The sequence below is a fragment of the Arvicola amphibius genome, chromosome 8, assembly GCF_903992535.2.
Source record: "Arvicola amphibius chromosome 8, mArvAmp1.2, whole genome shotgun sequence".
In the NCBI taxonomy this organism is placed as follows: domain Eukaryota; kingdom Metazoa; phylum Chordata; class Mammalia; order Rodentia; family Cricetidae; genus Arvicola; species Arvicola amphibius.
In genome coordinates, this window is record NC_052054.1 from 48,578,228 (window position 1) to 48,722,406 (window position 144,179).

Genomic DNA, 144,179 nt, shown 5'->3' on the forward strand with positions numbered 1-144,179 from the left:
TGAGTGCGACCCTGTGAGATTTTTTTTCCCTTCCAAGTTAGTCAAATTCACAAGATATATGTATATCTGTATATCTGTTTGTATTAGTGTGGGGGGTATGTGTATGTGTGTGTCCAATAAGTGGCACTCAAAGGTTGGTGGTACTGAGTAGCTGTCAAATTGGACTAAGACCCACTCAACAGGAGGGAAATGCCTCCTGTTACTAAAAGCCTAGTCAGTTTCCAAGGACTCATAGGTCTTAGAAGAAAATTTACTTTTTAGACTAGCATAATTCCTAACTACATTCTAAATCTTATCCTTCTATGTACAGATAAGTATAGCTGGCATCCTCGTCAAAGACTTTTCTCCTTATATCAAACAGAGACCAAAACAGAAAACTATAACTGGTCACAATCAGAGATCAATGGACCATGAAGAATTAGATTATAACTCCTGCATCTGTGACTCAGGGAACATCATGGAGGAGGGGTTGGAAAGAATGTAAGAACTAGAATACCAGGAAGTTGGCTATAAAAGTTCTCTTCTAAGTTGACTGCAAAAACAAGACCAAACAATGGCAATATCAATACTACTACTTCTTTAAGAAAGTTCAATAGTCAAATAATATTTGAAGAGGCAGTATTATTAGAGTGACCCAAAGTGGAGCATCTCAGCAGTAAAGGAGCTCTTAAAAGAACCAGAGTGAAAACTCCCATAAACTCTTCTAACTGAAACTTGTCTGGAGATTGGTGGTCACTCATAGATTAGTGCTCATTCATAAATTAGTGCCCACTCATAGATTAGTGTCATTCATACCTAATGCAGCCATCCTTGGAACCACGCCCTCCTTCCCAAAAATGTAGAGCACTTAGGAGAGTCCTTCATCTGTTCCACCTGCTGATGTTCATGTATGTTTTCTGTTAAAACCTCTGAGAACATGACAAAAAGCAAACCCCTGCATGCTTTACACAGCAAGCTGTTCAGAGACTCCCTAAAAGAATTAATGATTATTCCACCTGCATCCACTCCTCCCATTCTAGAATCCTGCAAAGCCTAGTGACGATGATGCTCTATGGCAAACCCATCCCATAATGCTCTGCAGGTCTTTCTGTAGTCAACATAACCCTGTAGCTGATCTTATGGTCCTGGAAGGCATGGTGATTTAAATCACAGTGACTTTACAGATTCAGCGCTCCATTAACAAATAAATGATGATTCACTACTGACAAATTACATTCTCACTATATGACTTCATCTTTTATAAAACAAAAAGTACTTTTGCTCACCTATTTTCAAGAATTTTTGAAGCAAAGTTTCTCATGTATGCTACATATTAAATTCACCTAGAGATCTCTCATTTTCATTCTCAGTTCATAGCACTCAGATTCTTATTTAATTGATTTTGGGTGTAACAATCAGGTAGTTGCAATTTTAAAACTTCCTAAATAGCTCTGTGTTGTAGGCCACTTGAGATTATGAATCATAACCTTAATATTCAAAGTGTGACATCACGATGAGTAGGAGCATTCAGTCTGGGAGACAGGGTCTGGCTGTTCGTCTTAGTGCAAGTTATTACTAAGTGTTCCAAATCAGCCAGATTAGAGCAGTGCCATCCAATAGAAACATAATGCAAATAAAGCGGGATTTAGACTCATCCCATGGTCATGTAGCAAAGATTTATAAAAGATGAAAATAACTTAGTTATGTAATTTATTTAGCTCATTATAACCAGGATATTTTTCAAAACATAATATAAAATGATTAATGAGATTTTTGCAGTATTGTTTTAAATTCGTGTGTTATTTACACTTCCAGACATCTCAGACTCCTTAGTCAGGTTCTAGCATTTCACAGCCACCTGTGGTCGTGTCTCCCAAGATACGGCCCGTGAAGACATCAGTCTTACTAACCACTCTGTGCTAATACCAACCATGGCTTTCACATAAACGCTATGCTACAATCAAAAGGAATCTATGCACTTTTAACACCTAAAAGGGAGAATTCTCAACTGGTTGTTACTAAAAAAATATGATAGGGAGCAGGGGGATGTCTCTGTCTGTAAAGGTGCTTTCTACTGAGTCTACAGACCTCAGTTCCATCCATGGAATACACATAGTGGACAGAGATAATCAACTTGGCCACATTGTCCTCTGACCTCCACACATGTGCCCATGATATACACTCACTCCCATTCCTCCACATGAATAATGCATAAAAGCAAAAGCAATTTAAACAATAAAACAAAATTACTTGTCATATGGAACCTAGTTTTAATGTTACATAAACACATCAATAAAAACATTACCCATAAATATGTATAATTTGATATTTGTATTCTTTTGAAAATAAATTTAATTCTAAAACAAGAGTTTACCATCAACAATTAGTCTGAAGTTCAGTTTCTTGGGCTGTCAATGTGATTGGTGGCTAAGGCTATATATTGTTCTTGCAAAGGACCAGCACTCACATCAGGCAGCTCATAACCACTTCTAACTCTAGATCCAGAGGATGCCTCTTACCTCAGACATATGCACATACACACATTAAGAAAAAGTAATAGGGTTCACTTCCCACTAGCCTCACTTTGCCCCACAGCCTAGGAAGCTCTCCCTCAACATCTTCCTGTTTTAGCTTTTATTTTAGTTACTTTTCAGTTGCTATGATAAAACAGCAGGACCACGAAGACTTAGAGAAGAAAGGATTTATTTGATCTTATGACTTCAGAGGAAGAAGAGTCCTTCATCATCTTGGCGAGAAGGCACAGTGGCTGGAGCAGAAGATTAGGACTTGAATTTTCAACCCAAGTATGAAGCACAGAGAATAAACTAGAAATGGCACCAACATTTCAAACTTCAAAGTCCTCTTCCAGACACTTCTTCCAACAAGTTCACACCTCCTATGCTTCCCCAAAGAGCACCACCAACTGATGACCAAGAATTTAAATACCAGAGACTATGGGGGGAGATACTAATTTAAATCACCTCAGGTTTTTGGTGTTTTGTTTTTGATTTTCTGTGAATCCAGACTGATTTTTCTAGCTGTCCAGAAACATTTTTTTCAGTCTTCACTCCAGATTACAGAGACTGTCCTGTGGTCTAGATTTTATGGGATATACTCTCATTTATTGAAGAAGAGAGTAAGATGTTGTTAGACAGTGCCTAGACACGGACATAAGCAGAAAGAAAAGACCTGTGCCCATCTTGACAGCCTCTTTGGAGGTTCCAGCCAGGAAGCACAGCTCCTCATATGTCCTTGAGCAGGGGGTGGACCTTTTCTATAGAGAAAATGTCTCATCTGCTAAGGGTGCAACTTCCAGAAGTGATGGAGGAAGAGGATACTACCTAAGTAGCCATATTAACTAAAACCACCCTGGCGGTCTGCAAGGTTAACAGATCTATTTCTCTTCACATATAATGTGCACCCTTATTAATAAAAATAAAATGGAAGGTCTGGATTAAAAGGCATATTCCCTGGTAAGGAGTTGCTGCCTTCCTAGGAATGCTGAATCAATCTGCCTGACTACTCAGGAGCTCTTCATGATTATATGTGCCCAACCACCCACACACCATTGTGATGGGACTAAGTGACAGATGTTTCATCTTAAACATTACTTAAAGGGAGCCAACCATACTCTGTTGATTGCTCCAAAACATAACGGATACCTAAAAGGAGACTTTAAAGGACTTTAATATTAGCCTGAAATTAGTACAACCCATAATATCAGAGACAATGAATTCAAGATAAATGCCTTTTATAAATTAGCCTGCTTTCCATATGAGGAACAAAACTCCATTCACATGGAATAGGGTGGGGATTGTGAAATTCTTGCCAAAATCATTCCTTGTTTGTTCCTCTTCTCTCTCCACATGATGACAGAGCCAGCCAAAAACCTGACATCTCTCAGACACGGTGATGCTTTGTCTAGATTTACACTGTCTGGTACTGTAGCCACTAGCCACATGAGGCTGTTTGAAATGTCTGCTCCAAATTGAAATGTGTTGTACATATAAAATACATACCAGATTTCAAGTCTTGGTACATGTGTAAGTTTTCTATGGCTCCTATAAAAAATCTATTATATGATTAGTAATGAAAAATTCTCCTATGTTATTTCACAGTTGGACAAGCCAGCAAAATTAGCACTTCCTCTTCTTAGAGTCTCATAGGCCAGCATAAAACATGCCACAGCTTCATCGTTTTCCAAAGGCTCTGGACATAGATCCACCACCAAGCTCATTCAGCTTGCTGGACTGAATTGCTTAGGAGCTGGATCAGGAGTCCTTTATTTCTTTCCTGGTTGTTAGCTAGAAGTTTCTCAGCTCCTATGGCACCCTCTTTTCATCACATTGCCACCTCTGTCCTCAAAGCAGCAAGCACATATTGTAGCCTGAGCTTGACATGAGCTGTCTGACTTCTCCTTCTGTCACGTCTTCTGTTTCTAGTCAAAGAACATCCTCTAATGTCAAGAATCCTTGTAACAGCCAGGGTAGTTTAGAGGAGGGTTATTGTGACTTTCTATAATCCCAGTATGTGAAAGGCAGAAGCAGTAAGGTCATTTTAAGTTTAAGGCTTACCAAGACTATAAGAGTCCCTGCCTCCAAATCAAACACACAAACAAAAAATTCACAAAGCCTCAGAACTGCAGCTCAGTGGTAAAGCTCATGGCCTGCATGGTAAGGCCCTGGGTTCAATCCCCATAGTCAGGAAACAACTGTAACATGCATAACACACCTTGACAAGCTCCTTTCAGCTATCCTAGTAACATTCTTAAAACTCCAGCGTGAGGGAGGATGAGCAGAAGGATTGCCATGAGTTAAAGATCAGTCTGGACTACACAGTAGTTCCAAGATATTCTGGGCAACTTAGTTAGACCCTGTCTCTAAATAATTTCCTTAATGACTAGAGATAGAGGCCAGTATTTTCTTAGTGTGTATAAGCTTTACGTTCAATCATCAGCATGGAAAATAATAAAGACATACTAGGTATATGGATTGACCTCTATGAAGATCTTTCATCATTAAACTATGAAAATAAAACAGTAATCTAGAGTGAAAAAACCCTGTGGAGAGCTGTTTCTCTACAGAGTGATTTGTATCAACTAAAATTCATTGTGCCTTTGGACTTGTTCCAATGTCATGTTATTTGAAGATTTGAAGATAGCAGAACATAGAATTTACTGCTAGTACCAGTGACAGAAGTAATCATATGTACATATCATATATATATATATATATATATATACATGAGAATTATATAAGGCTAGATATAGATAGACAATTTATCTATACAACATGAATATGGATTAGTTTTAAGTTCATATATATATTACATAAAAACATACCACACAGATTCATGCTATATTACTATATTATATTGTGCATATGTATACACACACACACACACACACACACACACACACACACTATTTCTTTTTCCTTAAGCCATGATAAGTTTCTGAACAGGAGAGTGTAGCAACAGCATAACGTTATTTAAAGAGATATTTATGTCGAGGATGAGATACAGAATGATGTTCAATGAAATGTTACAGGCTTACTTTAAACCATTTGGTTCATGCTCCAAATTCATTAAAGTGTAATTTTGGAATATATAAACTTATGGCAAATTAATGGCATGTTCAGCAGTCACGAAGTGTTCACATGCTTATGTCTGAAAATTAGGTTTTAAGCAATTCTTAAAATGTATGGATGCCACTATACTAGAATGATTTTGAATTATTTCCATCGTGTATAGAGAATCTATTTTTCCTTTCATATAAAAGCAATGGTTTTCCACAAGCTAAGATATGTAACACTTTATTTTAGCTACCTGAACTATACAAAACACTATTTTCCTATTTAAGAAAGGAACTCGTGTCATTAAACTGCAGTCTTTAACCTTAACTATGTCTAAAAAATCTTTTTCAGATGCAATTATAGGCTCTTGGAATCAACACATGGATGTCTTTAGGAGCTATTCTGATATCATACTGTTAAAATACAAAAGGTTTTCTTGATCACTCATTGAGATTATATTATAAGAATACAATGGTTTTTACAGAGATAGCTGACGTAAGCTAATGGGAGCTCACAGACTCTGGACTGACAGTTGAGGATCCTGCATTAGACTGAACTAAGCCTTCTTAATGTGGGTGACAGTTATGTGGCTTATCCTTAGTACATAAACTGTCTTTTGGGAGTCCATTCCCTAAGAGGAACACCTTGCCCAGCTTTGATACAGGGGGAAGGGCTTGGCCCTGCCTCAAATTGGTATACCAGATGTTGTTGGCTCCCAAAGAGAAGCCTTACCCCCTCTGAAAAGTGGATAGAAGTCATGAATTGACCATAATTCTAAATTTTCTTTAGGTCCCTGTAATATAATCAGTGTCTCCAATCAGCAGGAAGTAGCCTGGAAAACTACTCCCACATTCCAAAAAAATAGATTATGGGTATTTTACTTTGTTTAGAATGTTGGTTGCAAGTTATTATGAATAATAGTCAGGAGAAAAGCTAAACAAAGGATATTAGATTCAAAGTTCTTTTTTAAAAAAAAAAAAAAGAAGTGCCTTGGGACAATGGTTTTTCATCTTGTCACTTGTATTATTTTTAATAAAATGCTGATTTGCCAGTAGCCAGGCAGGATGTATAGGTGGGGCAACCAGGCAGGAACTAGAGGCAGGGAAATGAGAATTCTGGGAGGAGGGAAGTTTCAGTCCGCAGTCGTGACCCAGATGCAGAGGACACAAGATGTGACTGCTTAGCTGAAAAAGGTACCAAACCACGTGGTTAACACAGACAAGAATTATGGGCTAATATAAGTTTTAAGAGTTAATATAAAGCCTGAGATACTAGGTCAATCAGTTTATACTTAATGTAGACCCCTGTGTGATTTCTTTGGAATTTAATGACTGAGGGAACCAGGTAGGACAGAAAACTCAGTCAACAGATGGATGATGTGGGATGTACTTCTATATATTTGTTGCTTTTATTGATTGATGATAGATAAAGCTGTTTCAGCCAATGGCTTAGCAGAGTAAAGCAGGGCCAGAAATCTGAACAGGTTACACCATGAAAGACCTAAATAACAGCGCTCCCATTCAGGAGGAAGCAGTTTGGAGAGAAAGAACTGCGCCCATTTCCCCAAATATTGTTTATAAATGTTCTTTTACATTTAAAGGGGGAGATGATATAGATATGAATAATTTGCATTGGTATGGATTTTAAGGTCAATTTGTTATATGTATATGTATTTCTGATCTTGATTAAGGTATTGTAATTGTGTAGTTCATTTAAAAATGTAATGTATAATTAGGAAATATAGGTTGTTAATGGATAATCATTGATAATAGTTAAGCTTGTCATGTTAGATTTTCTAGATATGTAGAGATATATTTCAGTTAGATAGACATTCTTCATATCTTTCAAAGACTGCAAAATATGGCATTTAATGTTTTATAACTTAGGGTTTTTCATGACAATGAGACACGTCTGCTCCTGGCAGCACCAATCTACTTCGAGAGGAAGATGGGCATCGAAGAGGCTACTTATAGAGTTTGTTAGCCATTTGGGCAAGAAACTGCTCTTGCCTGGACTGTTGGATAAACTGAACACAAGGAACCCACAGAAAGAGGACTGCTGAACTTGCCTAAAGGTGAGATGGCCTTTTGGGGTTCCTGATTCATTAAAGAGTCTGCGAGACGTTCTGCAGGACACAGCAGAAAGTGACTGAACTGTCTTTGGAATTTCCTGCTTCATGGAAATGTCTGCTGGATACTTATGGGCCTGTAGGCTGAAGATGGATGCCCCAACGGTACAGAGGAACTTTGGGTGACTGTCCAGGCAGCGAGTTGTCTCTGTCATTTCTAGAGTTTGAAAGTTGCATATGACTTGTTTACTTAGGTAATATTATATCCTTCTGGAGTCTTTGATGGAGTTGAAGAATAAATAGATAGTTATAGCTTTCCTTAGTTATGATAAAAGATAAAATAGATTTAAATATTGTAACTGTAATACTTGCTTGATAACTGTTTTGTTATATGTAATTTTGCTATGTTAAAGTTGAAGCCTTTCTTTTTTGTTTAAACAGAAAAAGGGGAAATGATGGAGGAGAGTTATCTGTCTATATTACTTTCATTGGTTAATTAATAAAGAAAACTGCGTTGGCCCTTTAAGAGAACAGAAAATTAGGTAGGTGGAGTAGACAGAACAGAATTCTGGGAAAGAGGGGGAGACGCTTCAGGCAGTCACCATAGTGAGTCTCCATGCTTCTCCTCTCCAAGATGGACACAGGTTAAGATCTCTCCTGGTAAGCCACACCTCGTGGTGCTACACAGATTACTAAATATGGGTTAAAGGAAGATGTGAGAATTAGCCAATAAGAGGCTGAAACTATGGGCCAGGCAGTGTTTTAAAAGAATACAGTTTCCGTGTAATTGGGCAAAGCTAGCCGGGTGGCGGGACACAGCCCGCCACTCCTTCTACATATACCCCCCCCCATTTCCTAATAATGGTAAAACATTTACAAACCATGAAGTGGGCGGGTTTCATTTGGAGTTGTAAAGTGAATTCGTAGTGGTTGTATTTGTATGAGTCAAAAGAGTATCATGGTCCCAGTTTACCAGACAAACATTCTAATTAACCAATGAATGTTTTAATTAACTGAGTGTCTTCATTTCTGTGCTTTATCTGGCTTTTGTGGTCAAGCCAGAAAACATCAAATTTGTGACCATTTTTAAAATGAAATTTTAAAAGTATTTTTAGTGGAGTTTAGTTTTGTGTGAATTGATAGTCTCATGTCCCTTAATCTCATCTTCCAACACTCAATGAACTAAAGGGCCTGGCTGGAGGTAGACTTCAATTTCTTTGATGTACCAGGCTCCCAGATGGGCTGATCCTCTAACAGTGTGACAAAATCTGTGTCACTTTCCAAGCCCATCAACTACCTAGGGTAAGGAAGCTCTGGGGAAAAGTTAGAGGTACTGAGAAAGCACAGCCTTCTGAATGGTTCTCTACTGCCAGTCATCACCCTGAAAGAATGATAAAATAAATTCATTTACCCATCCTCTCTCTCTAATCTTCCTGATTCCAAAGAATGCATATCAATAAAAAGATTATACAAATAAACATTTAAAAGACAGTTTGCTAATGGAAGGATTAATGACAAGATGAAACATTCTTCAAAAATCTATTGTTATGACTTTCTGGACTTTGTTGCTTATCAGCACTTTTTCCCCCTCAAGACAAACAAAATAGCAACATTTGTTCAGCGGAAAAAAACTGTGTTTCTTCCTTTCTTATTGCTTTTATTGTTTGGTGTTTCTTTTCAACTGTAATGTGGCATTGTGATTTTGAGATGGAAGTGAAATCCCTTGTCTTTCAAACATAAGAATGTGATTGTGTGCTATTGTTGCCAATGATGAGCTAAAGAGGTTAATGGATCACAGAGCTGGCAAACAGCCACCTCTCCTACTGCTCCTTCTATTACACAAGATACATGTGGCTGTGGATGCTGAGCTTATGATTTTGTCTGAGTAGATGGTAAATAAGTTTATGGAGATTTAACTTTTTTTTTTCTTCTAGAACTCAACAGCTCTTTCCTTGGGGCTATTCTAACTGCCTGGCAGCTTAAAAATGTATTTTGAGATCTGAGCCCATTACCTTTTGAGGTGATGGTAAAAAAAAATGGGTCCAGGGAAAGAGGCGAGGCTGACTTCTGAACGTGAATTCAGAAATGTTGTGTTTAATGGATTGCAGCCAACCTTTCATTTCCAGACAGAAAAAAATTAACACAGTGCGATGGCCATAATAGAAAGGGCAGATATGGGAGAAAGCACAACAAGTCTTTTCAATTTTGCTGCCAGTGATCCCCCTCATAGCACTAATTAGGTGAATCAGCCCTCCCTGCAGTCCCCAGATTGTTTCAGCTTTGAATGCCACGACTGTCATTTGAAAACAGGCAAGCTCTCCTGAGCAATAACATTGTGATGTTTTCCTAAAGTCCTTGTACATTTGTGCAGTGAAAAGTATGCAAGAGACAGATTATCTCTACAGAAAGAATCGGGGCGCGGGGGAGGGGGGTGTGGAAATGAGAAAACAAGTTTGACATGTGTCCAGACAACCCGGTGAGGAGCGTGATAACTTTAATAACTTTATATGCAAGAAGGACCATTTTCTTGTAACTGTGATTAGGCGGGGATACGTTTTGAGAACCAGAATTAAGATAAAAGCAGCACAAACCAGTTTTCAGGTGGGATCCCTTGCAGTCCGCAAAGGCACTGGATACAGCCAGTAGATTCATTCCCTGGCTTTTTGTTCTGCTGAAAGCAAGGAATGGGACAGGGGGACTAAATGGGATAGGTGAACATGCCTTTGGAACTCCAGACCTGCAAGAAGGCTGAGCCCTGGGCTCCTTCCTCTTCCTAACTAGGCGATGATCGCCCCCTGTGACTCTGAAGGCACACAGCAGCCCAAAGCTCAGCGGTAGCTGACACCACCAGCCCCTCCTAGCAGCCAGCACTCTCACCTGGCATGCTGAAGTCAACTAGCCTCTTGAGACACCTGCGTGCCCCTGTTCACTCTCTGGGTCTAGCTCTCCACCACCACAGCAGAGAAAAATGTATGTCTCAGCTTCTCAAGCACTGGGTCCCGTCGATCTCTACGTTTCAGTTCGGTGCCCTGCCATCCCAGTCACCTCTGCAGGTTCTCACAGCTGTGACCTTAGATTGTTCAGGAGCCTTGGCCACCCATCTTGCAGCCACACTGTGATAGTCAAAGCTTGCTGTTCCGGGGTGGGACATTCAGTAAAGCCAGCCTTATGTCCTCCACCTCCCGGTATATCCTCCTCCAGCTTCAACCCCTAAGGCCCGGCCCTCCCCGTGACTCTGGGGGCTCCAGTGAGTGCGCCCACCTCCTAGTTAAAGATACCTGTTCTCCTTTCCCCCACCCTTTTCCTCCTTCCTTTTCTCTAGGTCTCTTCGCCGCCCTAGCGAGCACAGGAGCGGCCACTGGAGGAGGAGCAGAGGGAGGAGGGGAGCTCAAGGAGGCGAAGGGGCGGGGTGGGTGGGAAGAGAACCCGGAGGGTGTGGACTGGCAGCCACTCTGCAGCTGGTCGCCCGGGACCTGGTCCCTCCCGCGAGCCGAAGTGATGAAGGGGAAGATATCCTCTTAGACACACACACACACACACACACGCGCGCGCATCCAGCTGGGCACGTCTCTGGGAGGTAGCAGCCGGCTGGAGCGCCGGAGACCGGGCGGCGGCCGTGACAGCGCGAGCGGCAGGGAGTCCGCGGTCCGCACAGCTTGGCACTGGCGGCAGGAGGACACACAGAGAGAAAATTGCAGCAGCCCTGACTGTTGCTCTTTTGAACGCATCCCGAGGGACGGGGTTTACAGACATTGTCACCGCGGACGCCAGAGGCTTTGCCCCTCGCGTGCGGGATCCGGTTCTGCATCCGTGTCTGTGCCGGGAGAGGAGGATGCGAACCTCCTCCCGCACAGCTCCTGCGGTCCCCTTAGCTACGCGGACTCGGACTCCGGCGGCCGCCCCTGACGTGTCTGCGCCGCGGGAGCGCGCCCTGCCGCACCTGGCTCCAGTCTCCCAGGGAAGTGCGCGAAACGCGCCGTAAACTCCACTACTTCTCGCCCCCTCCGCTCCTCGCTCCCCGCCCCGGACCTCGCGGCCACCGCTGTCGCCGCCCCAGAGTGGGAGCCCGCCCTCTCCGCTCTCACGCGCGGATACAGCGCTGCTTGTCTGCTCTCCTTGCCGCTCACTCACAGCGGACACCTAGTCAGAGCATCCCAAACTACAGGACAACTACCGCTGGGACCGCGGAAATGGCTGGGTGAGCCAGCGCTACTGGTCTGGGCCACTGCTTCCCAAGCTGCGGCCCGCTCCGAGGCTGTCGCCACTGGGGATGACGGTGAGTGAGCGAGTGAGCAGGGCATGCAGCCCGCCTTGCCTGGGAGAGAGGGGAGAAGAATCTGCTCGGATCTTCTAGGTTTGGGGAGGAAGTGCGAAGGGGAGTAGCCTAGAGAAGGCATCCCTCTGGCCAAAACTCCTTGCAGGGCTCTGTTTTACTAGGTGCCTCCTGAGGAAGACTTTGAGCCAAACCCCCTTTCCTGAGGTTGGGATTAAACTAATAGGACAAGAGAAACAGAAGGAGCAATTGCTTGAGTGAATTTAGATAGTCACTCGGCCTCCAAGCTTGTCCTCCTGCCGGCCCACCTGCCTGTCTGTCTTCCAGAGAACTACATGCAGCGCTCTCCCAGAGTCAGAGGGAGAACTCGCTTTCACTGATGATTGTTCATCTCAGCAGTTTGGGGGGTTCGCGCTTGGCCACTTCTGGGCTGATTGCATACTGCCATTTGAAGTATCTTGTGGGATGCACTGAGGCACAAGGAAAAGGTAGACAGAGTAGGCAGAAGTTGCACTGGTGGAAGGTCTCTTTGGAGTCCCCCTCCACTCCTAGCATCATTTCCCATTCCCTCAAGCCTCACTCAGTGCAGCCCTTCCCTCTCTCTCACATCCAGCATCTCTCTCTCTCTCTCTCTCTCTCTCTCTCTCTCTCTCTCTCTCTCTCTCTCTCTCTCACACACACACACACACACACACGATGGGAGCAATGGAGAGGGTGATCCGTTATTATTAAGAAGTCTGCAGCCTCTGTGACCCACTGCAGCGCTGTCACCCGCCTCTGGGACTTAGAACACTACCCAGCTTGGAAGGAAACCCCACCTGCTGTGGATGACTTTACTCCAGTTTCAGGACCACAGCAACCAAACCTCTAGTGCTCCTCCTGAGTCATTTCATCTTTGTGGGCGCCTCTCTGTGCTCTCAGGCTTCCCTCCATGAACCCAAGAAAGCTACTGCTGGGATACTTGTGGCCCCCTTTCTTCTCTCTCTTGTTCTTTCCTCTCTCCTCTGTCTCCGTCTCTCTGCGTGTATCTCTTTGTATCTCTCTGTCTCTCTGTTTGTCTCCGTTATTTCACGGAAAAGACTAGTTTCTTAAGGGGACCTTTAATGTTTTTAAAGTGTTTTATATCTTATATCGTATCACTTCGTGGATATATTTCATTGCCCCGTGACTCTCTTTTGATTTATGTCCGCTGAATCTGATAAACAGTATGCAGGTCTAGAATGAGCACAATATGGGCGGACATCCTCCGGGTGACACTGCTCCTTTCTCAACTGATTTGCTGTCAGTCATATAAAGTGAGCGCCTCTAAAGGGTTTTGTGCAATGTTCTCTACACATTTCATAGCTTTGGACAGGTGTTTTCATGGCACAATTCAATTCAAACATATCGGTCTCCTTTTCAAAGAAACTGCTGAAGATGATCAGCGATTGCCAAATTTAGATATCAAATATTACGGTTTAAAATCTTTTATTGCTATTAATTACAATACGTTTTAAAGTTACCTTTGCCCTTCCTCTTTATGAGTGGTTTTTCCCCTCTTTCTTCTTAAATTAGTTAAGTTCTTAGCAGGAGAAATAAAATCATCTTTCCTTGCCTTTTTCGTCATGCTTGTTTACAACTGATACTATTTGAAGTGACTGGGTCCATTGAGACAGGCTTCTCAGGGAAAATAAAGATATTTGCCAGTGAATTGTGCTAAAATTCAATGAGACAAGAAACAATAATGGAGAGGAAACTATTGTTTACCTATAGCTGTCTTGGCTGCAGTGTGTTAACTGTGGTAAGAATAATAGCTCTGGCCTCTCCTAAGTTACCCTAGGCTACTTAAACATGATCTTTCCTCAATTAATAAAATAGAAACAGGCATTGTTGCTCATGTAAAATATTTTCCAATAGATATTGCTAAGCATCTAATGAGGGGAATTATGGGCAGAGTATTCAGTGACTAGTCATAGCAGATACTGGGTCCTGGTTTCTACAGGAAATGGGATCTCAGGCTTAATGTTGGAAGTGGCTGCCTCTGATATCTTTGTGAGGAGGCTTTGCTCGGTGTTTGGAAGAGATGCTGCCTTCACTATTCTCACCATTTTGCAGACGTACACAGATGTTTTTGAATGAATAACTTTCCTCCTCGCTGAATTTGCACTCATTCAAGAAGTCTTTCTAGAGACATGAGCGCACACAATAAGCATAGCTGAGCTGGGGCGTTATTTCAAACAAGGAAGGATTATTACTAGCAGTGGGGTGTTTGTTCCTACTCTGGGTGAGGGGAACTGCAGATCAGTGGCTTTCCTAGGAAAGCAGATTTGTCCCCAAAGTAGATAATCAGCCAACAAAGAGCCCTTGACTCAAGAGTCACATGAAACATTAAAGTATCTAACTTTGTTTTCTGCCTAAATTTTGCCATTATTTTTAACCCACGTGTCATTTGGATGACTCAACTCCACAGAACTGACGCTGTCTCTAATCTTCTGATTGCCTATCAGAGTTCTTAGAGCAAGTCATGAATCTGCAGTGGCTCTCATTTCTAGTCCTGTCTTCCTGTGCACTTCTCTGGAGCAGTGCCAGACCTCAATACATCATTAGCATTCACTTATGAATAAATGCTAATCTTCCTGTTGCCTCAAAAAAAGCAAACTTGAATTCATAGAACAGTGTTTTGCTTCCTCATTTCCTCATCCCTATGTTTTTCTAATCTCGGCAACAGTAACATCTCTTAATAATGCAATTATATGCAAATGAAGAAGTTAACAAAAATGATTGTTTAGGTTCTCTTTTAGAGGGAAAAAATGAAACTTCTTATGGAAATTTTAGTTGGGGGAGAATTTTCTTTGAATCTCCTGGAATATCTGGGCAGGTTGCTTTTTTTAAAATGGCAGTGGCCTTTATTCATGAATTAAACAACTCTTTCTAGTGAAATCCACTATTTATTTGTGGTTAGAGTACTTGCTCAAAATGACTAGCATGTTTAGGAATATAATGTGAGCTGTAATACACTAGAGTGTGTAACTGAAATTGTATAAGTACTTGCATATTTTTATATGTTGTAAATGCAACATAAAACATTTCTCTGCACTATTTTATTTTAATAGTTCAATATTGTAATTGAGTAGTTATTGTGTGGTAGTGGAACTGCATTTTAAGAAAAAGTGAGTGGTGTGGGGACAGAAAAAATAAGAAAGAAAATTAATTGTTTAAATCACAGGGGTTTACCTTCATTCAAGCCATGTCCCCTCTCTTATTTAGGGTGGCAAAATAGAGGAAAGTCAAAGACAGAATGACTGGCTAACTTTCCATTATGGACTGGAATTATGCTATTCAAAATAATAGGATACTTAGATTTTTTTCTTTCAACTTAATATGATTTCTTTAAAGCAAGCAAAGCTGTATTGTTTTTTTTTTCCTGGAGTCCAATTATTTGTTGACGAGTTTTTCTTTCTCTGTAATCCAAATTTGTTTCTGAGAACCATGATGCAATCCTAACTTCTCTACCTGAAGCACAATTAAAGCAAGATATTAATGACTACATTTTAAGTCACCAATCATATGTACTTCAAAATAGCTAACTTATCAATTTCTAGAAAAATTATATTTGGAAATCCTTCTAGCTTATATACAGATAAGGATACACCACCTTTCTAAATCTCATATGCAAGGTTCATTATCTGCCTTATTATTTATTAATGTTTTGTACAATGGAATAATATTTTCCATTATTTTGAAATTTTTCATGAAAGAAAGCTCTGTTTGTATTTATAAGTGTTTGAAAAGTTGTTTTTATCAAGTATAATAGATAAATATATGCAAATATGTATACATACACATGTGCATGTATATATAAAATATATTGGTCTTTGTTTCTGTGTACAGCTCTATGTTACAATAACTGACTACAGGAAGATCATCCCTTTATGACATGAGCCTCATCTTCAGAGTGATACTTACAAATGTCTCAAGTTTGGTATGAGAATTTTGGAGTGATAAACTTTTATGAACAATTCGATTAAGAAATATTTATAATGGCCATGAGTGTGTGGCTAGTTAGTACTTTTCAAATACTCCACTAAATATAACTCATTTATTTCTGCAGCCTCTCTGTCATGTCCCATCTTGCATAGGGGAAATACATATTGTTACTATACCCATTTTAGAGATGATAAAATTGAGGCTTTGTCTCCTTAAATGACAGTCAAATTGCTAAAGTTACCATATGGTGAAGCTGACATTTAATTCAGGCAGCCTCCTATACTATTCCACTGCTTTTGAATAATTTTTAAAGTTAATTAAAGCGATTATATGCTTGTTAGTTTTTGTTAACTTTACATGAACTAGAGTCACTTAAGAAGAAGAAACCTAAGTTGAAAAATTGTTTCCATTTATTTGGCCTGTGTACATGTCTGTGGGTTATTGTCTTGAATAATGATGGTTATGGCAGGAGCCAGTTCACATGGGTGGTGCTAAGCCTGGTGGGGTGGTCCTAAGCAAGCCAGTAAGTGGCTTTACTCCATGATCTCTGCTTCATTTACGAAGGTTTTAACTTAGAGTAAATTCTTCAGAAACTCACTGGGAAAGGGGTTGTAATGAATCAGTGCCATAGCCTGAACCCGAGCAGGGCTGGAGTGTGGTACTGCACCTTAATGTAGTTTTTAATGGACTCAATCATTTCCTAAGGTTCGGCTACTTTAAAATTAGGTAACTTTAAGAACTGATGCTATACTTAAGCAGTCTTAATAGCATAAATGATCAGATACTGAATGGTTTATGTTTCCCATAATATCCTTATAATGTCAACTTCTTGCACTAAGGTCAATGATATGTGTTACTATAGGGTTCATGCCAAAGAAATCTGAGTTTTATAAAAGGTATGAGATGGAACTTAACCTTGTCAACATCAGCTCTATACAGTAGGCATCCTGTTACTGTTTGCTACATGAACTGAAGCAGGATATTCCTGAAATTGCTTGTCCAAAGACAAAACAAAAATAAAAACCTTTCAAACATTTTTATACTTACATTGAACATTTTTAAATCATAATACCATTCGATGTTTAAGAAACACTTTCTGTTTCATGTTGATCTCAGTCATCATCTATGAATCTGAAGCCATGTGGAATAATAATCTTTGTGAAATGGAGTGGTTGAACAAAATAAAGGAGTGTAAGGAGTGTGGAAAAATAAATTGATTCAACCACTTGCATTTAAATATAGGGGAGAGTGCCTACAATTATGCCTTTTATTTTAATAAGACATAAAAGACAAGATTAACATTAAAGAGCAGGATCTCTAAAGTGATAATGAGGAAGCACACCATCCTATCATAAATAGTACTGATCACGCTATTTGAGGATAGTTTGGGGAACTGTTTGCAAACCTATCAAAATGTCACTGTGATACTTTCCAGCATAGCTAGCTCACTCAAGCCACTGAAGAAACTTACACTGGCATTTATCATAGTCTAAGTACTGTATCAGGCAGGACTGGTTGAGCTGGTCTCTACTTCACTACTGCTTATCCGTGACCCCTTGGAGCACACTGATTAGACTTTCTAATTCTTACTAATTTTAGATGTTATGTGGTAATAGAAATGCCATTTGCAGTCTTTTTTTTATAATAATCTATACAAGATACCTAGCATTAGTGCATCAAATATGAGTCAGTGGTTGATTCTGCTGATAGCATCATGATCTTTAACATCACTGTGACAGCATCAGGAGAGTTAAATGAAATAGCCGTGTGCTACATGATAAATCATGGCTTCTAGCCTATGAAACACAGATTCTGGGTATTCTCTTAGTGCTGACGGAAGAACACAAAGAAAGACGTTTCAAAACTTGAGTTTGATTACTAGACTAAAAGGTGCATATCTACCATAGAATGTAAGAGACTTGGAGTAGAACTCAATGACAGAGCATTTATCCAGCATGCTCAAGGCTTTAGGTTCTACCCTAAGAACCAGCAAAAATGGAGGCAGGGATACTGAACTTGAGAGAAGGCTCAAAAGCACATGGGACAGCTAATTCACATTTTTTTGTTTGTTTGTTTGTTTTTCAAGACAGGGTATCTCTGTGTAGCTTTGAAGCCTGCCCTGGAACTAGTTCTGTAGTTCTGGCCTTGAACTCACAGAGAGCTGTCTGCCTCTGCCTCCCAAGTGCTGGGATTAGAGACATGCACCACCACTGCCCGGCATTCACATCTTTTTTGAAGTCTGCCTATAGCTCTTTTGTTCTGTTTTGTTTTGTTTATTTTTGTGGGTCACTATGGAGGTCTAGTATCTCTGGCCTGTAACACATTATACAGACCCAGCTGGCCTCCAATGTCAAACCATACCTCTGTATTTGCCTCCCAAGTGATGTTCAGGCATGCACCAAAATGCCCAGCCTGAAGTCCTGCTGTGCCTGTTCTAACAGTACATGTCCTCTGACATAGGTACAGTGAAGGGGGGGGGGGGACAAGGTGTTATTAAAGTCACCAAAATATTTGTTACTCTCTTTATATTCAATATCAACTAAAAGTTGTGGGAGACACAGACATTCTTCTCACTCTTTCAATTTAGTGTGTATAGAGAGAAATCCTTGTATAAAAAGGAAAAACTGTGTCTGGGTTGTTGTCATTAAGCAGGTTACATTTTTAAAGGTTTAATTTAGTTCTTAGATTTCTCTTTTTTGGTAACAATTTAATATAGAGGCTCCACCTACCATCCACATTTTAAGCTCATACAGCTACTCATGCTTTTCTAGGTAAATTTTATTTAATGAAGCAATAAATGATGCTACCTCACATTTAATAAATATTTACAAAATCTAGCCCAGCCCTTTTTATTTCCCTATGCCTTCCTTGCTGCATCCCTTCACCTTAAAAAGTTTCATTTAGATGAAAGTTCATGCCTTGGTTTGTCATAGCTCACTCTTCTCACATGTGTATATAACAGCTACTTAAGCTGTTATTGGCGATGCCGGAGGAGCAGCTAGTTGCAGTTGAAGTTCCCGGTGTCAGCCGAGCAGAAGGGAATCCTCTGATGGTACAATTTCATTTAGGCAGGGTCACAGGACTGCAGACTCTGCAGTGCCTTCTGCTTCTGCTGTGCTGCCTTTGCCTTTGCATGTTTTCTGTAGTTTTTTCTGGTATCTAGCATGGTGTGCACGGACATGTGGGGAGCTTGACTGCCTGTAATATAGTGAGTTTGTCTCTTGGAAATATCCCATTCTACTGGGCATTTTTACCTGTGGATTGTCAAGAAGATGACTTCTCCCTAAGCTGTACTGTCTAATTTGATAATAATGATAGCCTATACATAGTTTTGATGAATAAAAAAAATACAAGGATATGTTTCACAGCCACGGCCTGTGGGTCTCTCCTGAGGAACTGCATGGCTTGTAGTTAATGACTAACAATTGAGTCCCAATAGCCCAGCTATGTAAAATTCTTTTAACCTTAATGTTGGGAGATGTGAGTGATGTGTCTCTAAGTGGCCAGGTGTTGTGAATGACAAGCATCTCTGTGAGTGACAAGGCTCTGTGAGTGACCAGGCTCTGTGAGTGACATGTCTCTGTGAGTGGCAAGTCTCTGTGATTGACAAGTCTGTGTCTGGAGTTCTTTTCCCAGGAGAACGCCCAGCAAGCCTCTGGGTATCTCTTCTCTGATCATGGATTGTGCTTCTTTAGAGCAGAGCTTTGCTGGATTGTGACCTCATCCATATGCCCGTGTCATTTAGCATGCCATATAAAGAGATAGGGCTTCTTTCTGTGAGTGTCTCAGAATCCATGAGGCAGAGAACTGAGTCACCTGGTGATGGAGAAGCAGATGGAGCAGACGGAGGCAGCAAGCAGGAGATTCAGGGTGTGAGAGACTTGTGGGCCATCAACATGGGGATGCATGGTTAAAAGGCTTGTATTCATTTTGTTCTTGGTAAACAATGGGTTCTATCCCGCTGTTTCTAAATCTATACAAGATGTATGGTGTCCACATAACATCTATATATAACTCTTTAAAGAGAAATGAGGTGTCTCCTGTTATATTGATAGCATTACCAGGAGGACCAAAAAATATTAGAATTAGCTGTATTGTTATTTCCTGATTTTAGTTGGATAGAATTTTATACTCAGAGATTTATCTCAGTTTCTTACCCTATCCACTTTGAAATGGATTAGTAGAGACACTCAGGGGTTACTTACTTTGGCAGTGTCTAGTTTCAGAACTTTGAAATTCTTCAAAATAATGGACTCCCAATTCTACATACCAACAAAGGGCTTGAGAAACTTTATGATGTATTACTTTCTTAGTGTTATGTGTTCTTAAGTACTCCATTATTTTGTTCTTGTCTGGTTGGCAAAGTCATCTACCTAGACAACCAAGGGCAGGGAGAAACAGAATAGTGACAAAGATTGTGAGAGGAAATAGACACCCACCTGTATTTCTCCTCCTGCTGCTCAACACTGCTGTGTCCTCGAGACACAGGCACCCTGCCTCCTGAGCTCACCTTATCTTCCTAACACTAGCTACCACTTTAGTTCAGGACACTGAGTGGTCTCACCTGAATCTTGACAACTGTTCCATCAGTCTTGAGTCTCCCTCCTCTTCAGGGCTTCATAAATGCTTCTAAAGAGAAACCTGCCCTCAGAATCCCCCTATTCATCCATGCAACATCTCCTGACTTAAGGGTCAAATTCAGACTTATTCCATATTCTTATTAGCTCATCTTTAGTTTTTCAATGACTCAGTCTGGGATTCATCTGTCACTCTTCCAATGGATGTCACAACAATGGTGAGTTTGTTTCCAAGAAGCAATGGGCCATGTACCTTCAACACCCATTCTTTTTCTACACACAAGTGTCAATGTTCATTGCTCTTCTAACATTTTATCTTCCTCACCATTTCTATTCATTTTATTATATGTATCTTTATTTGATGCTCATTCTGAAATATAAATTTATTAGATTTTTGATTATCTGCTACAGTATTGATCACACTCTGTGGAGTTGGGGTTGTTTCAGATTTCTCAACCACACGCTCATATACAAACACTTTCCCCTCAAATGTATCCAATGTATCCATATCTGGAATAAAGCGCTAGTCATATTGTTATTAAAAAAATAACCATAATATTCCTTCATCTGCCTAACATTGATATTCCTTTTTCTTACTTGGTAAATTCTTTGATTCATTCTAGAGTTCATTTGTTGAATGACTGCTCGATACTATGGAGTGTGCTTGACACTGGCCACCCAGGGCCTTAATTCTTTGCTTAGGAAACATACAGGACAGATGGTAAAATCAATCGGCAAGGAAACAATTACCTGTTTACATACTAAATGATGAGAAGAAGGAACGCAGAAGAGGGTGTGAGAGAACTGGGAGAGCAGTCTCCCCTCTGACCTCTCTGGTCAGCCCTCTCTTCAGCCTCTTCCAAATAATCCTTTTCTCTCGTAAGTTCATGTGTGTACTGTGCGCATCCATCAATCAAGATGATTTATTAATTTTAAATGTAAATTTGGAGCTTTATTTCTCTAGAAATGATCTACAAAGGATTATATTATTTTATTTTTATTTCATACCTTCAAGATTAAGTTTCAGATGGTTCCATGAACTCAATTTTGTGATTTTTCTCTTAAAAGTCTTTTAACTATATATTATAACCATATTGCATATTTAAGATCTTTTTTCTTATAGAACAGATGACATATTTAACAAAGTACTAAGTACTTAATAATTCTGACAAATATATGAATATTTGAAGTAAATCTGAAAATAAATTACTTTACTGTAAACAAAATAGAAAACTCAATAAGACCAAAAGATAGACCAATGACATATGATAATTCCCTTACAGATGCTTATCTACTACACAAGAAATGGCAGCCTGTTGGTAAACATTCTTCGCAGTAAACACACAGAAACAAGGCTTTTAGATGTGTGTGTCCATTCCCTAGTAAATAGCCACAAATATAATAAGCAAACAAACAAATTAAATAAAACAATTAAAAATTAAAATACTGTTTGATGCTCACAATAAGAATTCCAAAGTAAAATTTAAAGTGAAAGCTGGCAGGATTAACTTAGTTTTCTCACATTCATTTTTTCTCGGTCTTAAAATATAAAATGAGATTCTCATATCTGAATAAGTAATAATATTTGTTAATGATTTTAATAGATTTACAAGGGAAATAAGGAAATATTTAGCACTGCATTTAATTGTGTGTTTTTGCTTCTGATTTCAGAAAGGAAATATCATATAAGTCAATTAAATATTCAGGTGGTGGATGACATATCTGCAATCTTTAAATTTCAGATATTTTCCAATTTTGGATTATTATTTGTTTGTATACATTGAGGATGGGAGCAAGAATAAGCAGAAAATTCACTCATGTTTCACGTGCACTCCATTTCTCCTTTCAGTTTTATTTATTTATTTATCATTCCCAGATTATTTTTATTTTTGGTTTATAAAATACAAGTATATATCAAAACACAGTACTTTATATGTTAACTAGTAATGCAGATTATCAGATTTTTAATGTTCTTATTAGCTTGTTAATTCCTGACAATATTGGGATTGCTTAAATGTAGGTAGGATAATTTAGAATTACATGATATTTTCTTTTCTTTTTTAAATTTACTTATTTTTTATTATTAGTATTATTTGTTTTCTATACTACTTTAGCACACTTGTGTTTTAACTGATGTGTAAGATATGACCAGATGGGAAATTTCACTTGCAGCATCTTGTCATCTCTGAAGAGCTTGTACACTTTGAAGCACTATAGATTCAGAGCTGAAATTTCTCAGGTGTTAGCTTACATATTATTTTAAATGTGTCAGTATGTTTAGAGTATAGTATACTTGAGATATTTTTAATGTAAGATTGTTTTATATGTCTTTGAAAGGATTTTTATTTCATTTATATTTGTGGTTACTTAGTAGGGAATGGCGACACACATCTAAAAGCCTTGTTTCTGCGTGTTTACTGTGAAGAATGTTTACCAACAGGCTGCCATTTCTTGTGTAGTAGATAAGCATCTGTAAGGGGATTATCATATATCATTGGCCTATCTTTCAGTCTTTTTGAGTTTTCTATTTTGATCACCGTAAAATAATTTATTTTCAGATTTATCTCAAATATTCATAGATTTTTCAGAATTATTAAATACTTAGTACTTTGTTAAATAGGTCTCCTGCTCTATAAGAAAAAAGAACTTAAATATGTGATATGGTTATAATATATAGTTAAAAGACTTTTAAAAGAAAGATCTGAAAAAATAAGTTTATGAAACCTTAAACTTTCTTAATCTTGAAGGTATAAAATAAAAATAAAATAACACAGTCCTTTGTAGATCACTTCTAGAGAAACAAAGTTCCAAATTTATACTTAAAAATTAATAAATCATCTTGATAGCTCACCATACACACTTGAACTTACCAGAGAAAAGGATTATGGGAGAGACCGAAGAGAGGGCTCACCAGGGAGGTCAGAGGGAAGACTGTTCTCCCAGTCCTTGCACACCCAACTCTTCATTTCTTCTTCTCATCATTTAGTATGTAAACAGGTACTTGTTTCACCCTGTGCAAGGGTGAGCACAGTGCATGCATATGGAGGTCAGAGGACAGTCTGTAGGACATTAGGTCTCTCATTTCAGCTTGTGTATGCTAAGGATTGGATGCAGCTTATCATCCTTGGCAGTAAGTGCCTTTACCTGCTGAGCCATCGTGTTGGACAAACAACCATATTCTATTTTAAAAGGTTGCTTAACCAGGAGTTGTATATACTTGAGTGTGTATGTGTGAGGAGAGAGAAGGAGCAAAGTACTAGTAGTTATATACAATATGCACATATGATTGTTTGATAGTAAAACCTATTACATATGATTGCTGTGAGCTTCATCAAAATATTGAAACCTTGGAAAGTTGTACAAAAGGCTTTTTGTATGTTTTAAGGAGATGACCATGTATGTATGTTTTTATGAAGATGCTTGAAACTGAGAAAAAAATACGCTGAGAAAAAAAATGCCATAAAGTTTCTAAAGTGACTAAGATCATGTTGCCTCCTGACATCTAGCAGTGATCTGTTCAGTGAGACCAGTCCTGGAATCCTGGCCAGGGTAGTCTTGGGCAAATATCCTGAGTTTGCTCCTGATACAGCCTCAGTGCCAGGCCTCACAAGATCCTAAAGCAAGCTCAAAGAGAATCAGTTTTCAATGCATTGAGAGAAACTGAAAGGGGATTTCATGGCTCCCCACACTGGACAAGGGATCTGGTGTGAAAAAATGCAGCAAAGGTACATGATGGTCTCTGTGATTGTGGGACCTGGGGGACCTGTTGACACTCATGCGTAAAACAGAATCTATCTTCATTAATACAAAGGTTATGAAGTGTGTCTTTGGCTACACTGCCTAAAATCTTGCTAAAGTGTTTACCACACATTAACCAATATTAACAACTCAAAACTTATCAACTGGCCACTGATCACCTACAATATGCCAGAATCACAATCAACTGATTAAAAATATGGACTTCAGTAGATATCAGCCTCTCTGGGGACTCAGTGGGCTAGGAGAGAGAGTCCATTAAAATAAAAGTTAAAAGAAGGAACCTATTAAAGGCCCCACCTACTATCTACCTTTATCTTTTAGAATTTTCTCTTTGAACAAACCATTTTTGAAGGCCCTCAGTGACTCTTCATTTTCTTCTATTACTGTTATTATTACTATTTTCAGAAATAAGAGCATTTAGGAAAAACTCAAGTTTTCTCAGTGGGCAAAATGGAAAAATTATCTATTTATGCCATTCTCATTGGATTATGAATACTATATAAGTTAGTGACTTTTATCTATATATCTTTACATGCACTTGCATAGCTTTATTTTACTTTTAATTGTTCCTCTGGGAAGAATTTCTTTCCCTGATATGACAGATTTATAAATATATAGAGAGATATATAATATACATAATATATATATTTAAGTAACATGGTATATTCAGAAGAGTAGCTGCCAAATTTGAGGGCAACTGTACAAGATAATTAATAACTAGTGTCATGGGATCCTATTGGAGTGTTGCGTAGACAACAGATGGTGGGGGAAGAGTGACGCAGCTGGGATGCTCTGAGGGTGTCAGAAGTCTTTTATCCCCGGCGGAGTGAAGCTACTTATATGGCAAGCTTCCCTCATACTGTACTTCTTGCTGAGCTTATTTTTCTTCTTGATCCTTCTACCAGTCCATCACACAACCCCTTTGTACTCCCACTTCCACTTTCCATTCCCACCCCATTAATTTGCCAAAAGGATGTGCATCCCTTTGACCCTGGACAGGATGCCAGCATCTGTGGCAGCCTCAGTACCTAGCTCATGCAGTAAGTCAGGCTCCATTAACTTTGTCCTGACCTTGTTTGAGTATCACAGATGCAGATCTATTGATATCACATACAAAGATGATGAAAGTATTTTTTTCTTTCAAATTTAGAAGCTTAAAATGATGACTCTTTTCCCCAGGGAACCTGACTGAATGTAAGAGGAAATGTATGGAGAGAAAAGTTACTACTGTTCCCTCCAAAAAGAATTTCCTCTACTTATAACCAAGTTTGCCAGGAACTAGAAGCTGTATGTACATTGGTGGACATTCCAGTGGTTTCACTTGCAGCTTTTCTTACAGATTTACCACCATCTACACCCTGCTGTCCCTTCAGGATGTGCCATGAGAATGTCAGGGTAGTGTTAAGAAACTGCTAAGACCTTGGGTATTACACAGAAGGATAAGAGTATAGAGAGTTGAAATTTTAAAGTAAAGACAGTTTTATCCAACCACTGCCTGTGTTAAGAACACATGGAGCAGTCCAGTTAACATGCCATCAGAATAAAAAAGTGCTCATCAGTCGTTTCTTAAAAAGTGAGTTGCTAATCTGAGGAAGGAAGCAGTCACCTTGCCTATCCCACCCTCTCAATATCAGGCCCTCTTTTATCATTTAAAGTAGAGCAACCGAAAATAGATTATACTGACAAGGAATAATTACTGACAGCTGCATTTAATTAGCAAAGCAGATTCCTGCTCATGACAATAAAGTATTATTACATGTTTAGCTCTAGCAGTGAGAGGTGACTTTGCTAACAGAAATGGAAGACCTGTTTTTCCGATTTAAAATCGTGCACGCACACAGTTTGGCTGGGATTGAGCCTGTGCTGCGTGGGAGTGTCTATGGCTTTACAAAGAGAGAGAAAAACAGTAGCTGAGAAGTGTTGTTCCTTTCCTTTTCCTTTCTTTAGGGAAACAGATTGTACGAGGATAAAAAAGTAGTTCAAAGCCAGCTATTGGCTCTCACTCTGGAGTTGTATGTCACTGTTTTTATGTTTATGTGTGTGGGAGTGGAAGCATGAAGGTATTTGGATATCAGAGATAGAAACAACACTTGGCCATTTGTAAGCTTTTAATTCTTCTCCCCCGCCCCGTGCCTTCTTGCCTCTCTTCTACTCTCCTTCTCCTCGGTCTCTTTCTCCTTTTCTTTTAATCTTACAGATATTTCTTGCTTACAGAGTATTTTGAAAGCACATATGATAGAAATTAGAATTTGTATACACTCTAAAATCTAAAATTGAATGTGCTATTTATTTATTTGACTTGCTGTCTCCTTTGCTTGTAAGTCCATTAGTCAGCACTACCTTTGTTACTAAGGGTGAACCTACATCACTGGGACCTGAAACATTGCAATTTGTACTTGATATTTGGCAGTACTGCCTCTTACAGTATGGCATTATTAGCTCTCAGTGAATGAATGGGTGTGGCTGCTTTAAAAATGGCTATCAAGATGACAGAAAGAATCCTACCATTCATCTATATGATTTTCATTATATTTACCATTTAAAAATGTTCTTCACAGATGTCTGAAGTGGCTTTTGTGAACCTGATGTAGTATGTTTTCATGGTGCTGTCTTAAGTTATATGGATAGTATTTATTTTTCAAACTATAAAAATAGCCTCAGTCTAAAATACTTCTATCTTGTAATTTGCCATTATAAATGCTATAGTCATGAAGTCAACTCCTGTATCTATGGCAAAAGCAGGCAAGATGAATGTGACTAACTAAGCAGGACTCATAGGGACTGGAAGAGACTAGAGTGGCAGTTATGGAGCCTGTATGGATCTGTGCTAGGTCCTCTGTGTATATGCTGTGATTGTTTAGCTTGGGAATTTTGTGGGATTCCTAACAGTGGGAGTGAGGGTTATCTGACTCTTTCCCCTGCCCTTGGGACCCTTTTCCTCCTAGTGGGTTGCCTTGTCTAGCCTTGATCAAATGCTCTGTGCCTAGTCTTATTGCATCTTGCTATGCCATATTTGGTTAATATCCCAGGGAGGCCTGTGTTTTTTCTGATGGGAAATGGGGAAGGAATAGATATGGGGGAGAAAGGAGGCAGGGGAGAAGACTAGGAAGAGAGCAGGAGGTAAGGCTGTGGTTGGAATGTATTATATGAGAGAATAAATAAATAAATAAATAAATAAATAAATAAAACCCTAAAATGGTCCTCAAAAGAACTAAGCATCAAATTCTTCAGCCCTTTGTCTTTCTTCTTTGTTTTCACCCCTGCTCACCCTCTATTGTACATAAACTACAGGGCAAGGAAGATGCTAGTAAGGGCTGTGGGGAGAAAAGCAAAATCATCCCCTGGCGGTTGTATCCAGTGCAATACCCACTCATTACAACTGCAGTCTGAGACAAAATGAATGTGTTCAAGTTAAAGAATATGCTATATCTGTTGTAAAGCATAAACCCTTCCCTTGAAGGGCAACATTTTGTGATCCTTCCTATAAATTAGGAGATCTTACTAAAAGTTACTTCTATGACATAGCAGTTGTGTGGACATTAAGTAGTACCACCTTAATAAGTATTTAGTCAGGACAGTTTGAATGCTTTGAATATTAATTCATGAAGTTTCGCTAATGCTCCAAATAAGAGGCCCTTCATAATATTCTATTTTATATTTTCAAGCAACGTTTTGGTCCTATTTTGTGATTGAGGAACCAAATGAGGATGGCAGTTCTTCACTATAGGTTTTATTATTTCTTATTTTTTTTATTGATTTTATTGAGCTCTACATTTTTCTCTGATCCCCTCCCTGTCTCTCTCCTCCTCTTCAACTCTTTCTCAAGATCCCCATGTTCTCAATTTACTCAGGAGATCTTGTCTTTATCTATTACCCATGTAGATTAGATCTATGTATGTCTCTTTTAGGGTCCTCATTGTTGTCTAGGTTCTCTGGGATTTTGATTTGTTTACCAGTTTTCTTTGCTTTATGTTTAAAAACTACTTACGAGTGAGTACGTGTGATAATTGTCATTCTGGGTCTGGGTTTCCTCACTCAAATTTTAATTTTATTTTACATTCTATCCAGAGTTCACCCCCCCCCCCCAAACTCTTCCTTTTGCCCCCACCCCAACTTCCGCCCAGCCCAAACCCCATCCACTCCTCCCAAAGGGTAAGGGCTCCCATGGGAAGTCAACAAAGTCTGGCACATTAAGTTGGGGCAGGGCCAATCTCCTCCCCGCTGCATTAAGACTGAGAATGGCATCCCACCATAGGGAATGGGCTCCAACAAGCTAGCTCATGCACCAGGGATGGATCCTGGTCCTACTAGCAGGTGTTTCACAGATAGTTTAAGCTTCCCCACTGTCTCCCACATATGAAGGGCCTATTGTGGTCCCATGGAGGATCCACAGCTGTTATTATAGGGTTCATTAATTTCCATGAGCTTGGTTCAACTGTCTGTAGATTTCTCCATCATGATCTTGACCTCCCTTGTTCATATATTCCTTCCTCTCGCTTTTTTATTGGATTCCCAGAGCTTGGCCTGGTGCTTGGTTGTGGATCTCTGCAACTGGTTACGTGAGCTGCTGAATGAAGGCTCTATGATTATAGTTGGGACAATCACAAATCTGATTACAGAGGAAGGCTAGTTCAGGCTCCCTCTCTACTATTTCTAGGAATCTTAGCTGGGGTCATCCTTGTGAATTCCTAGGAATTCTCAAAAAATTGGAATCAATCTTCCTTAAGACACAGTGATACCACGCCTGGTCATATATCCAAAGGATAGTCAATCATACCACAATGGCACTTGTTCAGCAATGTTTATAGCAACATTATTCATAAGAGCCAGAACCTGGAAGCAACCTAGATGTCCTCAACTGAAGGATAGATAAAGAAGATGCGATACATTTACACAATGGAGTATTACTTGGCTGTGAAAAAACAATGACATCATGAAATTTTCAGGCAAACAGATGTAACTGACTGAGGCAACTCAGACCTAGAAAGACAAACACAGTATATACTCACTCATAAGTAGATATTAGATGTCAAGCAAAAGCATAACCAGACCACAATCTACAGTTCTAGAGAAGCTAGGTAACAAGAAGGACCCTAAGAGGGACACATGGATCACCCTGGGAAGGGGAAATAGATGAGATCTCCTAGGACAAGGGGGGCAGTAAAGGAGATTAGATGAGAACTTGAGGTAAAAGATGGTTGAGGGGGAAGAGAGAAGTAGAAGAGCAATGAAAGAGACATCTTGATAGAGGGAACCACTAGGGTATTAGTGAGAAACCTGGTGCTAGAGAAATTTCCCAAAATCCATTATAGGTTTATAAGAGCCAAAGGCTCTTATTTTTTTTAATATTTTTAAAGTATTTTGATCCCTGAAATTGGGCATGTTTGACAACTCAGTGTTTCAATTACAAAACTTTCCAAAATTAGAGCTAAAATTGGAGACTACTACTCAACTGCTCTAATTACTGTGTTTTTCTGTGCTTGCTCATAAATTAGTACTGAGGGAAGAGGGCTCAGATGTTCATTTCTAGGAATGCCTTCGACTTTCATGCTGTTGCCATTTAGAGTGCTAGATTCAGGCATCAAGCAAATAATGACTGAGAGCCTACTGTGTGTAGCAGAGATGAGCAAAGCAGTCTTGTGTTTTCAGTAAGTCGAGCAAAATAATAAATAAATAAATCCTTACCTAAAATTAAATAAGGATTAATTTGGTATGCCTTTCAGTTTCATCATTTAAGGTGTGAATTCAACTAAAGATAAGAAATTTTGTTCACCAATGTCTCCTTAGCATGTTAGACTATTTCTTGGCATACAGTAGGTCTTCAATAAGTACTTGTTGAATGAAATCATGTGTGAGTTTTTATGGGAAAAGATCAAAGGAACAGAAAGATGGTACGAGAGAAAAGTAATGGAAAGGACTCTTGATGAGGGAAATTGACACAGTCACCATTAAATAGGAATAATTAGTTAAATTAATTAAATGTAGAGCACAATCACACCTTCATGAGTGCACAGATGCTGGGTAGATAGAACTGGGTTTTTTTTTCCCTCTTTCCTGTCCTTTCTCTGTTTCTTTTATGGTTGGTTTTATGGTTCGACCCTGAATTTTCCCACACACCCATGATTTAAATGCTATCCCTCAGTGTGGGCCAATGTCTTGGAAAGTTGTGGAAGTTTTGGAAGGTGTAGCCTGTCTAGTAAGAGAAGTTCAAGGAAAGGGGCTTTGGAGGTCTTAGCCCTGCTCTGAGCTTCCTGGTCCCTGTGGTTTTAGGAATCTCCTACACACACGTCTGATGCAGTAAACTCTGCCCTGCTTTTTCAGTCATGATGGACTGAACCACAGCTGTTCCTTACGTTTCCCTCGGGTACCTTGGTCACAGGACAAGGAAAGTGTAACTAAGATTTTGATGGCTGTGTTGTGTGTCTTGGAATCCATTTTATTGGTGATAGGAAGAAACAGCATCTTGACAGCAAAATAGAATCAATAACCAATTTGAACATTCCTTTGTAGCAAGTTGTTGGGACATTCTTCTACCTCTAGTGACATTTCACTTGAGAAGATTGCATATTCAGATCCATATTTTCTTTCATTTCCTAATGGAACTATCTCCCTAGACCAACATGCCTTTGAAAAGAAATTCTACATTAATCACATTTCTAGCCTAACCTTTTTGGACAAATGACCCAATTTGAATCAACATTAGGCTAAACCATCTTTAGTCTATATTTAGAACTCCATCAGGTTTTGACATAAATCTAGCCTTCTTTTGTGGTCTAAATAGGTTCTTTTTCTAACCATTTGCTAATTTTGCCTGAGTATTTGCATCATCAGCATGAGATTACTGTGCCTGTATCACCCTTTAGAGTCTCAGCCTTAAGACAGATATGATACTGGGAAGGATGTGGGGATGTTCTGCAGATGGCAGTGTAGCAGTTCATTCACTGAGTCTGGGGGATTAATCAGACACATTCTGTTTTTAATTCCTACCCTGAGCCAGGTATACAGGTTTCTTAAGATTCTTCAGCTCCCCTTTCTCATAGCTATTATCCTAGAACCAACAAAAGACATCATCTGATATTAGCACTTGATTGACCAGTTCTACAGCCTTAAAAGTTGTTCCATTGTTTATTGTCCCTAAAGTTTCTGGGACCACATAAGCACCTGGAGTCACTAGATAGCCTGGGTTTTAGTCATACTGAATAGTTTATGTGAGAAAAGGCAGCTGTGGAGACCATTTAACAGCTCATCTCTTGTCCAAACCACTGTCTTTGGCTAAACCTGTTGAGGGTCTGTCAGAAAATCTTTACATGGAGAGCGTATTCATAGGTTTTGCACCTTTCAACCAGTTGTTTAAAAAATACAAGTAGACTTTGACTGGAAAAGGCAAGAACATTATGACAAGTCAATATCTGGTAAGTGGTACCTCAAGTGCACAAGAGAATTTACTTTAATGGAAGGTTATCTGCAAGTATTTTTAGTAGTATGAACCCTAGCCCATAGATAATGAAATAATTTGGGGATGAAGGTCATTTTATATTTTTTTAAAACAGAGTCAGATCTATCAAGTTAACATTGCATCAAGGCATTTTGAGGTCCAAGAATTTTGTTGCATTGCACTATGATTGAATCTCAAAGGCCATGTGTAAATGATGAATAAAAGTGATGAGCTGAAAACAGAAGCTTGCCCAAATCAGAAACTCCTCACCCCTCCAGGGCCAGCTTAGAGATGAGAGTTTTTAGAAAAGATATTAAAGGAAACACAGGTATAACTTTCTCACAGGGTACAGCTTAGCAGTTTCCTGGTATTCTCATCCAGGCATTAAATTGGATGCCAATGAGACTTGACAGCCTGTTTTCTAAAGAGCAACCAGAGTGGATAAGCATTTCTATGCAGTTAAATTTCATATGTGATGATACCGTAGTAGTACATAGCAACACTGCTTTGGGCTTCTTATTTGTTACATATTAACCCCTTCGCTCTTTGAGTCTCACACTCTTGGGTACTAAGAAAGAACAGGAAGAAGTCAGTCTCCTGTCCTATACTAAGAAGTCTTTGCTGACAGATTGAAACCGAACTGGATTTGACCCTGGCTCAGTGTCCCTCCAGAATCGCCCTCCCAATCTCTTCAGCTGTGAAGTTGAATTGCTTGTTTGTTGAAATGAACATGCAACCAGCTTGGTTTACATACGAAGACCCTGTCCAAACAACAACAGAAATCAACCCAGAATCTTTGATAACTTTACATTTTTTAGTTTTCTGTTTATTGAGAGAGAAAGTAAGGTGCACTGAGAAACCACTGTAATGATATATCACATAGCCTTCTCTAGAATCCTGCGAGATGAGTTCTATATCCTACTTTTACACATGAAGAAATGACAGATGAATAAATGGCTCAAAATTGAACAGCGGAGATTTGAACTCCTAGCTTTTTTATTCCATAAATTCATAGACCCTGCCGCCGATTCCCTGCTTTACCATTGCCCACAATTAGGAATGTTTTGAATTCCAGTGACAATAAGTATTCCTGCACATGGTCCTCACAGGCAGCTAAAAACCTTACCTACATTGCCCCAACCTACATTCTTGCTGATCTCCCAAAAAAGAATTCTTAATGCCTTAATTTGTCATTAAGCATGTTTCAGGCAGATTTATTCAATGCTCCTTTCCCAACTCCTCAAACAATTATGTTTTGCAATTTCCCCTCGACACTTCTAGATAAAAAGCCTCCCTTCATTGTTGTTCATGGTTCTTTATCTTGGTTGTTAGAAGCGAATGGGCTAGATTACATTGTGACAAATGACCAGTCTCAATGCTCTCACCTCTCAAAAACATGTTTCCCCCTCTCAGTCTATGAACATTACAACCAGAAGGCTCTGCCCCAACTTGTCTACATTCTGAGGCCAATGGTTGGTGCAACTTTTAGCAGAAATACTGCCCATCCAGAGGCACAAAGAATAAAGATGCCTGTCCCTATCAGATGCCCCTTAGAAGCAGCACAAATCACATTTTAGGAACAAACTTCATTTCAAGGTCCAACTCTGACACTCATGGTCAAGTAATTAAATGAAATAGAATATTCAGGAAGGTTCACCCTGTCTATACCACTATATATGAGTTCTTGCTACGTTGCAGTAGCATACAAAGTCATTTTATTAGGCAAGCCAAGAAAGCCTTATGGGGAGGCAAGGAATGGTAGATGACAAGAGAGAAAATGTGCTGCAGAGATTTCTCTCCAATGTCACTTTCATGACCCCCCAGTAATGGCCTGCAGGGTTCCTGTCCGGTCACAGAATGTTTCTTCACAGTTACTGCTTTGGTTGAAGAAAGATACTGCTCTTCATCAACAGGGATTTCAGAGGCAGTTGACAGAGGTTTCTATCCCACCAGGTCCTGTAGTCGTTCAGTCCCAAAGAAACACATAGAGGTCTACAGTAATCGTAAACTGGTTGCCCTAATAACTCAGGCTTCTTATTAACTCTTTCTTACATCTTATATTAGCCCAATATTATTATTTGCGTTAGCCATGTGGCTTGGTACCTTTCATCAGTGAGGCATTCTCATCTGGCTTCCTCTCGGTCTGGGTGATGACTGCAGACTGAGTGTTCCTCTTTCCAGAATTGTCCTGTTCTCATCACCCCATGTCTCCTTCCTGCCTGGCTACTGGCCAATCAGCATTTTATTAAAAATAATACAGGTGATGGGATAAAAAACCATTGTCCCATGGCAATAGGCTACCCTCCTTCCTTTTTGAATTCATAACTTAGAATTTGGAATTGCTTTCTCTGATGTCAGTTCTGCAGCTGAATTTTTAAGGGGTTTTGTGTGAGCAAATGTAGATTATAACTATAAACACAGTGCAAGGAAAAGGCAGGCCCAGCTGTCTCCTCCAAACTTGATTAGGGAAGGTTATGCAGACAAAATTTTTAGTATGGTCTTTAAAATTAAGGAAGATTAAGTTGCTTCAAAGCCACTCAGCTCAGCTATGGCAGGTTTATTTATTTTGAAGTTTGGAGTGAACCAAATAGGAAATATATCTACTTCCCAAAAACATGATAGGTAGCTACTTTTAAAGCACATTTATTTTTCAGTCACCCAGGAAACACATTGCAGCAGAGAGAGATTTACTTGTCTGGTATTGGTGATAGAAATTCCAAAAGTGCGAACAGTTCCATTGCTTGTATTAATGCTACTAGAACAAGTGAGCATTCTGTCTGCAAAGTCCTTTATGTTGTCTGGGCTGCATAAATGGAAATGTACTGTGTGGTGCATTAATGTAACCCTCACAAAAGAGGCATGATGGGCAGTGATCATATTAAAAAGGGACTTTTCCCTGAGTGTAATTTTAATAATTAATATGAGAGGAGTGTTTTATCACATCACTGAGCTATTAAGTAACCAGAATTTAGCAGACTGCCTGAGTTTCCCTTGCCTCCCATTATCATGATACAGGCAGAAGCCATAGTCAGATAAATAGCCAAATGCCAAAGAGGTATACACATATATCTGCTGTGTAATTTCTTCAAAACACTTTACACAGTGCCAAACCAATGATTGTGCAGTAGAGTTCATATCAATATTATGTGAATATCTTATTGGTAACTCGTCACATATATCTGTAAAGATCTTGACAGACAGTGGACTTGCACTATCAGTAACACATAGCAACTACTGAATGCAATGGCACCAATGACTGGAAAGCAATCCCCAGGACCATCAGCTTGCAGTCTACCAAGATACATGAACCTAAGAGCTTTGGCTCAGGCTGGAATGTGTTGAGCCCAAATACAAAAATAGAAATTAGTTGAGAGGAGGAGCTGATATCTCTAGGAAGGTTACATGTGGAGGGTGTGGAATAAATCCATAATGTCATCAAACAAGTATACTGCTACTGGGTACAGATATGGGTGGGAGAGAGGGGCTCACCGCAGTTCAGTCAGTTGCCCAGTATTTTAGTCAGCAAATGGATGCATCCAAAATTAGTTTAATCTATTAATTTCTTCAAAACAATATTTATTTTTCCCTTTGTAGGCACTGTTCTAGGTACTGAGAACACTTCAGTGTACAAAAGGAAAATTAAGTCATTTCCATACAGTCAAATACAATTAAAACATACTAAAATGATAAATCTTTGAGAGATAAAATGACTTGTAATATACAAAATTAATTTGTGCATGCTTGAAGAAGGAAACTAAAAGGAAATCACAAACTAGCTCAGATCTGAGTATAATAAAGGGTTATTTATTTAGGGGCAAACTCACAGATCACAATCCTCTGCACAAATGGGAAACAGAAACCGAATCATGCAACTGGAAGTGAGGCCAGACCTGTGCTTTACATTGGCATACATAGTATAAGAAGCCATGCCAAAGTGGACAGGTAACTTAAAGGCTACTGGCTGTAAGAATTCCTACAGCACCACTTTATTTTTGTTTAAATAAGAGAGTTCTAAGCCTAATACAAAATTATATACAATAAGAACAAATATCAGGTATGAAAATAAGAATTACAACCAGCATAAACAATATCAAGCAAAAAACATGTGATAAATGTCTCAATAATTATCCTATTCTAAGGAGTTTAAGTCTTGTATTATAAATAACTTGACCAAGTCTCATGAGAGGATATTGCAAGAGTGAACCTGTTTATTCTTCCCAGAGGCCAGGCTAATTTAGCCCTGAAATAACCACACAGAAACTGTAGTAATTAAATCACTGCTTGGCCCATTAGCTCTAGTTTCTTATTGGCTACATCCTAATTTAACCCATTTCTATTAACCTGTGTATCACCACGTGGCAGTGGCTTACCAGGTAAAATTCTAACCAGCGTCTGTCTCAGGTGGAAGATCCATGGCTTCTCTCTGACTCTGCTTTCTGCCTCCCAGAATTCAGTTCTGTCTTCTCCACCTACCTAAGTTCTATCCTATCAGGCCAAAACAGTTTTCTTTATTCATTAACCAATACAAGCAACACACAGAGGGGACTCCCACATCAAGAGGAAAGTAACTACAACTATCTAGTCTTCAACCTCATCAAAGACTCAAGAAGGGAAATAATATTACTTGAGTAAGCAGGAAGTGCAATCAAGGAACTTCCCAAATGTGCAACAAATGACAGAGACAACTGGCTACCTGAGCAATTACCAAAAGTCTCATTTGCAGTGTTGGAGGAACCAACTTTGGCAAGGCCTGAGTAACTGACAGGCCATTTTCAGAGGCAGGAAATTTTTCAAAACCGTCTTACCCTGTCTTGACAGGATTTGATGGTCTTTTTTCTTGTATCCTGCTTGTCCTGCCTGGACATCACGCATTTTGTCAGTGATCAATACATGGACAGTTTCTTGCTTAAAGGCCAGTTTTGACAAGAAGAAAACAAACTCCAAGTGGAGTGTCTTCAGTGCTCAACATTCTTTTAGGTATAGATGAGTGCTACTGGGAGCAATCATTTCTCACATCAACAGAACCCTAAGTTATTTAAATGCCATATTTTACAGCTCTTTGAAGTGGTTGAATATTACCTATCTATGCAGAATACAGTATCTATGTATCTAAAGAACTTGATTAGCCAAACTATAAGTATGACAAACATGGATGACTATTGACCTATAATTCTTAATACCTATATAAGTTAAAGACTAAAATTCATATTAGAATATTAAACAATCTTTAAACAACTGTGTAACAAATGAGGAAAATGACTTCAAAATGTAAACAATGTATAAGTATCTTGTTCAGAGGTAGAAATGTATATTACAATCCTAAAATTATATCAACATACAAAATGTCTTAAGCATGCATGCTTACAATATGATAAAATAACTTTGTCTAGGCATACAAATATTGTAGATGAAAATAGGAACATATTCAATATAATTTAAATTGTATCAATTTACTAAAATATAAACCAATGTAAATTGCCTATAAATAATAGCTCACAAGTATTCACTTTATTTCTCACTATTATTATTACTGTGAGTAAGCTCCCACTAATCTGTTATCACATTCAATTTCCCTTTTTAAAGAGATCTCTGAGCTCACATAATTTCTCCAAACCCCTAACCCTATAACAATTATAATTAACCCCTAAATGATGTCTCTAAGCCTAGGACAAACTTTGTTGGGAGAGGGGACATCATCTTCTAGAATTACTTCCAGCTGTCATGGGGTCAATGTTCTTTCTATGGGACCTGTGAAAGTAAAATGGTGGTTAAGTTCCAAGATTACTGTCTGGTATAATTGCAAATAGTCTCTGAGGATTAGGTAGGGTTTTTCTGAGGTTCCTATTTGGAATTCTGGCCAGAACAATGTAAAAAAAAAAGTACACCATTTCAGCTAACCAAGTTGGAATCATCTTGAGCATCTGGTACACAAAACAGTTCTTATAGTAGCACTATCAGTATTGTGATGTCGTATCAACCAGGTGGAGTTGTTGTAGGCCCCATCTTCTTCCTGAAAACTTCAAAGATTACTGCAGGAAAATTCATTGTTCATAGTAGAAAACTTGAACATTATTTATACAGACATATATCCAATGAAAGGCATGCTAGAGACAAAAATATGTATGAAAAGTAATTTTTTCTAAATTCATTTTTTTTCTTTCTGTTTCATACCATAGCTCCTGACATAAGACAGTGTTTTTAAATGAGCGGCTTTTTTTTTTTTTGCTGCTATTGCTGAAACAGGAAATCTCTTTATGGCACATCCTCAGAAAAATTTCTCTGCAGTACACTCTAGCAAACAGCAAAAAGCTGTGTTAAACTCTCTCTCTCTCTCTCTCTCTCTCTCTCTGTGTGTGTGTGTGTCTCTCTCTCGCTCTCTCTCTCTCTCTCTCTCTCTCTCTCTCTCTCTCTCTCTCTCTCTCTCTGCCTTCTCAGGTTTTTAAGTGGATTTAGTCCATCACGTTGGAGTGCCAATATGTAGATATAGCGGCAGGGCTACGTCCCGCCACCCGGCTAGCTTTACACCTGAAATAATTACATGGAAACTGTATTCTTTTAAACACTGCCTGACCCATTAGTTTCAGCCTCTTATTGGTTAATTCTCACATCTTGCTTTAACCCATATTTAGTAATCTGTGTAGCACCATGAGGTGGTCACTTACCAGGAGAGATCTTAACCTGCATCTGTCTTGAAGAGAAGAAGCATGGTGACTGCCCGAAGCGTCTGCCTTCTCTCTCCCAGAATTCTGTTCTGTCTACTCCGCATACCTAATTTTCTGTCCTATTAAAGGGGCCAAGACAGTTTCTTTATTAAGCAATGAAAGTAACACAAAGACACTCCTCCATCAAAACTATGAAGTTTATTTTAACAACATGCTTGCATTTAGAGAAAGACAGAGTCATTGTCCAACCCCAAAGCCAGCTCTATCTTCTCCTGTTGAAACAAGTGCTAATAAATGTGTGATTACTGAATCAGCCTTTTCTGAGCTCAAAGCAGTTGCCCATTGAAAACCTGAATAAGTATCAGTGGTCTGGTATACATATTTTATTTTTCAAATTCTGCAAAGTAGAACACATCCATCTGCCAGATTTCATTCCTTTAAGTACCCTTTGGTTTACTCCGTGCAGGTAGCAGTGTTTGGTTATAGAAAGAGCAAGTAGGGCATCTCTTTATAATCTCCATATCTTGTTGCCATGTAATGAAAAACTCTTTCTTTAAACCTTTGCTTTTGACATGCTGTTTCTTATGAAATTCAACACATTTCCAATCAATAATTGATCAATTTCTGCATTACTTTGTGCTAGAGGACTGGGCAGACCTGTATGAAATCAGATGTGTGTTATATATATATGGGACAAAGCTGATTCCTGATTATATCTTGAACCTGTATGAATAATGAAGTCAATTCTATATTATCTGGCATAAATTCAGCAGTTTCAATATGCAATATAACTCTTCCTGCATATTGTGAATCAGTAACTATATTAAGAGGTTCTTTAATATCTCTTAGTACCATGATAATAGTATATAATTCTGCCTTTTGAACAGAATTATAAAGGCTTTGTTCCACCTTACTTAAATCTTCTGATTTGTAACCTGCCTTTCCTTATTTATTTGCAGCAGTATAGAATGCTCAGGCTCAAGTTATCGCTGTGCCCTTTGCAATGTGGGGAAGGATCCAATTAGTTATCTTTATAAGGTTAATTCTATCACTTTTGGGGTAATTGCTATTAATCTCCTCTAAAAAGTTAGCACAAGCTCTTTGCCAAGGTTCATTGTCTTCCATATTTTTTAATTTCATCAGTAGTAAAAGGCACTATAATCTCTTTTGGGTCTATATCTGCTAGTTGACAAAGTCTCAATTTTCCTTTTATAATTAATTCAGAAACTTTTTCCACATAAATTTTTAATTTTTTACTTAGCTTATGTGGTAAAAGTATCCATCCTAAGATAATATTGTCCCTTTGTATTAAAATTCTTGTAGAAAAAATTCTGGAAGGCAATATGACTAAAATGCAATTAAGATTTGGATTCACCCTATGCACATGTGCCTTTTGTAATTTTTCTTCAACAACAATAAATTCCTTTTCCACTTCAGCTGTTAATTCTCTGGAATTATTTAAATCTTTGTTATCATCTAAGGTTTTATTTAAATGAACTACTAGATCAGGTGTTATCCCAACAGCTGACCATAGACTGGAAATGTCTCCTAACAATCTTGGAAGGTCATTAAAAGTCTTCAATCAATCTCTCCTAATTTGTGCCTTTTGTGTTCTAAGTTTCTGTAAACTTATTTTATAACCTAGGTAATTGAAAGATTCTCCCTCTATATTTTTACATGGAGCAGAACTCATGGGCAGGAAACACAAACCAGAAGCTGCACAAGTTGCCACATCTCAAGGAATGCGGCAGTGGGGGGGGGGATGTGTGTGAGCTTGGGAAATTTTCAGTTACCTCTGCTGTGGCAGGGGTTGTACAAGAAACTGCTTAGGTAAAAGCAAGCCAAGTGGATGGAGCGCTGTGGACTGGTTAGGCCTTTAAGCCAGTCCACCCAGTAGGTGTGCAGTCCGGATCCACGTGAACACCAGATGAAGAAGGATGCTTAAAAGAAATACCCACACTAGCTAGAATTGAGTATAATAAAGGGTTATTTATTTAGGGATAGATTCACAGATCACAATACTCTGCACTAATGGGGAATAGAAACCAAATCAGGCCACTGGAAGAAAAACCAGACCTGTGCTTTACATCAATATAAATAGTATAAGAGGCCACGCCCAAGTTGGCGGGTAACTTAAAGGCTACTGGCTGTATGAATTCCTAAAGCACATGCTCTAGAAAAATAACATTAAATTATCCCACACACAATACCCATACACACAGAAATACAAGTAGTACTTCTTTGTTTGTGTGTATACATGTGTGTGCATGTGATCATGTGTGCACACCTGTGGAAGTAGTGCATGTAGAGGCCAGAGGCTCATGCTAAATGCCTTTCTCAGTCTCTCTCTATTTTATTATTTATTAGGGTCTCTCATTGAACATGGGGCTCACCACATTGGCTATACGGGCTGACCAGCAATCCCAAGGGATCCTCCTGATTCTATCTCTTTACCTCTGGGGTTACAGGCATGTGGTATCCTGCATGATATTTTGTGTGGTTGCTAGGGATCTGAACTCAGAGCCTAATGATGGCTTCTTTGAATGACTAAGTCATACTCTCAACTAATGTGTGATTTTCCTCTGTATGCTGTGATTACCATTTATGAATAAAGAAAACTGGATTGGCCTGTTGATAGGGCAGAACTTTGGTAGGCAGGGAAAACTAAACTGAATGCTGCAAGAAAGAAGTGCAGCATCAGAGAGATGCTCTGTAACCCCACTGGAGATAGACATGGAAACTTTAGCTGGTAAGCCACAACCACATGGCAGTACACAAATTAATAAAAATGGATTAAATTAATATGTAAGAGTTAGCCAGTAAGAAGCTAGAGTTAATGGACCAAGCAGTGATTTAATTGATACTGTTTTTACGTGATTATTTTCAGTGCTAAGCAGCTAGGAACCAACAAGCTGCTCCCTCCCTCCCATACTCAGACCCTACAACTAACATGTTTAAAGTAAGCTTTACCCAGCTTTCACATGGTTGGTCATACAGATATTACTGAAATTATTAGTGAGGACTGTTAACTATATTTGAACCTATTCTATAAATGAGTCTAATTTATAAAAATATTATTCTCTTTAGCTATTCTTATCTGTAGAATCACTACCAGGTTTTGTATTTTTGAGCCCTAAAGGGGAGAAATTTATGTAAATCATAAGAACTGCTTGAATGTTCATATAAAAAGTTGTATAATTCAAAAGAAATATATTTTAAAAATTAAACATATGTAATTGTTACCTTCTCTAATGTTGAAATGTATGATAGCTTCAGATAACAGTAAAATATTGTCACCTCCCATATAATCTAGTCATAAATAAATATTTAAGTTATATATCAATCTATGGTCACTGTTTCGGTTTTGTTTGTATGTTTGTTTTTACTTTGCAGTGCTTTTATTCTTTTTTAATTAAATATAACAGAAAAAGAAGTCACCAAGTTAAGATTGCTTGTGTCATATTTCTCTGTGGTCTAATAGGAGCTGATGAAAAAGTGGTTTAGTTATTTGATTATGGGCTCGTAAGAGCTAGTAAAATGCTCGGTCACAGTGTGGGACTGGATGGGTTTCCTTTGAGTTAATTCTCATAACAACTTGATGAAGTAAGTATTGTTCTTGCTCTACAAGAGGTCCCTTTACTGACCCCATGTTCCCATGGGATCCAAGAGGTCACAGACATTAGGGCTTAGGTCTCCTGACCCCAGAGCACAGGTGACTATGATGTTGGCTTCTCCAAGCTTAAATGTAACCTGCAGGAGGAAGATGGTTATAGAAAAGTTTGTTCAGAACCAGAAAAGTGATGACTCAAAAGTGTGGGGTCAAATATAGATGTAGGAGATGGTGCTGTGCAAGGCTTTGATAGGCAGAATCAATGATCTATATTTGCTGGCATAAATTTGCCCTTGAAAAGGTCTCTGTTATCGGACAGTTATTTTTGAGAGAGAATCTGCTGAGGGACGATAAGATGGCTTATCAGATAAAGGCACTTTCCACTCACATGACTGGGGTTCACTTCCTCTGAACCCCATGTAGAGGGAGGAGAAACTGACTCATAGAAGGTCTTCACTGAACTCCATGCACAAATCATGGCATGCTAGTGTATACTAAATAAATACATGTAAAAAATTGTAAGTCCACCTAAAGTGTCTGAGATTGGATTTCTAGGAATGGTTAATGAGAAAAAAAAGCTCCAAGTTGGGCAAACCATAAATGACTAGATTGGTTACTTAGTCAAGTAATTCATGTAGAATCTGAATTATGAATACTGAAATTGAGTTGGAGCATTGCTAACATTTTTTTAGCTGTGGGCAATGCTTTTGGTTAGTATAGACATTGAAACTTTTTTCGAAATACCTTATGTTATGGTCCATACATTATATGGACAGACTATGCGGTGCTTTCTCGAAAGGGAAGACATGAACAGTGAGGTGTTAAATGGTGGAGATTAATGAGCCTTGGCAGGTCAGGGTAGGGGATCTGGAGTAGCATCTGCTCACACTGCAGTGAACTCAACTCTCGCCAGTTATATGAACTTTCATAAGGGAGAAGATCTCATTTTCAACTAATAAAGTGTTCTGAGTTCACACTTAATCAATGGTGAGGATGTTAATAAGGGCATCTTGCCTCCTTCATGGTAAGTGCTTACGCTTAGATAATATGGAAGTAGATCTCTAGTTCTTCCTTCTAAATAAAGCTTCCCTTCCCCTCCGTCTCTTCCATCCAGCCCACCAACAGGCACCATCGTTACTCTGTAGTCCTTAGTATAATCTGTGAATATTTCAATGTACCTGATGCTAGTGTCACTTCCAAACTAAAATATGAGCTCTATTAAGTAAGGCACCAAATCACATTTTGTTTCTAACTTGGTTGACACCAAGGCTATCACTCGAGGAGTATCTATCTGTTAAATAACAGTATCATATCCATAGGTGTCTGATGAAGGATGCTGAGGGTTATTTATTATATTTGACAACTGCTAGAAGATTTCTTTGTATTTTCAGCAAGAGTCTTCACTATTTTTGATTTCAAAATTATAATGTGATTACAACACTTCTTGCTCCCTTTTCTCCTTCCAAAACATCCTATATAACCTCCTTGCTCTCTTTCAAATTCACAACTGTTTTCTTTTTTCACTAAATGTTGATACCCATTGGCATGTTTATTGGCATCTTCCTCATTCAGCCCATGTTTAAGCAGTCACATTGATGGTATTTTATGGATGGGTAGCTTCTGACATTACTAGGAGATACAAAAAACTTCTATTCCTTTGGCCCTTACAATCTTTCTGATCCCCCTTCTACTATGTTTCCAAATCCTTAGGAGCAGGGATTGTGTTGCAGATGTATCAGTTGTTGCTGGGCACTGCAACTATGTATTTTGGTTGACTTTGGTTTTCTGTAATGGTCTCTGTCTGCTTCAGAGAGAAGCTTCCTGAATGAGGGGTGAGGACCACACTTACATGTCAGTATAAGAACACATGTTTAGATTGTTGTTAAGGCTTATTCTACCTTAGCAAAGTAGTTGTTTTAGGTTCTTCTCTAATAATCATGACTTCACTGTTATTGAATATTTGTCTAGGCTTCCAGTACCAGGTATGATTTTCCTCTTGTTGAGTTAATCTTAAGTCCAACTAAAGAACTTTTGGTTACCACCAAGGAATTCATGCCACTATTGCACTTTTTAGGGTTATTGTTCCATGCTGGTCACTGTTGTGATTTTAAGCATCATAGATGAGTAGAGCTATTGGCTGCACCCTTCCTTGGGAAGCTTGGATGGCGCTAACTGGTCAAATGAAAGTTAGTTCTCAAGAAGGAGGCATGAGAGCCTTCATTTTTTTAATTTTTATTGAGCTCTACATTTTCCTCTGCTGTATCTCCCCTCCCCTTCAACCCTCTCCCAAGATTCCCATGGTCCCAGTTTACTCAGGAGATCTTGTCTTTTTCTACTACTCATGTAGATTAGATCTATGTATGTCTCTCTTAGGGTCCTTATTGTTGTCTAGAGAACCTTCATTCTTAAGGAAGACCTGTAGCTGGACTCCCACCCTGCTAGAAGTTGCTTGTTTCCTTATCACAGTGCAAAGTTTCACCCGGAGAGGACACCATGTCTACTGACCACATGCTGTCCTCAGGGAATTACCTCCAAGACTGACCTATGTGCTTAATAAAAATAAAATGATTTACCTTTAAAAGACACTTTAGCCTTCTGAAGACGTCAGAAATTTATCTGAAGTTTGGAGTTTTCACATTTTCAAGACACTGAGAATTAGACATTTAATTACTTGCATGGTCACCTTACAAATTATGGGAATTTCTAAGATCTTAAATCAGATGTCTGTATCAACCTTCAGTGAGTTTCCCTTTTAAACACAGTAGTATAACCTGCTTTTGAGAAGAAAAATAGCATTTCTCAAGCTAACTGTGTAACTACTTTATGACAGTTTCATTGCCCTAAAACTTAAAAATGGCAACAAAACATAAAAACACCTTTTTGACACATAGTTTATTCATTTTATGTAAGCTATCCTGATGATTTATTTTACTTACTCATGTAGGGGAGATTGATTTTTGTAGTAATGTTAATATAAGAGTGTATAGATAATATTTTAGTGTTTCCGTTGCCCACTGATTGAATATTTCCTTGTAAAATGCATGCCTTCTTCCTGTGTGTTTCATCTTCTCTTATTCATTTTTTCCACCTTTTGGATAAATTGTCACTGTGCACTCTCATTAGCTCTAGACTCCAATCCGTTTCTGCTTTCCATTTCTTCCCCCCTTAGAATGGAGAAAATCATCAATTTGATTTCAGTGTTCATTTGATATGTGACAGAATAAACAATGCTGGATGGATTCCAGGTCCACATCATGTTTAGTGCCATCCCTCCTCCAACAGATGGCCAACGTGGTGCTTGCTTTATGGGTGTCCTTAGACCAGGCCGCTTCCTGCATCACTGGTTTATTGCAACTGGTAGTGATAGGGTTGGAAGGGGTAGCATCCAAAAGCAGATGACATGGTATAATTTACGCAAATAATTATCAGCACACAGGCAAACTACTTAAATACAAAAATAACGGCTATGGAGGATCCTTGCTTGCTGATAGCCTAATTCACTTTATATCACAATAAACTCAATAATGGTTAATAGAAAAAGTCACATGCCTGCTTCCATTTCTCTTAATGGCCCTGCAGGGGTAGATTGCGGTATGAATGAAAGGATGATATGTTTTCAGAGCCTTGGCAGCCCGCAGTGACCTTCAGTGGAGATGAAATGCTCTGCTGGCTGGAGGAACAATTGAGCTGAAACCAGTGAGGCGCAGTAAGACTTCCCAAATTAAAAGCCACCGGCCACTGCCCAGACAAGAAGAGGGAAAAGAATTTTACTCTACAAGGTGATTTTATGTAAACTGTAGCAAATGGGGAGGGGAGCAAAATTAAAATTAAAAAATGGATTTTCTTTTATCATAGTGTAATGTGCATATGGTAACCTGTTGAAATATATATATGTCAGACCTTTCATATAAAATTGAGCATGAAGGAAAACGTAGTGTTCATAAGATCTGACACTCAGATTGTTTTCTGTCCATCCACTGACTCATTAAGCATCAGTGACCTGTTCATGCAAAGACTTTTCCCATACTTATTGTGAAACGTGTGTGGAATCCACTAATAGGAGAGCTGTGGGAGCATTTGTCATTTTTTTATTTTGGGAAAATAATTGAATACGGCTAGATTTCTAGATATTTGTTGGAAAACTAAAACGACTCACTAAATATGTCTCTAGGATAAACACCAACTGAAGCAGAAAAGCAAAAATACACACTTTGTATTTCTGGAATGAATAAGGAGAATTGTAGAAGAGAGTGTATAGAGAGATGTGCCACTTTATAATACCAGGTGTAGCAATTCTGCCGGTAGACTAATATGTAATCTTGATCACGTATAATGCTTGCATATCCTCCCCATAAAATTTTATTTGCACAAATAAAAATGAACCTATATCCATAAAGGCTGTATTGTTCATATGTTATCCAAGCTATACAGTAAAATTATTCATTTTACATGAATGCATACTTACATTGAGCCTGGAAATGGTAAAGGATGGGTGTGGTAAAATAATATAAAAGAAACTTGTTTGAAAAGAAAATGCCCTAACACAGTGGTGTACAGCCCCAACAAGGTCCTTGGCATTATTCTCTGGATGCTGTGGGACTGTCAATCATCTTTGCAGTTAGTGACCTACATAATATCTGTGCCAAGTCTCATGTCTAAAACTTCTGCGTCTTAGGCATGAATAAAAAATAAAGTTTTAAGCATCCATGTGTGCCTTTTGTTTATGGATGAAGAAAATGTGAAATTTTAAAACAAGAAAGATGGGCATAAGCTGCTTCAGTTCTTTTGAATCTATTCTCATCATGTTCATTTGTGTATTTGATGCAAAGTCTGTTTTATCTACAGAGTCAGAGAGTGCAAGCATCTGCATATAGTCATAAGAGTTTCCATAGAGTTCTGGAGCCCTAGAAAGCAAATGAAAAACTCATTTTTATTTTTTCCAGCAAATTACTCAGAACACTGGGTTTCATTCCATTAAGTAGAGAGTCATCATAGCTTTAATGGTTGCTGCCTATCCAACGACTGCAAGGGTCTCCTTCCGTAACTATTTCCCTGTGATTATAAAGCCAGTGTTCTCAAATGTGGTATTTGAGCAGAAGCAGCAGCAGCAGCGAGAACTTATAAATCCACACCCACTAAATCGGAAACCTAAGTCCATCTGTCTGTCAACACTAAGTAGCATTCCCACTGACGATTGTGAGGAATTCCTTTATGTAACTCATATTGAAGAATCTTTATCATTTCAAAATATGTAATTTATATTTAATAAAAAGGAATGCACCTTAAATGCCCATCTCTGTCAGCTTTGAAAACTTCTCCTATCACTTTAAATGAGTACTATAATCAAGACATTGAATGTTTCTACCTATCCCTTTGTATTTTTATAGGCATCAATCCCATCTGCTCCCAGTAAATGGTCTGATTTTTGTCACTATTGGTTAGAGTTCTTTGTTCTAGAGCTTTGTACAAATGAAATGAGTCTTTATGTCCTTAACACATTTTTTCTTGAAATTTACTCATCTAATTTCATCATTAACTTAAAAATCCATAGTTTGGTTACCCAGTCATGATGTATTGAATGGCTATGCTGCCACCTTTGTCCTTTCACCTGTTGTTAGACACTTGGATTGATTATGGTTTGGGGTTCTTGTGAGTAAAGCTACTAGGAGCTTTCTTCTGTAAGTCTGGTGCATGTATATCCATTTGTCACAGTTAGGTCTGGAGCTGCTGAATACTGTGGTTAGGGTGTTTTCTGTAGGAACTTCATTCCCATGGGAGCATGGTAATCCATGTTCATCCACATTGCCACCCAGAATAGATATCTTAAGGGTTTTGTTACTGAAGCTGATGTTTTTCCCATGGATGAATAATGTTTAGGTTTCTTTTGCTTTTGTGCTTTTTGTTAGCTGTGAGTTTATCTCTTCTAATGATGTCCCTGATAGTTTCTTATGGCCATCTTAATTGGGTTGATGTCTTATTTAGGGTTTCCATTACTGTGATAAACATCATAGCCAAAACAACTTGGGGAGGGCAGGGTTGGCACCACCATCAATGGTCTATGTCCTCCCTCATCAATCACTAATTAAGAAAATGCCTTACAAGCTTGCCTACAGGCAGATCTTATGAAGATATTTTCTCAATTAAGGTTCCCTCCTCTAAGATAACTTTAGCTTGTATCAAGTTAATATAAAACCATCCAGAACTGTTGACTTTCTTACTATTCAGCTTTATTTTTTTAATTATACTTTTTGTCCTTGTATTCAATTTTTTGTTATTGTTATTACGTGTATTATAAATATTTGCTCCCAGCCTCAGATTTGCCTTTTCTATTTTTTTGATAATTATGTCTTGAAGATGAAGAGCTATGATTCTAATGGATTCAACTTATAAGCATTTCTTTTTGTCTTGTTTTACTTATGGCACTAATGATTAGTTCAAGGGTTTCATAAGAAAGTGCTCTACCCTTTCATTATACCCCCAACCTGGTCTCCCCCAGGTGAGATTTAAACTTAACAATCTCTTTACCTCAGCTTTCCTAGCAGCAGATTAACAAATAATCTGGGATTTTTGTTCTTTGTTTGTTTGTTTGTTTGTTTGATGACTGCTTTATTTGGTTTAGAAATCTTTATCTGTTTCCAGGAACTTCTTCTGTGATATTTTGTGGATAAGATATATATTAAGCTCATACATTAATGAAAACAGTTTGCATTCTATTTAGACTTAACCATGATTTATAGATAATGGGGCAATCGGGGCCAGTATTTTTTGTTTGTGGTTTATTTCTATTTAGGCATCTAGGTGTTCCAGCACATATTTAAAAGTTTAGACATACATTTGATTTTTAGCTTTCAGAAATGTTTTATCTTTCCCTTAAAATTTTTAAAGCATTCTCCATCATTCTTACATTTTGAACAGATGTTTGGTTTGATGTTGGTTTTCAAACCTTAACAAGAGATTCAACTATTCTTGCAGAATTTATTATCTACCTAAATATAAGTTCTAGTTTGTTTCAGTTTTCCCTAGAAAGAAAAGACAAAAACTGTGCATGTTACTGACATTCAAATGAAAATATTAAACTTCAAATAAATGACTTAAATAATGAAATAATTAGGAAAACAAGCAATGATTTAGCAATGACTATAGAAAGAATATTGGCATGGATGACTTCATAAGTGGTAGTAATTTTTCAAATAGCTCTGTTTTAAAATTGAGATATAAACAAAGAATAGTTTAATTCAATCACAGTCTTTCTGCTCAGAAGTAAGCCCTCTTACTTGGAAGTACATATAATTTATAGGTATATGTACTTCCAAGTGTGAAATCACAGAGCCAAAGAGATAGCATCATTTCCCTTAGAACACTATATAGTTAATCGTATCTTAAATGAAGACCAGAACAGTATGCCATGCTATAATTTAACAATCACACATCTGGCCTAATCACTTCCTCGGAAATCAACACATAATATATTTCTTTCTTTTTTTTTTTTCTCATGGTTTATTTTTTTTATATTTAAAAATTTCCATCTTCTTCCCTCCTCCTCCCCCCTCCCTCCCCTCCTTCTCCCCCTTCCCTCCCCTCCTTCTCCCCCTTCCCTCCCCTCCCCTCCACCCATACCTCCCCTCCCTCCCTCTCAAGGCCAAGGAGCCATCAGGGTTCCCCACTCTATGCTAAGACCAAGGTCCTCCCAACTCCCCCCAGGTCCAGGAAGGTGATCGACCAAGCTGAGAAGGCTCCCACAGAGCCCGTCCATGAAGAACAATCAGAGCCCAGAGCCATTGTCCTTTGCTTCTCAGTCAGCCCCCACTGTTGGCCACACTCAGAGAGACGGGTTTGGTCGCATGATCCATCAGTCCCATTCCAACTGGAGTTGGTGATCTCCCATTAGTTCTGTCCCACCGTTTCCATGAGTGAACGCACCCCTCTTGTTCCTGACTTTCTCCCTCATGTTCTCGCTCCTTCTGCTCCTCATCGGGACCTTGGGAGCTCAGTCCAGTGCTCCAATGTGGGGCTCAGTCACCTTCCCCATCTGTCGCCAGCTGGAGGTTCCCTCACGGTCCTGACTTTCTTTCTCATGTTCTCTCTCTCTCCTTCTGCTCCTCATCAGGACCTTGGGAGCTCATTCCGGTGCTCCAAGGTGGGGCTCTGTCATTTTCTTCATCTATCGTCAGGTGGAGGTTCTATGGTGATATGCAAGAAATTCATCAGTATGGCTATAGGAACTGGCCTTTTCAGGCTCCCTCTCCTCAGCTGCCCAAGGAACTAACTGGGGGCGTCTCCCTGGAAACCTGGGAACCCCTCTAGGGTCAAGTCTCTTGACAACCCTCAGGTAGCTCCTTAAATTAAGATATATGCTTCCCTGCTCTCATATCCACCCTTCCTATATCCCAAGCACCCCATTCCTCCGAGCTCCCCCCGCTCTCCCCTTCACACTTTTCTCTCCCCATCTTCCCTTGGCCCAGTCTTGCCCAACCCTCAAGTTCCCAATTTTGCCTGGCGATCGTGTCTACTTCCAATATCCAGGAGGATTACTATATCTTTTTTGGGAGTTCACCTTCTTATTATCTTCTCAAGGATCCCAAACTTATAGGCTCGATGTCCTTTAATTATGGCTAGAAACCGAATATGAGTGAGTACATCCCATGTTCATCTTTATGGGTCTGGGTTACCTCACTCAGAATAGTGTTTTCTATTTCCATCCATTTGCCTGCAAAATTCAAGATGTCATTGTTTTTTACCGCTGAGTAGTATTCTAGCATGTATATATTCCACAGTTTCTTCATCCATTCTTCCACTGAAGGGCATCTAGGCTGTCTCCAGGATCTGGCTATTACAAATAATGCTGCTATGAACATAGATGAGCATATGCTTTTGTTGTATGATTGGGCATCTCTTGGGTAGATTCCCAATAGTGGAATTGCTGGGTCCTGGGGTAGGTTGATCCCGAATTTCCTGAGAAACCGCCACACTGCTTTCCAAAGTGGTTGCACAAGTTTGCATTCCCACCAGCAATATATTTCTTTATTATTGTTATTTCTTTGGTTTTTATTTTGATCATTTAATGAATACTATATATAACATTGTATTCTTGTCTGATTCTTTTAAATTGAAGTATTTGTTTCAATGAATAAAAGAGGCAGCTCCATTTCTTCATTTATATAATTTATTGTTCAGCCTGAATATCTAATTTTGGTGCCTTTGCCTGTATCAGCACTATTCAAGTTCAGAGGATATTTATACTCTGTAAGTTTAAACCATGCAGTTGCCATCCTCTGTTTTTCGAGAAGATATTTGTTTGCTTAAATGAGTTTATGTAAGTGGAAATATATTAAAAGTTCTGTTACATGCACTTTTCATTGGAAATTATAGAAGAATATAATTCTATCATTAATTAACCATACATACAGCACATAGTGATCATGTTCAAGGCTTTATCTACAATACAAATGACTTGAAAAGCAATAGATTTTTCGGAGTGTCAAAGAGGAAGAAATAAGCTATTTGGTTAGTAAACAAAGTTACGTCTTCTACCTCCAAAGGCATTTTTAATACATTCACAGTACACTTCAGTTTGAAGACTTGGAATGGCATTTCTGTGGACATTTCCTTCTCAGAATGCTTACACACCACCCAGATAAGCTAAATCTTTTGATTTCTTTCTTTTGAGGGGGAGTCTATAATCCCAAATATATTCTTGTGGAACCACTTCTCCTCAATCATTCATTGTTACCTGGTATAGACAGAACTTATGCTCATCAGGTGTTGTATGTAATAAAACCATTGAGCATGCTCAGGGTGCTGTTATATAAATAATGCATTGAGCTTGGGTGCTATTATGCAATAATTATGCTGATCATCCTCAAGCAGCCAACTACTAGGGACCTGAAAACTTGAAAGAGTTTTGTTAGCTATTGGAATTTGAGTTTGTAGTTAGATTTGTCTTCTTTGGAAACTAAGACATTATTTTTCCCCAACCATTCCATAGTGAAGTACTGTTTCCCTGCTGTTGTGGTTTGGGGAGAATAGGTTCACATGCAAGGCTTTCCATTAGCTCAAAAGTTTGATTCTCTACACATTACCCTTGAGACCTCGGTGAAAAGCTCGCTGAAAACTATAAATAAGTCTGGGAACCCTTTTCTTTAGATCGACTTTTATATTTATGAAATAGAAATTGGAAGAAAAATCCCTGGCAGGCAATATTTAATGTAAACTTAATTTTCTGCTTAAAATGTTCACCAACCTTGGCTCAAAGACAAATGTAGAGCTATATTTTCTAGTCTCTTGTACCTCATATTAAAAAATGATGATGCTTAACACAAAAGGATATATGATGTTTTCAACCCCAAACTACTATTTAATTCATTACACTGTATAATACTTTAGATATCTATGAATATATCTGGTTCTCAAGTCACTTCTATAGGAAGAGTTTTTACCTAAAAACTATGTAAAATCCATTCACTTTAGCATTTTTGAATCTTCATTATTTTGAGGAAAATACCTTCTAAAGAATTTTCTCTCTCTGGTGTATATGTGAATAATAGGAAAGGATTTCTTAGAGCATAATCAAAAAGACTCCCTTTCCAGCCTCTGGTGGCTTCTGGTGAAAAGTCAGCCTCCTTGGCCACGCCTCTTTTACATCTCCCTTGCTAAAGAGGGGTTTCATGTCTCTCATTCTTGCTTCCTACATTCCAGTCTCTGCAAAGTTGTTCTTGCAGACTGCTGCCCTCTTGTTTGGTACCTGCCTGACTAAGAAGCATGGGTCCTCCATGAAAGCTGGGCATCAGCTACCATAGTGCGAGGATGTCTCCAAGGGCATGTCATAGTTTTGCTGGCATGTGGAGAGCCACCAGGAGAACCACCTCACTCTCCTGTCTGTGGCTCTCTTCCTTAGGCTCTTCCTGCCTCTAGACACAGAGGCAAAAGTGCTTCAGTGGCTAAGTCAAAATATTGTGAAAGAGTGGTTTTATTCTTGTATTTGTACTTAAGTGTTCAGTGAACCACGGGGTAGGTATAAATTTGGACTGGTTTCCTCAGTCAAACAAGGATAAGAAAGTTGAGAGACTGAGGATCCAGAAAGAACTTGTAAAACCACAGTTTATTACTGATACATTCCTGTACTTATTATCATGTAAAATTTCAACTCAACGTTTTAATAGGCATGTAGTCTTATTTCATGAAATAAAGACTATTCTGCTAATATTTGTTTGCAAATAATATTAATATGCGCAGTGGCAGGATATATGTTATTCCAATTCACCTTCTCTAAGACAACTTCTAAATATCCATTATGACCCAATTCATTAAATCTTTAGCTGCACCAGTCTTAATACAGCAATTTGAGTAATTATCTTATAAATCTGAACATTATATGTATCAAAATGCTCCAAACACATACATCACTTACACAAAGCTGATAAATATGAATACCTTTCAGGATAAATGTGAACTCACCTTACAATGCTGTTAATTAAAATGGTAATATTTCCAGGCTGTGTTGCTATCAATATTGTGCTGTCCATTAAAAATCTGTTCATTAAAAAAATCTCATCTCATAGTAAACACCAATTCATCTGCTTTTGACATTTAAATGCAATTTTTTCCCACTCCTTACCTTTGCAGAGAGATAAGTTAAAGAAGAAATTGCATGTGCTATGTAGTATTTTACATGGACTTTAATATCAAAATTATTTCATGAGTTTCTTCTGAGTGCTTATTTTAGACCAGCATCAAACATCCAATTTTATTCTAGTTTCTGCATGAAGTTTTAATACAGCTGTAAAGCTCTTAGACATCCGTTGGGTTCAGAAAACAACAGCTGGGTTTCATTGTAGTTCTTAAAAAATCCGTGTGTAATTTTCAATAGATTGGTATGTGAGAAAGGAATTAAAGCCAGTTGTGATAGTCTTTTCAAAAATTATGACCATTTTCATAATTATTTTCATAATTGAGGGAGAAATAGTTTGATATGATTTAGCAACCGAGCACAGTATGTAGTCATAGGTGTCCTATAACAATCAGAATGATGTCCCTAGCAAATTTCCCCTAGGCAACGCTGTGGATATAATAAGATATGGGCTTAGGAACCGATAGGTAGAATTTTCCTCAGGATCCACAAAGTCTTACTTTGGACTTTGTATATCAGCAAGGATGGGAATCCAATCAACCTTTTTTGGTAGTTCTCCTTGCTTAAGAGGCATGCAATATGCTCATTCTGCTCTTACAACTGGTATTAATTGTACATAGTTTCCCCCCGCAAGTCCTTAACAGTTGCTCCTACTACCTGTACCTTGATGGTCAGAACTGGGTTTCAAGAGGAATGAGGAGTTTTGGAAATGGACCAAAGGAACAATCTTATCTGAATGTATGTTTCACAAGCACAAAGTGGGTGTTTCGAATTCAGGACTTCTCTTAGTAATCATGATTTCTAGCAAACAAAAATACATAAAAATTATGAGATCTCTGACTCTGTTTATTAAACCTATTGTATTTTCATGTTATAAATCATGTATTATATTTTAATTTAATTTGGATGTCTACATCGTTTATCACATAGAACATTTTTAGTATAGTTATCCCTTTCTCTTGTAGGGTCAAATGGAACAATTTCAGTTTGTGATCATTTTGATGGTTAACAATTTACAGTGAGCATATGGGGAAAACTTTCAAAGTGTGACCCACAGACTCCTGAATTCCTTTGGTCATTCTAGGAGTAGTCTTAGAAAACAAAGGTGATTAGTTTCTTTTTATTAGATTATTTATAAGGTTGGTACAGAAAATAAGTGGTGAGTGACACCAAACTGATTTGTAGTGCATTCACGGGGCAATTTCCCTTAGTAAAGTAATGAAACAGTGGAAATTGCTAACTATATTATCAGCCTTTAAGTGTGTTTTTTATTAATAAGCTATGTGATGAAATGGAGTATACACAGAATATTTCTGCTGCATACACGATTACCAATGTCTACTTGAGAGAGAGAATCATGTGAATTGTTTGAGTTGCCAGCTGAGCTAGCCACTTTTCCACTGAACTAGTCATTTACCTGAGAGAAGGATTGGCAATGTATCATTATTCATACTTAGTTATTTTACACACATTTTGTCAAGAAATGAACAAAATGAGCAATATTTGTTTATAATGACAGCACTCAAGACTTCAAGTAACAGTACTGGAAAATCTATGTTTATACCACCATAAGCGTGACAGTTTTTCGGGTGAAGTAATTGGTGATATTAATGAAGGGTCAATTTTGGGTAATGAAATGTGTCAACATTTAGAAAATCTTCAGAAATCACTCCAGTACTTTGTAAGAGTCTAATGCATTATTTTAGAATTTATGTTTGCTGAAAATCCATTCATTCAAAGTGAAAAATAGTTCAATATATTTTAATGTGCTGGAGTTGATTGATATGGTTTCATATTCCATATTACAACTACCCTTTAAGACACTACTGTGTGTCAAGTTTGGTTGTAGAATAAAGAATAATGCTCAAAATCACAAAAAGATATTAAATTACTCTTTCCTTTCTCAACTGCAGATCTGTATGAGGTCCTTTTATTTTTCTACCAACCCGAACAGCACATTACAATAGCCTGACTACTGAAGCATTTACAGCACTCCACAAATAGCTTGCATTAAGTTCTATATTAAGTAAATTTGGAAGTGTATAAAATAGTAGGTATATTTTTAACTTCCTAACTTTTTATTTGAATGTGAAATTCTCTTTTGAAACATTATTCTTGATATTAGCAGATTAAATTATCATTATTACTTTAAAATGAATCAATACTTTAAGTGAAAATATATAGGTTTAAATTCTAACATCATTAGGAGTAGTGCATAACATCTATATAATCAAAATTTACAAGAACAAAAAGTCTTGAGAATTAGTGCTTATAAACCATTAAGTGTGAATTATGGAGAAAGGTATTCACATCTAATATAAATCTTCACTAGCCACTAGAGGGCGCATTCATTTTACATAAATGTATAGCATTGAGGCAATAAAATCTACCTGTGAGAATGTCCCAGTTCATTAGTAGCCCAAAACTGTGCCTGAAAAATACATTCACTGAAGAAGAAACCACGGATTCTTGACATATGATGCCATAGGTATAAGAAGAAAACAGCACGGATTCTGAACATGTGGTGCCATATGGACAGAAGTCATCACGTGTTCCCAGATCATATCAGAATGATGTTTCTTGCTTTTGGCTGTTAGATAGCTGCCAACTAAAGGGAGATCAGTCAAAATCACTTCTTATGTCTTGTTTTTGCCAAGGGATGTTTGTATGTGTTACAAGGGAATAGCTGTGTCTATGGAAGGAACAGCCACCTTATTGAGCTATTTCCTCTCCTTTCCGAAGTCAAAAAGAATCACATTTCTATTGAAACCTGTCTTTCCTGTGATGTTGTGAATTGTCTCCCTCTCCCCCAAAAAATGTCTCCTTAAAGGTAATTTTCTTCTTCTTCTTCTTTTTCTTCTTCTTCTTCTTCTTCTTCTTCTTCTTCTTCTTCTTCTTCTTCTTCTTCTTCTTCTTCTTCTTCCTCTCTCTCACACACACATTTTCATATATATGTACCATTGTAGTTTTCTGTTGTAACCTCTATTACTCTCTCTCATTCCCCCTTTCCTCACCAATTGGCCTTCTTCCAAATTATGCACAATTTAAATATGGTCAAACCTAATTAAGCAAGAGTAGTGTCAATGTTGCTGATCAGCTGATAGATTCAATATGTGATCTTTTTATTCTTGCTTGAGATGGAGTAACATGCTCTCTTTGTGAATAAAGACAATATGATTTGGGCATGAGACAAAGAACTGGGGGCTGAAGATGCATCCTTATGCTCTTACAGGAATGAAGAGTTTGAGGAGACTTAAAACAATCTTTTGTTCATTAACTCACTGAGCTGAAGCTTACCCAGAAAAAAAGACTAATTATTATTTCCAGTCACATATTATGTCCCAAGAACATGCTCTCTGCTTTTTTTGTAAAAAAATTTCATTATTCCTTGTTGCTTTTCAGATGTCTTAATGTCTTTTAGCCTGGCATCTATATATCTGAATTATTATCCTAGGTTTTACCTAAGAAGGAATATGATTGATGGTTTAATTTTGCTTATAGCCACGGTGAAGAAATAAAACCAGGTAAACTCTATCATTAATAAACTTAAGCATGACCTTCCTTACTATTTCTCATATATTGCCATAGCCCATTGATCACTAAACAATCATTTTCTGGGGCTTCCTTCAGGCCTAGGTTACTGTTACCTTGAGCCTACATTTTGATGATCATGTTGACTAAATTGAGTGATCTTTCTTTCCTTCTTATGACCTAGTTTAACCTATAAGTTATAGTAAGGACATCCAGACTCATCACACATTAAGATGAGTGCATACCTCTACCGACCTGAAGTACAATCTTTAGGTTGACACTTTGGCAAGAATAACTCAGCAGCATTCTGGGTACATACAAATGCTTGCTAATCTTGGAGAAAAGAGCCTCAAATGGTGTGGTTTGCAGCTTGGATAGCAAAGTTAGTGAGTCATCAATGGTGTTGAGAGCTAACAAAGACCTAATGAATACATGCTGTCGTTTTAACATTGGGAATGCTGTTTAATTATCCATGAGGTTGCTTTTTCCTTTTAAAGGATTCTTCTAAAGTCCTTGATTGTCCTTCCATTCTCCTAAATTTGGCAGGCATACCTAAGTGGTGAGGAACAGATAGTGGCCCATGGCAGGGTTGTGTCATGGTCCTGTGAGACCTAGCCCTTTCTGAATAGAGCCCCAGAATGCAGTTGAGTACTCAGCCATATGTTCACATCCTCTGGGAGAGAGATGAGGAGGAGAGTGCCCATGTCCTGAAACTGAGTTCAGGTCAAGGATAAGAAAGAAACCTAGGATTTACTATATTTGGGACAGTGTGCAGTATAAAGAGCTCTGGTCCTCATAGAGTAGAGAACCGTTTATTTGGAATACAGATGCCTTAAACATATACCGCTACCATGAATACTGTGTTATGCAGCTTTGTTGCTGTTACTAGATGTCTGATATAGATGATTTTACAATATGAAGGGTTTGCTTTAGTTTCTGCCCATAGTCACAGGACTATTGCTCTGGGCCTGAGATGCGGAATTATATAATTGTGGAGTGGTTTTGCAGAATGAAACTGCTCACCTTATGGTGGCCAAGAAGAAGGTCTAGGAATGTATCCATCAAAGGCATGCCCTCAGTCACTTATTTCCTCAAATTTGCTCCTATCCCCAGGAACCTTTTAGCTAGCAGTCAGTGGATAAATATAGAACACTTTTAGCTTTTTGGAAAACCATCAACCTTCCCCAACCCCACAGAAGCTCTAGTTGGAAAGCCTCAACACAGGACCATTTGTTGAAGGACAGTTCACATCATACCCATAACAGGTGCCAAGACTAAATGTAGACCTTCTTTACCTCTGGGAATGGGACTCACTGAATCACATATGCCTTGCTCCTCATTAACTCCCATGGGCTGGCTGAAAGCATTTGACAATGTCATTGCAGCTGAGAAAAGGAAAGCACCCTGTCCTCGGGACAACACTTTACCTCTCACCAGTGATGTTAGTACATGTGTACAGCCTTCCGAAGGAAGCTAGCTTCCCAAAAAAATATTACCAAAAACAGCACTGTACCTCCTCAGTGTCTTTCCATCCAGTCCAGTGGACTATAAAGATTAAGCATCATAATTCTCACCTATAAAATTAGAATAGCAGTATCCCCAAACTTACCAAGTTGTGGCGACTAACTGAGAAAATACAGGAAATTTATTTTGACATTTCTGGCATGTATTATGCACCTGAGAGTGTTGGGAGACAGAAGCTCAGATGTTGTTAAGATATAAAATTAATGAAAAACTTACCAGTGTGGATTGTAATGAGTATTCTTCTATACTGTTAAATGATTACCAAATAATAAAATAAAATGCACCAGAATATGAGCCCTACTAGGCATGCACAGTGGAAATAAGAAAAAAAAATCAAGATCAATCATATATTTCTATTTTATTAAGATTTTTTTTCCTCTTAAAAAGGTCATTTATAGCCGGGCGGTGGTGGCACACGCCTTTAATCCCAGCACTAGGGAGGCAGAGGCAGGTGGATCTCTGTGAGTTCGAGGCCAGCCTGGTCTACAAGAGCTAGTTCCAGGACAGGCTCCAAAGCCACAGAGAAACCCTGTTTCAAAAAATCAAAAAAAAAAGGTCATTTATTTCTGACAGTAGGGAAATCACCTCAGCCAATCTTTGTTGTTTTAATTTATTTGAATTTCAGTCATTAAGATGGCACTAAAATGGGTCCCTCAGCAACTAAGGGCACTTATTTCTCTTGCAGAGTACCTGGGTTCATTTCCAAGTAACCATATTAAGTGGTTCAAACTCCAGTTCCAGGGGACCTTGGTGTCTTCCAGATTCGAGGCACCAGTGCACATGTGGTGCACATAAATTCATATTGATGCACACATAAAAAAAAAATAAATAGACCAACCTTTCCCCAAAAGAAGCACTAATTCATCAAAACAGGTCTCAGTTACTTTCAATTTCTACAGATGTACTAATATTTCATTTAAGAAAAGGAGTGTAGGCATGCTACCATCACATGGAGAGTGGTCCTTTGAAACATTCACACTAACTTTTGTAAAGGAGTAGTGGGATGTCGGGGTCCTGCCTTGATGAGTTTGTGCATTCCAGGGTAGGGCCATGTGGATTAGAAATGTTAGGCAGAATAGAGAGCGTTAACAAAAGAAATGCAGAGACATAGGAGGGACACAGGAGGGCAACTCAGTGAACACTGAATACTGAATCTGCCTGTGTTCATTTTTCATGTTTATATACCCTAATGCAAAGACGGTGGGGCAGGGAGAATAAAGACTTGAGTCATGGCACAAAGGACAACCAGAGAAATTACTTGCTTCAAAGCTCAAGACACCACACCACTATTTTCTGAGTTAAGCATTCTGATGTTTTAGGCATGATATGCAGTGAACATACCCTAGAACCAGTATCCAGTGAGCAGCTACTCTCTGGGCCAAACCACCTATTTTAAAATGAAGTGGAAAAAGAAAAAAATCCCTGAGTAAATGGGGAGCATGGGGACCTTGGGAGAGGGTTGAAGGGGAGGGGAGGGGAGAGGCAGGCAGGAGAGCAGAGAAAAATGTAGAGCTCAATTTTAAAAAAATGAAGGGGCAAGAATAGGCATGAATTCAATGATCTTTGATCAAGGTAGAAAGGATCCACCTCTATAGGCCCTCTTAATGTCCAAAACATCAAGTGATCACACCCTAGGTCAGGTGATCTTGTTTGTAGCCACACCTGCTTTCAACAACTTTGAAAGAGTAAAAATAAGCTCAAACTGTCTGACCTTTAACCAGGGTGGAACAGGACTCACACCTGTGGGTCCCCACAATAGGAAGTCATAAAAAACATTAATGTTGGGGTTCTTAAAAGCACTGTTCTGGCTTCCTATTCCAAAAATTTCTTATTGTTATTCACTCCTTGGAACACACTGGCAGATATAGATCTGCTCTTTTTAACTGAGACAAGTGTGCAGCAGTGACTTACAGTGGGCACATACCCCTTCCCTGCCTGCTGCCTGCTGTGGTACTGTCAGTCCTGGAAGGACACATCAACCACACTCATTCTGTGTCCCTCAGATCTGACACAGTGCCTTATTCCCAAAACCTCTTACTAGATTCCTACAGGACTGAACAATGTTGGAGATTCAAGAGAAAGGCCTTTATTACTAATAAATAAATTCAGGGAGCTTGAAATCAATTTCAGAAAAAGAATTTACTAAGTCTACATTTAAAAACATGACAAAAGTCCTCCAGGACACCGTTCCCTGTGAGTCGTATTTCCTTTGTGACTTTGGGTTTTCAAATTTGCTTATTTATCCCCTCATTTATGTTGCCCAAATCCAGATGCCTAAGGCGGCTCCTGGCTTTCGTGTTCCCATACCACCCTGCATTTCCTCATAGCACAGATTCCCTTACCTTTATAAGTGCATAAGCTGAAGTTCAATGAAAAACCTATGATGTATTCTTTTTATCCAGTTCATACTAACACAGTACAGAATCACAATTCAAACATTTGCTGATTTGTTGAAGTAATGTGCTTTGCTGGGGAATCCAGGGAGTGTCTCGGGGCTGCTATCTCTCTGGACAATGATGAGGATAGATTTCAACAGAGTCCACTTGTTGATTCTGATCTAGTGCCATACTTGTAGAAGTATTCCCTGTGCATTTGTTTCTAAGGAACAACACACTCGTCTTGTGTGAATAATCCAGTATGTCTGTGTCACATATTTCTATTAGACTTTGAAGTCCCTTCTATTGTGTATCTGTGCTCCAAACTGCTAATCATACAAAATATTGTAAAGGAAGAAAAAAATAGTGGGCTAAATGGCCTTGTATCTCTCTGTGTGATGGGTACAGTTCTGCCCATATGAAAAGTATGTTTCCAACATTTAGATTTCCTGCATTTTTAAGTCCTGTATATGACGTTATTATGCACGTCTCTGTTGGGGAAGTTCTGGCTACCAATACACATCTGCAACTGTGGCAGATAGGAATGTGCTATTTTTTTTTTTACTTTTAGTCTTATTGTTCTTGTACTAATGAAGCTTTTAATCTCTTAATGAAGAGGAACTTGAGCTTCTAGAGGAGTTTTCTGTGCTTAACATAGTGCTCACCAGAGATGTCTACTCATTTGAGGGCCACTTAGTACCATTTTCTGAAAAGTTTTATTCTTTGATGAACATGTATTTTCTGAATTGAAAAGGTTACAATGGAAAGAGATAATCATAACTTAAAATAGTGTTGCCATTCATTTTTTGTTAACCTGCATCCTTTATTTTATTAATGTATGAAAAAGAGAATGGGAGAATATGAAAAAGTGAGTAAGCACACCCTCGCTGAATAAAGTCTTAGGTGAGAACACAGCAGGAAAATGCATACCAGATATGGTTGTCATGAGCTTTGGATACCCCAACCTCCAGAACCATGAAAAGTAACTGTCTCTGCACACACACACACACACACACACACACACAGAGAGAGAGAGAGAGAGAGAGAGAGAGAGAGAGAGAGAGAGAGAGAACAAGAGAAAGAGAAATATATACAGTCTGTTATCACAGTGCAAAAGGGGACCAAGACTCTGCTATCTTCACATTTTATAATAGAATTAACTGAAAAGTGAGATTATAAAGAACTTGTGAAACATAAAAATGACTACACAGCCACTTTATGTTTTCTGGTGTTATTAAATTCCTTATTCTATTGTTAAGATCATTTTAATCTTGATTTCACTGTAGATCACAATGGCTAGGTTTTTGTCTGTGTCCTCTTAGGAGTTGTTCCTTAAAACATGCTTTGGGTGAGTAGTCCCATGCTCCCTCAGTTAACACACATTCCCTTTTATTCTCAGAGTAACTCTATCATGATAGTATAGCCACTCTTTTTTCACATATGAGAAAACAGAAACTTGCAGAATTTCAATCCTGACTTGCATCAAACAGAGCCTTCAACCGGGAGCAGAAGCACTTTCCACCAAGCTGATAAAGAGGCCCTTTGCAAAGTCTTCATTGCAGGCGCTGATAACAAACGCGGAATAAGAAACAGCTGAACTCTGAGCTCCTGGGCCTGGCAGTGTGGATCTCTTTCCTGGTGGCACCATCCACTTATCAGACATTCATATCAATCTTCTCACGAGACAATCCACCTTTTTTCATCCTGTCCGCTAGGGTATTATGGGAGCTTACTAATGCCTTGCAGGAATCAGATTCACCCTCTCCAGGGCACAGACTTTATCTTCTCTATCAGATGGGGAAGTGGACGACATGATCCGAGGTCCAGTGGCTGCCCTGCACTCAGCCTCATAAATATCTGTCAAATTAATGATTGACTTGACTTTGTATCCTGTTCTTTCTATTCCATTCACTGCTAACCTGCAGCTGCATAGATGCTGAGAGCAATTACTCTTCAAGGCCTTAAGGGTGGTAGCATACTGACAGGTGGAGACAGAACAGGAAACCTGCTCAGTGATTGGCTGGCTCCCTTATGTGAAATGCTCTTGACGGTGGCCCTGTTTAATTAGCCTGCCATTTGCTTCTAAGCAGAGGTCTCGGACGTCACACATCACACAATTAGCAGTGGTGCGGAGGTTCTGTGTCAGGGTAGGTGGACCGAACGTATCCATCCCAGGACTTCCATCATCTCTAGAGGACAGGCTTGTCAGTCTGCTTCCAGGAGGCCCTGAGGATGAATGCCCTCCTGACAGTTACACCAAGATAAAGCGCTGATGAGAGCCAGCTCCCTAGAGCCTGGCACAGTTAGGTCCCCAGCTCCACCTTTACACTTGCTCCTTAATAGCGCAATCAGCAGGACCAGCAGAGAGAAAGTTTACACACAGATCATTTACAACACATTTTTGACATTGTTGATGACAGTTAATGCCTTTCAACTAAAAAAAATAAAAAAAAAAAACAGGTCACACAGTCTGAAACATTAGCTGACTCCTTTTAATATTTTTATACATTCTTAGTAGCCATAACAATATCAACACAAATGTCACCTAGAAATTGTCCAGTTACGATTTTAAAAATAAAAATGCATTCCCAAACAAACATATATTTGAAAATGAAAAAAATTAGCATCTACTCTTAGAGACCATCTGGTATTTAAATCTATTCAAACAATGGAACAATGAAGTTGGGGCCATCCTCCTAGGACGAGGTTGGTGAGAAGCAGGAGACTGAAGGGAGCAACCATAAGAGAGTGAAATCCCTCTGGACTGCACTGCTCTGTGGGGTGCCCTCTGTCAGAGCCCAATTTCAATCTGATCTGCATCAGAAGGGGATAATTTACAGGAGAAATCCCAGGCTGCAACTGCAACTACTTAAGGCTCTTTCCATGAAACCAGCTCTGATTTCTCACTTTAAACCCCACTGACCGCCAATTATTCCGATGTTCCTTCCTCTGGCCTGCTGGAGGAAGAATAGCAGACACCACCTTTGGGAGAGGGTACAGTGCGAAAGCTGATTCATGCTGTTTAGTGGCTTTCAAAGAACTATTTTGGCATGCTAATTAGATTCTAAAAATGTAATTACAATAGAAACAAAAACTGGGTGGTGTTTTCTCTGTAATGAATCACTTTGGAATAATGGGCCAGTGTGGGATTTAAGGAAAGAGGCCATGTATAATGCTGCCGATTCTCTGTGATAACTGAGGAAACTGCATTCATCCAGTCATGGTGCAGTCCTTCCAGCTCTCCCCGACTTCTGTAATCAGTATTATAAGAGACGTTTTATCTAACCTTTTATCTCTAATGCAAGCTACAATACTCACTATTATGCTACCTACAAGGAGGGTAGTTTGGTATTTAAGAACTGGGCTCAAGAGAGGGACCAGAGCATAAAGCATTTAGCTTTGATGTAAAAGCCCATAGGAAAGAAGTTTTCAAAACGCAGACTTCATCTTGGTTAACCTTTCTGATTTCAATGATTACAAAGTATAAAATCTGAACATATTAAGCAGCTCTCTGTGAGGAGCTTAGTAAGTGAAAGTTCCGGAACATGCTGACCTTCACAACCTTCCAAGGAAAACCACACAAGAAACATTAATCTCGTCAGCTAAAAGCTACAGCTCAGCTTGTGACTTTAGCATTTGTAGAGCTCTAGAAAATGGGTAGGGGTCTTTGCAGCCTGCCTTAGGCAGGATCAGGGTGCTGAAAGTGGGGGGCATGATTGGTGATTAAATCCAAAGACTGGGACCCTTTAAGAATAGCTGGGACAAAGGTGGTGAGTACAATGTCTAGAGGTTTTGTCTTTCATTTTAATGTGAATATCCAAAGCAGGTTTCTTCTCTTGAATTGTTGGCTCGACTCTGCTGATTTGGAAGCAGTTACAGCTATGGCATCATTTTTCCTACCCAAGGAAAACTTATAAATAGCATTGATCAGTGCCCAATGTGGGTTCTGTTTTTAGCTGCTGACTGCATTGTCTTCGGAGTCAATCTTTTTTCATGTAAAATCTCAATGTGGTATTGTGAACCTGACGATTGAGCATATTTGAAAACGTGAAGATTCCAGATTGAAAATTATAAGAGAACATTGGTTATAAAAGTCAAGTCTGTGGTGAAATATTCACTCATTCATTCAAGTACTCCATCAAACACATTTACTGAAGGCCTATTGTGTGTAGGATACTGTTCTAGTCAGTATGTGTTGAATATAATTCTCTGTCTCAATAATTAAGCAAAGCATTTAGACACCAAAGTCCACAGTACAGTCAGTGTTCTTCAGGAACCGTGTATCTTTATAGTGGGGAGAAGACTGACAAGGATTTTACTGCTGTAGCTCCACCAAATTAGAGTATCAACTGTCTTCACCATTAAAATTAATCTCTTTTATTCAGTTCTTTGAGTAGAAACCTTATCTAGCATCCTGGTTCTCGAGACAAGGCACAATAGGGGACATATTTTGGAAAGAGTTGGTAAAAGGTAGCATAAATGCCTTCTCCATAAAACCGTTTTAGTGGTCTGGCCTGGTACAGATAATTACCACTCACATTGACCAAACCTGTGTTGTAGATGAGGAGCTGCGGGCCTGCTTTTTGTGCCACCCGGCTCCTGCATAGCTAGCTTAGCCCCGGAAATAACAACACACAAATTGTATTCATTTAAATACTGTCTGACCCATTAGTTTTAGCCTCTTATTGGCTAATTCTCACATCTTGCTTTAACCCATATTTAGTAATCTGTGTAGCACCACGGGATTACCAGGAGAGTTCTTAGCCTGTGTCCATCTCGGAGAGGAGAGCTATGGCGTCTGCCTGAAGCATCTGCTTGACTCTGCTTTCTTTCTCCCACAATTCTGTTCTGTCTATTCTGCCTACCTAATTTTCTGTCCTATTAAAGCTCCAAGGCAGTTTCTTTATTAACCAATAAAAGTAACAAATAGACAGATGACTCTCCTCCATCACTCTGTCATATGTCTGAATCTAGGTCTCTGCCTGCCCATCTTCTGTCTTGGTGTGATTGCTCAGGGCTCTAAGCGTAAGTGCTCAAGAAACAGGAAGTGAACAGCACAAGTCTCTGGAGGTCTTATGTCTTTTTTATTGAGAAAAGAAAAAAAATCTCAGAAAAGAATTTGCTTTTAGGAGCCTTGTGAAGCCTACAAAGTTATACACAAACATACCAGTGGTATTTTTAGAAACCTGTCAGTCCTAAATATAGTACCAGTGATTGGTGGAGTGCATGTATAAAGCAAAGGAAAATGTACCACTGCACAGATTTCCTGAGTTCAAACACATCCATTGAATTTTGTCATTTAGTAATTGCCCATTTTGGTCTATCCCCATTGCTACTTACCAATTGCTATTTTCCTATTGATTTCACTGTGGTTACACATTACCATAATTCTAATGAATTGATCATTTATGTAGATTCTTCATATAACATATTTATAATGATGGTTCTAAGTAATTCCCAACTTTCTTAAGATCCACAGGAATGAACTAATTTTTTACTGACAATGCAAATGTGACTGTGTGTGCATGTGTATTGGAGTAAGAGGTTTACAAGCTCTAGTCTCAACAGAAAAGATTTCAAGGATTACTCCCCTGGAAGCTTTTAGGTGGGAGTTGGTTAGACACTAATAAAGGGGAAAATTTTATGTTCCAAAGCAGTGCAGTTAGTTGCTTTGTTGCGGGGGCTGGGATATGTCTTTTGATAAACTAGCCACTACAGAGCACTTTTAGAATAGGATACTGGAGTGATCAGATCATTGATCAGTTCTGCTGTGGTGATTTCTGTCTATCTTGAGTAGGGGTGCTTGACTTGGATACGTGTTAGAAAGTCGGTTGTGTTCTTTCTGTTTAGGACTCCTGAAAAAGACTGTGATGGAAATAGACCAAGCTTTAAGGTTTCTTATTCAGCAAGATACTATTTTTCCTACTGTTGCAGCAGGACACTGCTTAATGATCCTGAGAGAGAGAGAGTCAATGAATCATATGGATTTGAGAAGCTGGTGGTTATACCAACTGCAACCCTACTTGTGCTAATTTTAAGAATTGTCATTGGCGTATATCCACTGTGTAGCAATAAGTTTCATAAGACATTTTCATGCTAGCGTTTCCTATATTTTGTCCATATCCATGTCACCTTGCCCTGTCCTGTCACCTCCTTACCTGCCCACTGCTCTTTTTCTTACATAATCCCCTTCAAACTCCTGTTAGATATTTCTTTGCATGAATAAAGTTTGTTAAACCTTTTAGTGGAAGTCTTCTAGGGAACGTTATAGCTACATCACCTGCATAGGTGCAAGGTGAGCTTGGAGCCTCTGTGAGCTAAGGCCTTGGGAAAGATAATCAACATTTCTGTGCTTTGGTTTCCTCATTTTTTTAAATAAAGATAAAAATGAGAATTTTGGGATAAAATTAAGCATACATAAATAATTCAGAGTCAAGACTGTTTTGGAGTGGGTGCCCAATATTGTTAAAGTTATATTATTCTTAATGTAGAATTTAAATGGCACTAAAAATGATCTTTCCCTTCTTTCTAATTGGGCAGTTGTCCTCATTTGTCTGAAATAGGTGTGTATAATGGTTGCACGAGGGACTTAAATGGGGGAAGGAATCCAAATGTTCTAGGTTGTAGGAGAAACTCTGCAGTTCCGTTTCCCTCTAGCCCCTTCTGAAGAGGCGTCCTCTGCAGCACTCTCGTGTCGGTTTCATTTGTCTGTCTTCTCAGTGCGTTGCTGCTGCAGCTCCGAATGGTAAGATCACAGCAGCTCCACAGGGGAAGGGGAGTGGGCTAAAGTAAAAGGCACATATTTCCTTCCTGAATACATCACATTTGTTTGATTGCTTGTTTGTTTTGTGCATACGGGAGGAGCATGTGCCTTGGCACACATGCAGAAGTCAGATGAAAACCTGTGAATGTTGGCTCTCTCCCTCTACAACATATGTTCCAGGGATCCTATCGGGTCCTCAGGCTCGGTAGCCTTTGCCCTCTAAGTCATTCCATCCAGCCACAGCAAAGCAGAGAGCGTTGTGGTGAATCCTGAGACAGCTGATCTGTTAAGACACTTGTTATTTTGGCTTCCTATATTAGTTTCGGAAGTTAATTACTTACTTTGTTTCAACCCAAAGAGAATCACAAGGAAATGTGAAACAGAACTGTATGCTTAAGGGAAAAAAATTATTAGCTCTCTTTTTGTTAATCCAAGGTTAGCTAATATAACAGAAGAATCAAAATCAGCCATTATGCATTTAATTGAAAATAAAAGCAAGATTATTTCTCAGAGCATTATGATATGTGCATTGTGTTAAGCAAATTAAGCAATGCAATGTGATGCATTTGGCTAATATCTATTCAATTCTTTTCAAGTATTATGTTGATAGAGGCTTTGAATGTGAGCCTTCCACTTTGTAGAGTGTAAAAGGCACAGCACATCGCTGTTGACTAGCTTATAGTGCTTTCAAGTAGGTCTCTAGAACCTGCTCATGTTGCTGCCAGTGCCTCTGCGACCATGGATGGAAACCCCCGCATCTCCCTCTTCCTTGAGAATGGTGACCATCCTACTTGATGATGCTAGGATCTGACTTTTTTTTTGGTTTTTAGAGACAGGGTTTCCCTGTAGTTTCTAGAGCCTGTCCTGGAACTAGCTCTTGTAGACCAGGATGGCCTCAAACTCAGAGATCCACCTGCCTCTGCCTCCCGAGTGCTGGGATTAAAGACGTGCGCCACCACCGCCCGGCTTAGGATCTGACTTTTTGATAAATTCTATCAATAGAGCAATACAATGTTTATTTTTCTGTAACTGATTTTTTTCACCTAATGTGACATGCTTAAGGTTCATTATGTTGACTCCTATTAAGGAATTTCTCTCTTTCCAAAAGTCAAATAATATTCAGACTCCTCTCTCTCTCTCTCTCTCTCTCTCTCTCTCTCTCTCTCTCTCTCTCTCTCTCTCTCTCTCTCTCTCTCTCTCTCTCTCTCTGTGTGTGTGTGTGTGTGTGTGTCTGTGTGAGAAAGAGAGAGAGAGAGAGAGAGAGAGAGAGAGAGAGAGAGAGAGACTTTTGTTTATTCTTCCATAGGGCTCCAACGAACAGAGAACCACTCTTTGAAATCCTAATACAATTTAGATAAATGCCTGAAAGTGGTTCCTAGTGTTGGCAGCTTTCCAGACCAATCTATACCGCTTTATGTGTCACTCATTTTGTCACGGTAGAGAACTTGCTAGGCTCCATAAAGCTGAACTGAGGGCCAATTTAGACTTCAGTTTTAATTTAAAGATTTCGCTTTAAATTTGGTGTGCTGCTACTCTGAGCTATCACACATGCAAACATACAGTTGCGAACACACCTACGTGTCGCGGCACGTATATCATTTAATGATAGGGATATGTTCGTGATTACATGGACTTGTCCTTGAGTTAAAATTATGGAGCACGCTTCCACATCCTTGGTGGTATATAAATATCAGTCTCTTAACACGGCCTTTCTACGAAATCAGGGAACATGGTGACCATGAGATGTTGAAGGTCACTTCCAATATAACAAGTTATGCTGTTCTACAGTAATTTTTGTTTAAGTAAGAAGATTATGCTCTAAAGATTAAAATTATAGTTTAAAATATAGAAATCAGTGATGCTTTCTTTACTCATAAGTATTGGGTACAACATATAGCTATACATGTGTGTATCTGCTATACTTACATATGATCAGCACTGAATAGGTTTGGTTATTTCAGTTTCACCATAAAAATATCAACGCCACGCTGTGATACTTTAATTCCAATGTCTTTGGCAATAGGAATCCTAAGCTCCATTATAATCTTATGGGATCACTGAGTGTGGTGGTGTATGCTTTAAAACCCAGCACTTGAGGAGCAGAGACAGGTAGATCTCACTGAGTTGAAGGCCAGTCTTACCTACATAGTGACAATCAAGACTACATTCTGAAACCCTACATCAAAAGAAAAAAAAAACCTCACGGGATCCCCATCATATGTGTAGCTGTCACAGTCGGAAACATGAGTATGAGACACATGGCTATAAGGTGTGCTGTGGACACAAGGTGAATTGGAGAGTTCTCTGTTATCACTGTATTTTGAGGGTCTTTACCTGTTTGCCCTGGAGTATCATTGGTGCCTAACTCCACCCTTATCTCTGAGTTCTGTTATCTTAAACACAGACTTACAGTCAGGAAGAGTCTATGTTCCTTGGAATATGGTTGAGGAGGTACAGAGTGGCAGGAAAGTTATAACTAAGACCTAATCCCTTAGCTAAGACCTGCTTTATAACATACAATCACTCACCAGCAAAACTTAAAAAAAACAGGTTGATTTAAAAAAAAATCTATGCAACTTTAGTTTGAATACATTCTTCCTGTTTACCTGTTCTTCTTGAATAATCTACCTCTCTGGAAGAAACAAACAAATAAACCAACAGAAAACCACCTGTGGTTCTCTTTGCAAACCTCCCCTCCTATAGTAACTGAAAACAGTCTCTAGCAGCATGTCTCAGCCAGTCATTTATACCAAGGCTTTCAACTATGAGCTAGCAGACTCTAGCATCCTAGTCATTTATTGGGTGAATATCTCCTCCCTGACCTTTTGTTTGTTTGGTTTTTTGTTCCTCACGAGGCAGATATAATCTGTAGGGAGGGAAGAGGATTCTGCATCATAGAGTCGTGATTTCTAAGGCAGTTTTATTCATCTGACCGAGTAAACTGGAACAGAAGATGTGACAATGATGTTCACTTCAAGACATGTACATGACAGTAAAATTCCTTAATTCATACTTGACAATTTTGAAAAAATAAAGCAGATGCGATCTATTTTATTTATGCAGTCTCTTGATAGTGTTCACATCATCACTACTATTTTGAATAGTTATTATGATTGTTTCTACTATTACAAGAAAATAAAGCCAGTGAGGTATTGCAAGTGTTGAATGACCAACCAAGCGGAGAGATCACAGTGACTCTTAATCCAGGAACAGTCCTGAGTGTCTCACTGCTGATTTTGTTTGTTGAGAAGTCAGAAGAAACAACTCAAAATCAAGACATACATGTATGTATATATATATATATATATATAGAGAGAGAGAGAGAGAGAGAGAGAGAGAGGAAGGGGTGGGAGAATCACTAGGACTCTTTTTTAAAAAGATTTATTTATTTATTATGCATACAATGTTCTGTTAACATATATACACCAGAGGCACCAGATCTCATTATAGATGGTTGTGAGCCACCATGTGGTTGCTGGGAATTGAACTCAGGACCTCTGGAAGAGCAGCTAGTGCTCTTAACCTCTGAGCCATCTCTCCAGCCCCCTCACTAGGACTCTTGTATTGATCAAATTATTTAAAAGATTAATCAAAAACTCATATTCAGAATTTGTTATTTATACAGCATTCAGTGAAATAAATTTTGAAACATAAAAATGAAGTTAAGGCCAGCATCTATGGCTCTTCATTACTGTGTTATGGCTTCAACAGAAAAGTTGAAGTGTTGTCTTACTGACTGCAATTTTTAGGGGAAGAAATATGTGTACCTTGGATTTGGAAGAAATGTACTTAACGGTTCTGAGAATTTCATCTCCTGTAAAAAGAACTTCAAATAGGAGAGAGTTGTACCTGGGAATTTTCCATTGGATTTTCTGTCCATGATTTCTGTGAGTCTCAGTGATAAGTGGCCCTTGGTTCCTGCCTTACAAGGAGAAGAGAATAAAATGAGAAAGGAAAGGAGGGCAGAGGAGGGAAGAGAAATCAGATCCACAGAATGCAAACAGTCCCACCTGCACCCCAGTAAGCAAGCTGCACATTCAGCAAGTGTATTAACATGAACTTGAATAATTCAAGCTTCCAAACCACAGGAAGAGGCTTTCCAGTGGGAGGAAAAGCCCCGTAATTAAAGTTTCTCCAGCACAGGGAGGCAGCTGCTTCCTCTACCAGACGGAGAAAATTGGACATGGCCTAATAGCCTAGAGAAGAGGGAACTGTGGAGGGCATTGTTGGAGAAGTGTTAGGTTTATTCTGGTGTTCTCCAATTATAAAGTCAATTCTCTGGATACCAGCTTCTTTTACATATTAATGGCCTAACCCCTGGCATATGGCAAGAATGCAGGATTCAACTCTGAGAGACTGCCTGCAAAATGGAATCCTGAGTTCAAAGACACAAGAATGCCAGTGTCTGCACATTACAGCTTTGAGAGGGCCTGGAAAACACATAGGTTCAGTTTGTTTTTTGTTTCCTCTATCAACACAGAATTCACTTTAGAATGAGTTGTTTCTTCACAAATGAAACTTACGATTTCAAACTTTGGGATAGAAAGATGGTAGACAGACAGACAGAAAGACAGACAGACAGACAGACAGACAGGTAGACAGAGACAAATGATGGATTGATAAACAGATATAGTCAAGATTCCCTGGTTTCATCATTCTGCCTGTAAGAGCTACCAGGGCTGCCATGTCCGGCTATTTCCGATGTCTATATACTTAAAGTTTGAGGGTGTTTCTTTACCAAAGAAGATCTCCAGAACTTCAACACATTCCTCTAAACTGTAAATTCCCATGTGATTTGAGTTCATCTCATCAGCACCTTGCCTTCTGGAACACTGCTGGCTTCCCCTTCCAGGGCGTTTCCTACTGACTCCTCCCAGTGTCTTCAGCAAGAATGCTAATCAACATTCTTTTTTTGCTGGGGTCGAACAGAGGAGCACAGGGCTTATCTGAAATAAACAATTCAGTGTTTTTTCAGGATGGAGGGGAGAGCCTTGCCCCACTTCAAGGAGATAAAACACTTTCTGGTGTTCCCTTGGGGACCTCACACCATGCCAGGGGTCAGAAAAAAGTGGAAGCAGAAGGGAGGGGCAGTGTTTCCCTTCTTGACAGCAGATTGAAAAGCTTACCTCCCTTCAAGTTTGATTTTCCACTCACTCACTGCCCCTAATGCCAGTGCAGTGGCAGTTGTTTCTCAAGTGGCCACAAGAGATTGCAACAGAGAAATGGAAGGCGAGGAACCTGATAGTTATAGCTCCAGAGAGAAAAGAAGTTTATTGTTGTCAAGCTATTCAAAAGCTAACCAAAAAACTCGCCTGACTTTTCAAAGGAACTTTCAATTCCTTTAGGACATAGTCCAAAATGTTCATGGTAAAACACTGTTGCATGGGACTAACATCGCAATAAATGTCTCTTATATCTTAGGACTACACAGGTGTATTTCACAAAGTATGGCTTATTATAATCCACCATTTTAATTAAGGAATGTCATTACAAGCTGCTGTGTAAGTTGCTCTGTTGACAGAAATGGTATGATGCAACGAATCATTGAGTTGTATTAAATGGTACCTTTGGGGGAAATGGCCTATCATAAATTCTAGAATATGTTCTCTGATTCTAAATCTGAAAATTAAATACCAAGCTCTTATTTTCTTCTTGGAAAAAAAACTCATTAGTAAGAAATTCTCCAATGTGTAAGATTAGAAGTTACTTAAAGAAACAGATATTTTGGAAGTACCACAAGCCCTTTGACCTAAAACCCACATTGGCAGGTGCATTGCAGTCTAGTGATGGTTTGAGGTCTCATGACTATTGCCCTTTAGTTACAATTCCTAGAGGCTCTGTCTACAGCCGGTGGTGCCCTACTTTGGTTTTAATACTGAATTGTGAATAAGCAGGTCAGATTATCTTCAAAGGTATACAAATTGAAAGTGAATCTCTGAAGGCTCAGGGGAGGGGGGAGCGAAGAAATGTAGTATTTACTGACTTCAAACTTTTTTCAAGATTCATACTTTTTTGAAGTTTTCTAAACTGTACTGAAATAAACTTTACATCTTCTAATCAAACTGTGGAAGGTAGGAGAATATTATCTGATAAAATTCAGTAGTTCCACCTCTAGAAGACTTACTAACAACCAAGTATGTAAGTAGGACAAGCCTGATTCTGCTCCCCACTGGTGCCAGGGAGTCCTGAATCTGTTGCCAAACATTCATCTTATCTGAGAAAGGCTCCGTGTCCTTGGCCCTGAGGTCTCACTCAGGCTCAGATGTCCACACCTTTCTGAAACTTTTCTGTGTGGCCATGAGGGCCAAATGAGGAGAGACGGAGGTATCACATTCACCCTGAGTTATTGCATAGCAACCTCTAAGGAACAGGTGAAGAATCTTGAGTGGCCACTGGCCCTCTGAAACTGCTTTTTACTGTGTCTGAACATCTTTCCTGGCCTCAGTCACCTGGACAATTTCCCCTTCTTTGAGCTTTCTTTCCCTCTGCCTAAAATACATTTGATGACATTATCCCTCTCACCCTGTCTCTGTCTGCACACCCTTCTCCACACACAGAGATACATGCACACATTCATGCATCAATGAACACACACACTTTTATCATGGACCACTCAGGTCTTGCTTAGCTAACACTTTCCCAGGTTGTCCTCCTTATCTAAAACCTTGCCTAGTTCTAATGCCATGTTCTTTGGTTCTGCTCCTCCTCACTCTAAATTTAAATTTCCTGATATTCTGGCAATTGTTTGCTTGCATCTTATGTTGTGTTTTGTTTTATATCAACTTAACACAAGCTAGTGTTGTTTGAAGGCCGCTTATTCATTTCCCAGCCTTCCTGCCTCCTGAATAATCACACAGAAACTATATTATTTAATTCACTGTTTTGCCCATTAGCTCTAGCTTCTTATTCACTAACTCATACATCTTAATTTAACCCATCTTTATTAATCTGTGCATCACCACGAGGTCATGGCCTACCAGTAAAGTTTTAGCACATCTGTCTTTGGCGGCTCCTTGGCTTGTCTCTGACTCTGCCTCCTCTCTTCCAGCATTCAGTTTAATTTTCCCCACCTAAGTTCTGCTCTATCAACAGGCCAAGGCAGTTTCTTTATTCACCAATGTAATTCACAGCCTACAGAGGGAAATCCCACATCAAGCTAGGGTTATCTGGAAAGAGAAAAACTTCATTGGGAAAAAAAAAACTGCCTCTATCGAATTGGCCTTCGACACTCCTGTGGTACATTCATGATTGATGTGGGAGAGTCCAGTCTACTATGAGCTGCACAACCTTGGGCAGGTGGACCTGGGCTATATAAAAAAGAAGGCTGAGCAAGCCAGGGAGAGAAAACTAGAAAGCAGCATTCTTCCATGGTCTCTGCTTTAGTTCCTGCTTTCAGGTTCCTTCTAAAGTTCTTGCCTTGGATTTCCTCAGTGATGGGTGTCACCGGGGAGATGTAATATGAAATAAACCCTTTCCTTCCCATGCTGTTTGGGTTGCAGTCTTTATCACAACAATGGAAATCTAAGACATCTGCCCTTTCCTGTTATTTTGAAGGACTTCAAAGGTACTGCATGAGGTATCTGAGGGTTTGGACTATGAATCATCATTGTGTTCTTGTCGCCTGCCATAGTTACCCCACATAGCAATTTCTCGGTAAATGCCTGTCAACCGAATGAACAAATTATCTGAAGCCAACCTGTCCAAAAATCTTCCAGTTTCAAAAGGTAGCCTCCTTCTCCTACCCTGTCAATGCCGCGGGCATGCTTTATGTCTATTCAGCCCTCTCCTTCAAGGTAAGCCCTACCATACTGAGCCATGTCCAAACATAATGAGGCAGTTTTGAGCATGCAATGGAATGAGGACAGTTTGGGGGAGCTAGCAGAAATGTGAAAACTGTCTTGAATAGAGAGCACCCCTGAAATTCCAACATTCACTTGGGCCAGCTTTGTTAGGTCCCATCAGTACACAGTCTCAGAAATACATATAACATGCAAAGCACAGACTGTACTATTTTCCCATAAGAAGAAAGAATGGATTCTAGTTACCACTGACATGGTGATTCCACTGCAGAACCCCATGCTGCCACCCAATACTCCTTTTTTCCCTTTTATTACATTAAGGAGAAGAATCAATTATGAGGCATTTTCTGAAACAGCACTTCCTCATTGCATGCACATTCTGGATTTCAGTTGTACAGACAGAAATGTATTATCTTTCAATTAGATGCAGGTGAACACACAAGCACATGCATCTCAGTACTGATTTAGATGCTGATTCTTCTTTTTTTTTTCTCATTTTTTTATTCAAGATTTCCATCTCTTCCCCCTTCCCTCCCCTCCCTTCCACCCATACCCGCACTCCACCCCTCTCCAAAGACAAAGAGCCATCAGGGTTCCCTTCACTATGTTAAGTCCAAGGTCCTCCCAGCTCCCCCTAAGTCCAGGAAGGTGAGCAACCAAACTGACAAGGCTCACAGTGAGCCCGTCCATGCTGTAGAGTTCATGTTCATTGCCATTGTCCTTGGTTTCTCAGTCCTCCTCCACCGTCAGCCACATTCAGAGAGTCCGGTTTGGTCCCCTGTTCCATCAGTCCCATTCCGACTGGACTTGGTGGTCTCCCGTTAGATCTGTTCCACCGTCTCAATGGGTAAAAGCACTCCTCGCGGTCCTGGCTTCCTTGCTCATGATCTCCCTCCTTTTGCTCCTCATCAGGACCTTGAGAGCTCAGTCTGGTGCTCCTATGTGGGGCTCTGTCATTCTTCTTGTAAAGAAATATGAACTTGGAATAACCCAGAAGTTTACCATTTTTCAATAGCTCCAGCACCTTTGTCTAACAGTCAGCGAAAGAGATTATAGCTTATTTCTTGCCATTAAAATTGCCACATTTTGGTTAGTAGTCTTTCTTGCATTACCCTACCTATTTACTATTTATGTAAGGCAGGGGTTCTCAACTTTCCTCCTGCTGTGAACCTTTAATACGGTTCCTTATGTTGTGGGAACCCCTGACCATAAGATTATTTTTGTTTCTACTGCATAACTGTAATTTTGCTTCCGTTATGAATCATAACGTAAATATCTGATATGTGGGATATCTGATATGCTACTCCTGTGACTGGGTCGTACAACTACCCAAGAGACCACAATCCACAGGATGTGGAGATCTGAATTCATCTGACTGATGCCTCAAATCATCCGAGGTTCTTCATAAGAATTTAGGGCCCCCAGTTTTACCAAATTTTTAAAGGACACTGTAATGTCAGTGTTTTCAAATGAATACATAAAGGCCTCCTATCTGCGCCTGTGCTTCTCGATTTACTTCATCTCTCATATTGGGATGTCTTACTACTTACTAAAGAGAAACTTTTCTGTTCCTTTCAACTCAAACCATGGAAGACTGTTAAATTTGCAAGCAAAATTATACAGGAAAGGTAATTCTCGAGACAGTGAAACTAGTAATAATGGCAAAAAAAAAAAAGGAATAACTCCTTAAATTGCCTACATTCAAATCCATGCAGGAGAAGAATTGAACAGCAAGGATTCCTATTGATTTTGACATATTTTTTATTGCAGCATGGTGTTCATTTATGGAGCTATATAAATCTCATAAGAATAATTGAAGAGCACATGTAAACCTGCTCCTTTGCCCTGTTTGGGTTGCCTCCCTCATGACTTAACCCAAATGTCGGGAAGCAGCTGTCAGTCAGTGGCTGTGTTTAATCATCTATTGTTCCCCCCATTAACCTGCCCACCTCAAATCCCACCTCAGACGGCTTCCCCAAAGGTAAGAAATGAAAGCTGGGATGCTCTCATCAACTATAATTATGATGACCTTTTCATGTTTGCAGAATTTTAAAATATATTTTCAAAGAGCAGAAGACAAGAGAAAACGGCCATCACTTCTGTTCATCTGTAATTCCAGATGCAACCTAAGGCCAAGCAGCAATTCAGGGTAGCATATTTTACTCAAGACGGGATATAAGAATAAACCTCTGGGACTAACCTTTTATACCCTCCTTGAATAATATCTGCATATGGCTTTTCCTGTAGTCGATGAAATTTCCACATGTGTACTCAAGCATGGCACGGTATAGAATGAATTCCTTTATCAGAAACTGCTCCCTGCTTCCCTTTACCTATGAAATGTTTTGTGCAGAAAACATCATGCTCAGAAATATGTCTGTTTATTCAGCAGACACAAATGATAAAATTCCAACAACTGAAAAGGAAAAGGAAAAAACCTTGAGATTTGCATTTTTATAAAGTTTTATTTTGATATAATTACTGTAACTATATAATTGCTTTTAAAAAGTCATGGTATATTTCCTATTGTAAGGAAGTAAGAGGAATAGAATGCATTTTTCTCCTTTCCTAATCCTCCATTTTACTTACTCACCACTAGCAGTCTAGTCTGTTGACATTATCAACCACCCTCTAACAGAGTTCACAAAGAAAGCAATTAAATCGAGAGTTAAAGATGATTAATCGCATGCATCCCTATTAGGAATAGACTGGAACCTCTAAATACTTGAGACTTGAAGCTGAAAAACAGAACCTTGTAAATTTGGCATTGTTGATGTTTGTTTTGTTTGAGGTAGAGTCTCCCTATGTCTCTCAGGCTGACCTCTTATTCCCCATCCACTTGCCTTAGCCAAGCCAACCCCCCTTGAAGGTGTTTATATATTTCTCTGCATATAACCTTTATGTTGCAAACAAAAGCAAGCTGAAAGCAGAAAGAAGCGAAAACCACACAGATACTCCTTCTTTGCCAAGCAAGCCATTGTCCTAAGGCTGCAGCTTCTGGAGCTACAGACTGCCCTAAGATAGCCAGAGCACCACGGCGCCTTTCTGCAATGTCTGAACTAATAACATTTCATGTCTTCCTTGTAGAAACAGAAGGACATGAGAAAGAACAAAGATTTGATCCAAGGTGGATATCGTGGTCCAATAGGAATTACTACATGTACTTGGAAATTGGCTTATTTGTGTCCATTAGTCCCCAAGTTTATCTTTAGAAATTGCCCTATAGTTTTTAAAATATGATCTATAAAGATAAAATTTGAAAATGTAATGCTGAGGTAATTTCGTTTTTAAACATTACCTAAACCTCTCCTCGGTCTTTTTATCTTGAACTGCCAAAGGAGCTCCTTCATTGGTCAATCCCAGCATGGAACACGCTGCACTTCCTTTCATCTTTAATTGATTTTGCATTGCCTTACTCGCCCTCAAACTACAATCGCACTTTTACTTCTTGCCTGTAATTTACAGGCATACCACACTTAACATGTTCCTTCCCATCCAGTTCTTGTTTATAAAATAGAACCTCTCTAAACATTCATCAAGACTCCATCCCTAGTTATGCTTCTTAGATCTTTTGGATCATTTGCCTGACCATTCTCCTGAAATAGCTTTTACCGGATCACCGGATGATCCATGTTGTACACAACCTGATCATTCCCCATTGCTCATTCACTATGATTTGGTCACATATGACACAGTCGGTTGTTCAATTTTTCTTGGAACATATCTGGTTTGCACTTGTCTGTCAGAAGACAGTTTGCTTATCTTAGTATCCTGAATATTTTTCTCTTCATACCCTAAAACCACTTAACTGGAGTGCCACACAGCTCAAATACTGCTTCTCCTCCTGCCCTTACTCTTTGAAGGTCAACCCAGTCTGCAGTATTAAATACAATCAGTCCAGTAGGTTGATAACTCTCTCATGGACCTTACCCTGGAAATGGAAAAGAATCACACTATTGAATTCTAATAATGATCTTAGGAATGAAGATCCAAAGCTCATTCCGATATTCTATCTAATTCTTCTGAAGTACTTTGTCTCATTCAGTAGAAACCAGGGATTTCTTACAGCTCATAAGGACAGAAAACTGTACTTCACACTCTATAACAGAGTAACCTACCTGCTGGCTCCATCTTCAAAATTCCTCTGATTGCTTCCCACCATGCCTGTCATATTATCCTTCTCCATGCCACAATAATGTCTCCACTGCTCCACTGCAGTTTTGGTTTCTGTCTATCTCCTCTCCCCTTACTTCCATAGAGTTAACACAGGAACCAAAATGATCCTTTTTCAACTTAATCATGTCACCCCTCAAAAACTGGCATGCATTTTTTTTTCTCAAAGCAAGAGCTCTGCTGTGGCCTTAAAACATGTTCTTGGTCCTACCCCTGCTCTCACACCTCTCTGAATGCATCTCTGGCTAATCTTATCACAACCCAATCTAGTCTCATATTGGCCACCTTGTAAGTCCTCAAGTTCGCTGGATGTTTTCATACTTTAAGGTTTTGTAACTTGTGCCTCCAGAATATTCTTTCCTGTGATGTCTACATGCCTCACTCTGTCTTCTCATTAATCAAATGTTATCTCAGTAAATACATTGTGCTGCATGTGCCACAGCAGAAGAGAGTTTGTAGAGCGAGTCCTACAGGTCTCTTGGAATGTTGTATGGATCTGGGGCTAGGAAATGGACTCAGATTATTTAAAAAAAAAACCCTGAGGCATAGAAATAAGTGGCCACAATGGGTTTGAGAATTGACAAGCATGGGAAGAAGTCTGGACTTTAGCTCAGTGCTTTCTCTGTACCTTGCTATGGCCCCAACATTTGGTGCTATACTAGAAAGGGGCTGCTTTCATTTTGGAAGCACACATTTTTCTGTGCCACATGTAAAAAGATATGACAGGAGTTTTAGGTAGGGAGATAGTGTTTCAGTTATGTCTTCTGCAGATAGAAGGATCGTAGACACCTCTGAGGTGTCATTCTTACTCTATACAATGTCAAGGCAGTCTTTCAGTAATTGTCTACTAGAATAACATAGATATTCCTCAAGGGTGATTATCATCCAGCAAAAACAGAAGTGGATCAATAATGACTCTACATGGAGAGGAACAGGAAAACGTGGATCATGATAATGAAGCAAAGAACCATGGAAACAATGTTAGATGATGCCAATGAACCCATCAAAGTTTAAAGAACTGGAGGCTGGAGAGTTGGATCTCAGTCAAGAGCACTTATTACTCTCCTACAGGACCAAGTTTGCTTCTCTGTACCTACACTGTAACTCCAGGTCCAGTGCATCCAACACCTTCTTCTGGCTTCTGCTGGCACCTGCATTCATGTGCACATACCTACAGACAGACTTGCACACCTACAAATATACATAAGCACAAAATATTTTTAAGTTTCTAACAAAATTTTTTTAAAACTCATGACATGTATGTTCAAAAAGTATAGAAAAATGTGTTTAAACAGATATAGGTGATTCTGTAATTGATCAGTCTCACTCATTATCCACCAAAATCACTGCCATTGCCCTGCCCTTTCTGGTATGTTGACACCATGTTATTAGTTTGCTGAGAAAGGGAAAAAGATTTGAAAGGTAATACTTAGTGGAGCAGGGCTGTCCTGTAGGCAGGCAGGCACCACATTATGAGAAGAAACTAATTTTCTTAAGAAGATGATTCCTTGCCTCTGGCCAGACAGATGGGAAAAATGAATAAAAGTTTATTTACATAAATTTTCATCTTCTAAGAGAGAGTCTAGTGGGAACTTCATATTAGATTTGTGCAACTGACCAGGTCACAAGCAAAGATGGGGCAAAATTTGGTAAAAGTAAAAAAAAAAATGTAGACCAACTCCAGCAGATGAAATAATGAATTGGCAATAAGTACTGAAATTAAGTTTGATGCTAACTGACTTTTTAAGTAAAAAAAAATACATATATGTTACAGGTTTCAGAAACTTTAAACATTATATATTGGAAACCAAACTGTAGGAACCAGCAAGGATTAGCAGATAGGCAGAAGGACCCAGGAACAGTTGTGGTAGGATATTGTGTCCTCCAAAATTAAGCCAAAAACCATACACATTAAAACTGAGAAAAATATCTGGCACAGCTGAGAAAAGTATACACAGAACTGAGTAGGATAAAAAACTAAAAATGGCTGAGTACCAAATTTTAATTAGTATAAAAAACTCTGTGACAATTATACTTATTCAGAAGACCTGCCCTATATCATTAATTAATTGAAATGCTTGAGCAATGGGTTCACATTATAGCTGACTGATACTCAAGGAACTCTTGAGTGGCAGGAGGTACCAGCCTGCCAAATTCCCCTCTGAGTTCAAGATGCTAAGATAAACTATGATAATGATTCTGTTTAGAACACTTTCTTGAACGTAAAATTCCAACCAAATCGTACAGATATTTTCACTCTACTTTTTTGTGCTAAATGTTAATTTTTATGCATATGGGTATTTTGCCTGCATGCATATCTGTGTACCATGTGTGTACCTGGTACCCATGGATTCCAGAAGAAGGCACTGCGTCTCGTAGAACTGGAGTTGCAGATGTGTGTGCTCTGATTAAACCTGGGTTCTCCAGAAGAGTAGACAGTGTTCTTAAGTACTAAGCCATCTCTCCAGACCTTCATGTTGATTCTCTACAGACTTTCTTAGTAATGTATTTTGAATGACATTTAGATAACTAGAACTTTCATTTATCTCCTATAGGGAACACAAACTCCTTAACTGAATATTCATGTATAAAAATGTTATGATAGAATCATACACTTCAATTTTTAAAGCCAGAACAAGCTTGACAAAGCTATACATACAAATGCCAACATTTCTCCAGAAGAAAACAGAAGTCTGCAGCGGCTGAGATCTCCAACTTGCTTTGCAAAACTTTCTTGCCCCACTTCAGGAGGTATTTCTACCCTCATGCTGCCTCCTGTCCAATTAAAGGAAGCTTTCTGGAATGTTTTCTTTCCAAAAGAATTTTTGGAAATTGATTTCAGTAGTTGGGATCATGTCAGATGACCCAGGGCATATATCACGATAAAAAGTATAGAAATGTTATTTTAGTCATTTCCTCGTCTCAAAGTCTAAAGGTCTAGACTTTTAAACAGATTTTTTTCCAAAAGAAGTTTTCTCTCTCTCTCTCTCTCTCTCTCTCTCTCTCTCTCTCTCTCTCTCTCTCTCTCTCTCTCTCTCTCTCCATTTCCAACAAAGTAGAAACCCATAAAAGATAATGCTTCAAATCATGGTGTGGATGGAATGTTTTCATTTGTGAGAGACTAATTAAATTACTGATTTTGTCATGACTTGGCTGATGTTAGTGAAACAAGCGGCGTCTACCTCATTAAGCTACATCTGAGAAGAGCTTCTTCTTTTCTTCGGGTTTACTAATTCAGAATACAAGAATTCTCAGCATCATTTCAGCTTTTCCTGACGTCTTCCAAAGACCACACTGGTGCCAGACAGATGTGGTGCCATCATGCCTAATAGGATTAAATCCCCAGAGCTAAATAGTATCTAGTTATACTAAATCAATCTAAGACTGGAATGGTCGATTTGAACATGAGCCCAAAGTTTCTTCTTTCATTGACCGTGGAAGCACAGTGGAGGGCCAAAAGCTACTGATGTCTGGGTAAATATACCCACTATCAAACCAGTGAAAGGTTATGTGAGAATGTGTGAGCCACTGGGGTTCTCTGGGTCTTCCTTTTGTCATCTAGAAACTGTGGGAACTAGACTATATGATCTCCAAGAATCTTCTAGTCCAAAATTATATTAATGAATTTACAATAGCCCCTCGGGTGTGCTGATAACCAAAAAGGCTATGGGCAGCTGCCAAACAGCAGACTGAGCTAAATGGACTTTCATAGACTTCATTATTATTTAATCTCCTTATTTCTAAGGTTTCCATTCTTGCTCCAATCAGTAAAGAAAACTGAGCATTTTGGGAATAAGCATGAGATGCCATATGGTAGAACTGGAAGAAAATGGTGGCCGTTTTCTCAATGTACTAAGTACGGTGACTCTTTAAATGTATTAACCCTTTGAGAACGTGATGAATAGTATAAATTGTATAAGGAAGGAGGTTAATCACAATGAATTTTTTTTACCCTTAAAATAGGAAGATAACTCCTTCATAGACCTGTGGACTACATGATATCAAATCTATATATTGTCTAAACTACTATTTGAAATATGGTAGGCATTGAACAAATTTGTTTCTTACTTCCTTTAAAAAATGTGTTTAAGTTGTGCATGCCTTTAATCCCAGCACTCAGGAGGCAGAGGCAGGTGGATCTCTGTGAGTTCGAGGCTAGTCTGATCTACAAGAGCTAGTTCCAGGACAGGCTCCAAAGCTACAGAGAAACCTTGTCTTTTAAAATAAACAAACAAACAAAAAGACAAACAAAAATGTGTTTTATATAAGATTTTGAAAAGCAAATAACAAAGTTTCTGAATGTTAATATTATTGGCTGATATGTTCAAACCTCTGAGGACTGATGAGATGGCTCAGTGGGCAATGGCATCTGTAGCCAAACCCAAGTTCAGTCTCCAAAGCCTACATGGCAGAAAAAAAGAGACGTGACTCCTGAAAATCACCTTCTCATTTCCATACCTGCAAATGGTGTTTGCCCCCCCCAACACAAAATAAATAATTAAATAAAAATACAACTTCAAAATGCAGTTGATTCCTGTAACTTGGAATGCTGGGGAGCTGGCCTGTGGCCTAGGCTGCATCTTCTGGGTCGTAGTCCAGCGCTGACCCCAGTGAGGACTCCATGCTGGTCAGGAAGTGGCCCAGACACCAACCTCTGCCCTCTTTCTCACAAAAGCCCATCTCTATTCCTAAAATGTTCAAATGAGAAGGTACTTCTTAGAGTGCCTCTAGCTCCTCCTTCTGCACTCGCTGCCCAAAGCAATGGAAGGAAACCTTGGAATTTCGGGACAGGTTGCTAAGTCACTGATGCTTAGCAAGCAGCTGTGAGCATCCCTTCTAACTGGTGAAGAGTCGGACTGACATTGCATCGTGTGTTACACTAGAATGAGGGTTAAAAGGAGTGTTTTAAATTACCACTCATAAAAATATTAGGAGTTACATCCCCCAGCCGCCACCATGAGGCTGAGGACAGCAGAATTCAACCGATTGCAACTGCAACCTGGGTTTTCCAGCCCAGGCTTGCTAATGTCTCCAGCCACACCACCACGCCAACCAGGAGCCAGGTGCCCGGTGGTAGGGCACTACTATAATGCCTAGGGCCATGACAATCTAAACAGGACAAGAAGAGGTACATGCAGGCCTGGGTCAGTCCACCCCTGGCTCCTAGAAGAAAACACTGGCCCATCTGGCATCCTTTGGCACCAAGCTGATGGACATTACTATAGTGAGAAAATGTATGGAGTGATACGGGAGAGAGAAAGACAAAATAATTTGTGTCCCATAAACCGGGGCTGAGGTGGGTGGCTTCATTGCCACCCCTTGGCCTGGGCTTCTGCTCAGGCCCATGACTGGGTTCAGACTCTGGTGCAGCCATGGTCTCTGTTGATATCCATGACTCCTGATACCTAAACGAAGGCAGAGAAGCATAGGGCTGTACAAAGTTGGTCCCGCCCCTCACTGGCTGTAGCACTAGGAAGAAATGGTCCTGCCCCTTACTGGTTGAAACACTCAGAAGAGAGGGTCTACAGCTCACCTGGGCAGCACAATAGAGCTGAGTCTGTTTTCAGGGACCACGATTGAACTGGCCCTGGGGATGTGAGAATGGCAGAGCCAGTCACATCCCTCTCATAGCCATGTGGTTGCATGGGTGAAGGGAAGATTCTCTCCTCTCCTCACCCCCTGTCACCTGCAGCAGGTGAGGGACTGGACCCAACCTCTCATTGGCTGCAGCATGCAGGACACCAGGCCCTGCAACTCACCTGGGCAGCCCAATAGAGCCAACTCTGTTGGTGGAGATGTGGGCGAACCAGCCCTGAAGCTATGACCATGAGAGAGTGGCCCCCATTCTTCATCTATCTTGAGATGCCATCGGTGAGTTGAGGGAGGGTGAGATGCCCTCCCCTTTCCACTAACAGATGAGGCAGGTGGGATAGCTGGACCTGAGGTCATAAGCCATATGAGCAAGAGAGGTGTCTCTGTCCCTCATCAGTTGTAACACTTGAGTGGAGAGAATGGCACTTACACTTCTCTTGGGCAGCACAGTAGAGCTGACCCTGAAGGTATAGATGTGGGAGAATTGGCCCTCCCTCTTACTCGTGGCAATAAGGGGTGAACTAGCCCCTTAGGCAGCAATAGCAAAGACACACTGAGGTAGAAAGACTTCCCTTACCATTTGTTCTCAATATTAATACTTAAAAAACTTCACAAATCCTTGCTGAGAGAACTAAGTGAGCCCCTCCACCCACTATATCTACTTTGGAGTGTGGATAAATGCAAATTGATCCATATAGAAACCCAAAGTCTGCCTGAGAACTTGCAGTGTACTGTGAGTGCCTGGGCCATAGGCAGACAGGAACCAGTGGCCAAAGGTTTTCTACCCAAATCATAATGACTGTTGAGGTTGAAGAAAGTGGACATCTATAGTAACTCTCTGCCAGAAAGCTTCAGATTTACATAGGACACAGACACTTAAAGCTATATGCATATACGTATGAGGGGTGGCAAAATTCTATAATTAGATTTTTTCCTGTTTATTAATTATGTACATGGGGTATTGCTACATGAGAACTAGAAGAGAGAAGAGTGATAACAAAAGGTTTTCAGGGGGCACAGGATGTTCAAAAGCCATATATCCTGTAGTAAAGACTCAGTACTCCTGAAAGGGTATACATTTACGCTTATTATACCAAATCAAGAATACATAAAGATAAGTAGATGGTAGATAAATAGGTAGATGGTGATAGATAGATAGATAGATAGATAGATAGATAGATAGATAGATAGATAGACAGACAGACAGACAGACAGACCGACCGACCGACCGACAGACAGACAGACAGACAGACAGACAGACAGACAGATAGATAGATAGATAGATAAGGTAGATATGTCTAGCTTCTGAATCCTATGGGAAGCTCTCCTTGATTCTCTGAAATTCTAAGGACTAGTGATACCTCGGCTTAGAAGTCTGGTTGGTCCTGTTTACTTCTTAGACCCACCAAGTTGTTCCTTTATTCAAATCCCTACATTATAAAAGTAAATAAATAGTCAAGTACCCAAATATTAGAGTCTGAAGCTATGTCTGCTACCACAATTTTAAGGCACCCATGCCTTCTCTGTATCTGACTCTCAACTAGTCTGTTGGGACTGTGTTCTGTGTCACCCTCTGCCTGCAGCCTTGCCTGAATCCACAATGCTCAAGATGGTTATTTCAGTATCCTACCCTGTATAACAGTGACAAATCGTAGGTAGTAGGAACATTTTACATCTAGAAGTACACTAACCATTTTCATGGACAACAAAATCTATCCCATCTATGAATTTAACCTTTCCTACAAAAGATTCCAGCTTCATACAAATGTGTTTCCTGAAAATAGCACTCTGGCTTGCTAAAAATAGACAGCTGCATTATGGTTGCAAAAAATGTTATCATGCTGACTTTTCATTTTTATCACTTTCCATTCTTATCATTATTAAATTATGCACCAATAAGCAGTTAGTTATTTCTTTGCTCATCCTTGCTATACCAATTCATCTTATCACATTTGCCATTTCTAGGATTATATGTCAAGACATAAGTATATGAATTTGAGGGACTTTTTTCCAGTCATTGTGAGAAGACTGAGTACTAAACATGTATCTGGTAGGTTACTAAACATGCTTTTTAGAATTGACATTTTATTTTTGCCACGACTATATTTTAATGCTGAACCAATCGCTGTATCCTGATTATGAACCAGAGACTGAGCTTGGCCGGTCCCTTCAACAATTTCAAGGACAGGTGTCTTGACTAGTCATTTCGCTGCCATTTGCTCCATAGAAGTTGGAGCGAACACTTTCTTTGGAAGAAAGTCATACATGTCATTTTCAAAAGCCTCTTGATAATGTGCCTGTGGTGCAGAAAAATGAATACCGGCAAGTGATTGTTCCCAGCCCTGCAGGAGAAGAGGCGCTGTTGTTAGCTTTCCCTCTGAATTGGATGCACTTGTGAGAATTTCTGGAAAAGAAACCCACACATTACATCTTATAATAAATCAGTGACAGTCAAGTCAGTGATTGCTTCACATGGCTTTCTCTTCCCTTCGATACCTAGCCGGCTAATGCCTCTTGATTTAACCAAAGAAATTCGAAATGAAAAAGAAGTTTTGACACTTACTCATGAAAACTTTTTCAACTTTTGTAAGTTCAAATTTTTCTTTTCTAAATGTTCCCAAATTTGTAGACCTTATTGCAGTCTAAATTCAATTATTTTCCTCTTAAAAAAAACTAAAGGTGCCAACAAATCTGAGAGAAGAGAATTTAGGTGGTGAGTAAATTCACCAATACCTGAGAAATCAAAGTGTTCACTTTTCCATCAGCATTATTAGGTATGCTCATGATCTGGATTTCTGCCTTTTGTTTATTTGTTTCTTTTGTTTGTTTGTTTGTTTGTTTGTTTGTTTGAGACAGGGTTTGCTGTAGCTTTGGAGACTATTCTTGAACTCCCCCAGTAGACCAGAATTTATAGTGGTCTGCCTGCTCTGCCTCCCGAGTGCTGGTATTAAAGGCCTGCACCATCACTGCCCGGCCTTGGTTTTCTGCCTTTAAGTTTGGCAACCTGAATTTTGAAGAGACTAGAGTCCAGCAATGAGTGATCTTATCTAGAACCATTGCCAAAATAAATACCAGAAATTTCTAAATGAATATTAGGAGCTACCATTTGGTAAAACTTTTCTTAAATGTTAGTATGGATAAGAGGATTGTATCAGTAATCTTCCTTGTACTCACTGGGCCCAGTGCAATCTTGACACTATGAATCTGCTCTTTGTCGCTCTCTATTATAAGACCAGACTTCTCTTGCAGACCTCACATACTACGTACATTTACTAAATCCACTTGGATGGGCAATCTTGCTTCTTAAAGACAATTTCCTCTAGCATTACCTCTTTCCTCTCTAATGATTTTTTCAATTCAGCACCCATGACTGTGTTTTATTTGTGATTGATTAAAGACAGTGTCATAAAGATTTCCAGATAGGGCATCTATTAGTCCTCAGTGTAGAAGAGAATAGAAACCCCAGTGGTAAATCCAAAAATGCTAAGGCTGGGACTCTTCAGGTCAGGGTTCCTGGGGCATATTTATGTCAAAGTGTCTAATCAGTCCATCAAGCTGGAACCACTTAGCAACCAGGTGTGAATATGAAGACTACTGTCTTATAAACAATGGTTCTTGCATACGGGAAAAGAGACCCTTTCGAAGAGTATGTAGATTGGGAGGAAAAATGCATAATAAAACATGCTAAAATGAGTTCTTGGTGGTGGGGGAGTTCTGTCCCTTGAAGAAAATAGAAGATACTCTCTGAAAGGACCAGTAGACAGGCTGTGGAAGACAGGGGTGGAGAGGATAAGTGGGCCCTGTAATCGCTGCATCTAGTTAGATGAGAATTGAAAATGATCCTTAATTTAGTGTGAAAGTCATTGATGAGTCTGGCCAGAGATTTTTCTGAGAAGATGGAGACATTGCATCTTGCCTTTCTTTAAAGGCAACTCAACCTTTAATAGGGATATTTATATCCGCATGAGCTAATGTATCCAAACTTGACCCAAATTTTTTCCTCTGCTCGCAGTCAGAGTACTTCACAGAAGTGTGTGCTTATGCTCTCTGCCACTTGGGATTCAGCTGACTTGCTCCATTGCCTCCTCCAGCTCTCTACCAGTGTCCCCCAAGAAGCTAAACCCCCAAACCCACTGCACAAGCTTTGCAGACCTGTTATAAGAGTCACACATCATCACTCATAAATAATTTATCTTCTCTTGTCACGGCACACTCTCTTGGTCCCCTTTACGCCTTATCAGTAATTCATATTTGTCAGTAATTCATATTTCCAATCCTTTGCTGTGTTCTCCTTTATTCAGCTTACACATGTCACTGCTTTCCTGGATTTGGATCCTGGACACTGTTTGTTTACTTTCTAAGGTTTTTTTGAGGGGTGAAGGATGATCACATCTGTTCCTGGACTTTAAATGCCTCCATAGGCTGAAGCCCTTGGGTTTACAGCACCAACCCAAGCTTTTCCCTGGACATTTAATACACAATGCCCACCAAAAAGACCATTAAAAATACTCCCAAGTATGAAGAAAGAGAGAGAGAGAGAGAAAGAGAGAGAGAAAGAAAGAAAGAAAGAAAGAAAGAAAGAAAGAAAGAATGAGGCACCTCCATAGGAAGTTGAAATGACAAGAAAATGTCAAAATATCCAATAAGCACATGAATATGTGTTTCAAAGGGGGTTTCCCCTTTGCAGCTGTTAGAAGAGTGGAGCCCTCTCCACATTTATTCTCATCACCAAATTTCAAGGAGACCATGGCGCTTTGTCACCCACTTCCAGCCTTTCCTGAAGGACTTAGGATATTGCCCAATGCCTAACCTGCAGGCACACACCTTGAGGGAACACCCTGGCTACTCCAGCTACTGTCAAGCTGTCAGAAAGCTGTTCATTTTTATCTTTAAGCTAGAAATCAATCATAGAAATTTTCTACCATCTAAAACAAGTCAGGCAGAAAGGGCCCTAAAAATAAAAAATGCCAAGACATTTTTCTTTTCTGAATAACTTCATAATTTGCTTATTAACAGACTAATGAGAATTTTTTTTTTTTTAGTTTTAACAAGAAAACATAGGATAAAATAAGAAGCGAATGCACAGGATCACTTTATTTTCACTGCAGTATGTTTCTGTCTTTGGGTACTAAAAAGTCATAATTGTCTGAGGAAGTGATTAACAGACTATACATCAATTAACCAGAAATGCAACATTTTATAGTTTCCTATGCATTCCAAATAACTGGTTTTAAATTTCCTTCAGTTTTTCTATCTGTATTGATACTTGATATTAATGTACAAATACTTCATTAATTCTGTTCTTAAAGTATGTATACATGTCAAAATATTTGAAACAAACTAAGCTGTTTTATTTCATATTCAAAACGAGAGGAAGCATTTTGCCACAGCCTAGTCAAAACTGTATGCTATAAAATATTCACGTCTAAAGGAGGTAGCAAAAGACTCATTCAGGGACAAGGCAGACATCTCAGGTTTGACCACTCCAACTGTTTCATTCAAAAATCACTTCTCAGCAGGTGAGTTGTGCCTCGAATACTGAGATAAATAATTTACAAAATAGTACGACAAAAATTTGAGAAATTTCAAGGTTTAACTTAGTACTGGAAGCAATAATGCACAAAACACAATTGGTGGAATTTCATTGAAAACAGCATCCATTTTCCAGTAAAATCAGAGAAATTGGGATGTTGGCATAGGAAATTCAGGAGGCAGTAAGTCTTATGAAGATAGACATCACCTTTCTCAGATGACGTATGTTTCCCCCTGAGGCTCTAAGTCTGTGCACAATATGGCTGCAGAAGCATTGTCTGGAAGCCGATTTAGAGGGGCACAGCTGAAATACTGTCTGGGAGCTGATGTGGAGAGGTACAGCAGAAACATTGTCTGGGAGCTGATGTGGAGGGAGGGGCATAGCAGAAACATGGTCTGGGAGCTGATAATGAGTGTGCACTGTGAAAGGGGCCGTTTTGTTGAATAACCATGATAGCACCCTTCATTTTAAGATGTTTGGAGAAGACTGTGGCTTGTTTACTAAGATTCTTGAAGATTTTTATGGAGTCCTAAAATATTATGATATGGAGATAGATAAAGGTTGATATTTATGGACCCCATAAAAATTCTTTAAGAATCTTAGTGATTGAACTTCCAGTAAATAAAGATGAATCACTGATGAGTTGTATTGATTGTTTTTAACTTGAGTGTTAATAGGTCGAGCACTAATCTAAATTGTTACCTCTGTAAAATCACTGCAGTTCATAGTTGTAAGAGAGGGCCCATTTTACCCTAGGCATGGTACCTATTTCCTCTGGTTTTCTTTTTTTAAAAAAAAATCCCTTGTGAAATAAAGATGTAACTTGCTCAGCATGCCTAGGACCCTAATTTAGATCTTGAGTGTGCTTGTAGTGCACACGTGCACGCGTGTGCGCGCATGCGCGCGCGCGCACCCACACACACACACACACACACACACACACACACAGAGAGAGAGAGAGAGAGAGAGAGAGAGAGAGAATTTTAATTGAATCCTGCTATGTATAACTAATTGATTAATGATGTGGGGAGACACAGCACACCAAGAGTAACAGTCCTGACTCATGTTCATAGTCTAGTAAGAGGAGAATGGTATGTGCTTATAAAAGTTCAGTGTTACAGTGACATTATATTTGCATGTCTGTATGTAGATATATGATTTAGTCTAAGATTAAGAAAAGGGCAACAATGTCATGAAATACAGACACAGGAGCTCATTTCCAGAAACCATATATAAAATGGATTTATTGGCTACAGGCAATGATTCTTGGTTACTTAGAACAGATAAATTGGTCAATGTATCTAATAGTACACAAAGGGTACTTGAGAGACTCTTGGGGAACCCAAAAATAATCTGAAGGCACAATTCTATAACATAGCAACAATATCCGCAGCTGGTGTTACTCACTCCCAAAGGTCAGACCCTGTGATGTGGCCCAAGCGTAGATAACCCAAGAGTAAATGCTACACTAGATGAGAGTCTGAACCTGAATGAGGGGGTTCTCTGCCCGAAGCCTCTCTGTCAAAGCTTGTTTTCTACATGTATTCTGCATCTGCACTGCTAATCCCCATTCAGTTTTGCTTTGCTGTCTATATGATTCCAAATAACCTGGACTCTGCATTTTGGTTGTTAACAAGATCATTGTCAAATGAAAAACAATATGAGTAGGCCAGGTCAACACTGAGAAAATTGACACTAGGACTCCAGGCAGTGACAAGAATAAGGCATGAGGTTGGAATGAGCAACAGTTTTGTTGGAGTAGAAAAAAATGCCTGTCAGCAAGAATCAAGAATCAGAGCAAGGAGATGAGATAAAAGGATTCATCTACAAGTCTGCGGGGCTGCTGAGGGTCGTCCTTCCCCAGATGGCACTCAATGTGGACCCTGATGGTAAACCCTGAGACTCACCCCATGCTGTATACACCTTGTTTATCTCCCTTCCTGCCTTGGGACGTCCTGGGACTCCCTAAGAGTGAAGCAATGCCAACCTGACTCTGCTTCTATTTGTCACCGCCCTGCTGCTAGTCATCATCCTGCTGACAAAGAGATGGTGTTGAAATCTTTTTGGTTTGTTTTTAATCTAAATTCAAATTTCCCATCAAGAAAATCTTGACTCCTCAGCCTTTAAAGCAGTAGAAGAATCTTCAGGCTCTCTTCACAGAGTTAAACCAGCTTTTCAAAGGAACACACATCTGAGTAAAGGCAGTCACTGTCTTTTATTTGTGAATAAGGAAAAGCAATTGGGATCCTCTGCATTTAATGATTCCAAAGCTAAACTTATTAGAAGATGGGCTTAGGAACACTTATACTTGGATCTGAACTCCTTAATGACTTATTAAAAAGAGGCTCATGTCTAAGACATGCACAAACAAAGGGATAAAGACAGGCTCGGCATTTGGACAAACGTTATCAAGTATCTCGTACCTTGATATCAAAATCCCAGTCTCGCATTAAGTAGGCTTTTCCTTGTTTAATCAGTTTTGGAGTTGTGTTCAGCCTTTATCAGACAGAAGATATGTATGCCTCGATGCTGAACCTAGCATCTTCCAAACCTGCTCTTCTTAATCTACGAGTTGGGGCAAATGACTTGGCTTCCCTGATGCACAGTGTCCCTCATCTATAAAAATGATAATAAAAAGATTATATACGGGGTAGGATTACCCTATGGGTTAAATGAATACTAGTTGATAAGCACCTCAAAAATGTGATTGTATTTCAACAGCTCCGGCTCAAACATTTGGGACACATTCTGACTCTGCCTTTTGGTCAATTCACTACTTCCGTTCAGCAGACACTGCGGGTCTCAGCTTTGCCTCTCAGGAAGAGTTTGACAGGATTTCATCTCTCTGGGAGGACTGCTCTCCCAGTGCCGACTTCATCACACATATGAACTATAGTAGTCATTCCTGTGGACTCTGTTGCCTAGGTCACAGCCACCATGGCTCTCAGTTCATAGGCTTGCGTGTCTGATAGACATCATCGTATTTTCTAGAGCCTCGGCTGATTGCTGCTTTGAAGCTGGGCAGACCCTTCCAGTATAACCAGATATGTAAATTTATTCACTTGGGAGTTCCATTTGCCAACTTATCAGGACAGGGATAAGTGAGAATCACACTCGTGGGCCTGGCTGGCTGCCACACGCCACCACTACACATCCCTCTGCAGCTCTCCTCAAATCTTTCTATATTCAAACTCCCAACTATCTCTTAGGCCAACGATGGGCACATGTTTCCTGCACAGAATCATTTTCTTCTTGGGTTTTTGGCTCTCCTCTGTATGGCTCTTCCACTCAGGGGCAGGCCACTTGTCCTCTTCTCTCTAATGTCTCCGTTTCTTTTGTGCCTTTCTCTCCGGCCTCTCTGCCTGGGGTCTGCCCTTTCTGTTTCCATTTCTGTCCCAATCATTTGTCCTATGCATTCATACAGTGTTCCTGGTACCAATCTCACACATCTCTAAATGACCCTAAGGGAATTTCAGATCAAAAGAACCAGAGAGAATTCCCTTTCTCGGCTTGCTGTTCTACTTCTGTGCAGCAGTGATCAGAGGGTCTGTTGTCTGCGTAAATACAAAAGCAGGAAAGACAAATTACAGAGAAAAACACATTGATTAATAACTGAAATGCTGTCTTCCCTTTCAGTCAGTATACTGAGTGGGTGCAAGACCCTTATCACTCCTTAGGTGAACAGTTTTGGTGACATCTGATTGTGAACGGAGGTACTTGCAATCATCTGGACCAGATCTACAGGTTTGGACAAGTTGCGACAATGTTCTCAGCCTCCCCCACTCTCCTCACTTGCTCCCTCTTTCTGTTTCTCCAGTGCTGGATCATATTAAAGTCTCACTGCTTTCTGAAAAGAGGACTGCTGGCTCCTAAGGAGGGATGAACAGATGCCTAAGATAGCATTTGTCTCTGTTTTTTTTTTTCAATCTCCAGGGGGGAGCAGCTCTTCTCTTTGTGGCTTTGTTGTAATTTCATATTTCAAAGATTTAGAACCATGGTTTGTGAGATGGCTCAGTGGGTAAAGGTGCTTGCCTTGTAAACATAGCTACGGGAGTTTGGAATATTCATGGTAGAAATAGAACACTGACTTCTCTGAGGTTTTCTTCTTACTCCACACTTGGTCTGTGATGTGTATGTACCCACACTAACACATTCTCGCCACACATACACCACACACACACTCACACATGTCACACACAGATACACATACACGAAATAATAATAGTGATAATAATATGAACAATAGCAAAATTATTTAGAACCAAAAAAGTTCGAAATATTTCCATATTTTCTACAATTTTTTAACATATTAAAATAACATTTTAATATAGAGGGCTAAATAAGATTATTAAAATTAAGTTAGCTTGCTTCCTTTTTAACAAATACATCTATCAGAAATTTAAAATTGCAAATTTTTTTTTGGTTTTTCAAGACAGGGTTTCTTTGTGTATTTCTGGCTGTCCTGGAACTTACTCTGTACACCAGACTGGCCTCAAATTCACAGAGATCTTCCTGCCTCTGCCTCCCTGAGTGTTGGAATTAAAGGCATGGGCCACAATTGGCCAGCTTCTTTTAAAAATTGTGTAGCCCAGGCTAGCCTCGAACTCATAATCTTCCCGCCTCTGCCTCCTTCAGCAAATCCTACCAGTGTGCGCAACAACAACCGGTATATTATGTTTTTATAATAACATTTCTCTAGGTGTGACTAAGAACAATCTTAACAATGGGAATTAGAAAAAGGCAGAGCTCCTGCTCCCAACCTGACCAGAGGTCAAAGATGAGAGAGCTGATGGAGCTTTGCCACAAGCCTCAGACAGGCTTGGTTTAAAGGAAACCCACGGCAGACAGACTGTATTTTTACAAAGAACAGCATCCCTCTACATGTTCTAAACAAAACCCATGAACAGACAGAAGGTTTGATGAAGAATCCAAGCAGCACATGTCTTTCCCACAATCATTCTGAGCCTCAGTTCCATGTTCAGGAAATTATTAAACAACACTGATAACCCTACTTGTTCTTCCCAGTCTTCCAGTGTGCACCTTCTACCGCCACCACAATTTCACACTCAGGTGGTCCGCTGAGGCAGAAACAGTACTGCCATAAACCGTGGCTAATAGAAATTCTCAGAGGGCTTAGCTCATGTAGCACTGAAATGGTGCATCAACTCTCAGTCCCTGTAGTCTGTCTGAGATGCAAACACATAAGCAATAAGTGTACAAAGTCAAAGCAACTTCATATGCACAGAAGACTGGATTGTTTTATGACGAATCTGGTGAACTCTTTTATTTTGCAAATAAAGGAAATGAGATTTGGGGTAGTTAAATCAATTACCACTTTGGGCCAAGCAGGGAGTTTGAGCCAAGGCTCTTATCTCTGTTAATCAACTATTAACGAGCTACCTATTTGTACTGGGTATTCTTGTGGGTGCTGAGATAGGGCTGACAGCCCTCACAATGCATCCCTGGTACTGCATAAGTCCCAATTAAGGGTTGGCATGAGGAGGACAGATAATCATCGGCTGACTTCAGAGGACTCTTGATCCAGCGCAGCAATGAGTTCGCTAAGCTCACTCTGTCTTTGATTCTTACTGCTGCATTCCAGGTGCTGGCTGCGGTCTCACTCGCTTCCCTGTCACTGTTACAATGTGAGAATCAGCAGGGCCTGTGGTTGTAAGTTTCCAGACACTAATCTAGCAAATCAACCCTAAACCCATTAGTGTGACTTGAAGATGAGGTGCTATCTGACTTATAACAATCAGGGTCCACTCCTAGAGACCAGGAGTCGATTCCTCCCCAAGCAGCCCCTGGGAATATGAAAGAGCTGTCAAGAAAAGGACACTAAAAAAATCAACAAAAATAAATATAAGCTTGCTGTGGTTGCTTGCTGCTGAGAGCTTTGCCACACTTCAATTGATTTCTGTACTCTGAGCCACGGAGTTCTAAATGTTGTCTAGAGGTATCTTAGGATCTGAGGGGAACACCACATTATATGCCCATCCCACACCGCCAATATTAAACATCTAGTTTCTCTACTGTCTGTTTCACATGTTGGGTTTCTGTGATAGATTTCGTTTGAAGAAAGTGTTTCGCTGCTGAAGTCATTTGAAACCCCTCTCCCTACCTACTTTACATGCAATGTTTCCTTTGATTCAAGGGCTCATCCCTACTTCTGCAGTGCCTCTTCCGGTACTAGCTAGACCCGATCAGAATACCATGGAAGCATTGCTTGGAGCTTAGTTAGGTCTTAGTGCTAAAAATTCCATTTCATGAGCTCCTTTCTCGTGCTCGACATTTTTCTGAGAGTAATCATTTCACAGAGATTCCCCCACTCCTTTCCCCATTAATCACTAGCGACACTAGAAAATAATCTCTGCCTCTGTGAGACTTCAAAGACCGGCTTTGAGGTTCTGCATAAGCAAGGGAAGTTCTGAACAGTGAAGGGATCCACAGATGCAGGCACTGAGCAGCCTTAGTGTGCTTGTCCTTCCAGCCATCCTTCTGCTCACTTGGACAGATTTCAATTCTACAGAGCCTTAGTGTGTCTGTCCTTCCAGTCAGTCTTCTGCTTGCCTGGATGGAGATCCATCACACAATATGAAGATGAACACCTAAATTAACAAGACAAACTTTGATGGAGAAAGGACAAATATTTATTCATATAAAACTTAACAATGCTTATTATGATCACACCCTGGTGAATTCCTCTCTTCCTCTATAAATTATGCTATCTCCTTCATATTCTAAAATATTTATGTGTAATTTGGAAAAAAATCACATGTGTTGTTGACTTAAGTAACTCAAATACATATTATATATTAAACTTAGAATCATATTTTGTCATAATGGTATGCTTGAGTTTATAAAATTATTTCTCTATTGGGAGATTAAAATATTAAACTTTCAGTCTTAAATAATGAGTAACATTCTTATCACAATCTTCATCAATATCACTGAAGACAGACTCCTTTGAATTTATGGACAGAGTTTGGGACAGTGTTTGGAAGAGAAAATAAGAGAAGCAAGATTAGACAAAGGGAGGGCTCATCAGCAAAACTGTCCTGAGGCAGGAGCCATATATTATGTCTATTGATCCAGATAACTCATCAGAGTTGTCTTAAAGGAAGGAAAAAGATCTGGCCCTCCTACCCCACAGTTACCAGTCACTGGATGAAGGTTAAGAGCCCTGGAAAGGAGGCATGCCTTAGATAAATCAGTTCCTTCGGTCATAGGTATTGCCAGGAATGGTGCCCAGCTTTGAACCATTATCATCAGTGTGCTTGGCAGTTGGGGTACTGAGGGCTTCATGTCTAAAGGGTGATCAAATGCCACACATTGCCCCCATCTCCAGGCCAAAAACAATCTTCTGAGGATAGAGCAGCAGGTGTGTATTTGAAGAGTATAAAAGACTTCTGCCTCCTATCTTATGTATCTAATTCATACAAATTATTTCTGGTAACTTTGATACATGATTGAATGTAGTAAAATACATCTCTTAATACAATTCCAGTACAAGTAATGGAAGGTTGATGAAATAAGAGAAGCGTGAGAGAGGTTCCCCATGTTATTAATTAAAAGATTGATTCTGAATTAACGTAAGTGTACTACAAGAATGTTAATGAAAGAAACATAGGACAAGCCAATGATGTTCAGATGAGGTTTGGTATGTGATACACTTTTCTTCCTATTTAGGAAGAGAAAAGAGGAAATCATAAGGAAGTTTTTGTTTGTTTGTTTCCTTGGTTAAATGGTCTAATGTAAGCCAGGTTATGAAGAGTTGGGTAGCATTCTCATTATAAACAGGGGCCACCAAAAGTAACAGATATCTCCAGTAGCATATACTCAGTACTCAATACAATAGACACAAGGTTCTATGAGAAATATCTGCAGGTTAGGAGTCTGCTACTGGACTGAAATGGAGATTGTATTGCACAGTCCTATGTTAAATGAATCCTGTACATAGTAGAATTGACAGCAATGATAATATTATTCAACTTTTAAGTGTTAGTATCATTATGATTGTATGAGTTAGAAGTAGGGAATAGATGTGAATTCAAGTGTTTAGATGCCATAGTGTGTGTGTGTGTGTGTGTGTGTGTGTGTGTGTGTGTGTAGGCCAGAGGTCAAAAGACAACTTCGTGGAGTTGGGTTCAAGACTCAGGTCAGCAGGTTTGACAGCAAGCCCTTTTCCTGCTGAGCCATCTCGTCAGATACAAGTGCTTTTTCAAATACTGAACGCTTTTCTCTAAAAGTATGATTTGATCATGATGATCATTGAATCACCTACACGGTTAGACTAAACACCAAAGAAGAGAACTTGTCAGGTTCTACCTGAGAATTTTGTCCTCCCAAACTAAGACATTGCCTTGCCAGAGAGTAGACAATTGATGAATGAATGCATAAACTAATCAATCAAATGATGTAATGCACAGCAATCTGGTGATTGTGCACTCTTTCCTTAGTCCACCTGATGGATGTTTGAATTGTTTACTGTGTCAACATTTGCAAACTAACAGGACTTTGTAAACTGTTAGTGCTTACTTCTTATTTATCAACACACACTTTTACAAATTTTAAATGTACAAGATGGTGTTCAAAACAAAGCTTAGTCTTCAATTTTTAGTGATTCATTACAAGTCTATCTTCTAAAAGAGTTACCACCCTGTATGTGTTTAACTGTTGGAGTCCGAGTGATGATTTTATTGTTTATTCTTTATTAGCCAAACTGTGCTACGTTTTTAAATCCAGTTAGAAAGATAAGCTTTCTGTTCTAGCCAGGGTGAATAAGGCTGTGGTGAAGCATCATGACCCAAAGAACCTTGAGGAGGAAAGGGTTTGCTTAGTTATACATAGTGAATGACAATCCACTGAGGCAATCCAAGACAGGAACTCAAATTGAGTAGGACATGGAAGCAGGAGCTGATACAGAGACTCTGAAGGAGTGCTGTTTACTAGCTCGCTCCTCATCACTTGCAAAGCATGCTTCCTTATAGCACCCAGGATCATCAACATAGGGGTGACAAAACACAAAACAATTGTGACTGTCCTACATCACTAATTAGGAAAATATCCTATAGGCCTGTCTACAGCTTTATCTTTGTTTGTTTGTTTGTTTTGAGACAGGGTTTCTCTGTGTAGCATTAGGGCCTGTCCCGGGATAGATCTTGCAGACCAGGCTGGCCTCGAACTCACAGAGATTTACCTGCTGCTGCCTCCCTAGAGCTAGTATTAAAGGCATGTGCCACCACCGCCCAGCTCCTACAACTCTATCTTATGGAGGCATTTTATCAATTGAGATTCTCTCTCCTCAGATGACTATAGCTTGTATCAAGTTGACATAAAACTAGCCAGCACATTTTTGCTTGACTAAAAAAACAACAACAATAACCAAATAATTCATTAAAGTATTTACTATTTACATATACTGTGTTATCCAGTGTACAGAACAAGCAGAAAATGCATATGAAAAAATGAGAATGCTAAGCTGGCATGCAATGATGTTTATGGTAATGAGGAAAACTGAACAGCAGAAAAGAGTACTGAAGCCAAAGGAGTTTCTCCATTGGTTTTGGGCCAACAGAATTAGGCCAGCGAGTAGCTCCTTGTATCTATGGAAAAATATGACTTGATAATTTGCAATCACAATTATAAACCACAATCAGTAGATTTCTTCCAAGTCACACTTCTGCCAATTGCCATGACACTCTGGACTAGAATTCCGTTTCAAATTCAGTCATCTGCTATTCTTTGAAGTGTCACATTCTTATCTGTCTCCTCTTGTGAAGGTCCATTATTTTCAGGAGTTTGTCACAAGACTCAGCTTGTTCCTTTGATGGCCATTTAGGTAACACATTTCTGGTATTGCCGAGGTCCCCAGTCCACACTGATACCTCTAGCAGCAAGCAGAGTGGTCTCTCATGTGGCTCTTTGTGTGTAATTCACCAAAACTGAAGAAGTAATGGCCGCAGCAAGAATAATGGCAGAAGGGACTTCCCTCACCTCAGCAGACATTTTGAAAGATGAGACGCAATAACCCACAGTTGAGTGAATTTCCAATTCCACAAGGATGAGGAGAAAACAAAATTAAGGAGGAAACATGTGACGATGACTTCACTGGGACAGAAACTTTGATTAAAAACAAAATAGCATTAGGAAAAGAGGAAATTTTGTTTAATCTCCTCTTCCTCTTCTCTTTCTGTTTATTGAAATAAATACAACCAGACTGTAGAAGAGGAGCAAGCTCCAGGTTTCTTTGCTTATCTACAAGGAGCAATGATTTGGCCAGAAAGGAAACTTAGCCTCTTTGAAGGTACAAAGCAGAGCTAATGCTGGGCTCTTTGTAGTTACTTCAGTTGATAAAGGATGCTCAGTCTCACTGTTTAGTTTTCCATGAACTGAATCACCAGAAGAGTTACTGAAGGCTTACAAGCTGAGTCATATAAGTATTGTAATTTTTCAGGGAAAACTTGGCTTTGAGTAGGAAGACAGCATTCCAGAGGCTATAAATAAGGAGACAACCAGAGGGTAGGGATGCCCCTTTGTTCCTTTAATGGAAACATAGCTGTGTAACCTATCATTAAAGCCACTCTTTATTTGCCTTAGTTTAGACATATTATTGTCTTTTAAAACTGAGAAGAGTAAAAACTGCATTAAGTCTAACAGGAACACTTGTGGGAAAGCCTTCTTATAACACTCTAGAGCTCGCGGTATGTGTGTAGGGTGCCGATGGATTACAAGTCTCACCAATATCTAGCATCACTTCTGAGCATCTCAAAAACGCTGTGATTTAAGCAAAGTCATCTGAAAAAATACAAGACTCATATCACTCAGTCTGGAAGCCTTTGCTAACTTCCCTGGTGATCCAGTTCATGGAATACTGCTTTCTGCAGTATCTTTCTTCGCTGGTAATCATGGAAATAATTGAATGCTGGCAAAGCCCTCTTTCTGCAAACTTATATTAACACATTTTAATTGCATAGAGTATACCATAGCATATATCTCAAACATCTATTTGTCCTCTGTCACACAGAGAATTTCTAGGTGTTGTTAGTACCAAAAACCTTATCTGTTCATCAGTGTGTGTGCATATGAAGCCTGTGGATGCGCATGGCTCCTTCACCACCATACATAGGACCATGAGACTTACTGAAAAGTCTCTGCAGGATGCCTTCCACAAAACATATATCAATATAAAGCATGGTGTTTTAAGGCTATTTGTCTCTAATGGCACTCTAGTAGCCCATGTGTGCTTTCCCTCCCCAGTGTATGCATGACAATCGCCTTGTTTCTCTTGGTTTTTGATGGAGTGGTCAGGATCCAGGACGCCACAAGTCGACTCTTTATCAGGTCTGCTTGATATTCTTCCTTGAAAACGAAGTGTCTTTCCATGATTGCTCCATGTCAGAGCCATCTGCTGGGCTCTCTCAATTCCCAGCAGTCCACTGCTCTCCACAGTGCCCATTGAAACTGTGCTGCAGTGTCATTGTGGTGGTGTGTATGTCTTCCCAGCTTGGGACTGTCTCCACATCAGCTCACCGCCCTGCAGATGCTCAGTTATCCCGTTGTCTTCTATTCTTCTGACCGGCGGAGCTCCAGTGTGGCATGCTCTGCCACGGGGCTGGCTGCATTCCAAGACATTGTTGCTGATGACAGTCCTGACTTGCCATTGAATGCTAAGCATTACTCATAGTGCATAGGAAGAACCAGCGGGCTTCTCTCATCCATCTCTGTCTCGTAGCTGTGGATGAGGGCACACATTACTATCCTATAAATCTAAACCTTCTTTTATGTCAAAAGCACAGTACTGCCTTGGTATATTGTCTAATTCCTAAAAAAAAAATTTTTTTTTTAAAATCTTTTTAATCTTCTTGTGTTTCTGAAGAAAACACTACCTATGTAGCATTAGCTATCATTTTTTGTATAATAATTACAAAGCACAGATATGAAATTAACAAGGCCTTCTCTCGACAGTCTTTCTAACCTATCAGTGCCTGAAACCTAGATGCCACCTTGTGATGCACTGGATGCCACCTTGTGATGCACTGCATGAATTGTTAGTGACAAACTAGAATTCTCTGGGGCTGGAGCCATGCCTCCATGCAAGAAGACCCGCATGCCTTCACTTTATACCTCTGAAAATACTACAGAGATGAGACAGAAAATACCTTGTTAAATAATCCACCTCTTTTTCCTTCCCATTGAGGTAAACTTGAGAAAATAAATGAACCACATATAGCATAATCTTGTAGAATCTTACTTTATAAGTTCCATAGTGGTCACTTTATTGGGTTTTCCAGCATTCAAGTCCCCCCCTTACTTGAGAAGGTCCTTGTTAATTAGTAGCAAGCAATTTTTTGGACTTCCACAAAAGTGGCTTTATAAGAGAGAGAATTCTGCCAATCAGCAGCTGTTTGAGCGATCAGCACAGCTCCCAACTTTGGACTATAGCTTAAAGAGAGCTCAGTATGCAGTCAAGGTCAACCTCACACTGACTGTAGACTTAACCTTTAATTTTCATAAAGAAAGTATTGTGCTTCAGTACTTCAACTAAGCTTTCTGAGCATTGTGACAGATACCTTAATAGTCACTGTCAAACTTTCAAGGACATTTGTTCAGACCTTCTTTCCATTTCTGTGCATGGCATTAAAACCTCAGTATTTTGGAGTTCTTTCCTTCCAAACTATCACAAACCTTTCCCCAAGCCAGCTACAATTTTCTTGTCTTCTATGAAAGGGCATTATCCTACTTTTCTCAGGATGCTCAGTAACATTCCCATGGCTAAACAACTCATTATCAACTCTGAAATAAGAATCGAGAAAGACAGACAACAAAGACACATAGCAATGGTAAAGGATTCCAAAAAAGGAAAGGAATGAGAGTTTCATGAAGCCTATCACAAGTGTTGACTAGTACCCTTGGGTATCAAAATGTAGACATCATTCATTTGGTAGTATCAGCTCTAAGGGAATATGTCATTCATTCATCCATCCACTCACATTTAACTCTTTTTATTCAGTGCTATTTAATAAAAGCCTATTTTGAGTGATATGACATTTTAAATCTTCCAACAGTCACATTTAGATAAGATATAAGAGGATGACCCCAGCTAAGACCCTAAGCAATAGAGGAGAGGGTGCCTGAACTGGCCTTGACCATTAGTCAGACTGAAGATTATCTTAAATATCACCATAGAATCTTCAACAAACAACAGATGGAAACAGAGGCAGAGACCTGCATTGGAGCACTGGACTGAACTCCCAAGGTCCAGTTGAAGAGTGGAAGGAGAGAGAGTATGAGCAAGGAAGTCAGGACCATGAGGGGTTCACCCACTGAGACAATTTGTCTGAGCTAATGGGAGCTCACAAACTCCAACTGGACTGGGAGTGAATGAGCATGGGATCAAACTAGTCCCTCTGAATGTGGTTGACAATTGGGGCAGACTGAGGGGCACTGAGATTTGTCTCTACAGCATGTAATGGCTTTTTGGGGATCCTATTCTCTTTGGATGTATATCTTGCTCAATCTAGATGTAGTAGGGAAGACATTGGACTTTCCACAGGGCAGGGTGATTTGCCCTCCCTTAAGATTGGAGGGGGGTGAGGGGAGGGTGGGGAAAGGGAGTGGGAGAGGAGTTGGAGGAGGAGAGGAAGTTGGAATTTGGATTGGTATTTTTTAACTAATAAAATAAAAAAGAAATAGTTATAATTAAATTTAAGAATGTATTTTATTATTAAATGTATAAATAGTCTGTTTTATTAGCAAAGTTCTAGACTACATATTGAACTAGAGGTTAAGGATACAAGATACAGGTCTTCATAGAATGTATAGCCTGTTGCTAAAGACAGAAAAAGAAAATCCCCAAAGCAATAAATACTTGCTGTATGGTAGAAGAAAAACAGGATGGTAAAATAATGATGAAGAGCAATTAACTTAAATAGTATGGCCACCATTTGTCTTTCTGAGACTTTCATGTTCTAGCTGACAGCGGAAAGGTTTGTGTCCAACCCTCTTGGATATAACTTTCTGCAACTCCTGTATTCTAATAGCTTTCTGCTACATACCCCCACACAAAACTCATCAGCATCCCAATCTCCCAGCATGATTTTGCTGGAGATATTATAGCATACCTTTTCAAAGGCCCTTACAGGAAGCCTTGGCTGTGCTTCTGAGTCTGCCAGCAAAGATGCACTTTGTAATAAAACCAATATAGTAAAGGATATTATGTGAGATCTTATTACCAGGTAGATACATTCCTGCATTATGACTTTACCTGATAAGAACCTAACTTTTCATAACAGAAAAGCTGAATGGCAAGTTGTTTTCCTCGGTGCTTATCTATTCCTTTAAAGGGTAGGTGGTTCTAGAAAGAATGCATAATGCCAGAAGATAAAAGGCAGAGAGCATTGCTTCAGAAACAGCACAAGGAATGGCAAAGGCAGAGAATGGAGGTGGTGAGAAAAAAGGAAAATATTGGTAATGTTTATTTGTTCTTAACCTGATCAAGTGTAAAACTGCTTCAAAGAAAGTTTAACTTTTTTAACACTGTAATACCCAAGCAAGAAATAATGAGGAGAGTAATTTCTTAAAAGCAATTATTGTCTTTTTGAAGTTTCAGATAAGGAAGATGAAGGATTTTCTTTCCAGTCTAAAAGAGTTCTGATGTTTCTTGAAATGTATAGATGTATCTTAAAGAAAGAGGAAGAATGTCATTTGAACGCTATGAATCACCTAGGATTTTTTTTTCTCTTTCTAAATCTTGCTTTACTCTTTGAATACCTTGCCAATAGCTAGCCATTGCTGTGTGCAGCCCATTGATATCAAAACAACCACAGGCAAATGCCCTGCTTTCATTGTTCCTTGGGCAGCACAGCGGGCTCCAGGGATGGCACCTGGAATGACATTGTGAGTGAACTCAGCACCACAGACTCTCATCTCCGCTGGGATCAATACTTGGCTCAACAGCAGAGAGCTGAAGTAGTTTGGGGTTGTTGTGGACAGAGAGCAATATAATGGACATTGATCTCAGGGATGCCATCTTCCTGAGAAATTACTGAAAATCTGCAGTTGTGGCTATATGTTTTCATACTGGACACTTTAGAAAACGACTATAATTACATAAAAAAGAGAGTCCAGATAACATGTTGGGCTTTTATATACTTTAAATCACAAAATATATTTGTACATTTACCATATATTCTTTTTGTGTGAAGGAATTAAACAAGGACAATTGGTCCTGTGTTTTGCAGCGAAGGCTCATTCTGCTTAATCGTTTCTCATAGCCCGCCTGACCTCTAGTAGATCTCACGTTTGTCCTCTCCCACTCCCTGCAACTGACATTCTGGACTTTAACACTGAAATTTTTTTAGATCATTTTATTTCATTGAGATATTTTTAGGTGAGATTAAAAATAAATTGAGAAGTGTCCACCAGTAGTTAAGCTAATAGTAAATTAATGTTTTATGAATGAGAGAAAGGCAGCTAATTGTTGAAGGGCAAACATAGTAAGACAGAATCATCCCTTTCCTCTGGGGTCAAGAGGTGTGCAGGTGACCTTGATTAATGTAACACAACAGGAAGTCCAGCACCAGAAACAGCATCATTAACTGAAGGACAGAGAAAACACTGTAAAATGTGAATGCCTCCCTTCAATGTCAGTTAAAGTCACGTGGAAAAGAAGAATCACTTCTACAATAATAAGTGGGTGCATTTATGTATATGTATATCTGTGTTGTATATGGATGTATATATGTGTGTATGTGCATGAGAGTATGTATGCATGTGTCTATGAGTGTTCATATACATATGTCTAAGTGTGAATGTGTATATATAAACTTCAGAACTGCCTTCAAACAATTTAAACTGAGGTTAACATAAAGGTTGATTGCAAGTCACACGGAAAAGAAAGTATACAATGAATATGAATTATCTGAATAAATGACTAACAATTAAATAAATTTTATGAGTCAGTGTGAGTTCCCCTATTTGTAGATATGAAACCCCTCCAAAAATAAAATAGGGCCAGGCAGTGGTGACACACGCCTTTAATCCCAGCACTCTGGAGGCAGAAGCAGAGGCAGAGGCAGGTGGATCTCTGTGAGTTTGTGGCCAGCCTGGTCTACAAGAGCTAGTTCCAGGACAGGTCCCAAAACTACAGAGAAACCCTGTCTCTAAAATAAATAAATAAATGAAATAAGACCTAAGACTTTGTCAACCTTTCAAAGACAACCTCTGTCAGAGGCTACTCTGTCTTTGTGGCTGTGGTTCATTATTAGATGAAGTCCTTCAACTGTAGAAAACGAGACCAGAGAAAATAAAAACAGTGAAATGGGGACCCAGTTCTCACACCTTAGTGCTGAACCACACTGCCAGTCTCTTCACTGTGGATCGAACATAGAAATACTAAAGAATGAACATGGAGATTGGTCCTATTTTCCTTATTACATGAGCAGCCTGCACAGCAGTGGGCCTACTTCAGTGAATATTGATGACAGAACCCAAATCAAGGGTTTTTTATCACCTGGACTTGGAAATGTAAATAAATACCTTACAAATAATAGTCTCTCAAGAAAGAAAAAAAAATCTCAAAGTTTACCTCCATAGTTAAAAGCTTACCTACATTTACTAAATTAAGACAAGCTCTATCTGATTTCAACAATTTTAATACTTAGGTCTGTAAAGTGATCAAAATAGAAATAGCATGATGTAGTCACTGAAAAGCCCTAGAGCATTAGAGAAAGCAAAAAAAAAGTAATAAATTCAAAACCCAGATGTAAACCACAAAAGTTGGGATGGCCAACACGTCCTTCTGCATTTTTCTCTCTATTTCCCTCTGTGCACGATGTTGGGTACTTCTGTATGTAATTCTGTCACTTCTTGAGTGAATTTGGCCTGTCTAACTCTTTGATTTTATTGAGTCGTTTGCAGATACCTGTCCATAAATATAATAATTAAAGTTAAATTATGTTTATCTTCCTTTCAAGAATTCAAAAGGAAACATGAATGAAAGGGATTACAAAATTACGGATTTGAAACCGGCATGGAGTCTAGATTTTGTGTATTATTAATAGAACAGTGCTGAAGAACACTGTCAACAGATGGAGTCAAAGGAAGACAGTATGCAGATTTACCTGGGTATTAGGGGAAAGAAAACTGGAGTTCAGTTCCCGGAGCCTATATCAGGTGTGTGTGTGTGTGTGTGTGTGTGTGTGTGTGTGTATTAACTGGGTATGGAAATCACAGGAGAGTCTTTGGTACTGTTCTTTTGGAGACTATCCACCCTTTCTTGGGACAGGGTGTCTCATTGACCTGCAGCTAGGCTGGCCAGCCAGTGAACCTCAAGGATCTACCTGTTTACCTCCCTAGTCCTGGAATTAAATAAGCATGCTAACACATTTAACTTTTTTTGATGTCAGTTCTAGTGATCAAACTTAGGTCCTCAAGTTACACAACAAGCACTGTGGTAACTGAGCTTTCCCCCACAGCTCTATAAACCTATTTTCAAAGTCATCATAATACCTATGTATAATTCACTTTCTGAGTAAGCAGCACCAACAGTGTGGGACCAGAGCCAACAGCACCAGTGATGGAGACAGTTAAACATTCGCCTGTTCTTTGACATTCATCTTCTCTGTGTGTGTATTTGCTAAGCCCATCAAAGTCTGAAATATTTCTATTCAGCATAAAATTGCAGTGCTGATTGTTACAAAGCATATGTTTTATCTTGTGGCGCAATGGAAAATGTATCTAAATGCATCATGTTCATGCTCGGGAGCAATGTAAACCTCCTGTCTTGCCTGAGCCAGAAATAAATGAAACTGATAGCAGATAAAGGCTAGCAACATTTTTCTCTTTTGCACTCATGCAAAATACCTTGTGTAGAGATCAGCACCATGTATTATAAGCTTCTGTTTCCCGCCCAACATTCTACTGCTGCCAGAGAGGTACAGAGGGGTCCAGATAGAGTCACTGGACTCAAGAGACCCTTCCCTTCACATAAAAGGAGAAACATTCAACTGTGGCTCATCAGGAGCAATGGGACAAACAGAAAAAAAAAGCTCCTTGGCATTTGGTTATCCTACAAAATAGGAATAGAGCTAAAAGCCTTCACAATTCTTCAATGTATGCCCAATAAATACTTATGAGCCTCTTTGGACAGTTGAACTCTGTGTCTATATAAAGTGAGTGCTACCTGTTGTGAGCTCTGTTTGGTTTATATGATTATCACTACAACTCAAAGACTAGAGATGTCCCTGAATGGCATGTGCTTTATCAATCATTATTTTAAACAAAGAGAAAAGGACGAGGGCAAGGAGCATTGATATTCTGGATGGATCAGACCACCAGGGTTACCTAGAATTAGCACTATAAACAGTTTGTCCTCTGCTATGGTCAAGGGTGTTGATTTTCATGTTCATGTTCTGAGGATCTGAAGGAGTTTGGTCACACTCATTAGGAAATGGCACTTGTGACTGCAATGTTAGTTCATGAATAGGTAGCATACCTAGTCAGGACAATTTCCAGAACACCAGCATCCTTCAGTCCTCCATCTCCCCAAGGACTCTTTGTGACTGGGCAGTCACCTAGCAATAAGCACTGTGGCAGGGGTGGGGCATAAACCAGAGAGAGATTTGAGGAGACATCTGCCAAGCTTCCAGGTGTGCACTGGATCCCGGTTAACCTTAGAGACTCAGACTTTCTCTTTTTAGTTGTACAGTCCCTGTGGTTCTAATTGCTTCCCACAGGACTATATGCTCTATATCAGAATGGCTTTTTAAGTAATTAACAGCTACTCTGATCTAGCCATCCCCCTTCCTGCTGTCAGATATTTTGAGTTTCTTTAGTCATGGTCCACTACTGTATCTTGCAATGACCTTATTTTCCGATCTCCTTAGGTACATTTTGGGAGTGTCCAGTATCCAGACCCTTCAGACCCCTGTTGACAAAACCAAACCAAAACAACAACAAAACAAAACAAAACTCACCCGCCCTACACACCCACAGAAAAATCTAGGGGTAACCATGTATATATTGTTTTCATTTAATTATCTCTAATATTACAGTATTATATTTCTGCCTCCTTGTCAGTGGAAGTTGTCAAAGGGCACTCAATATATATGAACTAGAAGCAGCCAGTATTGAGAAGAACACCTACGTAAGTGAGCATGAGTCAGCAATCTCTTAACAAAATAATCTTTTAAAAAAGAAACACAAAATCTAACACTGTAAGTATAGTACATGCTTTAATTTTTGATGCAAAAAGACAAACTCAATTTTAGTTTTAATGAGAAAATAAAATTTAAAACCATGCTAATGGAATATTCAGTAGGTTGAAGTAAGTTTTGCCATATCAGAAAAACATGTACACAGATGTATGAAGAGGCAGAATATAGGACATTATTCTTTCATCTTCCAGTTAAGCTCATTACATATATTCCATAAATATGAATATCTATAACAAAGAGCAAAACTAAATGGTACAGAATTAACCTACCCATGGAATTTAAGCTACAAAAGAAATGAAAGCATAATTAACACTCTGATGGTATCTATTTTGTTGAGAAACAATGAAGTATTAAGTTGTGATTCACTGACTTTCTGAACTCTCTGTACTCTGGAGAAAAGGTGTAAACAGACTGCTCTCTGATGTTTTTCTTTCTTTCAAGAACTCATTGTAGTCATTCTCAAACTGCATTTCATGAAGAATGACTTCTTTCCTTCTCTATCCTCCCTTCCATCCTTCTTTTCTATTCTCACTTCCATCCTTCTTTCTCTGTAGTTTTGTAACAGATGCAATACTCTGAACCATCTAGAAAGGATGTAGAACTGAATGACAGTCTCTAGAAGCTCAAAGGCAGTTACTTATTAAGTAAATATGCCAGGGAAAACGTCAACATTGCTCTTCAGGACTGGCGGATTAAGAATTTTGTTCAAGTACAACATTTTCATTGCCTACTCTTCTATTTCTTGGCTTATTGATTTCTTTGCCTCCAAATTTCTTATTCAGTCTGTCTGTCTTTCATTCAGAAAACACTGTCGAGCCATACAACATACAGTCAGGAGCCCTGAGGACACAAACATGGCACCATCCTCCTGTATACATATATCTTCCCATGTATACTATGTCATTCCTGTCAGCTTCCTCCACAAGGATCCATGTTAGGTTGCTTACAAAACAGTTCCTTTGTTTAGCGTGAGTTTTGTGTGTAATGTAGGTTAGTAGACTCCCCCTTTGAATTACTGAAATATATTTTTTTAGATAAATATTCAGTATTTAGGAACTCATTTATAAGAACTATTTTCCAAATGAATGAGTTCTATTCAGAAAAGCTTGAGTTTTTAATGATAAAAATAGGAAATTTTGCCTCTAGTTTTAAATACTACTTATGTCATATTTGAAAGCACCAACATTTTTTTTCACTTAGCCAAAGTTGCTTGAAAGGCTCATATACAAAGACATTCTTCTTAACTAATCTAAAGAACTTACACAACATTAGAATACCTCCATAGAATCAGACATTTTTTCTGATTTTTTTGACAAATGGTATGCTTCCCCTTGCTTATTTCTAATAATGTAGAAAAGTAATAACCTAGCCATTTTTGAGAGAGGAGAAAGCAGCTTTTTAAAAAGGAACTACAGTGCATTATCAATGCCAACAAATGACATACATCTTAAATCTGCTGCTTGTATGACATCTGCTATCAGTTACCAACAAATATACCAGACATAGCCTTACCTTCAAGAGGCTTATAAGTAATCCAGAATTGAAAGCACAAAGCAAAACCTGCTAACACAGTTCCTGAGTGAGTTCCATTTCTGGTGAGCTGGTTATCTATTGAGCACATTGTTGAAAGCTATGTCACTAAAACTAGGGTAAACAGAAATGGTCCTTAATTTCTGGAAATAATGCTGTGATGTGGTTTGATTCCTTTTGGTTTTTGAGATAAATAGAATCTCACTGTGCAACCCAGGCTTGCTTCAAACTCCACAGTTGTCTTGACACTGTGCTGTTACAACATGAGCACAGCACCATACCCAGCAAGAGGCTGGATATCAACACAGATTTAGGGGACATAAAATTGCATCAAGTATTGCTCTATATCCCAAGAACCTTTGCAATGGACTGAAAGTTTCTATACATGGTCCAAGAATGAACAATCCTAAAGTATAAAGACAACACTAGATACCAGTAGAAGGAAAGAATGCAGGGGGAACGTTACATGGGAAAGAGAAAGAAAGAAGCAAAAAAAAAAAAAAACCATGTTAAATACTAAACTAAACAACAGACAAGATCTTGGTGAACTGATAATGAAGGAAAAAGAACAGATTATGGAGAGGAAGGGGAAAATACAGACCCACATTATCCAGGAGCCCAAAGCAATGGAGCTTGCCTACAGTCCTTGATGGGAGGCTGCAGCAGGAGTATGAATTTGAAGCCAATCTGATGTAACAAGTCTTTCTTTGTCACACCAGCTAGTTCTCAAATAACAACACAGAGATTTATTAATTATGAAAACTTAGCCTTAGTTTAGTCGTGTTTCTATCTCTTATAACTTATATTAGCCAATTTCTATTAATCTATACGTTGCCACATGGCTCATGGCTTTTATGTCTCCTCCTAAATGCCCGACTTCTGCTGCACCAGGCTGGTGACTTCCCACTTCTTTTTCCCAGTGTTGTCTCCATCTGGAAGTCCCACCTATACCTCCTGTCTAGCTATTGACTGTTTAGCTTTTTATTAACTGATCACTATTACATATCTTTACACAGCATAACCAAATATCTTGGAACATTTCTTCCTTTTTGCCTAAATAAAAACGAAAGACTTTCAACTCTAACATAGTAAAACTATATACCGTAAGAACAATCATTGTGTAAGAATAACATTTACAGCCTGGTGGTGGTGGTGAATGCCTTTAATCCAGCACCTGGGAAGCAGAGGCAGGCGGATCTCTGTGAGTTTGAGGCCAGCCTGGTCTACAAGAGCAAGTTCCAGGATAGGCTTTATAACTACTGTGACACCCTGTCTTGAAAAAACCAAAAAGAGAAAAAGAAAGTATAACATTTACAATGTCCAGTCCATTTGTATTTGGTAAATTTGGAGAAATGATTATCTATCTTATATTGATGAGTTCAAAGTTTTATAACTAAACCATTTTTATCATAACTTGAATTTCCAACTCTAACCAATCTTTGTTGACATCAAGACATATTCTTAGATAAACAATTTAAGCTTTTATATCTTTCAACCTTATTTACTTTATATCTCTTTTATAAGTTTCTTTTCTGAATTAGGTAACACGGAAAACTATAACAATAACTACCCGATCTTCAACTCCACAAGAGGCCTGAGAAGGATATAATATTACCTGAGTATAGAGGAAGTATAGAGAAAACAACTTCCAAAACTATAGAAATAACAGAAACCTTTGGCTTCCTGGACAGTCATCCAAGAGTCTTCTGCAAGGTTGGGGCATCCATCCTTGATATACATGCTTAGAATATCAGACAGACTTTTCTGTAACGCAGGAATTTTAAATGACTGTCCTATCTTGTCTTTCCAAAGTTCAGTAGTTGCTTTTGTTGTGCCCTGCTTGTCTAGTTTGAGCAGCATAGTATCAGCAGTCAAAGCAATAGCAATTTCTTTGCCCAGTGGCTAACTTTGCCACAGTGAAAGCTAACTCCATATGGCAGTGCTTTGATGACATCACCCTTTCTTGAAGTAGATTGACACTGCCAGGAGTAGTGTGTCTCACTGTTATATAAAATCCTTATGCTATTTAAACATTTTAAATGGCATATTCTGTGGGTCCTTGAGGTGTTAAAAGATCACCTGTCTATCTAAAATATATCTCTGTATGACCTTGCAATCATATATAACATAACTACAAGTTTGATTGTTATAGACGACTAACTACTAACCTATATTGCTTTATTATCCTATCACCATCCTTGCCTGTACAGAATGACACCTTCCCCTAATTGCAGACTACTTGATAGGGAGTGAGGAGAGAGATATCACCTACAGTCACTGCAGAACACACGCTTAGCGGTTTGGGGAGGATTTTGTCTGCCAGAAATGCTTCTCCATACAAAGAGTAGAAATTCTAGTGTACTATTTTATTTTTACTAGTTTTACTAATATTGTTCAGAATGTACTTTTATGTACCACATGCATTCAGTGCCTGAGGTTGTCTGAAGAGGACATCAGTTGCCCTGAAATAGAAGTTTTCAGTAGTTGTGAGCCATCATGTGGGTGCTGGGCAATAAACCTGGATCCTGTGGAAGAGAAACAAATGGTCTTCACCTTTGAGTCATCTTTCCAACCCTAAACCCAGTGCTATTAGCTAGAAGCTTTTGAAAATTAATAGGATTGGCTCTGCTGCTTATCCATACATGTTTATATCTTTGTTTCTCTGAAGTTTCATTGAGTTTCCTGCTATAGTGACAGGATGGCTGCCTATCTCCAAGTCTTCTCTCCCTATCATGACTGTTTTTACTAATAAATAAATCAAAGTTCTCCTAGTATTTTTATTCAGTATATTTCACATTGCTAATGGTCTCTGACATGGCCATATGATCTCTCTTATTTCTGTTTGTGAGGCACAGGAAAGAAGGTAGCTGAGTGGTATTGGTTCCTCTTCCATGAGAGTTGTTTTCATGCAAGGTCTCCCTGGCTTGCTGCATAGTGTGTACTTGTCACTTTGCTTGTGATCTTACTTTTGCCTATACTTTTTGTTTCCTTTCCCCCTTCATAAAAACATTTGCTTGGTTTATTATCACATTTTGAAAGTGTTTTATTCTCCTTTTCTATTCATCTTCATTAACCTCTACTCAATTCACTCAACAAAGACACTAGAATTTTGGTTTTCCTAAGAAGGAAAACCTAAACTACCATACTTAAGAACTATAAAGCATTTTTATCCTTGTATATGCCTAATTGCCCATGTGAAAGAAAACAGCTAAATTACTAGGTGATTCCTTAGGGATTTAGTAAAAATATTCTATCATTATGTTTTTGGGAATATTATAGACCTCTGTGTAAAGATGTGTTTCCAAGGGACCTCATCAACCTTGGCTGAGAAATTCAGTATGAATTCAGCACTCACATATCAAATATAAGTTAGTAAATATCCCACTTAATCCATTGATTGGAAAAATAGTCAGTTACCACAGTAGGAACTCCAATTGACTCCTCTGGAGTGAAGTCATCCTGTGATGCTGACTTCACAATATCATTAAATTTTAAATGACAACTGAGCTAAATTAGCAATCAGCCTTGTCCAAGTTTAAATTTAGTAACACTGTTAGTTAACTGAGAGTAACCTTGTTCATGGCAGATCCTGGTGATTGTAGATTACATGTGACCAAGTGTCCATCTCTCTGCTCTGTTTAGAGATAACCAATCTCCACTGGCTTAAGACTGGTGGTTTCTGCTGCCTACCTCAAGAGTCTCGAAGGCCAGCTGACACCCACTTTGGCATATTCTTGGCAATCTCTCCTCCACATGTATAGAACTTTCTGGATGTGCATAAAGATGTGAAGGTAAGTGAAACTAGAGCAACTGTTAATTACATCAAAAGTTACTTGCTTGTTATTGGAAAGGAGACACACTAAAAGCAATTAAATTTAAGACAAATAAGCACTTTCATGAATCTCCCAGCTAAACTAGGAAGTACATGGAGCAGGACATAGAACAGCTGTAAGCCACACAGGGTGAGAAGGTAAGGGTACAAAGGACCACCCAATCTCTCTCCTCACAGAGTTCTTCACAGGGTTGGCCTAAAACCCAATGTGTACAAGAGTCACTGAGAGTAGTATTTAAAGTACCGAGTCCTGCACAGATTCCACAGGCTTCAATCCCAGGGGCCGGGATACATTTTGCCCTTGGTGGCACTCCTGGAACTGAAAGTCATTTACATTTCATTTATAAAGTTAATGTTATACTTGGACTTGTATGTAGTTTCCTTTAGTCATAAGAATAAGTCAAGAGTGACTTCAGCACAGAACTGATAGATTACCATTTCCTTTTAATCTCCCCAATTTGAATTATCAATTCTCATTAATATTCCCTTTTAATTTCAGTATGCTGAACTAATTTGCATCCCTCTTTCACAATGAGAGCAACCCTTCCTCTTCAGAACGTCTACTCTGTCTGGTGTGATGCTGTAATGTATTCAGGTATTTAGGGTCATTGGCTCTAGTTACGGAATACCTAGGAGGTAAAAAATGGTAAACCCTTCCAGGGTTGACTAGGCATTCTTACATACTGAGGGCTCTATCTCTTTTACTTTTGAAAACTCAGGCTCTGATCTCAGAAGAGCAGATCTGTTTAATGCATCGCCTACCCGTTTGGTTTTTTTTTTTTTTTTTTTGCAGGCCAACCTTATAAATCATTTGATGTTTTTACGACAGGTTACATGTGTCTTTGGTGACTGTCACTTTATTGATTTCTGCTCTGACACTTGACTTACCAACTTTGTTTTTTATTATTTGTGGTTTCAAGATTACAAACGACTGGCTTTTTCTATTCCAGCTACAGAAGTGGCCCTTAGGGACATACTCAGATTTAAAGTTCTGATGAGTCCCTGGAGGTTTAGCCGTACTGTATGCAGAGTGAGGAGTGTAATTTGGTAATTCTCTAATCAAGGCCTTTGACTGGATTTCTGTACGATTACCATTTCTCCTCTCTATCATCAATCTCTAGGCTCGTTCACACTTGCTAGATTTCTGGTCCGTAAAATCTGAAAAGAAAAAGAAGGTATCAAGATGAAGTACATCCCTCTGGCATCCATGTTACCCATTGCTATAACATAAAAAATTGAGCGTGTTTATATGCAGATGGAGAGGCAGTGATTCATAAGTGATAAAATTAATTATTTACAGATTTGTATTAACTAAAATAATAATTTTCACGTGCATTTGTGATTGGAACTGTTCTCAAGATTATCCCATCTGAATATAAAGTTGGTACTGCATAGTATGAAAATCCCAAAATTTTAAAATATAAATTTCGAAATGATCAAGAGTTAAAAATATTACATAATAGTGTTTCAGTACTACTTTTCTGTCATATTTCAGTTTCAAAAAACCACACCAGTCTTCCTGATCCTTTCTCTTCACGTCTCCCTCTTCGTTCCCCCTTCCTTTCTTCCCTTTTGCCTAGCAGAGGAGCAGGTGGAGGACAAATGGCGCCATGTCCTCAGGTGTAGGCATATTTATCAGACTGTTCTTAAATTACAGTCCCTGAAGAAAACTTTCCACAGAGTCCCAGGCCTGCAAGTGAGGTGGCTCCAGTGTTCAGCAAATAGACAGCGAAAGTAAATGACAGAATTGTTATGGGATCATAAAGGAATAAAATCTGGTAGGAGGGAAGCATGGCTGAGCATCTACAGTCTGATCAGCGCCCCTCCTCCACCCCGCCCCCTACCTTGCCTCCACCCTAGCCGTCAATCCTTATCACTTGGGATGTAAGAGTCTAATAGGAAAAACAATAAACAACGGCCTGGCCCAATGTGACTAACCAAGGAGAACTCACCAAGTATTTTGCAATGATGTTGTTTGGGTAAGGATAGGAAAGGAAACCCTTTTTGGATAGAGGATGAGAAGTTTTTTTTTTTTTTTTTTTTTTTTTTAAAAAGTACGTCAGTCTTATGAACATGAAGGATCTAAAACAAGCAATAATTTTATTTGGACAGAATAATCTTTCACCTTCACAGCCCATAAGTGAAAACTTCAAAGAGGGAAAGGCAAGGATAACACTTAAGAAAGCACTGTAGAAAGGCAGAGCCCTGAGGGATCATTCATGAGAGTTAAACATGGAAGGAACTCTGGGGATGTTAATGCTATTATGAGTGTGTATAATAAAGAAATCTGGGAGACATATAAAGATATTAAAATGCACTTACTGGTCTCACAATGTTGTAAAGTCATTAAAATCTATATAGAAAAATTACTAATATAAAACCCCATAATCTATATAAGTAAATACAAGAAGTTATCAAAGCAAATTTTGACATGGTCCTATTGTAAAAGTTTTTCACATGAAAATTAATCTGGAGATAGTTGAAAGAATAAAAATATTATTTAATCAAAATAATGTTGATAGTTATCCCCAACTGCCAGAACTAAATGTGATGTTTTCTTGCTTCTCTAGGCATATAAAACCTCTTTCTAATGGAGATGTTGTTATTAGCATACATTATTTTTCACAGACTAACTGGTGACAGTCTGTACATGCATGTAGCACACTTCGATCCTGTCCTCATCTGACATGCTTCACCCTGTCTTGGTTCATGTCATTGGAGTCTCCTTCCTCTTCCTAAATGGCCCCTCTTCTATGTTTCTGCCTTTTAAAAAACCTAGATTTAATATATGAAAAACATGCAATGTCTGTCCTTCAAAATCTGTTTCTTTTGCTTAGCATAATGATCTCCAGGTCTACACAATGATATATCCTTAATGCAAACTTTAATATATTTTAAAGGACTAGAAAAATCATTAACTTTTTAGAAAAGAATTGAAATGTGAGGGTGGAGCTGAAGAGGTTGCTCAGTGTCAAGAGCACTGGCTGCGTTTCTTAGGGACCTGAGTTTGATTCCCAGCATCGATGGAGGCTCACAGCAGTCTCCCCTCTCTCTCTCTCTCTCTCTCTCTCTCTCTCTCTCTCTCTCTCTCTCTCTCTCTCTCTCTCTCTCTCTCTGTTTTTAAAGATGCTATTCAAGTTTAATTCAGATTCTGGTATCTGCAAGCTCTTAAATTTTCCCTGTTTCTTTTTGCTTCAGGACAAATAAATGATCCTGATTCTGAAACAAAAGATGCACATTTACTTATGTTTTATAAAAACAACTAATCTTGAAAAAATCGGAAAAAACAGAATTTTGCTTACATTTTGAACTTTTTTTTTACAATAAATATTTTATTGACTTTATTGAGCTATACATTTTTCTCTGCTTCCTTCCCTGCCTCTCCCCTCCCCTTTAACCCTCTCCCATGGTCCCTGTAGGAGGAGGGCCTACTTGTTTATCCCAGCCCACCCAGAACCTAAATAATCAAACAGAAATTGTATTAATTAAAACACTGCTTGGCCCATTAGCTCTAACTTCTTATTGGTTAACTCTTACATCTTAATTTAAACCATTTCTATTAATCTGTATATCACCATGAGGTTGTAGCCTACCAGCAAAGTTTCAGCACACCTATCTCCAGTGGCAGATCCATGGCATCCCTCTAACTCTGCCTTCTTCCTCCCAGCATTCTGTTTAGTTTTCCCCATTTAGCTCTGTTCTCCTATAGCTCTGCTATAGGCCCAAAGCAGTTTCTTTATTCATTAACCAATTAAAGCAACACATAGACAGAAAGACCTCCCACACATGGTCCCCATGTTCTAAATTTACTCAGGAGATCTTGTCTTTTTCTACTTCCCATGTAGATTAGATCTATATATGTCTCTCTTAGGGTCCTCATTGTTGTCTAGGTTCTCTGGGAATGTGATTTGTAGGCTGGTTATCTTTGCTTTATGTTTAAAAACCCACTTATGAGTAAGTACATATGATAATTTTCTTTCTGGGTCTGGGTTACCTCATTCAATATGATGTTTTCGAGCTCCATCCATTTGCCTGCAAATTTCAAGATGTCATTATTTTTCTCTGCTGTGTAGTACTCCATTGTGCAAATATACCACATTTTCCTTATCCATTCTTCAGTCAAGGGGCATTTAGGTTGATTCCAGGTCCTGGCTATGACAAACAATGATGCTATAAACATAGTTGAATACATGTCTCTGGTTCCAAACATATTGATGCCCTCTCCCAGGCTCTGTGTATACTGCATGCTTGTGGTGCACAGACGCAAGCTACCCGTACAGGAAAAAAAGTAGTATGATGAAATATATAAGGTTTTTTTTTTAAGTTGCCTCAAGTGAGGTCATTTATCTTACACTACATTTTCTTGAGTCTGAAAATAATATTTAACTGGAAGTAATTTTTAGATGTAATTTTTCATCTGCAGTATCCTACAGAAGAGAATTTTGGTAGCTTCCCTTTTCATTAAATACTACTAATTTCAAGTTCTAACTCCCAATACCTAGAAAATGTTCCTTATTGTCTGTATTGGATTACTCCAACATGCTTTCGGGAATTTGCTAACTGCATCTATTCTTCCATTTGGAGAACAATTATATGTGTGTGCTGCAATGGTGTTGATGTCTTTGTTCTTAAGTATCTCTTAACACATTGCTAGCTTTGCCATTATTACCAGCTGCAGTGGGCCTAGAATTTTGTACACTCCATATGTATCCAAAGTAATTATCTCCTTAGTTTAATGACAATATTTGTTAATGCATTTTTGAGACCAAATTGATGTATTAAACAGAGAATCTGGCCTATATCTTCAGCATAAGCTAGTGATATTTCAAAATGATGGTGTCGTTTGACTCCTACCCAACACCAATATCAGATGGCTCACAGCCATATGGAACTCCAGTTCTAGGAGATCTAACACCTCCGTCCTCCCTGAGCACTCACATCCATGTGCACAGACACATAACTAAAAATAAAACATAAACATCTTTTTAAAAAGAAACAGGAAATTAAAACAGCAGTGTATGTGTTTACAACAAACCCACTGAAGGTCATAATCCAGCTACCTGTGTGTCATTCCAAGCTAGAATGTGTAAAGTAGCTACAGCTATCAGACTATGTGAGCTTTCCCATGTGTCAGGCATCTGCTGAGTCCTTGTAAGTGTGATGAAACACTTCTAATCTTTGCATTTCTGGAGGGAAAATAAAGTGGAAAGAATCCTTTTGTGGAAATCACTGGAGTCCAAAACATGATGGTTTGCTAGTAGTGGCTTAATCATAAAAAACCTGTTTATGTCTCTCAGTTCCTTCCCATTCAGTTTCTTCAGCCTAAAATGATGCTGTGCATTGGGTATTCAGCAGCCCACTCCATCCCTAAATGGCAACTCTTCATGAGTCAAGAGAAGACTGTGGAGGAGCATGCAGGGATGGCAGGGATGATGGGTGACCTGAATTAACTGGACAGAAAGTTAAGACAATGAAGCTAGAATTTTGCTGCTCTTAAGAAGTTTTCTTCTGTGATTTATTGCCTTTTTTGAGAAGGTAAATATTATACAGGCTTTATCTGAAGGAACTGTTAGAAATTTGCAAAAAAAAATGAATTTTAGCAAAACTTTAAAAAAAACAACAGTAGCATCTAAGATACCCAACAATGAAGAAAGTCCTTGGGAAAATGTGTTTCCCAGTGCTGTGGGATTTTCTGGTTTGATGACTAGTCAGCCAAGCCACTTCCAAAGTTATAGAGCAGGAAGCAAATATTCTACCTGTATAGGCTCTCTGGCAACAATCTCATCATGACCCCTTCTGAAAGAACTACTAAAAACAACACTCCAAGCAACCATGAAATGACTGTAGATAAGACACTAAAGGATCAATTGTGAGCACCAGATGTATTCAACTAAAAAACAAAATCCAAAATGCAAAGATTAGAATTACAGACTCAAACATACAGTATAATGTCATTAAAGCATAAAACTAAAATGACTAGCAAAAAAATTAGGATGCAATATAAAGTGTTCTGAGGATGCAACACTATAGCTGGTGTCTTTCTTCTCAATGGCTAAAAATCAGCAGATGTCATTTAGATCTACAAAGAATTAAAGAAATACAAGAAGTACGGGCATGTTTAAAAGTATATATAGATACTAAGGAGTATCAGAACTGAAAATGATGGTCCATGCCTATAACACAAGCATTTAAAAGGTGGAGAGAGGAAAAGCTACAAGTAGGAGGGTTCAAGGTCATCCTATCCTCCATGATGCCCTATTTTCAAAAAAATGAAAGATAGAAAGAAAACAATAAAAAAGAAATGGATATTATTGAAAATCACCTAGAAAGAATGGGAGAAAGCAAAAATAATACGTTCAACTTTCCCTATCTACTCATAGGAGAATAACAACCACTCTAAGAGTGTTACAAGAGATAGACATTAATATATGAAGTCAAAAGCATCACACATTGCTAAATGATTTTTTTGAGACGGAGTTTCTCTCTGTATCCCTAGCTGTCCTGAAACCTGTTCTGTAGACCAGCCTAGCCTCGAATTTGTGGATCCCTGGCCTTTGCCTCTCAAGTGCTGGGATTAAGGGCATGTGCCACCATGCCCGGCATGCCAAATGACTTTCAAAGCTGCACATATGGCACAACAAAAGCATAGTTTTCAAAATCTTAAAAAGAAATTACATTTATCTTCTATATTAGTAAATGTAAAGAAATATACTTATTCTTTATTTCTTTAAAACCAAGTATTTTTCAGATTATGCCACAGTACAAAACACACTTGTACATATCTTTATGCAAGAATGCAACCTACAGCAAGTCACTTTTAAAAGGTGAAAGGGAAAAGATAAGCACAGATAGTGAAACCTAAGTGCCAAAATCTTAGTATCCAAAAAAAAATGAAATGCAAGCCCCAAAGTATTAATTAAGACAATGCAGAGGCTAAGGAATGCTGATGGGTGTAATCCAGGGCAGAAGCATATATTCATTAATAAGTGAAACTTTATTAATGGCCAAAAGCATTTGCCCAGCAAATGAGCTTAATTTCCAAGAAGTAGGAACTCCAACTGGTAAGTTAAGTATATATATATAAAAAAATCCATCTTCTTCATTAAAGAATTTGAACTCAAATTTATATCTAAAAACAAAGGATTTCTTCCTTTAAAAATAACTATTAAAATTACCTCTTAAGCAAAATGTTGAGCACTTACCTAATCATAATTTATTGCATAACAGGGTCACAAGCCCTTTTGTCTTTGCAAAGGAGAGATAGCACACTTCCACAAGGTTGTGAGCAAACTCATAAAATTTACTCAATTTGAGAAAAAGTGGAATGTTCAAATTCCCAGCACCCCAAGCAGGCATTCTTACCAGCAGGACAGAATTTCAGACTTCTGCAGTCAAGAGGTTTCTACTGAGCAAAAATTCTCGTTCAATTTCAGAAGGCAAATGATAATAATTTTCCAATCCTCTGCACAGCGGGCTTCTTCCCTTCGTTTGCAGACCCCTTAAAGAAACGCCTGGGCAACCGCAGGCCCAGGTAGCGCATCCTTCAAACATAGTCCTATTAATTTAATTTACTTAGAATACAAAGCTGCTTAGCTTTACCGGTGAGATGGAATCCAGTTGAACTGCTGTTCAAATGTAGTACCTATTTGTAACAAATGCAATGTGGTTATGATCACAATCTTCACAGAGCATGGAAAATTACAAGGAAGCTGCCCTGAAGCCATGGGGCACTGTGTGTGTGTGGCGGGGGAGGGAGGAGATGTGTGTTGGTGTGTGAAACTCCTGTTCAAATGAAAATACTCAAAACTGAAATCGCATTGCTCTTACTGATGTATGACTTCAAGAAAAAAAAAAATGTAATGAAGCTATTCTGTTTTCCAATGTGGTTCTTTCTAGATTTTTAAATTACATAAATTTTTATGAGTTTAACTTTTTGCAAAATCTCATTTGTACATATAGGCCTACACATGTGTTTATGTGTAGGTATACATATGTGTGCTTATGCATGTGAAAGCCTGAAGACAGCTTTGGGTGTCATCCTCAGAAATATTACCTACCTGCTTTAAAGCAGCTTGCTCATTGACCTGAAGCTCATTGGTTCTTGGACTGGCAGGTCAATGAACACCAAGGATCCACCTGTCTCTGCACCCAGATTTGGGATTACTGACACATGTAGCACACCTGATATTTTTAGGAGGATGCTGGAGAGTGAACTCATGTCTGTGGGCTCACAGGGCAAGCACTTTACCAACTGAACCACCTCAGCTGGTTCTATGTGGTTTTCTAAATAGTAGATCTTAACTTTACAGAGCAAAATATAAGGGTATATTGTTCAAGAAAGAGCTGGCCCTGCTGTAGTAAACATTTCTGAATATCAGTTAAGCCATAAGGTTACATACAAAGATTCTGATCTTACCCTTAAGTAAATTCTTGGTTTTTAGTCCTGGGATTCAAACCCAGGATTTTATATATCAGGCAAACATTCGATCACTGAGTCACATCTTCCCCCGAAGTATGCAGATTCTGTGGTATGAGGCTGACTAAAACCGAATGATAAGATCATGTTAGGGTCAAGGTCATGAGCCACAGGCTATCCAGCCTGATGATCTTGCTAAAGTCACTCAACTGTGTCTTCCACTGCTTGCTTTTTTGTTGTTGTTGTTCACACAAAGAACACATCGGCACTGTGCCATGAAAGTCACACTTTCATTGTATCAGACCAGCATGGCAATGATTGATTTTAAAATTGTTATTGTATTTGTATTCATTTATATTCTCTCCCCAACCCTCTGCTCTGTGTGTGTGTGTGTGTGTGTGTGTGTGTGATAGTATATGTGGAGGTCAGAGGACACCCATTGGGAGCTGATTCTCTACTGCATGTGGGACATTGTAATCAAGCCCAGATCATCAGGGGTGACAAGCACCTTTACCCATTGAACCATCTCATTAGCCTCATTGCTTACCAACTGAGCTCATTTTTGTTTAAGTCAATGTCTTGCGAAACCATATTCAGATCATCCTGCCTCTACATAGTGAGTATCGGAATGACAGGATGCAATAACATGACCAGTGACCCTCATAAGCATCTTAAATTATGCTGGCCTGATATACCTGTCTGTTCTTGTGTACGAGAAGCATACACTGATCATGCATTTTTTGATGATTTTAACTGAGAATCCAGATTCATGCCTGGATACATGTTAATTAAATGAACACTTCATTTCTTCAGCAAATAAAGTAACTGTAGTGAATAATTGTACAGGGCTAGCCTATTCTAGGACCGAAGAAGCATGATTGAAGCAAACTAACAACAACAAAAAAATCTCCGTGCTCAGAGCACTCCTTTGGAAAAATGTCAGACAATAAAAAGCAACCACAAATGATGAGCTATCAAGAGAGGTATAAGAGAAAAAAAGGCATAGACAAGAGATAAGATGAGTGAGAACCAAGGTGACAGAAAGTGGGGAGTGGCTTGAGAACCAAGGTGACAGGAAGTGGGAAATGGGTTCAAGGCTCATGCTGTCAGTGCCAGCTCTCCTGGCAGATGCTTTTCCATGCCTAGTCTGAGTGTCCTGAAGTCAAAATGGATTCAGTTCAGTCAGTAGCTTGTTGCCAAAATTAGTGGATCATTTATGCATTAATTTTTTAAACTTAAGACTCTCACTGTGCAGTCCCCTTAAATTAAAGCAAACACCTGTATGTATTAACTAGGATTAGACCTGGTCTCCTTTACTTAGCTTTATTACAATCTGTCAATGAACCAGTGTTACCTAAAAGATACTATGGGTTTCCAGATGATCAACAAATGAAGAAGATTAAATTTAAATGTATTTTGTTCCTTCTTATACTTCATAACTCATGTATTAATTTTAAATGCTCATAGTGTTGTTATACCTATATTCCATGCCTGTGATATTAAGCAAATCTCAATTAAAAAAAAAATAGTCCAAAGGACAGGTACCAGGATGCTAATTTTTAGAGTAAACTTGGGTTTTGAAAGTTTTTTTTGATGGAATCACTGGATGGAATTCTGACTCGGTTCTCAGGATTAAACGATGACCAAGCCTAAATTTGAATGCATAATAAAACCCAGCCATCCCTAATTTAGTTCATCTTGTGATGCCACTTTAAGAAATGTATTCGTGTTGATTGTGCTGTCAGAGCTGTGGCATCACGGCCTTTCAGAGTTGAAAGGGAGTCCAGAAATTCTAGTCCAGTTATCTTTATTTTACAGGTGTGAAAAACGAGTCCCAGGGAAAGTGTTTTGTGCAGGTTCAATGGAGTGTGCAAGTCCAGGAAGCTGGTTAGAAGCAGAGCAGGGGCAGAAATTCACTCTTGTAAATATCAGCCCCATTTGCTCTCAGAACATTGCTCTAGCTTGGATTTCCACTGCTTTTCATCAGGATTGTATTTCTCTTATAAATAAAGAACATTAACCATATCTTGGTATTTCAGAGAGGCCTGATGGGTGGATATTACTAAGCCCCAGAACTCACTCCATGTATTAATAACTGCTTCCGCAGGACTAGCAAACAGGTTGTTTCTTTTTCATGGTGGTAGTTATTGGAGATTTTGTACTTGGAAAAATAATTAGAACTTTTAACAAGCCATGAAAGGACTTAGATATTAATCAATGTATCTAACACCAATGAAATGTAACTGTATTGTTTTACAATGAACTGTAAAAGTAAAAATTTGTCAGTAAAATGCTGAGTTCAGAAAACTACCTGAAATGACATCTAGATGGGAAGACCACAGACTTCTCTGGGAATACTATAGCGTCAAATGAGAACTCTGAAACCTTACTGGAGAAAATTCTAGAACTCACTGGAAAATCATTTCAGAAGATTTAATAGAGCAGAGGAGTAATATATTCAAAATAAAAGAAAAGAATAAAAAGACTACCAGATGTACCGAGGCAGCTTCATGTAAAAAAAAAAAATAAACAACTAAATCAATTTATTTCAAAGGTAGTTTTTAGTTTAAGCATTATGCTAGATCTGTAAAAATTCTGTAAATGTAGTTCTGGTAAATGGATTCTAAGTTTCCACGAAATGAAGGGTACAACCCTGGCTTTATCTAAAGGGAAAAAGTAAGGTTTTAGATTGTACAATTTCATACATATTTCTAGGCATACCCTTTTATTAAAGTAATATAATTTAAATTGTAAATACAGGAAGAAGTATGCGTGATTTAGGTGCAGTACTTTCAATAAGCAATGATGATAGTTACAGAGAGATGCTGTAAACCGTCTGGAGCCGGGGGAATTGCTGAGCCCTCCATGAACTTCTCCCGGATTCATCTGACAGTGAGAGCAGCATGCAGCCCATTCCCTTCATTGTGTGCCTGCTCTTCTGATAAGATCATGACACTAAGATGCTGAAAAGGCGGGGCTCCTGTGCATCGCTGTGTTCATGATGCTATTCAAGTAGCATCTTCTATTAACAAATTAATAGAAAAGTATCATTTAACTACACCTGCTTTTAAAAAGCTGGAAAATGCACATGTACTTAGGGTGGTGGCTATTAGCAACCTAGTAGTAGGTTTTTAGATTAATTATTATTTTCAATAGTAATTAAAATTAGCTTAAGGAAAAAGCTAACATATTTCCAATTACTGATGAAAAGAACTTTGAAAATAACTCACTTTTGCTTACTTTTGATTGATTTGTGTCACGTTGTTTGAAACCCTTGGTAATGTCCTCTGGCATCTCTCTTTGCCCTTCCTGTTCCCTCTTCCCTTGTAGAAATGAATGTGATTCAGAAAGGTTTTTTTGTATTTTCTTTTCAAAAATGAACATTTTTTCCCATTTTTAATTACTTCATAGACGCATTGTCCTCTGACCAATAAAGGGGTTTGTAGGCCAAGTGTCCTTTCTCTCTAAGGCTGAGTACTTGCTGTCAACTTGCCTCTCAGGCTGAGTAAAACCAATATACCTTTGCTGCTCATTGTCTTTTCACACATTATGTAAATAGGAAGAAATAAAATAATGCAGTGGGAAGTATGGCTTGACAGACAGTATAATGTAATATAATATCCAAATACTTATGAGGTAGGAACAGTGCCTTGGGGCACCACGTTTATTGTGAATAAGTATTTGCATTTATATTTTTTGTGTAGAGTTTAGACTTGAATAATAAATCATTCACTGTAGAAAGTAGTTTTTTTTTTTTTAAAAAAAAAATCTACTTTCTGCCCTAAGGATAACAAAGAACCAAATATAATTTAAGTCTTTAGGGGGAAATACAGCATGGATGCATAAAAAGTCAGATTATACAAGAGCTAATAATAAATAGAAATTTCTATATAGATTAACATAGACATTATACAACCTACATTTTCTTTGTAAATATGTCAATGTAAGCATAAGCTTTGAAGAAAGAAATACAGGCATAAATTAATAAACACTTTTTAATTCTTATACTTTGATAGCAAGTATATAATTATTGAAACTTTGGAAAAAGAAATACTAGATTTGATTCTTGACAGAAATTAAACAATCTATTCTCTGGTAGGGCCTCATCAGGACATTTTACCCCTACTTCCTCCAGTGGTTTGGCACCCAGCTTATCAGGAATCATGTTTTCCCTTCATAACTGCACGCTTACAGCTGGGCTGAGCTTTGTATCAACCAGGTTTTCCTCTGTTATGACACAAGCACCATTTTTAAAATTGCGGTTTTGAACATTATTCTCTGAAGAAAATCATTCGTGCCAGTATATGTTCTGGTGGCTATCAAACACAATCACCAAGAAAACAGGAATTCCATCATTGTTTGGGGACTGGAAAGGAAATTTTTTATATGGTTTGGGTTTTGGTATAAGAATCACCACTTACAGAACCAAAATGTTGATTATTTAGCTTAAATTTTTTATATAATTTATTTTTATTTTATATGTATTAGTGTATAACTTTTAGCGCCTCATTTTTGTATTTTAAAGGACGATGATTCATTAATTTCCTGCAGTTATTTTTGTGTGAACGTTTCAGGTCCCCTGGAACTAAAGTTAGACAGCTGTGAGCTGTCATGTCAGTGCTGGGAATCGAACCTAGGTCCTCTGGAGGAGCAGCCAATGCTTAGTCGCTGAGCTATCTTTCCATCCCGATAGTTTATCTTTTTTTTTTTTTTTTTTTTTTGTCCAGAAAGGCTTTGTGGGAGCCTAGTCTGTTTGGATGCTTACCTTCCTAGACCTGGATGGAGTGGGGGAGGACCTTGGACTTCCCACAGGGCAGGGAACCTTGACTGCTCTTTGGATTGGAGAGGAGGGGGGAGGGGAAGAAAAATGGAAGGAGGGGAGGAGGTGGAAAGTTTTAATTAAAAATAAGTAAATTAAAAAAGAAATATACAGAAGGCAACTTGTATAGTTGGGCGAACTTTAAAATCATCCCAGTGCAGGGTGATTGGGATGAGGAAGCCCTACTCTATTCCAGATTAATGCTCTAAGTGTGTGCTAGATTCCCTAGTAATAAACAAGACAGAGTGGAATAACAATTGAGAGCATAAACCTTGGGGTCAGAATGGATGAACTCACACACCTAGTTCTTGTTACTAGCTATATAACCTTGCACACCTTCAATTGCAAAATCAGTTTTCTCCTCCACAAAATGCAAAAAATATTGCCGACCTTACAGACCATTGAATTAAAGGGCATGTCTCATGTAAACAGGTATATTGCAAGGCTCAACAGATAAATACTAACTTCATTTTCAGTGCTCAAAACTGAAATCTTGCCATATAACATTAAATGCTAATTGGACCTTCATCTTAAGCTTCCATTAATTAGAATATATATGTATATATGTACATATATATATACATACATATGGTGAAATTATTTCAAATGCTATTGTTTAATAAAGAATGCTTTGAGATGTAGGTGACTGGTGCTTAAACTTACAGTTTTGAGAAAGGATTGAAATGGCAGCTTAATGGTTTTGTCAACATAACCACAGAACAGGCGTGGCATGGTGTATAAATGGGTGCACATGGGCATTATTGGTAAGGTTTTGGAGTTGAAACAGAACAAATCCTCCCAACAATTTCTTTCATCAAAACATTGCCTGGCAATAGTGGCATCTTACTGCACAGTGGCTGGCTTCCTTGGAGTGGAGGATGTAGCCAACCAGAGCAGGTAGCAGCAGGAGATTCTGTCCCTCCGGACTGTTGAGCAGCTGTAGTCATGTTGAGCTGCCACTGGTCAGCTGTCCATCAGTTTATAATCATGGATGAGTGCTGTGGAGCAGAGACTGCAGCACACAGCACCCAGAGAAGTACAAGTAGCTTACAGGCTCAAGCTTCCTTCTGCCTGCCACAGCCATCACTCAGATGCCTCTCAGAACCATCACTAATGAGGCAGCCATGAAATCTCTGTCTAAAACCTTGCCAATTCCCCATGCTAATATGTGTTTTAGGAGCACTGTAGCTCAGTTTCATTTCTAAAAGGAGGATGAATTATTCATTCATCCTTCCTTCCTTTCTATTTTCCCTTCTCTTTAATGTTTAACTATTCCTTTTAGTTTTCTGGATCATACTAAAAAGCTTATCAGAAACAATTTTAGCAGAATAAACTATCTTGCCCACACACATTACCCCATTCCCTGGCTTATTCTTGTCAACTACCTGTAGATAATAAGGCAGGAGGCATGAGATGCCAGGGCATCTGTGTAGCTCTTTGCCTGCCCTTGTGTGAGCAGGTGGATATGTAAAACTCTGCCAGCAAGATTAAAGCTATCATTCGAATGCCTCCCGATCAGCAGCAATGAACATTTGCTCACTACACGGGGCCTTCAGAGCATTACAAAGTTGATGTGCTGGATCTGAACTGAAGGAGCTTACGTTTATGATTTGCTGGTCTTATTTGTGCAGTGTTGCACTGGGCTTTGCCAGATCGCTGTGAGGAGACTGTTGCAAGTTAACAAGTCACATAGCTGCATGTACGATTTGATTTACTTCAAGGTCTAGCCAGTGCATTCTGCGTTATTTGTTAACCAAGCAGAACATTATTTATTAATGAGATCTTCATGCTTTATTAACCCTAACGTCAAAACACCTCTGTGGTACCCTACACTCTAGTCTTTCTTTGCAGTAAAGCATCCCAAAGAAAGTGAAAAATTATACATCCATGCTCCAGTTAAAACTCATGTATCAGTTCAATTGTTCTCCATCCCATCCACAGACACTTCAGGATTCTTGGGGAACATCTCATTCTAATGATGCATGTGTTTCATTTGGAAGTCACCCTCCTTTGGGTCCCTTCATACCATGCCAAAGCCTCTGTGGTCTCGAAAGATGGGCTTACTCTTCACAAGCCAATGCTAGTAAACGGGGAGGAGGAAAAGACACAAGCCCACTTTATAACAGGAGGGAACAGAAGATGTAGGCTTAGGCAGATGAAAGCGATCAGAGGTTTCTATCAAAGTGAAATAGGGACAACTGAGCCATAAAGAAGATGGGCACAATTCTGAAATATGCTGGGACTTGGCAATAGAAAGTAGTGACTAAAAAAAGAGAGCCAGTGGGTGTGATGTGATGCAAAAAGCATGGCCCTGTTGGCAAAGTGTTCTCCTGGCTGCAATAGAGACAGAAAGGCCATGATGACGGAACCCATGGAAAGCCAGACAATAGGGACTGTGGTAGATAGGTGAGTACTTGCATCATGGTTTAAGGTATCATGACACCACTATCAGCCATCTATGTGAGGAGTTTGGAATAGAACCAACTGGATGGCGGGGCCCAAGATAGGAGGACCAGAGTTTTCTCTTCTGAGTTTTCAACAGAAAGCTATAGGATAGAGCCAAAATATATAAAAGCCTGGGATCATTCATTCATCTCAGGGCTATGTGCAAGAGACCAGGACCCATCCTTGACATGGAACAGAAGAAGTCTATAATAATAAACTCCAGCAATTCAGGCTACATGTTTGGCCCAAAAGGCTGTTCTTCCTATAGGTCGCCATATGTAACCATCACCACAAGAGCTGGAAGGAGGAACCTGTTCTGGTGTCTAGGGAAAGTGCACTCAAACACATTTACAGAAAAAAAAATTTAACTTGTAGCTTCTTCTCCCTAACCTTTGTAATAACTTGATGGCTTCATAGCCCACACACTAGTCTTTAATGAGGTGGCTTTTCTCACTGTCCTTTCTAATTGCTTCTGACATGTAGTTATGCTGTAATTATTGAATGCTTCCATGTGATAGGTACTGTGAGAAGTAGAAAACATGTCCACGACAGAACATCTGCAGCGGAGTGAAGAAGTCGACACGTACAAAATGAAAAGAGAGTATAACGTCGAGTTGCCCTGTAGGTACGCAAGCAGTTACCATTAGAAACCTGCCAGAGAGGAGGTATAATGAGAAGTCCGTAACTCTTGTGTAACCCCAAATTTATTTCAGTTAAAAGTTGGTAAGTACAACGAGAAGGTGCAGATAGATATCTTCAGCTGTCCTGGGAAATAATAAAATTACTCCAGTTGAAGAAAAAAGGAGGAAAGCTTCCCAGGAGGGCAGTTAGATACATTAGGAGTAAATGAAAGTCAAGAGAATGAAAGCATTAAAATAAGAAAGGAAGGATTCACAACAGTTCATAGGCAAAGGGAGGGGCAGGGGGTCTTGGGCCCCTGAAGATAAGAATACCTGATTTGCTAGAGTTCAATATGTGAACCAAGATTGCGAGTGAAGGACTAAGGGGAACTGTTTCTTATGGGGATAAATTTGTGTGAAAGAATTTTGAATGCCAAGTGAGACAGTTGGCATACCTCCTTTTTGCCTGGGGTGGGTGGGCTTTTGTTTAATTTCTCTTGAGATATCTGGGGGCAGGTGTGCAGGGGGTAAGTAATGTCTTGAATTAGAATACTGTTCGGGAGAAGAGGGAAGGCAAAGAAAGCCAGTGCTTTACTCTGAAGGCCAGAAAACTCATGTCTGGGAGGAAAGCTGAAAGGAAGCATTAACCAGAACACACTCACTAACAGGCTGCAGGAGAGTTACAGGTGTAATAGTAGACAGGAAATTCTAACTTTATTGCCATCACTTGAAGTTTCAGGTAGAGATAAGATGAAGCGAAATTTATTTGATGAAATGGAGAAGGTAAACAAGTCTTACTTAGTTATAAGACAGTTCAACAGTTAGATATTGAAAAGTCTCTAGATTGGATCATGAGCAAGGAAGTCAGGACCGTGAGGAGTGCGTTTACCCATTGAGACGGTGGGACAGAACTAACGGGAGACCACCAAGTCCAGTTGGAATGGGACTGATGGAACAGGCAACCAAACCGGACTCTCTGAATGTGGCTGACGGTGGAGGAGGACTGAGAAACCAAGGACAATGGCAATGGGCTTGGACTTTACAGAATGGACGGGCTCACTGTGAGCCTTGTCAGTTTGGTTGCTCACCTTCCTGGACTTAGGGGGAGTTGGGAGGACCTTGGACTTAACATAGTGAAGGGAACCCTGATGGCTCTTTGGCCTGGAGAGGGAGGGAATGGGGGTATGGGTGGAAGGGAGGGGAGGGAAGAGGGAGGAGGGAGGAGATGGAAATTTTTAATAAAAAATGAGAAAACATTTTAAAAAGTCTCTAGATAGAAAAGTACACATATCTAATTAATACTTACTAGGAGGAAATAAAGGGCTCCTTCTTTTTTTCTTTTCTCTCCCGGGATTTATAGATTGCACATGTGGATATCATGGTTTTAGACTTTAAGTGAAAAACAGTAAAAGGAAGTTGCTCTTTTCCCTCGGAAACAGCAAAATAAAAGATTTTAAAAAAAAATTGAAATCATCAGCACCACCACACAGTCTCATGTCTCCTAACAAAATAGCAGGAGCTCCCCAGGCTGAAAATAGAGCAGAGCTTCGTGCTCTCCACCATCATCATCATCCATGGCTCTAAAGACCTAACCCAGGCTGATGAATGAGTCCTGATAACCTCACGGGGGACACTCACTGTGGTCATATGCTGACCACTCCCAGTTGGTGACTACTAAGAGGCATGGTTACAAAGAAACAGCTTATCTTCAGGCAAGCAAGGACTCTATGAATGAAAGCCCTCTGGTCTGGGGTCTAGGAGATACCATGGCAGACCCCTCCACACCACGCTTGAAGCCAGGTCCTCCTGATATCATTGTGCACACAGTCATTACAAACCACACAATGGCAGCATGTCTTTCTAGGGGACTTTCTGTAAATATATATAGTACTGTGAAGCACACAGCTTTGCATGTGTCACTTGAGGACACATTTTCATATTCATTGTGTCCCAGCAATTAGCAGTTACCTTGTATGATCTTTCTGCTATTCTAAAGCCTGGAGAATTCAGTCTATTTTTAATTCTATTGGATTCTGCAAGCGGAGACTGCCATGCCAAGTATTTCCACACCACTACAGCATCAAAAATGGAAACCATTTTTGGTCCATCTGTGTAATCCAGGAATCCATTAATGAAAACTGATTTTAACACATTTTTCTTTATATAAAGTTAAACATATGCTTTGGTAAATGTTGTTTTTATTTTAACAGAATATGAAATAATTTTAAGTAAGATATTTTTAAGACTCAAAAATTGCATGTTACTAGAAAGAAAACTCATTTGTAAAGGCATTATATATTTAAACATATAGCTGATTTTATTACAAATGGGTGTTATTTTATAGAGGTGTTTTTATTATGATGATGATGATTTCTGAGTGAATCTTGGGAACGAGTGTCTCCCTGTAAATCAGACATCCAGATGCCCTGGAATGAGAGATCAGTCACACTATGAAAACTCAGACATGTCTTGACTAGCTATTCCAACCCCTAGGTCTTATGAGGGGAAATAAAATAGTGATGAACCTCAAGTCCTATCATCCATTGAAAACAAAAATACAAGGGTTCTATAGCTAAATTAAAACTGTGTCAAACAGCCTTCTAAGAACAGACAAATGCTGCTCAGCTTTAATCAGAGAACCCTCTCTTTCCAGCGATCAGTGGACTGTTCCCGAGACTTGTGGCTACACAGCATGCTGAGGATAGGTGACAGACCAGGGTGACCCTAAACATTTATGCCATTCATCCCTCTAAAGTTCAGACAGTATCGTGGACCAGAGGTAGAAGGAGTCTAAGAACCAGAAGGTAGACAGAAGCCTGTGCCATGCTATCATCTGAGTAAGTCACAGCTATCAGAAACTCACAAGAGCTGCAATTGCCCAAACTCCAAGCTATATCTGCACAAAACCGGGCTCAGCAACAGTCAGGTCAGGCATGGATGGAGGAGGACCTCAGGGGGCCTGATCTGTCGCTACTGCATTATTTTCTTCTGACAAATTGAAGAAGCGGGGAAATTTGCCTTTGGTTGCAGAGTGACTGGTGGACCCCTCAGGTTCCAGTGGGTGTCTACAATCAGATGCTCACAGAGTCAGCCCTGGTGAAAACAAAGGAGTCACAAAAAATAGAACAAAGTGTACTGCACCGGGGAAAGAGATTGTTAGTGATGTTCCATAGGACTGATAGCGATGAAAAGGGAGAAAGGGTAAGAAAGAGACACTGATGGCAATGTATTGTCTATATGCATAAAATTGTTTAAGAGAAAAATTAATTAATAATTTTTAAGGGAGGGAGCGTTGAGAACCTTAGACCATGCATGTGGGCAGTACTACACGTGCTTTTAATTCAGTGTGAACTAGAGGAGTGACATAACTGCCAAAATCTTAAACAAATGTTGCTTTTTTTTACTCTCAGTTGACCATATGGCAGCCATGCCCTAAATAGTCCATTGCAAGAGAAAAAGACACAGCTAACTGAGACAGACATGAAAGTGCTCTGAGTAGTTAGACCTGTAAAAACATGGCATGTATTGAAGGAAGAGGGGATGTTTATCCTGAAGAAGGCAAGACATAGAGGAGGAGTGGAAGAACATAGGGAAGGACAGAAAGAAGAGAATAGAATATATAGCCATGCATAGCTTATCTTAACTGGTTAGGGTGTCCAAAGCTAAAATATCCAGCAAGTTTCAAGTAACTGTTCACCGTGAATGTTGCGAGAGCTCTAGCTGTGAGATGGGACAGCCTAGCCTTCAGTCCCTCCCCACCGTAGGTTTGAACAGTACAGAAGAGTCCCAGACCTTCACGGAGCTTAGTACATGCTCTTATGAGAAAATCAGAGGGTCCATTTGATTTCTCAAAATGTAATGAAACCTCTGTTTAACTTTTGCATTGAGCCATTTAATGCATCCCCTAATGATCCAGCTCCGCCCTGTTAGTTGATTTCACAATGTTTTTCCTGAAGCTGAAAAAGTTCTGATAGTTTTCTTGTCCCTCATTTTCTTGGAAACCAGAGAAGCTGCTACAATAGCTAAGAAGAAGAAGAAAAAAGAAAGAAAGTAAAAAGCTAAAATTCCCTTAAGACATGAATTGTGATCACGGATCTTTTAAATGCATTTTTTGGTTCATATAATTGAAGTCCAAGGCTATAACAGGCTTTTGCTTTCAAATTATGTGATGAAAATGTGGAATATACCTAGAGGGGTGCACAGATGAATGGAGCTACAAAATCATTCCTGCTCATGTGGAATTTTTATTTCCTAATTTCAGTTTGTAATTACTGCTAGTAATGAATATTTTATCTAAGCATGTCAGCAACCTTCCTTCTTTACTCCACCTGGTCTAGTCACAATGCAGTGTTTATGGGTTTGCCTTGAATGACATCAATTTTGCCACCTTGGCCTTTGGCATATAAAGTGTCAAAGGCCAGAAGTATTCTGTACGACTGTCAAATTCCTGGTGTAAAGCATAAGCTTTGTGGATTTTGTTTTAAAGCTCAAGACACATTGGAAGCTTGCCCTATGCTATTGCCTGAGGACTTTCTATTACCTTGAAAATGGAACAAACTTGAACTCAAAGCCACTGTCTAACACACACACATACACACACGCACATGAGTGGTATAATATTTTTTCTACTTATTTTCCCCATCATCTTCCCCTCATTTCACCCCTTATGCCTTCCATCCATTTACTCATGATTCTTAAATGGATGCAGGCACACTTAATGTAAAGCCACTTAAATTCAATGCACATATCCCTATTTCTCTAAAGAATTCAAAATAAAAATGGAATTAGGCATGGATCAGTGTTTGTTTGTTTGTTTGTTTGTTTGTTTTGCTTAACAACTCTCTCATTATTATAATGAGGATGCAGGATTTGAATACCAAACTGTTAATCCTAGGACCACTTAGTGAATGGTAAAAGACAAACAATGCTCAATAGAAAAGATGAAACAATACAAAAAAGAAAATGTAGGAATAGAAAATTGGGTCAGACGAAAAAATTCTTAAATTTATCCTCAGGACTTTTTATATAAAACAGAAAACCATTTTTAGTAATGAAATGGAAAGGACATTCATATTTTACTTTGGTGCATGTATATGCACACATGTATACACATCTGAGTATGGGGTAGGTGCATGTGGTGTGTGTGGAAGTGTGTGTGGAAAGGCCACAGAAGGATGTCAGCTGGGCTGGTCTATAGCTTTCTATCAGGTTCCCTAGAGACATGGCTTTCTTTATATTGAACCTGAAGCTAGTCTAGAGGCCAGTAGTGTCAAGCAATCCTGTGTTTTCCCTGCCCCTCCGTGCACAGTGGTTGGGCTATAGGCACACACAGAACTGCATCCAGTGTTCTGAACTGAAGTCCCCACACTTATCCATTGAGCTCCAGCATATTTTAAAACCCAGATCACTGCCTAGAGCACCAGGACCCACAGATTGGATGACCCAGCAACCCAGAATAGAAACAAAACACAACTGGCTAAACAAAAAGAAAGAAAGAAAAGAAAAGCAATGTAATAATGCCTGAGGATATTCTGCTATATTGATATAGATTGTGCCTTGTCCAATTTTTATCAGAGAGGCTTCCAGCAACAGAGGAAAACAGATGCAGAGACCCACAGCTAAACATTAGGTGAAGTTTGGGAAGTCCTACACAGAAGAGTGGGAGGAAGAATTGTAGGAGCCCCAGGGATCAAGGACATCACAAGGAAACCCACAGAATCAACTAACCTGGGCTCTAAAGGACTGACAAAAACCAAACCAACAACCAGGGCACCTGCATGCTACTGAGCTGAGTTCCTCTGCATATATGCTACAGTTGTGTAGCTTTGTCCTCTTGTGGGACTCCAAACAGTTAGTAGGGTTATCTCTGACTCTTTTGCAATCCATGGGAGGCCTACACTTTTCTGTAGTAAGGAGCTTCAGGCTGCATTCCTGCTTTTCATCCCGCCCGGCTTCTGGCTACCGGCTAGCTTATGCCCCGAAATAACAACACACAAACTGTATTCATTTAAACACTGCCTGGCCCATTAGTTTCAGCCTCTTACTCACATCTTGACTAACCCATATCTAATAATCTGTGTAACACCACGAGTGGTGTCTTACCGGGAAACATTCAGCATGTCTGACCTGGTGGCTGGCTTCATGGCATCTGTCCCAGAGAAGAGAGGCATGGTGACTGTCTGAGCCATCTACCTCACTTCCTTCTTCCTGTTCTGTCTACTCCAACCACCTAAGGGCTGGCCTATTAAATGGGCCAAGGCAGTTTCTTTATTAACAAATGAAATCAATACAAACAGAAGACTCTCCCACATCACTTTTCTAAATAGAAATGGAGGATAAGTAAATACAAACATAAATAAAGAAAAGATTTAGATATATAATTAATAATTCTCAAAACAAAGGTAGTGACAGAGCTTTCCTGTAAAATTTCTTAATTGAACCAAATTGACAGCAGAGAACATTTGGTCTCAATTACAACCCAAAATGTGGGGCTCTTATATTCATTCAGCTTGGCAAGAAGGAAACAATGCTGAAAAACTTACTTTCTACCCATAATTCCAATGGACTGGAACTGCCTGATATCTGTTATTCTCATGCCAGACAGACATTGTGGTGGTCCCTCCTGGATTTTATCTCTTGCCCTCCCTAATCAGCCTTAACTGTATTCATTGCCTTCAGTGCTCAGGATTAATGAATGTTCTCTTATAGATGTAGTCATGTAAGCATCATATCTGAGGATGAACATGTCACCTGAGAAAACCTCTGATCTTGAAAAATAACTAAGAAGATTTGTTGTCGGAGACTGCTTGTTCATTTCCCAGCTACCCAGACCTGAAAAAATCACACAGGAACTGTATTGTTACAACACTGCTTGGCCTATTAGCTCAAACTTCTTATTAGCCAGCTCTTATACCACAAATTAACCCATTTCTAGTAATCTGTTTATCACCACGTGGATGTAGCTTGCCAGTAACTTTCTGTCCGGCATCTAGGATCCTAATTAACATGACTACAAACTTGACTGTTATAGATGATTATCTATTAACCTATATTTCCTAATTATGCATTACATTTTTAAATGAGCTGTACAAACACAATACCTTAATCAAGAGCAGAAATATACATATAACATAATTGACCTTAAATTTGAATCAACAAATCAAGAACCATACCAATGCAAAGTATTCATCTCTATAGCATATTCCCCTTTAAGTTTAAACAAACATTTATAAACAATATTTGGGAATTTGGGTCTAGTTCTCACCAAACTGCTTCCTGCATTTTGTTTTGCAAAGTATTTTTGGGTGTTCACAGAGACCTTTCAGAGGGTCTTGGTCTATCGAACCATATTAGTCTGGAAGGAATCCACAGGTTCTCATCATCTATGGAAACAAAAGCAGCACCTCTTTTCCAAAGCAACATATCCTTACACCCACATTTTGAAGTCAAGATACATTTAAAACATATGTTGATTTAGTTTAATAGTCCCCAGAATCAAATATCTCTCTGCAGTCAAAAAATTCAAAGAAAACACAATAATATACACAATCTAGTCTTTCTGTGTATTTTCCATCTTTACTTGGCTTATTTTTCTATACTCCTTGAATCTATGACTGTCTGTACTCTGCACCTTTAAAGACTTGGTTTTATTTTTTAATTATTTCTTTTTATAACTGTCTATACTCTTTTCTCTCTCTCTTTCTCTTTTTTTTTTGTTTTTGTTTTTTCAAGACAGGGTTTCTCTGTGGCTTTGGAGCCTGTCCTGGAACTAGCTCTTGTAGACCAGGCTGGTCTCAAACTCACAGAGATCCGCCTGCCTCTGCCTCCCGAGTGCTGGGATTAAAGGCGTGCGCCACCACCGCCCGGCTCTCTCTCTTTCTCTTAAGCCTACATACATTTATTCAACACTATGACCCATTTAGAGTTCTTTTCTATCTGAATTTGTCTTTATTGCATATGTATCAGTAATTATTTTCTGATCAAAGTGCGTTTTTTTAATGCTAAGTGGGAATGTCTAGGACCAACTCCACAGTCCTTCCTGATTGTTCTGCACAGTCCAGCATGTTCAGTGCCTCTGAGAGCCATGCACATTGCCCCAGCTCCAGGGGTTGCAGGGGGGCCTGTATTGCCATTAAGCAATTTGTAACACACTGCTCACAGACCCCATTTAAGTGCTTGGCCTCCTGAAAGAGCCAGGGTTGTTTGTGCAACAACAACGAATGACAAAGACATGTGGGATTGTGTGTGTGTGTGTGTGTGTGTGTGTGTGTGTGTGCTGTTAATACTGAATCAGGAAGACCTCTTCTAAAGGAGCCATGCCAACAGAGCCCATCCAAAAAAAAAAGTTGGCTACCAGATGTGCTTAACTCTGTTCTTTTGTGTCTAGAATTTCTTTCCAAGCTTTATCAGGTTTTACATGAATGCAGTAGGCCCCAGGTTGGCATGACAATCTGTTGTTGGAGATTCCTCTTTCATGAAATTTCCCAGCCACTCAAATCTGAAATAATCAAACAGAAACTGAATTATTACAGCACTGCTTAGCCTATTAGCTCATGCTTTTTATTGGCTAGCTCTTATATCTTAAATTAACCCATTTCTATTAATCTATATATCACCATATATATATATATTTGTGGCCTTACTAGTAATGTTCTGTCCAGCATCTGGTGTCTGTCTCCTGTGGTGGTTACATGACTTCTCTTTGACTCTGCCTACTCTCTCCTTCTCTATGTGCCAAGAATTCCTGTCTTGCCCTGTTCTGTGCTGCAATAGGCCCAAAGCAGATTCGTTATTAACCAATGGTATTCACTGCATACAGAGAGGAATCCCACATCAAAGATTAATATTTTTCTGCTTTTTGATTTACAGTTTACAAAATACTACCTGGTATGAAGCAAATATAACTACATAATTAACCCCTTCTGAAAACCAGGCTTGGAGGAGCTAGTTCAGAGGTGGAGTATGTGTTTAGCCTGTGTAGGCCTTTAGTTCATTCCCCAGCATCAACTACTCCCATTTTTGGTAAATTGTGTGTGTGTGTGTGTGTGTGTGTGTGTGTGTGTGTGTGTGTACATATGTATGTGTGTGTTTGCACATGTGTGCACACACATGCACGTAAGCTTGTGCATGTATGTACTCAGAAGTGTGGAGGCCAGTGGTAGACGTTGGGTGTCTTTGTATGTCACCCCTTACCTTACATTTTGAGTGGAGTTTAACTCCACTGGTAGACTAGCAAGCCTAAAGAATCCTGTTGTCTCTGCCTCTTCAGCAGGGATTATAAACATACCTGTGATCACCAGCTTTTATTCAAGGAAGCTGGGTATCAAACTCGGGTCATTATGCTTTCACAACAAGCACTTTTTACCTACTGAGCCATCACCCCAGCCCCAAATCCCCAGAGCCAAACAGTTGTTTATGCTTTGTTGTTTAACTTTCTTTTCATTTAGTCTTTGCATCTTTCACATAATATATCTCAATTCCATTCATTTCCCATCCCTTTGTATCCACCCCCTTCCCTTGCAACCACCACCCCCACACCCACAAAATAAAATAAATGAAAATTTAAAGAAAAAAGAAAACTCAGTCTTGTCACTCATCATGAAAGCTATAGTGTGTTGGAGCTTTTTTTAGATATTAAAAACATAGATAAGCTCAGAAAAGTCATGAAATTCAGTATGAGTCACTGGGGAATCAGAAGAGGCCAGACAATTGGTACTACATGACAATGCCTAAGGAAGGTATCTGTAGATCATATATAATTAGAGCATAAACTCCTCCAACCTAGTCAATGAGACAGTGTGAGGGATTGAGACCTCGCAGTGCAACGCTCACAGATCAATGAGATCCTTGCAGCATGCAATGATCATCTCAGCACCAACTACTCACATTGGGAGTATGATGTGCTAGGAAAGCACAAGGATTGGATTTAATTGACGTTAGTTTAATCACATTTAATACAGAGGAATAAGTGAAGAAGATGCTCCAAGAGTTGTGACGCGTGCTCCTGAGGAAGAGTTCTTCAACCTTAAATGTGACAGGTGCCTTTGCTGAAAAACCCTTCTGGGGTCTATTGCTAGTCTGTCATTTTTTTTCATTTACAGTATAAAACTGAACATCTTTACCTCTTGTCAAGAACTTTACTAAGAATACAAGCATTGGACAGCAAAGTAGCAGACAGCTTTTCCAAATCCATACACAGCAGTGCTGTTTCCCACTGTTCAGGAAAACCATGCTACTGGTGACTGCAAACACTACTTATTAATAAATTAGGGAAAATTGCTACATTGCCTTGTTTAATGTGACTTTTTTACTTTGGGTCTGTATATAGTTTACTATGGGCTACTTGGTTACTCCCAAAGTGTTTACTGATATATACATTTTATAAAAAGTATAATGACCTATCATTTGCAGTAACCATATATTAAGACATGTAGACATGTGCATACACATATATGACAAATCACTATATATTGTGGTGCAAAAGGGGACTTCTCAGGCCTCTCAAGCAGAAATAACACAGATAGAAACACTGTTTCTACTTCTAAAATTACTTGTAACACAGTCCAGTATCCTATTGTAAACAGAGCACAAAATAACGTAATTGCATGGTAGAGAATACTATTTTCTGCCATCATGATTTCATAAAATATGATATGACAAAATATTTTAGTATTTTGGCCTATAAGAAAGTGTGAATAGATGATATAACAAATTATAGAGTATTTTATGTTCCTACCTAACAAAAGAATGCTCTCTACCAAAAGTCAATTAAAAGAAAGCCAGTAAGCTGTGATGTACGGTCACCTCTGCCAGTCTCTGGGGCTTATGCAATTCACTGAGTCCATTGCTAGAAGTGGTAACCATCACTAAGGTGGTCCTTCTGGGAGCCGTCTTGGCTGCTCTCACACAGCTTCTCACATTCCTCCATTTCTAATGAAGTGCTCTGAGGCCTCCCAGCAAAGACTGCCTTATTTTTCCTTTTAATATTAGCTGGTACCTTTTGTGTATAAGAAAGGAAAAAAAAACAATGTTTCTTCTGCAGCATTTATCACCTTGCCCCTGGTTTTATTGTTGTAAATTTTCTGACTCACTCTTCTTTTAAAAAATAATTAAGAACTATTAAAAAGAATACAATAATATAAAATTGTAGACTTACAAAAGGAAAGGCCATACAGCTTTTTTAAGACCCTCTGAGGCACAAAGAAATAAAGGAACTGGTGCTGTGTGCAAGCAGCCCGTGACAATGGAAGTGTGTGACGTGATTTACATGGCTGACTTCTGTGTGGGAGAATAAATGCTATGATCTTGCCAAAACCTCAGGGAGCCTTAGGTTGAATTGCAATAAATAACCTTATTGGAAAGGGTTGGATGTGATAGACTGAATCCTCCTGCCTTTCTGCAAGAAAATTCCCCATTGATGGCAGCAGTAGGAGCATATGAGCTGAAAATAGGGCAATTTTTAATGTACTTCACAGTGTCCCTTGTGTTCCTAAACCATCACTTTCTCTACTAGAGTTGGAAGAGAAGGATGAGCTTTGTGGTCTGAGCTGTAGCTGAGCTAGTCAGTCTGGGCCACTGGAACCATCCCCCTTAGGCTAGGGACAGAGTCAGCTTTCCTAGGCCCATGTCACTGGGGCCAGCTTTCCCACTCCTGTAGTGAAGAGTGGGGCCATCCATCTCACTAGAGTGCCAGGGCCATCTATCCCAGAGCCAGTGTGCTGGACCCCACAATACCAGTGAAAGGCAGGGAAGTTCAGCCAGGTACTCAGACTTCAACATAGGATTTCAAAATGCCTGGTTCTGATGCACCCCTGTGGCAACACAGATCATGGGCATCATCACAGAACCCAGTTGCAGAAGGAACACAGATTCAGACATTGCTCTTGGCAGAATGTAGGATCTGGCCATCAGTCATCATGGCCACAGCAAAGGCCACTCAGATCATTATGGCGCCAGTGGCAGCATGGCCTTTGGATACCAATATAGACTCAGGTGGCTGTCCAGACCCTAAACATATGCATGGCCCCGTAGCAATGGGAACCACAGACATCAGTCCAGACCCTGACTGCTGCTGAGTCAAGAACCCAGACATGGACCTTAGCAGCAGCCTGAGTCCTGAGGACACCATGACCATGTGGGACAGCACAGACCAACCAGATCAGCCCTGGAGGCAGTATGACTCTCATACACCAATATGGCCACAGGTTTTGGCCAAGGCCCTGAGCATCAAGGTGGCCATTCATGGTACCATGGACCACAGCCATCAACTCAGAACCCAACTAGTATAGGACCACTGGTCCAGACTTGGTTCTCTGTAGCAACCCAGCCCCAGGTGGCTGTGCAGGCCACTCAGATTGGCATAACCCCAGCATCTGCATGGGCCTAGGAATCCAGCATGGCCCCAAGTGGTGGCCCAGATCCCTGGGATCAGCATGCCCTTTAATGATATCAGGAACCACAGACATCAACAGAGACCCTGACTG